The sequence below is a fragment of the Triturus cristatus genome, chromosome 1_2 (assembly GCF_964204655.1).
Source record: "Triturus cristatus chromosome 1_2, aTriCri1.1, whole genome shotgun sequence".
NCBI classification, from domain to species: domain Eukaryota; kingdom Metazoa; phylum Chordata; class Amphibia; order Caudata; family Salamandridae; genus Triturus; species Triturus cristatus.
Window position 1 is genome coordinate 713,691,699 of NC_140580.1, and position 144,179 is coordinate 713,835,877.

Consider the following 144,179-nt stretch of genomic DNA (forward strand, 5'->3'; position numbering starts at 1 on the left):
AACCTAGGGGAGTAGTAGAGAAGGAGTGAGGGAGTTACGAAAGAGCAGTAAAGGAGGAAGAGAGAGGGAAGGGGAATGAGAAAAGCAGAGTGAGGAGAAGTGAAGAAAAGGGAGCATGAAAGCGAAGGGGTGAGAAATACAGATATTTTAAACTTACCTGACCAACAAAATAACTTAATTAGAAATAAATGGTTTATTTTAATTACAAGAAAAATGGATTCAATTTCCTAAATTTTGTTTCTCGATCTGAAAAAAAAGAAAAAACGTAGTAATATTTAACAATACATTTTAGAATAGAGTACACATATTTTCATATTTAACAAAGTAATTTTTTGCCCTTTTTTTGCTGTTTTCAGAATATATTGAATTTCACTGAAAATAGTGATATCAATTGCATTCATCACTTAACAGCGGGCAAAAAAATAAACAATCTGAAAGATTGTTTAAAAAAACCCCGAATCTATCCTCAGTAAAACATACCTTCATAGAAATGTAACATATATTTTAAAAATATCTTCTAAGAACAATAACTATTTGCAATAAATAACGTCTGTAAATCTTGTTGCTTAAGCACATACACCAAAATAATATCTGTCAAAGAAGTCCACAATAGAAACATTTACCTTTCCATGAGGCCAAATGGTAATTTTTAAATCCTTTTTAGGTGAAATATCCAATGGTAATCCTATAAAATCGAAATAATGGTTTCTTCAGATGCTGCAATTTGTATCTAAAATGTTGGTTTTAGAAAAATTACGTAGGAATTTGGTAATTCTGCAGGCAAACGTTGCTTGAAAATCAATTGAGAATCATTACACAGTGTCCAGCCTTTTTCACATTTTAGATAAACTGTGTAATGACCAGAAGTTATAGAAGGTCCATCATGGAAAATTATTGCAACTGCAACAAAAGTCTTTCCTGATATTGATAATTGATTTCCTACAAACTTCTTTATTAAAGTGTCCAATTTTGTTCCATCAGCTCTACAACGTTGCATCATTAGAATTATATACTGTCCATATTTCTTTAAAAATAACGTTGATAACATTTCTGATTTACATTGAGAACATTCCATGTTGTGATTTGCATCTTTAACTAATTTACTAAAAGTCACTGATTTACTCTCTGGTAATGTTAAATGTATGTTCCTTTCAGAATCAACATTAGTGCTGCATGTGTTCATACAGTTTTCACAACAATGTTCCCATTTATAAGAGAGACCAAACATATTTTCTATTTCTACCGCTTCATCTTCCAGTACCATAAGCATATACATTAAGAATTCCTGTGCATCTTGCTGGACATTTTGAGTAAACTGTGTACATCCAGAACATACATCTAAAAGATTTCTAACATCAGAAGCACTTTCTATTTTAGTTTTATCACTACTCAACTTCTCATAAAGGAAACTCAGCAGAGAACAAAATCTTTTTTCATGATTTAGTATTATCTGCTCTTGCAATCTTTCAAGATAAAATACAACATTCAGCACTACATTAGCGTTGCAGTTCACACCAGAGCTATTTTCAAAATGACAACCAACAACCTCTTCAACATTGTCCTTTTTCTTTTTGCTTGCAATCACATCACTCTCCTTTTGTTTTCTCTTCTGTACATCCTGATTATAGATATTCTCTATACTCCTTTTCCGACAAACATCACGTTTTTCAAACACAGGATACTGACCTAAATGAGGAGCATAGCTTCTTCTTAATCTATTATACTCCTTTACACAATTTGCATCAGCACTAACTTTTGAGTCATCAAAGTCTATCATGAATAAACCAGATAATGTTTTCACTCGTGACAAAGCAACATATGCCATACCTTCTTTAAACACACTAGATCCAATGTTTACAAAAGCACTATCTACAGTTAATCCTTGAGATTTGTGAATAGTTACAGCATATGCTAGAGAAAACGGAAACTGCTTCCTACGTACATATAAGTCTTTCACAAGCAAAAAACGAACTGAACAACGACTAATGTCTTTAACCTCTTCAATCTGATCAAATTTTATTTTTAAAAATTCAATTCCATCTTTTTTCTGGTAATTAAGAAAACCCACAACTTTACCCATAGCTCCATTCACTAAACCTTTTTCTACATTCAAATTACGTCTTAAAATTACTCGACAGTTCATACATACATAAAGATTCTTTTCTAAACCAGCTGTTTTCGATATGTTTTTCTCTAGAGAATCCAATTTAGTTTTCAATTTGCCTGTCAATATAATAGTTATTCCTTCATGCTGTATTTTATCCACGGCTTCCATTTTCATAATCTCTTCATTTTCCAATTTCAAAAGTTCTTCATTGAATATAGAGCATTCATGTAGTGTTGGCATTACGCAGATTACAGTATTTTTTTCTGCAAATTCCTTGTATATTTTCTCTGGAACTATTTGTTCTGTTGGAAACAAATTACATAGCAATCGACTCTGTAAAGCTTTTCTGCCATGTTCTGTGAGTAGTCCAATTCTGATACCTTTGAGAATACTTGCATAATCATCATCATTTGCTTACCGCATATTGGTAATGAGTTCTTTGTACTCAAAGTATGACCAAATATTCACATTACCTATACTTCCTAATGACTTTTTTGTGTCTTCATGTGCAAGAGTATTAAATACTGGTTGTCCTTTAACTGGAGTGAGCTGCAGTAGATCCCCAAAAACTATAACATGTTTTCCTCCAAATAACACGTCATAGTCTGTCTTTAGAATTTGCTGCATTCTTAAATGCAGAAAGGCAAGCATTAAGTTTGATACCATGCTTACCTCATCAATAATGAGAACTTTCATTTTCTTCAACACTCTTGAAACTTCAAAACATGCTACTCCTGTTAGCTTGTGGTATTCTATTTTGTTCTCATGCTCTACTGGTAACATTAGCAAACGATGTAAGGTAATTCCTTTTATGTTATATGCTGCTAACCCAGTTGAAGCAGTAACAACACAAGACAAAGCTGAATCAGTTTTTTTCTGTAGGTAGCTTCTAATTACTTTAATTAAGAAACGTTTTCCAGTTACAGCTGGTCCACTCACATACATTCTGATTGGTTCAAATGATGTGCATGAGCACTCTTTATTTTCATGTAGTAATCCATGATCAATTTGTTTTGTGACTTCTTCATAAATTTGTTGTTGTTCATCATTCAGTTGTTGTTCCAAATTTGGTAAGTCTGTTAAATCTTCCTGAGCTTGATTCATAGCTGTTTCCACTTCAGTCATGGCTATTGCAGCTTCATTTTCTACGATTGGTTGTCCTAGGGGATCTTGACTGAGCGTACCAAAACTTTGACTGTCTTTAGAACTGTCTCTAGCTACTTCAGCTGCAATTGTAGCTTCTTGTTCAATTTCTTCATTTAACATTTGTACATAATTTGTGAAAGTACTGCATTCTATGCTATCTTTACATGCATTAAAGGAATCTTCATAGCTCTGAAAATCTCCAAGTAATTCATCCTCTGAACGCCATGGTTTAAACAGCTGTAAAAGTGCTAAGTAGTAAAATTCCTTTTTGTCAGTAGTGTCTCAACTCAGCTTCCTGTGATTAATCAAACTTCCTTTTGTTTGTTTCACCAAACATCCTTCCTCACCAATGACTTTATATTTTCCATTGTTGATGTCTTCTGTGGCATTCCGTGTAAAAATGTAGTTCTGCAGCACTTCATAGAGACACATGTTCTCAAGATGATGACTTCTGTTTGGGTAATATGTGTCCAACATATTTGTTTTCAAAATGTCTGTACTTTCTGGTTCGTTCTCGGCTAAATATTCAATTTCTCGAATAGATTTCAGTACCCGATTTCGCATCCTGCAAGGCCTAAACTTACCCAAATTATTCTTCTGGATTTGGAGTACAGGCTTGCAGATGATAACCTATCTGAGCATTCGTATGACCCAATTTCTCGATGCGATAACATCTTTAAACTGAAACTGTATAGCTTTTTACTGACAGTCTTCTCATGAGAAATCTCTTCCCACGTTTCTTTCAATTCCGTTTTCTCAGATTTAATGATGTAAGATGTGACATACCGAGCAACAGCAATAGAATTGTCAGCTACATACTGAATATCCATGTTAGCATTCCACATGGATAAAATGACTGGGTTGTAGTCATTTATATATTTTGACTCTTCTTTTCTTCTTAGGTTATAGGTATTTTTCGGAGATTTTCTTGTAATGGTATGTCGCACAGCTGACATAAAACTGTTTACTCTTCCTTTTGAAAGAACAGGTCGTGGAAATCCAAATCGACATTTTGTGTAGAATTTATCTTTACTCTTGTACTTTCGTCGACAGTATTTTCCACACCGATGACTTTGGAAACGTAAAACTTGCTCTTTTAAGTTTTTTCTTCTGTACTTTTAGGTATAGCACATGTTGCACATTCTTCAATGAAAGATAAAACTGCCTCATCAGAATCTGTTCCAAATTTTGGGGCATCCTTGATCCACAAAAGCATATGAATATGAGGAGCACCTCTTGCTTGGTACTCTTTTCTCCAAAAGAAATCCACAACTTCTCCAAAAGGTGGATTTTTTTTATTGCAGATGAAGGACATCATAGCCTCAAATCTATGATTGAAATATCTGCAAACATTAACCGGATCCAATGAGCACAATTCTCCTGCTGTCTTGTATTGGATGTTTTCAATATTTGAATTTGCCTCTCGAAGAAAATCCAGTAAATCATCCCAAGCGTACTCAGCACAGCTTAGGGTAAGGAACCATGTAGGAGTTCCTAAATTCCGTAACATACATTTCAATTCTCCATGGCGTAGGTACCAATATTCATTAGTTCCACGCTGACAAGCCATCAGATGAATCAATTGAGATTCCAAATGATCATCTCGCTGTTGCACTTTGTTCATAAAATCCTTTGCAGACACATTATGTAGATGTACTCCAGTTTTTAAAATGTAATTTACTGCATAAGATACTGCAGACAAGTCACTTTCAAATAAAAGATGGAACATATAAGGAATACTTTGACGAAATCTTGGATCTTCTGCATATAATCTTGTAGTCCGATACTCAGAAGCAGGAATCTGTACTGGACGTTCATCATATCGCCCACCTTTTCCTGTTGGAAACAGCGGGGAAAACAACGAGCTTCCAAGCTCTCCTCCCATACACTCACGGGAGTTCCTTTTGCTTTTTTCATCTGAAACAGATCAATAGTGTTTTCCATAACTTCTTTAGAATGAAGAGGATGTATGCTGAAATGTTCATAAATTTCTTCTTCTTTTGACTTATCCACTTTTTCAATTTGCCCAGTTGGTATTCGTGTGTCTGCTAGTAAAACTTCTTCATCTTCATCCATATAAATTGATTCATAGTACTTATTATTTCTTTTCAAATATAAATTTGCTCTTTGTACTTTTCGTACATCTACTAGCTCCTGCCAAATGTTCTTATTCTTTGTAGGTACACCATTAACCAGAATAACTAATGGTTCAGTTTCCAAACTATCTGCATCAATTGTTTCAAATCTAATGGCAAATAGACAACTCTTCCTTTTAAATCTCTTTGTAAATCTGAAGGAGGTAATTTACCTGTTTTGGGCTCCATACGAACTATAGTCTGAAACGGATGGACACATTGAACGAGTATAGACTCATACGTATTTAAATCACTAAGTTCTGCAGGAATATCAACCAATTCTAAATTATTATGTACAGCTCTATCTGGCATTTTATTTTCTTCTAACTTGTTATAACAGTATTTACAAATACGCTGATCTTCACCCAAATCAAAACAATTTTCCAGAAACAAATATGTAGCAAAATCCTTCCACTCATAATTATTTTCTTTTTCACTTTTTTTATAGAGATCAACATTCCTTGTTTGAGTTTTATAATGACTTCTCCGGCAACAAATACAAGTAGTCTTTAGTCTTTCATTAGAGATGATAGTAAATTTTGTCATTTGATCGTCAAAATTTTTACTAACAGTGGGTTCTACATTCTCTTCCACATTTTCTTCAATAACTGTGTCATTTCCTGCACTTTCTTGTTCTGGAGCAAAGTAACAAAACTGAATATCATCAGTAACCTTCTCTACATCTGATACAGATCCACGCAACAGAGCACTATTCAACTCATTTAACTTTAGTGCTGGACTTTTAGCAAAATACAATCTTCTCACAAACTTTCTCATTTCAGTATGATGTACTGCCAGCATCCTAAAATGGTGAAAAACACTTTGACAAACTTTCCTAGAAAGACAAGCCAGAGAATGTCCTTGCAAACCAGTATTCTTTCTCACTCTGCATGGATCTAGTCTTTGAAGCATCTTAATATTCTGTTTAACACTTTTTTTACTATATTCTCTTAGAAAGTCACGTAATTTATCAATAGATTCTTGTCGTACAGTACAAATACTACTACAATTCCAAGTGTACACTGGGGCTTTAGGACGTTTCCCCATAACCTCATCAGCTAACACTTCTTCCTCATTTCTTGGAACCATTTTCTCCTTTTCCATTACACAACCATCTTTAACTTCATAACTTCAACCACTGGTGTCAATTGCATGCAGCAAACTATTACTTTGGAGATAACTCTCTTCATTAAAAAATGGTTCAGTACTTGAACTATGCTTCCATTCTCCTAAGAACACATTACAAAAGTTATTTTTTTTCACTACTCTTTTCCTTTTGCTTTTTGACTTCATTACATTGACTATTTTATCTAATGTACGGACCCTGTTCAAAATTAAAATGAATAGTTTTCTTTTTAATTCCAAAGCCTTTGCAACAATTGATTCAATATGTTTCTTTTTCTTATAAAATATTGCTTTCTTCCTATATTTTTTCACATCCTTTAGCAAATTGAACACCAGTCTTCTCTTAAACATTTTTTTACGAATGTTTAGAAACTCACGGGAGTTCCTTTTGCTTTTTTCATATGAAACAGATCAATAGTGTTTTCCATAACTTCTTTAGAATGAAGAGGATGTATCCTGAAATGTTCATAAATTTCTTCTTCTTTTGACTTATCCACTTTTTCAATTTGCCCAGTTGGTATTCGTGTGTCTGCTAGTAAAACTTCTTCATCTTCATCCATATAAATTGATTCATAGTACTTATTATTTCTTTTCAAATATAAATTTGCTCTTTGTACTTTTCGTACATCTACTAGCTCCTGCCAAATGTTCTTATTCTTTGTAGGTACACCATTCACCAGAATAACTAATGGTTCAGTTTCCAAACTATCTGCATCAATTGTTTCAAATCTAATGGCAAATAGACAACTCTTCCTTTTAAATCTCTTTGTAAATCTGAAGGAGGTAATTTACCTGTTTTGGGCTCCATACGAACTATAGTCTGAAACGGATGGACACATTGAATGAGTATAGACTCATACGTATTTAAATCACTAAGTTCTGCAGGAATATCAACCAATTCTAAATTATTATGTACAGCTCTATCTGGCATTTTATTTTCTTCTAACTTGTTATAACAGTATTTACAAATACGCTGATCTTCACCCAAATCAAAACAATTTTCCAGAAACAAATATGTAGCAAAATCCTTCCACTCATAATTATTTTCTTTTTCACTTTTTTTATAGAGATCAACATTCCTTGTTTGAGTTTTATAATGGCTTCTCCGGCAACAAATACAAGTAGTCTTTAGTCTTTCATTAGAGATGATAGTAAATTTTGTCATTTGATCTTCAACATTTTTACTAACAGTGGGTTCTACATTCTCTTCCACATTTTCTTCAATAACTGTGTCATTTCCTGCACTTTCTTGTTCTGGAGCAAAGTAACAAAACTGAATATCATCAGTAACCTTCTCTACATCTGATACAGATCCACGCAACAGAGCACTATTCAACTCATTTAACTTTAGTGCTGGACTTTTAGCAAAATACAATCTTCTCACAAACTTTCTCATTTCAGTATGATGTACTTCCAGCATCCTAAAATGGTGAAAAACACTTTGACAAACTTTCCTAGAAAGACAAGCCAGAGAATGTCCTTGCAAACCAGTATTCTTTCTCACTCTGCATGGATCTAGTCTTTGAAGCATCTTAATATTCTGTTTAACACTTTTTTTACTATATTCTCTTAGAAAGTCACGTAATTTATCAATAGATTCTTGTCGTACAGTACAAATACTACTACAATTCCAAGTGTACACTGGGGCTTTAGGACGTTTCCCCATAACCTCATCAGCTAACACTTCTTCCTCATTTCTTGGAACCATTTTCTCCTTTTCCATTACACAACCATCTTTAACTTCATAACTTCGACCACTGGTGTCAATTGCATGCAGCAAACTATTACTTTGGAGATAACTCTCTTCATTAAAAAATGGTTCAGTACTTGAACTATGCTTCCATTCTCCTAAGACCACATTACAAAAGTTATTTTTTTTCACTACTCTTTTCCTTTTGCTTTTTGACTTCATTACATTGACTATTTTATCTAATGTACGGATCCTGTTCAAAATTAAAATGAATAGTTTTCTTTTTAATTCCAAAGCCTTTGCAACAATTGATTCAATATGTTTCTTTTTCTTATAAAATATTGCTTTCTTCCTATATTTTTTCACATCCTTTAGCAAATTGAACACCAGTCTTCTCTTAAACATTTTTTTACGAATGTTTAGAAATTCAGTTTTTCTTTTTAAGTCATTCTTTCTTGCTTCTGATTGTACATTAGCATTTAGTAATTTCTTTCTATTGTCTTGTTGTTTTCTTCTTGAAACACTATTTGCAGTGGATATAGTTTGTACATTTTTTCTATGTTTCAGGATATTTTAAAAAAAATCCTTAGTCTGCTTACCAGAAGACTTTTTCTTTTTTCCAACATGAGGTTCTTCAACTAATTTCTGTTGTCCAGTTGTCTTCAAATATAGATGTTTTTGCTGTTTTTTTCTCTTTCTTGATTTTATAGGCATGTTTAATTTATTTCAGCCTTGTTCAGCAATACCTAAAGGAAACTAAAAAAAAATACCTTTATGTAATTTAAATATATTACTATATTTTTTTTGAGCTTTTCAAATCCTATCATATGAGCTGCCCCTTTCCTACGAGTGCAAGTCTTACAGAACAAGAGCAACACAAATTAAATCTCTGACAACAATTCCTGTGTGCAGACAGACTCATGGTGTGATTCTAGGCAGAAAACGATATTTGATTGGCAATTCCAAAGCACATTTACTACTGTGGTAGAGCAAGTCATACTTACTGTAACAGCCTAACACATTTTCCTTATAGTTTAGAGAGACAGAAAAGAGCACATGTCCTAACAGCTACTTGAGACCATGAGCATGTGGAACCTGGGTGAAAGATTAGACTACGGCAAAGGAAATGAGCCTTGGTGATGTTGAATGTGTTAGCGTTACACACTGCTATCTGAAATACCACACAGTGCTGAATAGTAAGCATGGGAATGCAGGAGAAGCAGCTGCCTGTGTGCTAAGAGTGTGTTTCTGGAGACTGTGTATTGTCAGGTGCAAGAGAGATCTGCATGGACGCTTGCACAACTGCATGAAGACTGCACAGAAGTATGTAAGATCACCTGTGGTAAGGGTTAATTGGAGTTTTGGACATGTAGGAACTACCTCACCCATTGCAGGAGTGGAAGGAAAATCTACCCTGTTGTTTTCAAATGTGTTACCATTTGCCTCTCATCTGTGAGATAGTGATTTGTGCTGAATGCTAACCATCACAGTTCAAGAAAACAAGCTGCCCCTTTCCTACGAGTGCAAGTCTTACAGAACAAGAGCAACACAAATTAAATCTCTGACAACAATTCTTGTGTGCACACAGACTCATGGTGTGATTCTAGGCAGAAAACGATATTTGATTGGCAATTTCAAAACACATTTACTACTGTGGTAGAGCAAGTGATAATTACTGTAACAGCCTGACACATTTTCCTTATACTTTAGAGAGGCAGAAAAGAGCACATGTCCTAACAGCTACTTGAGACCATGAGCATGTGGAACCTGGGTGAGTGATTAGACTAGAGCAAAGGAAATGAGCCTTGGTGATGTTGAATGTGTTAGCGTTACACACTGCTATCTGAAATACCACACAGTGCCGAATAGTAAACATGGGAGTGCAGGAGAAGCAGCTGCCTGTGTGCTAAGAGTGTGTTTCTGGAGACTGTGTATTGTCAGGTGCAAGAGAGATCTGCATGGACGCTTGCACAACTACATGAAGACTGCAGAGATGTATGTAAGAGCACATGTGGTAAAGGTTAATTGGGCTTATGAACATGTAGGAACTACCTCACTCATTACAGTACTGCAAGGAAAATCTACCCTGTTGTTTTCAAATGTGTTAGCATTTGCCTTTCATCTGTGAGATGGTGATGTGTGCTGTATGCTAACCATCACAGTTCAAGAAAACAAGCTGCCCCTTTCCTACGAGTGCAAGTCTTACAGAACAAGAGCAACACAAATTAAATCTCTGAGAACAATTCCTGTGTGCACACAGACTCATGGTGTGATTCTAGGCAGAAAACGATATTTGATTGGCAATTTCAAAGCACATTTACTACTGTGGTAGAGCAAGTGATAATTAGTGTAACAGCCTGACACATTTTCCTTATACTTTAGAGAGGCAGAAAAGAGCACATGTCCTAACAGCTACTTGAGACCATGAGCATGTGGAAACTGGGTGAGCGATTAGACTAGAGCAAAGGAAATGAGCCTTGGTGATGTTGAATGTGCTAGCGTTACACACTGCTATCTGAAATACCACACAGTGCTGAATAGTAAGCATGGGAGTGCAGGAGAAGCAGCTGCCTGTGTGCTAAGAGTGTGTTTCTGGAGACTGTGTATTGTCAGGTGCAAGAGAGATCTGCATTGACGCTTGCACAACTGCATGAAGACTGCAGAGATGTATGTAAGAGCAAATGTGGTAAAGGTTAATTGGGCTTATGAACATGTAGGAACTACCTCACTCATTACAGTACTGCAAGGAAAATCTACCCTGTTGTTTTCAAATGTGTTAGCATTTGCCTCTCATCTGTGAGATTGTGATGTGTGCTGTATGCTAACCATCACTGTTCAAGAAAACAAGCTGCCCCTTTCCTACGAGTGCAAGTCTTACAGAACAACAGCAACACAAATTAAATCTCTGACAACAATTCCTGTGTGCACACAGACTCATGGTGTGATTCTAGGCAGAAAACGATATTTGATTGGCAATTTCAAAGCACCTTTACTACTGTGGTAGAGCAAGTGATAATTACAGTAACAGCCTGACACATTTTCCATATACTTTAGAGAGGCAGAAAAGAGCACATGTCCTAACAGCTACTTGAGACCATGAGCATGTGGAACCTGGGTGAGTGATTAGACTAGAGCAAAGGAAATGAGCCTTGGTGATGTTGAATGTGTTAGCGTTACACACTGCTATCTGAAATACCACACAGTGCTGAATAGTAAGCATGGGAGTACAGGAGAAGCAGCTGCCTGTGTGCTAAGAGTGTGTTTCTGAAGACTGTGTATTGTCAGGTGCAAGAGAGATCTGCATTGTTGCTTGCACAACTGCATGAAGACTGCAGAGATGTATGTAAGAGCAAATGTGGTAAAGGTTAATTGGGCTTATGAACATGTAGGAACTACCTCACTCATTACAGTACTGCAAGGAAAATCAACTTTTTTGTTTTCAAATGTGTTAGCATTTGCCTCTCATCTGTGAGATGGTGATGTGTGCTGTATGCTAACCATCACAGTTCAAGAAAACAAGCTGCCCCTTTCCTACGAGTGCAAGTCTTACAGAACAACAGCAACACAAATTAAATCTCTGACAACAATTCCTGTGTGCACACAGACTCATGGTGTGATTCTAGGCAGAAAACGATATTTGATTGCCAATTTCAAAGCACCTTTACTACTGTGGTAGAGCAAGTGATAATTACAGTAACAGCCTGACACATTTTCCATATACTTTAGAGAGGCAGAAAAGAGCACATGTCCTAACAGCTACTTGAGACCATGAGCATGTGGAACCTGGGTGAGTGATTAGACTAGAGCAAAGGAAATGAGCCTTGGTGATGTTGAATGTGTTAGCGTTACACACTGCTATCTGAAATACCACACAGTGCTGAATAGTAAGCATGGGAGTACAGGAGAAGCAGCTGCCTGTGTGCTAAGAGTGTGTTTCTGGAGACTGTGTATTGTCAGGTGCAAGAGAGATCTGCATGGACGTTTGCACAACTGCATGATGACTGCACAGATGTATGTAAGATCACCTGTGGTAAGGGTTAATTGGAGTTTTGAACATGTAGGAACTACCTCACCCATTGCAGGAGTGGAAGGAAAATCTACCCTGTTGTTTTCAAATGTGTTAGCATTTGCCTCTCATCTGTGAGATGGTGATGTGTGCTGTATGCTAACCATCACTGTTCAAGAAAACAAGCTGCCCCTTTCCTACGAGTGCAAGTCTTACAGAACAAGAGCAACACAAATTAAATCTCTGACAACAGTTCCTGTGTGCACACAGACTCATGGTGTGATTCTAGGCACAAAACAGTATTCCCGGGTGATACCAGTACACCTTAACTTATGGTGAAGACATACTCCGTAATATCTTACAAGTTCAAGGCAGTTAAATATCTTCCAAAACATATAGGCGCCGATCACGATCCTGTAAAAACCGGGTACGAACCGTCGGACGGAGCATATTCTCCGTCCGACGCGTACCCGGTCGTCAAAATATACAAACATGGAATTACGATTCGCACGGGAACACCATTTCCGTACGAATCGTAAAAAACCCCGACCGAACAAAATAAACCTACAAATGCGATCCGGGAAAGCGCCGACCTGACGTCGGGACGCTCGCAGCCTGCCATTCACGAACCAGGAATTACGATTCGCACCGACGTCATCCCGCACCGTGAATATTTTCCGGCTGCCAAAAACTGCCGGGAAATCAGGACGACACGAACAAGGACTACCAGTACGCGACGGATAGACAGGACGACGCGAACAAGGAGGACCAGTACGCGACGGACAGACAGGACGACGCGAACAAGGAGTACCAGTACGCGACGGACAGACACGACAACGCGAACAAGGAGGACCAGTACGCGACGGACAGACAGGACGACGCGAACAAGGAGTACCCGTACGCGACGGACAGACATGGACCCGAACCTACGTGTCATCCCGGCCCTCATAGCAGTCGACCTCCTCTACAGGTTCGGACGCAGACGCCGCAGAAGGTCAGAACAACTAAGGGAGGGGGGAAAGTGGGGGGGGGTGGCAGGACCAGGGCAGGCCACAAACCCCCCACCAAAGTCACACAGCACACATGCCCTGGACATACCTGACTCCCAGGCCCTGGTCACTACGAGGGGGTGGGGGCGTGTCCAGCTAAGCCAGCGACCGCCACAACGGAAGTCCTTCACGACGCGAACCGGCAACACAACCAGACAGGTACGTCCCGTACCCACGCATGAAGAGCGTGGGTACGAGTCGTACCATGCCCACACCCACGTCACCCCAACAATGGCGGGACGGCTCGTACCCACGTGGCAAAGGCCTGGGTACGGGCCGCACAAGCATCACATAGCGTGGGGACGGATATGTACGACCCGTACCCCCACCCGCGTACGTATGGAGCGTACCCCCACCCCAACAGTGTAAGTACGACCCGTACCCCCACCCGCGTACGTATGGAGTGTACCCCCACCCCAACAGTGTAAGTACGACCCGTACCCCCACCCGCGTACGTATGGAGCGTACCCCCACCCCAACAGTGTAAGTACGACCCGTACCCCCACCCTCGTACGTATGGAGCGTACCCCCACCCCAACAGTGTAAGTACGACCCGTACCCCCACCCACGTACGTATGGAGCGTACCCCCACCCCAACAGTGTAAGTACGACCCGTACCCCCACCCGCGTACGTATGGAGCGTACCCCCACCCCAGCAGTGTAAGTACGACACGTACCCCCACCCGCGTACGTATGGAGCATACCCCCACCCCAACAGTGTAAGTACGACCCATACCCTCACCTCGAATGCATGGAGCGTACCCCCACCCCAACAGTGTAAGTACGACCCGTACCCTCACCTCGAATGCATGGAGCGTACCCCCACCCCAACAGTGTAAGTACGACCCGTACCCTCACCTCGAATGCATGGAGCGTACCCCCACCCCAACAGTGTAAGTACGACCCGTACCCTCACCTCGAATGCATGGAGCGTACCCCCACCCCAACAGTGTAAGTACGACCCGTACCCTCACCTCGAATGCATGGAGCGTACCCCCACCCCAACAGTGTAAGTACGACCCATACCCTCACCTCGAATGCATGGAGCGTACCCCCACCCCAACAGTGTAAGTACGACCCGTACCCCCACCCGCGTACGTATGGAGCGTACCCCCACCCCAACAGTGTAAGTACGACCCGTACCCCCACCCGCGTACGTATGGAGCGTACCCCCACCCCAACAGTGTAAGTACGACCCGTACCCCCACCCTCGTACGTATGGAGCGTACCCCCACCCCAACAGTGTAAGTACGACCCGTACCCCCACCCGCGTACGTATGGAGCGTACCCCCACACCAACAGTGTAAGTACGACCCGTACCCCCACCCGCGTACGTATGGAGCGTACCCCCACCCCAACAGTTTAAGTACGACACGTACCCCCACCCGCGTACGTATGGAGCATACCCCCACCCCAACAGTGTAAGTACGACCCATACCCTCACCTCGAATGCATGGAGCGTACCCCCACCCCAACAGTGTAAGTACGACCCATACCCTCACCTCGAATGCATGGAGCGTACCCCCACCCCAACAGTGTAAGTACGACCCATACCCCCACCCGCGTACGTATGGAGCGTACCCCGACCCCAACAGTGTAAGTACGACACGTACCCCCACCTCGAATGCATGGAGCGTACCCACATCCGTGTATGTCATGAGCGTACACATTGTGAAATACGAGGGGTGTGTGTAGAGTCCTCCCAGCAGTGCCCAGAGACAGGAGGGGTGGGGGCCTATCACTCCCAGCAGTGCCCTGAGACAGGAGGGGTGGGTGCAGAGTCCTCCCAGCAGTGCCCTGAGACAGGAGGGGTGGGTGCCTAACACTCCAAGCAGTGCCCAGAGACAGGAGGGGTGGGGGCCTATCACTCCCAGCAGTGCCCTGAGACAGGAGGGGTGGGTGCAGAGTCCTCCCAGCAGTGCCCTGAGACAGGAGGGGTGGGTGCCTAACACTCCCAGCAGTGCCCAGAGACAGGAGGGGTGGGGGCCTATCACTCCCAGCAGTGCCCTGAGACAGGAGGGGTGGGTGCAGAGTCCTCCCAGCAGTGCCCAGAGACAGGAGGGGTGGGGGCCTATCACTCCCAGCAGTGCCCTGAGACAGGAGGGGTGGGTGCAGAGTCCTCCCAGCAGTGCCCTGAGACAGGAGGGTGGGTGCCTAACACTCCCAGCAGTGCCCAGAGACAGGAGGGGTGGGGGCCTATCACTCCCAGCAGTGCCCTGAGACAGGAGGGGTGGGTGCCTAACACTCCCAGCAGTGCCCAGAGACAGGAGGGGTGGGGGCCTATCACTCCCAGCAGTGCCCTGAGACAGGAGGGGTGGGTGCAGAGTCCTCCCAGCAGTGCCCTGAGACAGGAGGGGTGGGGGCCTATCACTCCCAGCAGTGCCCTGAGACAGGAGGGGTGGGAGCAGAGTCCTCCCAGCAGTGCCCTGAGACAGGAGGGGTGGGTGCCTAACACTCCCAGCAGTGCCCAGAGACAGGAGGGGTGGGGGCCTATCACTCCCAGCAGTGCCCTGAGACAGGAGGGGTGGGTGCAGAGTCCTCCCAGCAGTGCCCTGAGACAGGAGGGGTGGGTGCCTAACACTCCCAGCAGTGCCCAGAGACAGGAGGGGTGGGGGCCTATCACTCCCAGCAGTGCCCTGAGACAGGAGGGTTGGGTGCAGAGTCCTCCCAGCAGTGCCCTGAGACAGGAGGGGTGGGTGCCTAACACTCCCAGCAGTGCCCAGAGACAGGAGGGGTGGGGGCCTATCACTCCCAGCAGTGCCCTGAGACAGGAGGGGTGGGTGCAGAGTCCTCCCAGCAGTGCCCGGAGACAGGAGGGGTGTGTGCAGAGTCCTCCCAGCAGTGCCCAGAGACAGGAGGGGTGGGTGCCTAACACTCCCAGCAGTGCCCAGAGACAGGAGGGGTGGGTGCAGACTCCTCCCAGCAGTGCCCTGAGACAGGAGGGGTGGGGGCCTAACACTCCCAGCAGTGCCCAGAGACAGGAGGGGTGTGTGCAGAGTCCTCCCAGCAGTGGCCAGACACAGGAGGGGTGTGTGCAGAGTCCTCCCAGCAGTGCCCAGAGACAGGAGGGGTGTGTGCAGAGTCCTCCCATCAGTGCCCAGAGACAGGAGGGGTGGGTGCAGAGTCCTCCCAGCAGTGCCCTGAGACAGGAGGGCTGGGTGCCTAACACTCCCAGCAGTGCCCAGAGACAGGAGGGGTGGGGGGCCTAACACTCCCAGCAGTGCCCAGAGACAGGAGGGGTGGGGGCCTATCACTCCCAGTAGTGCCCTGAGACAGGAGGGGTGGGTGCAGAGTCCTCCCAGCAGTGCCCTGAGACAGGAGGGGTAGGGGCCTATCACTCCCAGCAGTGCCCTGAGACAGGAGGGGTGGGTGCAGAGTCCTCCCAGCAGTGCCCTGAGACAGGGGGGGTGGGGGCCTATCACTCCCAGCAGTGGCCAGACACAGGAGGGGTGTGTGCAGAGTCCTCCCAGCAGTGCCCAGACACAGGAGGGGTGGGTGCCTATCACTCCCAGCAGTGCCCAGAGACAAGAGGGGTGTGTGCAGAGTCCTCCCAGCAGTGGCCAGACACAGGAGGGGTGTGTGCAGAGTCCTCCCAGCAGTGCCCAGAGACAGGAGGGGTGTGTGCAGAGTCCTCCCAGCAGTGGCGAGACACAGGAGGGGTGTGTGCAGAGTCCTCCCAGCAGTGCCCAGAGACAGGAGAGGTGGGTGCCCATCACTCCCAGCAGTGCCCATGGAACGCAAAGGGTGGAGTAGCCACAGATACCATGCCCACAAATGTCAGTCAGGTGCACAAAGACCCTGCAATACATGTACCACATGTGTGCGAGGCTGGGAGTATACGCATGCATAGGGCCAAAAAGAAAACATGTCCACATGAAGTCATGTCAATAGGCCACATACACAAGTACAATGACTACCAAGGATGCCACGAATGATGCAGGTGGAGAATGGCTCAGCATGCATGTGCAAAGGTGAAGGACTACGTCACACACCCAGCTAATGGACACACAGCTCTGCGCTAAAGTCAGGGGACACCCTGCAGGGAAGAAGTCAGGGTACACAGAGGAAGGAATACACCTTGCGACAATTACAACATGCAGCAACTGCTTACATGAATGGAGAAAGGTAGCTAACACCGTGTGATGGCACACAGATCCCAGGGTCCCCCCTATGAGCAGCACACTACTACATTTCCCACACACCCAACACAGGACCAACACCCACAACCATGTAGCAGCCCCACCAACAGCAATGCCAGCAAAGCAGGAGTGTTCCAAGGGCAAAAAATAAATAGCTTTATTCAGCATGAGCAAAAAACTAGTATGAAGTAAGTCCAATCTTAACAAAGCCCATAGGGCAGTCCAGGAGTCCCAGCTGGATGGGGGACACAGTGGGATGCGTGTCCCCTAGCTTGCCTGCACAGTTACAAGCCGTTGTCTTCCACAGGGGTCAGGGCATCATGTTGGGGGGAAGGAACAGGCACCGCAGGGACAGGAGTGCGAAGGGTAGGCGACGTGGGTGCAGTGATGGAGGACTCCACCACAGGGGGTGGGGCAGGGCCAAAGGTGGATTCTAGGAGCGCGCTGCACACCTCGGCAAGGTCCTCCAGGGACTCCCCTGCACCCGAAGGAACCACAGGCCCCAAGGAGGGGGGGGGGTCAGAGGGATGGGTCGCAGTGCCACTGGGGGAGGGTGTGGACAGGGGGGGGACTCAAGCACCCTGACCGTGGACCTCCTTGACCGCTTGCGGGGTGGTGTCACTGTGGGGCTCAGGGACAAAGCGGCCATGAAGGAGTCTTTGGGGGAGATGTGGTCAGGAGAGCTGAGGGGAGGGGATTTGGAGGGAGTGGATTGGGTGGAATGCGGACTCCCACTCTGGCTGCATGTCACACGTTTGCCCCCGACCCAGTGGGTGTGCCTACTTCACCCTGTGTGTGCGTGTCAGGAGGTGTGCGGCGGACCTTCCCTGCTGGTGTGGTGCCTGTGTCTGTTGTGGTGGGTGCATGCTTACGTCTGGGTGTATGTGGGACAGGCATGGGAGTGGGAAGTGTGGAAGGAGCAGGGGTAGGGGGTGGGACGTAGCGCTGCAGGAGACCCACTGCTGCAGTCAGTGTGGGGTCTATGGACCTGAGCAAGTTGCGTTGGTCAGCCTGCGATGAATGAATGCCCTCCAAGTATGCCTCCATGTTGTTGAGGACCTGGCTGTGGGCATGGAGGACATTAAGGATCGCAGTCTGACCAATCTGCAACTGCCGCTGGATGTCCACAGACTCAGCATTGGCGGCAGCAGTGGAGACAGGGGCAGGGGGTGCGGTGCCTGGCAGGAAGGAGACATGTGGTGACCGGGCACGTTGGGAAGGGACACAAGCACGTGGGAGGCGGCTGATGCCAATGGAGGGGGCGATGCCAGATGTAGGGCTGCTGTCAGATGGTGGTGCAGCCACCGCCCACTCGGAGAGATCATCCTCGGACCCGTCAGCTTCATACTCTGTTGTGCCAGTCGACAGGTCCCCGGGTTCACTCTCCTCCGCCTCAGTCCCACTCTAAGTGCCAGCCCCGATGTCACCGCTGGCACTGGTGCTCGGTCCCTCCGCGCCGTCTGTGTCCATGTCTCCCTCCGTGTCCCCCGACGATGCTGTGGGCAGGGTGAAGAGACAGAAATTAATCATACACCTGTATACATATGTCACATGAGTCAAATCTACTTAGGTTACAGTGCATAGCCTGAAACAAAGGATGAGTTACAACTACAAAACAAGGTACATATGTAGGCCCTGCAAGACACAGTTGTGTGACCCACCATGCCATGGAAAAACTATGGAGAGCATGACACAATAGCAAATGAGATGACATGGAATTTTGACTGAGGAGCAAGGCCCTGGGGACAATACAGCACTGCATCTGCACCACACAGCGTGGCAGGAAATTGGGATGAGCAGGGACCATATCCAGGAACTAGAGGCACATGCAGTATAGGTAATACTGATAACATGCCCACCCTGACTGGCACGCTGCACCTTGAGTGTATGTCCAGACAAACATCACACACTGGCCAGTCCGAGCAAGGAGATTACAGGTCTTGACATGTAGGCCATGGCCGCACCACCCACCCCCTACATGAGACAAATCTGTGGAGACACAGGAAGCACTTACATCTATTAGTCTGGGTGAAATACACATGGGATGCAATAATTCAAGATTGCACACCAAATACCCAAGGTGCGCCTGTCCAAATAATCATGTACAAATGGGCATCATCAGATGATTGCTACAAGACACACAGGCAATGGCCACCGTGAGTATGTACTTGGAAAATCAGGTCAGGCTGGACAGTGGACACTTGTAATACATCTCACGTCAATAAACATGGTGCCAGGGGACAATGGCACAGAGCACAACCTATGCTGTAGACACAGAGATTGTCGACATTCTCGGATTACACACATGATACCTAGGAAAAGATGCCCCTGGGGACAGTAGTGGCCACACAACTCCATGCTCCTGAATGGAAATGACTGCAACACACGCTAACAACCCTGCACTATGCGTAACGCACACTCATGCACATCGTGTCACAGGCCACCACATGGGACATGCCTGCTGGAAGGCCTCGCACTCGAGAGATTAACTCCCATGTCTGCAATCAGCATTAGTGCCAACTTACATGGAACCCACAAGTCCAGAACTGGACAGGGCACAGGCAAGGTCACTAAACCTGTTAAACACCACCTCCACACATGATGCTGCAGGCATTGTACACTTGGAGAATGTGTCAGGCTACATAACTTTGTGATGGAGTGACTACACAGAGACCAGTGAACACATTGCAAGGTGGATAAGGGAGGCAGGAGAGGCCTGCAACACTGTGGGTAACAGGATCTGCACAGCACCATAAACCCTGGAAGTGTATCCATGGAACAGTGCACTTACAAATGCTGGTGAAACACAACAAACACACACATGTACCTACCCCCTTCCGGCTGCTGCATCTCCTGTAGGCGCCTGTCCAAGTCAGGAAAGACCACCGCCAGCACACGTTTCTGGATGTGGGAGAGACGGCGGCACCCGCAGTTCTTATGGCTCTCAGGTGAGTCCCCCAGCAGGACCCGTGCGATCCTCCGCGTCCAGCACCGGATATCCTGCCAGCGTTTCCTCACCTGGGGCAGGCGCCGCTTCCGACCATCCGCACTCCTCGCGGCGCTGACGGCGTCCAGCCATATCTTCTCCTTGGCAGAGGCGTCTACCTGTGAGGATGGACAAGTGACACTACCTCAATACACCTGGCACATGTCACAGGGACACAGATTATAACACATTTGCTGTTTCCAACAAGGCATACTATGCATCCAACGCATTGCACCTTTGTCATAGGGACATGATCCTCTGGGGGAAGGCCAAAAGCAGTACGTGCCATTTAAAGGACACAGGTGGAATGAGGGCAACTACACAAGCAATGATCCAGGCTCACACTGTGCATCACACCCACCCCTCCTGTCTCTGGGCACTGCTGGGAGGCACCTGCACCCACCCCTCCTGTCTCAGGGCACTGCTGGGAGTGATAGGAACCCACCCCTCCTGTCTCTGGGCACTGCTGGGAGGACTCTGCACCCACCCCTCCTGTCTCAGGGCACTGCTGGGAGTGATAGGAACCCACCCCTCCTGTCTCAGGGCACTGCTGGGAGTGATAGGAACCCACCCCTCCTGTCTCTGTGCACTGCTGGGAGGGCCCTGCACCCACCCCTCCTGTCTCAGGGCACTGCTGGGAGTGATAGGAACCCACCCCTCCTGTCTCAGGGCACTGCTGGGAGTGATAGGAACCCACCCCTCCTGTCTCTGGGCACTACTGGGAGTGATAGGAACCCACCCCTCCTGTCTCTGGGCACTGCTGGGAGGGCCCTGCACCCACCCCTCCTGTCTCAGGGCACTGCTGGGAGTGATAGGAACCCACCCCTCCTGTCTCTGGGCACTGCTGGGAGGACTCTGCACACACCCCTCCTGTGTCTGGCCACTGCTGGGAGGACTCTGCACACACCCCTCCTGTGTCTGGCCACTGCTGGGAGGACTCTGCACACACCCCTCCTGTGTCTGGCCACTGCTGGGAGGACTCTGCACACACCCCTCCTGTCTCTGGGCACTGCTGGGAGGACTCTGCACACACCCCTCCTGTGTCTGGCCACTGCTGGGAGGACTCTGCACACACCCCTCCTGTGTCTGGCCACTGCTGGGAGGACTCTGCACACACCCCTCCTGTCTCTGGGCACTGCTGGGAGGACTCTTCACACACCCCTCCTGTGTCTGGCCACTGCTGGGAGGACTCTGCACACACCCCTCCTGTCTCTGGGCACTGCTGGGAGTGATAGGCACCCACCCCTCCTGTGTCTGGGCACTGCTGGGAGGACTCTGCACACACCCCTCCTGTGTCTGGCCACTGCTGGGAGTGATAGGAACCCACCCCTCCTGTCTCTGGGCACTGCTGGGAGGACCCTGCACCCACCCCTCCTGTCTCAGGGCACTGCTGGGAGTGATAGGAACCCACCCCTCCTGTCTCTGGGCACTGCTGGGAGGATTCTGCACACACCCCTCCTGTGTCTGGCCAGTGCTGGGAGGACTCTGCACACACCCCTCCTGTCTCTGGGCACTGCTGGGAGGACTCTGCACACACCCCTCCTGTGTCTGGCCACTGCTGGGAGGACTCTGCACACACCCCTCCTGTGTCTGGCCACTGCTGGGAGGACTCTGCACACACCCCTCCTGTCTCTGGGCACTGCTGGGAGGACTCTGCACACACCCCTCATGTGTCTGGCCACTGCTGGGAGGACTCTGCACACACCCCTCCTGTGTCTGGCCACTGCTGGGAGGACTCTGCACACACCCCTCCTGTCTCTGGGCACTGCTGGGAGGACTCTGCACACACCCCTCCTGTGTCTGGCCACTGCTGGGAGGACTCTGCACACACCCCTCCTGTCTCTGGGCACTGCTGGGAGTGATAGGCACCCACCCCTCCTGTGTCTGGGCACTGCTGGGAGGACTCTGCACACACCCCTCCTGTGTCTGGCCACTGCTGGGAGTGATAGGAACCCACCCCTCCTGTCTCAGGGCACTGCTGGGAGTGATAGGAACCCACCCCTCCTGTCTCAGGGCACTGCTGGGAGGGCCCTGCACCCACCCCTCCTGTCTCAGGGCACTGCTGGGAGTGATAGGAACCCACTCCTCCTGTCTCTGGGCACTGCTGGGAGGGCCCTGCACCCACCCCTCCTGTCTCAGGGCACTGCTGGGAGTGATAGGAACCCACCCCGCCTGTCTCAGGGCACTGCTGGGAGTGATAGGAACCCACCCCTCCTGTCTCTGGGCACTGCTGGGAGGACTCTGCACCCACCCCTCCTGTCTCAGGGCACTGCTGGGAGTGATAGGAACCCACCCCTCCTGTCTCTGGGCACTGCTGGGAGTGATAGGAACCCACCCCTCCTGTCTCTGGGCACTGCTGGGAGGGCCCTGCACCCACCCCTCCTGTCTCAGGGCACTGCTGGGAGTGATAGGAACCCATCCCTCCTGTCTCTGGGCACTGCTGGGAGTGATAGGAACCCACCCCTCCTGTCTCTGGGCACTGCTGGGAGTGATAGGAACACACCCCTCCTGTCTCTGGGCACTGCTGGGAGACATCAGGCATTCCCCCCCTGGGACCCTCCCTACAGTACATAGCATGTGTGTCACACCTGGACACAATGGCAGAAGTCACAGTCACAAAAAAGGGACACAGTGTGTGCCAGTGGACACTGAACTCACCTGATAACCTGGTCGCCCATACAGCATGGGGTACCGTGGGAGGATCACATCCACCAAAGCCATGTTCTCCTCCAGGGTGAATGGCTGTGCCCTCTCCACAGCCCTTGACATGGTTCCAGGGAATCAGTAGCAGCAGCTGGGTCGTGGAATACAGAGATGTGCAGGCAAGTGCTCCCTCATGGGACCTGGCTGCCTTATATCTGCCTTGCTGGCCCATCTCATGCACAGGAGTACAGAGTGATTGGTCACTCACATATGCATCCTATGTTTCCTCCAATCCATTCAAACCTAGCAGTCTGTGGGTTCTCAATCTGTTTTTTTCTCCTGCATGATGTCAGCCCCACAAACACATTGCAACAAAGTAGATTCATTCCAACTGACTTCTGCTGTGCACCTTCCTGAACAAAATCAAAATTTGAACTTGGTCTCCATGACAACCAGCATGCATGTAGGCCTTAATACTTGTCCCTCATGTGTCCCCTATGTAATTTGGAGCTTCACACATAGGTACGGTGCGTTCCGGGGCCCTAGGGCACCCCAAATGCATAGCAACGGCCCGTACACGCGTGCCTACGTTCACTATCACTATGGGTGTCCTCGCGTATGCGTACACGTAGTTGTATGGGCCGTACACACGCCTGTACTCTCCCTATCACTATGGGTGTCCTCGCGTATGCGTACACGTAGTTGTATGGGCCGTACACACGCCTGTACGCTCCCTGTCACTATGGGTGTCCTCGCGTATGCGTACTCGTAGTGGTACGGGCCGTACACACGCCTGTACGCTCACTATCACTACGTGAACGCATACACGAGGACACCCATAGTGATAGGGAGAGTACAGGCATGTGTACGGCCCGTACAACTACGTGTACGCATACGCGAGGACACCCATAGTGATAGGGAGAGTACAGGCGTGTGTACGGCCCGTACAACTACGTGTACGCACACGCGAGGACACCCATAGTGATAGGGAGAGTACAGGCGTGTGTACGGCCCGTACAACTACGTGTATGCATACGCGAGGACACCCATAGTGATAGGGAGAGTACAGGCGTGTGTACGGCCCGTACCACTATGGTTGTTCTTGCGTATGCATACTCGTAGTGGTATGGACCGTACACATGCCTGTACGCTCGCCATCACGATGGGTACACATACGGCAGCACTCCCATAGTGATATGGGAACGTACACAGGCCCTCTTAGCAGCAGTACGGCGGTTTTCACACATCACAGTGGTGACAGGCAGCACACAGGAAGGAATAGGGCGGACATACTTGTCCATGGATGGACATACTTGTCCATGAATGGACATCAAGGCATTGTCTGTGCATTACTACATGTGTGGGGCACAGGTGTGACAGGCTGTGATGTGGCACATTACTCCTGAGTCGAGAAGGCACCAGATGTATGATGAGATGTGTACAGATGTAATGTGTGACGGTGCAATGTGTGCCAGGCATGCCCTTGACTCCTTGGACATGTGTGCATGTCGTACTGCACACTTGGGATGACCGACACTGGCATGGCATGGACACCAACACACGGAAGTGTCCCCTGATGCCCGTTACAGGGGTTACCACACCTGACTTGTCACTACCCACGGTGCACGATGTGACTATGTCATGTATGTGTGGGGGCTTCCCATTTGGTTGATGTTGGAGCACCCTCAAAAGCTGCAGCTGTTGCAGCAACCAACATGTGTCTGTGTGCAGATTGACATTGCACACTGTTCCGCACACCATGCCACATGTGGTTTCGGATGTGAGGTGCGCATGTATGCATGGGACACGGAGTAGCATGACAAGGACATGTCTGCATCCTCTCAATGAATGTGTGGTGAGTCATGACATGTGCACCTTCATGGCAAGGTGTGTGGGCTGTCCTAGTGTAATGTCATGTGACCTGTGGCTCTAGTGTTCCGCTACCAGTCTCTGCAATCGGCCTCCTACTTCTGCTGATGTGTGGGTGTATGTCACTCCTGTCTTGCGTCTGGCTGTTCACTTGCACTGGGACACAGCTAATCCCATGGCATGGCATGGGGAGGTTCTCAATCTCCGTGTGTCGCTGGGTCTTGGTAGGAGTGTCACCTGGCAGGCATACGTGTCCAGGGCATGTGGCACATACCTCACTCTGTATGTAGCATATGTGTATAGACAGAATAACATGTGCTCAGTACAAATGATTTGTTGTTGTGGTGCACTCACTCTTCCTTGTCACTTCCAAATTACTGCAGAGCGCCGCCTCTTCCCCGAGCAATGCCGGACTTGGCTGCCATGCGGGAGAATGATCGGATCCGGTGCTACCGCTTCCCACGACGGTTGATTCTGGAGTTGACGGCGAAACTGGCACCACACCTGCAACCGCTGCACAGGTATCCTACGGCACTGACACCCAAGCTGAAGGTAATGGCAGCCCTACATTTTCTAGCCACGGCTACCTTTCAAAATACCATAGCTCATGTTGGTGGCATGTCCCAGAGCATGTTCTGCCGTGTGCTGCATGATTTCTTAGAGGCCATGTTGATTCACCTGGATGACTTCATCAAGTTCCCAACCCCTGAACAGATGACTGGGGTCAAGCGTGGATTCTATGCCCTGGGAGGGATGCCCCATGTCATTGGGTCCATAGATGGGACACATGTAGCTTTGGTACCACCACACGCACGGGAGGTAGCGTACCGCAATCGGAAGCACTACCACTCCATCAATGCCCTTGTGGTGTGTCTGTCCAACATGGTGATTTCACATGTCTGTGCTCGTTTTCCAGGATCAGCACACGATGCCTACATCATGAGGCGTAGCAGGATGCCTGAAATGATGATGCAGCTGCGCAACGAACGAGCATGTGTTGTTGGTGGGTACAGTCTGTCTGTCCTGTATTTTGCATAGCCTACCAGCACGACCGCTTCACCACTTCTAACGATGTCCATGTGCTTCCCATGTAGGGGACGCTGGCTATCCCAACATGCCATGGCTGCTCACACCTCTCCGCAACCCCATCACGCGGCCCAGCTCCGCTACAACACCGCCCATGGCCGGACAAGGCGAGTGATAGAGAGGACGTTTGGCCTGCTGAAGAGACGATTTCGGTGCCTCCACAAGACCGGTGGCGCGCTCCCATATGCCCCTGCGAAGGTCTGCAAAATCTTCATGGTCTGCTGCATGCTGCACAACATGGCAGTTGAGAAAGCTGTGCCACTCATCCTGGATCAACATGACGAGGACCATCCACCCGTGGAGGACGAAGGGCTTGGCAATGGGCTAGTGATGTGGAGGATGTGGAGCCGCAAGAGGACATCCGGACTCGGCTCATACGCGACTTCTTTGCTTAGTGGTGAGTACCAGTGTCTGAGTGTGCACGCATTGGTCCCCGTGTGGCATGTGTTGTGATGTGTGTCTCCACCTGCATGTATGGCACGTGAGTCAGAGGTGTGTGTGGGTGTGTCACTGGAGTGATGGTGCCAGTGATGGTTGTATTTCCCCAGTCATAATTGTGACCTAGCATGTTGTCATCCATACATGTGTCGAGTAAATGCACATGCAAGTGGCTGTGCTTTTTGTGGCTGACTTCTTGTGTGTCTCTCTTCCCCAGGTACTTGCGCATGCCGTCTGCTGCTTGCATTGTTGTGGCACTGCTATTCCTCATGGACACGTCATCGTGTGCTGACTCAGCGTTACAGGCACGGACACGTTTGGAAGTCTCCATAGGGTAAGGGATGCATCAGGGGTGTATTGGGTGTGGCAGTTGTTCACGATGTATGCACACTGCCCCTGTCGATGTTTGGTTCCTCTGCAGACATGTAGCATCACCATGGTACACATAACATGCAGCTGGGTACACCTGAATAGATGGTCAGACTTGTTGACAGTCATCAGTGATGGGATAGTGGATTGTGATGATGGCATCAATGTGTGTAACACTGCCCTCGGTCACATACGGTTTGCATTGGCTTGACATGGTATGGGACTTCTACATCAGCGGATCTATGGTGTATGGCAGGATCTCCGTGAGCAGCTGTGGGTGTTTAGCTGTTGGCCGACAATTGTGTGGCAGTTCCATGGCTATCACGCATTTGTGCTGCAGAAGGGGGGTGCCAGTGTTGGACCCATATGTTACTCCACATGAAGTGTTCATGTGTACTTCAAGTTGCCTCTGCAATCCCGAAAACATGACTAATAAAGGTGCCTCTTCTCAGTCAATGCTGGTGTGTTGCCACGGTGCATCCAGCATGTTTGGCATGGTTTCCCCTGATAGAGGCTATGTGTCTATGTGTTGAGTAGCAAGATGCAAGCTGTGTGTGTGGGCTGAGACTGTGTATTATGCATGATGTCCATGACTGTGTGGGTATTGTGACATGTGCCATCCCCATGCATCCAACGTTGGCTAGGCCCCCATTCTCTGCATCCACCGGACACAAGCTTGCAGGACATGGTTCTGCCACCTGTCTACACATACCTGGGTGCCCCCCAGGACACTGGACTGGATCCCTGACCTCTGCGCATGACTGTTGCTGTACTCAATGTGTCTGTCAGCACGGTTGTTCGGCCACCCCCTCAGCTGGTTGGGCCCATCACGGGTGTGTGTGGTGCTCCATGTCTGTCTTGCCTAATACACTGTGGCCCGTGTGTCCTGTGCCAGACTCAGGCCCCAGGGTGTGGATGGTTGAAGTCAAAAGAGAACTCTGGCATGTTTAGACTTTACAAGACACATGTAAGGTAATAATGCAACCAGCAGGCATCTTCTCTTCATGGTGTGAATTTTTATTTTGGGGGGGGGGGGGGTATGACGTGAGGGGCTTTCCGGGAGTTTGGAATCCAAAGTTCAGTAGGGGAGTTGGTGTCCTTGCCATTGGCAGTCCTCAGAGTCCATGCCACAGTCTTTGTCTACATTGGTCAGACAGTGACCAGCAAGGCCATGTGGCAGAGAATGTCTCTTGATGCTGTGATGCTGTTGCTCCAGTGGGCCAGGTGCCAGGCCAGGTGTCCTGGGAGATGGTGATGTTGCGCCGACCCTCACGGTCTTTTCCGTGGACGACCCGCCCTCCTGCGGGGACCCTCAGAAGCAGGCCGTGACGACGTCTGGGATGCTCCATCGGATGTTTCCTCCTCCTCCTCCTGATCCCTCCCTGTGGGTGGTGATGTTCTCCGCCTTCTGGCACAGGGAGGGTCGGCCATGTTGTCGGCCATCCGACGGAGTGTATCGTGAATTCCCGTGTACGCCGTCACGAGCTCAGCCTGTCCGTCCTCCATCCTCCGTTGGTGTTGCAGTAGACAGGCATGTAGCTCCGCATGTTGCTGGGCCTGCTGGGTCTTGATCCCCTCGAGGACGGACACAACCTGGGCCAGGCCCGTGGTGTCCGGCCGGTATGTGTCCAGGATGTTTCGGACATGGGAATACACCGGTTCCGCAGCCAACTGGTCAGGCTGGCGCCTCCGCCGTCCTCCACTTCCACCACCCCTGCCCACTTGCACCTGGCCTGCCCTTGTGGGCACATCTGGTCTCCGGGACCCCTGAGGGGTGGCATTTGCGTTGTCGCCTGCCTCCTCCTGGGTGCCCGGGACACCGTGTCCCTCCTGGCCAGCCTGGCTGCTTTGTGGTGGTGGGGCAGGGATCCTGGGTGTCTCCTGGGATGTGGCAGGAGTGGGGGTGGTGGTTGGCCCCGTTGTACCTGACGCAGGTGCTGCAGGTGGTTGGACACCAGAGGGGCCAGGTTGGTCGGGGTCGTCCACAGAGTGGTGAGAGTCGTCGCTGCCGGTGGGATCGGCCTCCCGCAGATCCGGGTCCTGTGAGTCTTCCCCCCCAGTGTTGGGGGGTGAACCACGACGTTGACCTGTGTGTGAGAGAGACAATGTTAATTTTGGTCCATGCAACATCCATGTTTCATCAGTTTCAACGTTGGCACATTTCCTCTTGGAATTAGGATCTGTCTTGCATTCCACTCACAGTGCACTTGTGCATGGGTGTGTCACTTGGGCACCACTTTGGCCCCTTTAACTATGTGTGGCACAGTCTTACTTGCTGCGTCAAGTGTGACTGCAGTCAGCAGTGGAGTGGGCAGGTGTGGCGAGCCATGCATTGGCGCCTTCCGAGTAGCACTGTACATGTGCACATGGAGTGGATCCACACACTTATATAATGCAGGTAGCTGTCGTTGTGCTCATGAACAGGTTGTGACATGGCCCTGTGTTTGGCCATGGAGAAGAGGGGGGGTTCTGGCACTGGCCACCCTTGGCTACATGCACGCAGTCTACCTGCTGACGAGCAGACATTCCCACACACCACACGGCTGATTTGCTCTCCCTGTGTCTCCCTCCCTCTCTGTCCCCCTCTCCCTCCCTCCATGTGTCAGCCTCCTCCCTCTGTCCGTCTCCCTGTGTCTCCCTCCCTCTCTGTCCCCCTCTCCCTCCCTCTCTGTCCCCCTCTCCCTCCCTCTCTGTCCCCCTCTCCCTCCCTCCGTGTGTCAGCCTCCTCCCTCTGTCCGTCTCCCTGTGTCTCCCTCCCTCTCTGTCCCCCTCTCCCTCCCTCTCTGTCCCCCTCTCCCTCCCTCCGTGTGTCAGCCTCCTCCCTCTGTCCGTCTCCCTGTGTCTCCCTCCCTCTCTGTCCCCCTCTCCCTCCCTCTGTGTGTCAGCCTCCTCCCTCTGTCCGTCTCTCTGTGTCTCCCTCCCTCTCTGTCCCCCTCTCCCTCCCTCTCTGTCCCCCTCTCCCTCCCTCCGTGTGTCAGCCTCCTCCCTCTGTCCGTGTCCCTGTGTCTCCCTCCCTCTCTGTCCCCCTCTCCCTCCCTCCGTGTGTCAGCCTCCTCCCTCTGTCCGTCTCCCTGTGTCTCCCTCCCTCTCTGTCCCCCTCTCCCTCCCTCTGTGTGTCACCCTCTGTCACCTCAGCCCAGCTTCCTGGGCGCACACTGTTAGCAGATCTTTGAATGGCCCTTGGCTTGTTGATGTGAGTTTGTTTCTGATCTCCAGGTACCCATTGGGTGTAGTGTGTGTCTCTGCGCTGCTGCTGTGGTGGTGTGTGCTGCCACTCTTTCACAATGTTGGCTGTTCATTAGCTGCTGTCATGTGCAAAACAGTGCCTTCACCCCCATGTGTTGATGCAAGGCGTCCGCCATTTGCTGGCGAGTCTTTCCTGTGTGGGGACACAGTGTTTGTATGGCTGTGACCTAGGCCATATGGGCAGAGGGCATTGTTGTCTGCTTCTGAGTTGCACTATGTGAATTTTGGGGCCCACCCTCCCGCCATCCGGGTTACCATGTCATGTGTTGGTGTCTTCTGTGGCCTGTGACTTGACATTGTCCAGCTGGGTGCATGGGGCATGGTGGCGGCAGTGGCATGTGCGTGTTCATGGAGTGTGGTTGAGTCATGCGATAGCTTGGGGTGGTTGCGTGCCTGTTAGTGATTTTGGTTGTGGATGACGTTCCCTCCATGTGAGGTGCGTTGTTTGTGTACTCACCCGGGTCTCGGAGTCCTCCTAATCCTTCGACTGCCTCCACCGGCTGTATGGCCATCACCCTCTCCTCCCAGGGCTGGTAGTGTACGGGTCTGCGGGAGGGCCCTCCTCCAGTGGCGTTGGCCTGGTTGTGTTCCTCCAGCATCTTGGCTCGGACCCTCCTCCGCAGATCGTACCACCTGGCTTGGCATTCATGCCTGGTCCTTCTGGTGTTCGCAACAGCATTCACAGCATCGACGATGGTCTGCCACATGGCTGTTTTCGCTGCCATGCTGGTCTGTCTGACCAATGTTCCAAAGAGCTGTGGCTCGAATCTGAGGATTTCATCAACAAGGACCTCCAACTCTTGGTTACTGAACTTTGGATTCTTGTTAGTGGGCATGGTGAGGGGTGTGGGTGTGGATGGTGGGGGGTGTGTGTGGATGGTTGTGGGTGTGTGGGTGTGGTTGTGCAGGTGTGTGTGTGAATGTGATGAGGGGGTGTTTGTGAAGGTGGTTGTGTGAAGGAGTGCAAGTGTAAGGTGTGGTGAAGCTTGTAGTATGGTTCTGTGGTGTCTGGCAGCAGTGAGTCTGTTGCAAAGGCTCATGGTTTGTGTGTGTGGGCCCTTTTTATTGGTCCATTGGTGGGTGTGGCTGTGTTTGAAGTTTGGGTGGGTGTGTTATAAGGAGTGGTGGTGTTTTGGGCCTCTGTTTGTTTTTGGCAGTTGCAGGTCAGTGAATGTGTTTTTTTAGTGTTTGTTGGCCATGTTTAGTGGCTTTGTGCCATTCGAATAGTGTATTCTTGTGTTGTTTTGTTTTGTCCTGGTTGTGTACGTGCGTTTTTAGCGTGTGTACGGTGTGTACATGGGCCATTTGGTTGTACGGTGCTGTCCTTGTGTGTGGCTTGGTACGACTCGTACATGCGGTTGTGATGTTGGGGCCTGGGGTGCGCTCGGTACTTAGGAGGTTGTGGTGGGGGTGCGACTCTGATGTACACGGGTGTACATACAGGGGGGTAGGACACGTACAGGGGTGGGGGTACAACGCGAACGTAGAGGGGTGTATATGCACGGGGGTAGGACACGTACAGGGGTGGGGGTACGACTCGGACGTACAGGGGTGTACATGCACAGTGGTACGACATGTACAGGGGTGGGGGTACGACTCAAACGTACTGGGGTGTACATACACGGTGGTACGACACGTACAGGGGTGGGGGTACGACTCGGACGTACAGGGGTGTACATGCACGGGGGTAGGACACGTACAGGGGTGGGGGTACGACGCGAACGTACTGGGGTGTACATGCACGGTGGTACGACACGTACAGGGGTGGGGGTACGACTCGAACGTACTGGGGTGTACATACACGGTGGTACGACACGTACAGGGGTGGGGGTACGACTCGGGCGTACAGGGGTGTACATGCACGGGGGTAGGACACGTACAGGGGTGGGGGTACGACGCGAACATACTGGGGTGTACATGCACGGTGGTATGACATGTACAGGGGTGGGGGTACGACTCGAACGTACTGGGGTGTACCTACACGGTGGTACGACACGTACAGGGGTGGGGGTACGACTCGGACGTACAGGGGTGTACATGCACGGGGTAGGACACGTACAGGGGTGGGGGTACGACGCAAACGTACTGGGGTGTACATACACGGTGGTACGACACGTACAGGGGTGGGGGTACGACTCGAACGTACTGGGGTGTACATACTGTCATGTTCACGGCGCCTGCCGTTTTCCCCGCTCCCCCGCTTCCCCGCTACCACACACAGAAACGGCCGAGAGACTCACTTCCGGCTGGGAGATGAGTCACGGTCTAGTCTTTAGACAAGCATAGCAGTTCACGGAAGCACTTCCGGGGGAAACGCTTAAACACCGCGTTTCCCGCCGGCTCTGTGCTTCGGATTTCGCTAGATGTGCTGAACGACACGAGACGCTGTTTCTGCTGCACGGAAGACCTTGGAAGCGGGCTGTGCCTCCCGGACTGGAGCCCCGCTGTGGTCTTCGTAATCCCTCTGGGAAACAATAAGGTACTTTCGTTCAATTCTGGTGGAGTCACCGTAACGCGGCTGCGTTATGGGTGATCAGAAGTAGATCCGCGCAGGAGCGCTTAGAGGTTATTGATTTTGACCGCGCAGGAGCGCCTTTTGATGATTTTGTTAGATCCGCGCAGGAGCGCTTAGAGTTATTGATTTTGACCGCGCAAGAGCGCCTTTTGATGATTTTGTTAGATCCGCGCAGGAGCGCTTAGGGTTATTTTGTTCTTGTTCGTTCTCCTTGGGTTTCCACTATTTGCTTTCCAGGGATGCCAGTATTTTGTTAAGCCCAGACACGTGGAACTGACGCGCAGGAGCGCTATTCCTTTAGTTCTTGAGAGCCTAACGCTGCCACCTCGTCACAACTGAACCTTCCTTGAAGCTGTATTCAGGGTTCAATAGTTGCAGCCACTGGTGAGTTCTAGGTTGGGAACAGGGCTTTTCTGTGTGTGTTTGGCGTATCTTGCAACGCGGGAGTTGGGTCCTTCACTGATCTGGGTCTCTTTGTCTTTCAGTTGGCTCCGAGACACCCTTCACCTCAACCCCCTGCTTTCATTCTGGCTCCCTTCCCTGCATCCATCTCATCCTTGCTGGGTTCTACTGTCCACACGGGTCAGGTGGGTACAGGGGTGGGCGCTCCTGTCGTCTCTGCGGACTTGCTCCACAGGCAGAGGTAAGCATTGTGGGGCACCTGACAGAATCCGAAGCCCACGTTTATCAGTCCACCTAGACGACATGGGCGACCCGGAGGTTACCTTACAAGACATCGCAGTCATGCTGGCTGCCATGCAGGCAGAGAACCACAGTCTGCGCCATGACATAACCGCCCTACAGGGCCAGATGTCAGCTGGAGTCACCAGTCCTTGGGGAACCAACCCGAGCCCCAGGGTCAGTCAGGAGGGTCTTTTGAGACAACCTATTTTTACCTTTGGGGGGTCCTCCGCTGCCACCACTCCGAATACAGCCATCCAAGTCATCGCCCCTCATTCAGTCCAGTTGGCACCACCTGAACGCTTCTATGGGGACAGTACCAAGTATGGTATTTTCATGCACCAATGCCACCTGCATTTCATGGCCAGACACACGGCTTTTCCCGACGACGCAGCCAAGGTGGCTTACATCCTGTCCTACATGGGCGGAGACGCCGCCCAGTGGTCTATTGCGTTGGTAGAAAACGACGATCCCATGCTACACCACTTGCCCACCTTTCAGGAGTCCATGCGGCGTATGTTCGCTCGTCACACCTTTGTGCAAGCAGCGGACAACGAGCTGCTCAACCTCAAGCAAGGCAGCCAGGACCTCCTTCATTATATCACCACGTTCAGCAGGCTTGTTATCGAATCCCATTGGCCTGAAGACAAAAAGGTGTCTGTGTTCTATCGAGGATTGCGCAATGATCTGAAGGATCTCATAGCGCAATTACCCAACCCACCGGAGGAGATAGGTCCTTTCATCGATCTAGTGGTGAAAATGAATTTCCGATTACAGGAACGAAGGACCGAGAAAGGGAAAGGCAGTGATAACCGTTTCTTATCCTTCGGGGACAAAAGTGTAGAAAAAGCCAGAGAGGACCCTGCTTCCGCTTCCCAAGGCGAGACAACCGAACCAATGCAGATCGGGGGCATCAGAGGGCCCTTAACAAGTCAAGAAAGGGAAAGGCGAAGGAGGCAGAATCAATGCCTGTACTGCGGGAAAAGCGGCCACTTCGTCAGAGAATGTCCGGTGAAGCCAACGAAACCCCGGGGCAGAAGACCTTTCGCATTGCCCATCACCAAGACGGACAAGGCGGGAAACGAAAACACCCAGTAGACAAGGGGATCCGTCCTCTGGGTTCTTCGACTTGCACCTTGGCGATCCCTGCGGTTTTTGACGGCAGTCACCACGTAGGAATGGAAGTGTCCTTACGGAACCAGGCGGGCAGGACCTGGCAGGTGACAGCTATGTTAGACTCCGGTGCTACAGGCAGTTTTATCGATACTGCTTTTTCCTGTGCCCTGGGCATGGCTACAGTGCCAAAAGACCAACCTGAAACCGTCAAGGCTGTTGATGGTACGGATCTCACCTCCGGTCCTATCCGGCATCAAACAGAGAGCCTGATCATGTCTTTTGTTAATCACCACGCCGAATCAATCAGCTTTGATGTTATCGATGCCCCTCAATTCAAGGTGATATTGGGATTACCATGGTTGGTGAAACACAATCCCCATATCGACTGGGTGTCGAGAATAGTACACCTGAATTCGGAATACTGCAGTGAAACCTGTTATGCGAAGGACGATCTCCTGGGGAGTCATGCTATACAAGCACAATCGCTTCCTCTCCGAGGAATGGGGATAGTCTCCCAGGTAACTACACCAGCCATACCAGAGGAATACCAGGACCTAGCCGAGGTGTTCGACAAGAAGGGGGCTAACACCTTGCCACCGCATCGGTCGTTCGACTGCCGTATAGACCTCGTTCCAGGCTCCACCTTGCCTTGTAGCAGAATTTATTCGCTCACGGAAAAGGAGAACATCCACCTTCGCTCCTATTTGGATGAGTATCTGGACAACGGCTTTATACGTCATTCCAGGTCTCCGGTTTCCTCTCCTCTTTTCTTCGTATCTAAGAAGGAAGGTGATCTGAGGACCTGCATAGACTTTCGAGCTATGAACGCCATCACCGTAAAAAACCGTTACCCCCTGCCGTTAATCACCAACCTTCTGGATCAGGTAAAGAACGCCTCCGTATACACCAAGCTCGACCTCCGTGGGGCTTACCATCTCGTCAGAGTCCGAAAGGGTGACGAATGGAAGACCGCCTTTCGGACGAAATTCGGTCTGTTCGAATACCAGGTCATGCCTTTCGGACTCTGTAACGCCCCCGCGGCGTTTCAGTTCTTTATAGACGAGGTGTTACGGGACTACCTAGACGTCTTCTGTATCGTCTACATAGACGACATCTTGATATATTCGCAATCCATCACCGAACACGTGCAGCATGTGCGTTCCATCCTACGACAGCTGAGTAAACATCGCTTGTACGTGAAACTGGAAAAGAGCGTTTTTCACGTTACCTCGGTGGAGTTTCTGGGTCACATCATCACTCCGGCAGGCATACAAATGGACAGCAAGAAGGTGGACGCCATTCTGTCCTGGCCTCCTCCGGAGTCCGTAAAAGGGGTTCAACGGTTCCTGGGGTTTGCCAACTACTACCGGAGATTCATCACCGGATTCTCCGGGATGGTAGCTCCTATCACCCGCTTGTTGCGGAAAGGAGTACGGTTTGAGTGGAATCAGACAGCAGACGACGCTTTTCAGGAACTAAAGAGGCGTTTTACCATAGCCCCGGTCCTGGTGCACCCAGACACAGAACAGCCCTTCATTGTAGAGGCAGACGCATCTGAACACGCCATTGGAGGGGTGTTATCTCAAAGGAGTACTAGCACAGGACAGCTGCATCCGGTGGCTTTCTACTCCAAGAAACTGCAACCAGCCGAACGCAACTACACCGTGTCTGACAGAGAACTTCTCGCTATCAAGACCGCATTCGAGGAATGGCGCCACTTCCTGAAAGACGCTAAGCACACGGTTACCATCTACACGGACCACAGGAATCTCCAATTCCTGAGGTCAGCCCGTGCCCTTACCGCCCGACAGCTTCGATGGACTCTATTCTTTAATGAATACAATTTCGTGATCACATTTCGACCTGGGAAGGACAACGCCAAGGCCTATGCCCTATCACGGCTAGGAGAATCCGACGAGGAGGCAGAAAACACCGAGCCTGTCCCCATCATCGCTGAGACACGCTTCCAGGGCGTTGTAGCATCCTCAGACTTCATGCTTCAGGTACAAAAAGACACGAAGCAGTCCGACCTGGAGGTTCTGGCGGACGGACAAGGAGGGGTAACGTGCGTAGATGGGTTGCTGTTCCATGGACAACAATTGTATTTACCGGGGTTGACCAGTCAGCAAAAGGCAGTCTGCCTGTGCCATGACCATGTTCTATCCGGCCATCCGGGGTACCACAAGACGCTTGAGCTCGTACAACGACAGTTTTGGTGGCCATCGCTGGTGACGGATACCAAGAACTATGTGGCGAGCTGCACCATCTGTCTCTTAGGGAAGAACAAATCCGAGCCTCCTAGGGGTCTTCTACGTCCCATCCCGGTGCCACCGTATCCGTGGCACACCATTTCCATGGACTTCGTGGTGGAACTCCCTCTCACCAAGACGGGGCACACCACCATTCTCACCATAGTGGATCATCTCTCCAAGATGGCTCATTTCGTGCCTTTGGTGAAACTACCCACGGCTGCGGAACTGGCTTTGATCTTTGTACACGAGGTGGTTCGCCTCCATGGAGTTCCATCGGTGGTGATCACGGACCGGGGATCGCAATTCATCTCCCGCTTCTGGAAGGAAGTATGCAGGATCCTCGAACTGGACGTGCGCCTGTCCTCGGCGTACCACCCTCAGACCGACGGTCAGGCCGAAAGAACCAACCACACCATGGAGCAGTACCTCCGTTGTTTACTGCTTATGGTTGAAAAGGAATGGTCCGAGGTGTTATGGATGGCGGAGTACGCCTATAACAACAGTAAACATTCGGCCATTGGAATGTCTCCTTTCTTTTGTCTTCATGGCCGTCATCCCCGCACCTCCGCATGGGAGGGTCCCCCCGACAGCAGGTTACCCACAGTCCGGTCATATCACGAATCCTTGCGCCGCATCTGGCAACAAGCCCGTTTTGAGTTGGCCAAGGCTAAGGACACCTACAAAGCACAGGCCGATGCACACAGACAGAAGGAGCCCAAGTACGGTGTGGGTGATCGGGTGTGGCTGTCCATTCGGCACCTCAATGTGCACGGTCCCAAGAAACTGTTGCCCCGTTTTGTGGGTCCGTTTGAGGTCGAGCGGGTGGTTAATCCCGTGGCTGTGAGACTCTCACTCCCTCCACACATGAAGATTCACCCGGTCTTCCATGTCTCGCTGCTGCAACCGGTCCGTTCTGGTGACTCTCTTCCCTCTCCTCCTTCTCCGGTGGTGGTGGAGGACCATGTCGAGTATGAGGTCAAGGCCATTCTGGGTTCTCGTCGTACTAAGGGTAAGCTCTTCTACCTGGTTGACTGGAAGGGGTACGGGCCGGACGAGCGTTCTTGGGAGCCATTGTCCCATGTTCGCCATGCTCCCATACTGGTTCGTGCCTTTCATCTGAGCCATCCGCTCAGTCCTCGTCCTGTATCCCCCATTTAAGGTTCTGGCGGGGTTGAGGGGGGACCTGTTTTGGGGGGGGGGTACTGTCATGTTCACGGCGCCTGCCGTTTTCCCCGCTCCCCCGCTTCCCCGCTACCACACACAGAAACGGCCGAGAGACTCACTTCCGGCTGGGAGATGAGTCACGGTCTAGTCTTTAGACAAGCATAGCAGTTCACGGAAGCACTTCCGGGGGAAACGCTTAAACACCGCGTTTCGCTTCGGATTTCGCTAGATGTGCTGAACGACACGAGACGCTGTTTCTGCTGCACGGAAGACCTTGGAAGCGGGCTGTGCCTCCCGGACTGGAGCCCCGCTGTGGTCTTCGTAATCCCTCTGGGAAACAATAAGGTACTTTCGTTCAATTCTGGTGGAGTCACCGTAACGCGGCTGCGTTATGGGTGATCAGAAGTAGATCCGCGCAGGAGCGCTTAGAGGTTATTGATTTTGACCGCGCAGGAGCGCCTTTTGATGATTTTGTTAGATCCGCGCAGGAGCGCTTAGAGTTATTGATTTTGACCGCGCAAGAGCGCCTTTTGATGATTTTGTTAGATCCGCGCAGGAGCGCTTAGGGTTATTTTGTTCTTGTTCGTTCTCCTTGGGTTTCCACTATTTGCTTTCCAGGGATGCCAGTATTTTGTTAAGCCCAGACACGTGGAACTGACGCGCAGGAGCGCTATTCCTTTAGTTCTTGAGAGCCTAACGCTGCCACCTCGTCACAACTGAACCTTCCTTGAAGCTGTATTCAGGGTTCAATAGTTGCAGCCACTGGTGAGTTCTAGGTTGGGAACAGGGCTTTTCTGTGTGTGTTTGGCGTATCTTGCAACGCGGGAGTTGGGTCCTTCACTGATCTGGGTCTCTTTGTCTTTCAGTTGGCTCCGAGACACCCTTCACCTCAACCCCCTGCTTTCATTCTGGCTCCCTTCCCTGCGTCCATCTCATCCTTGCTGGGTTCTACTGTCCACACGGGTCAGGTGGGTACAGGGGTGGGCGCTCCTGTCGTCTCTGCGGACTTGCTCCACAGGCAGAGGTAAGCATTGTGGGGCACCTGACACATACACAGTGGTACGACACGTACAGGGGTGGGGGTACGACTCGGACGTACAGGGGTGTACATGCACAGGGGTAGGACACGTACAGGGGTGGGGGTACGACGCGAACGTACTGGGATGTACATGCACGGTGGTACGACACGTACAGGGGTGGGGGTACGACTCGAACGTACTGGGGTGTACATACACGGTGGTATGACACGTACAGGGGTGGGGGTACGACTTGGACGTACAGGGGTGTACATGCACGGGGGTAGGACACGTACAGGGGTGGGGGTACGACGCGAACGTACTGGGGTGTACATACACGGGGGTAGGACACGTACAGGGGTGGGGGTACGACGCGAACGTACTGGGGTGTACATACACGGTGGTACGACACGTACAGGGGTGGGGGTACGACTCGAACATACTGGGGTGTACATGCACGGTGGTACGACACGTACAGGGGTGGGGGTACGACTCGGAAGTACAGGGGTGTACATGCACGGGGGTAGGACATGTACAGGGGTGGAGGTACGACGCGAACGTACTGGGGTGTACATACACGGTGGTACGACACGTACAGGGGTGGGGGTACGACGCGAACATACAGGGGTGTACATACACGGGGGTAGGACACGTACAGGGGTGGGGGTACGACGCGAACGTACAGGGGTGTACATGCATGGGGGTAGGACACGTACAGGGGTGGGGGTACGACTCGGACGTATAGGGGTGTACATACACGGGTGGGGGTTCGACACGTACACGGGTGTACATACAGGGGGGGTGTGTACATTAACGGGGAGTGCGACTCGAACGTATGGGTGCTGGGGGGAGTGTTGGGCGCGTATGCGGGGACATGTCTCCATGGTTGCAATGGGAGTTCGGTGCGGACGGTGTTTTTACCATACGGTTGTGAGATCGGACGCACGGGTTGGATCGTGATTCCTCGGTCGGACTTGACTTTTCACATTTGTACGGTAAATCGTACGAGGACGTGTCGGACACATTTTCCGACCCGAGGACGTGTGGGGAAATATTCCGACTGCGGTTCGTATGGACTTTTTACCATGCGAATCGTGATTGCCAGTTTGTACGGCACTTGTACGATTCGTACGGTAAAAAGACCGGATACGAGTCGTACGGGGAATTTTTTTGCCGGATCGTAGTTGGCACCATAATGTAAAACACAACTTTAAAAGAAGAAGCAAATTTCTATTATTTATATCAAAATGTGAATGTGTTTTTTTAGTGTTTGTTGGCCATGTTTAGTGGCTTTGTGCCATTCGAATAGTGTATTCTTGTGTTGTTTTGTTTTGTCCTGGTTGTGTACGTGCGTTTTTAGCGTGTGTACGGTGTGTACATGGGCCATTTGGTTGTACGGTGCTGTCCTTGTGTGTGGCTTGGTACGACTTGTACATGCGGTTGTGATGTTGGGGCCTGGGGTGCGCTCCGTACTTAGGAGGTTGTGGTGGGGGTGCGACTCTGATGTACACGGGTGTACATACAGGGGGGTAGGACACGTACAGGGGTGGGGGTACGACGCAAACGTACAGGGGTGTACATGCAAGGGGGTAGGACACGTACAGGGGTGGGGGTATGACTCGGACGTACAGGGGTGTACATGCATGGTGGTACGACATGTACAGGGGTGGGGGTATGACTCAAACGTACCGGGGTGTACATACACGGTGGTACGACATGTACAGGGGTGGGGGTACGACTTGGACGTACAGGGGTGTACATGCACGGGGGTAGGACACGTACAGGGGTGGGGGTACGACGCGAACGTACTGGGGTGTACATGCACGGTGGTACGACACGTACAGGGGTGGGGGTACGACTCGAACGTACTGGGGTGTACATACACGGTGGTACGACACGTACAGGGGTGGGGGTACGACTCGGGCATACAGGGGTGTACATGCACGGGGGTAGGACACGTACAGGGGTGGGGGTACGACGCGAACGTACTGGGGTGTACATGCACGGTGGTATGACATGTACAGGGGTGGGGGTACGACTTGAACGTACTGGGGTGTACATACACGGTGGTACGACACGTACAGGGGTGGGGGTACGACTCGGACGTACAGGGGTGTACATGCACGGGGTAGGACACGTACAGGGGTGGGGGTACGACGCGAACGTACTGGGGTGTACATACACGGGGGTAGGACACGTACAGGGGTGGGGGTACGACGCGAACGTACTGGGGTGTACATACACGGTGGTACGACACGTACAGGGGTGGGGGTACGACTCGAACGTACTGGGGTGTACATGCACGGTGGTACGACATGTACAGGGGTGGGGGTACGACTCGGAAGTACAGGGGTGTACATGCACGGGGGTAGGACATGTACAGGGGTGGGGGTACGACGCGAATGTACTGGGGTGTACATACACGGTGGTACGACACGTACAGGGGTGGGGGTACGACGCGAACGTACAGGGGTGTACATACACGGGGGTAGGACACGTACAGGGGTGGGGGTACGACGCGAACGTACAGGGGTGTACATACACGGGGGTAGGACACGTACAGGGGTGGGGGTACTACTCGGACGTACAGGGGTGTACATACACGGGTGGGGGTTTGACACGTACACGGGTGTACATACAGGGGGGGTGTGTACATTAACAGGGAGTGCGACTCGAACGTATGGGTGCTGGGGGGAGTGTTGGGCGCGTATGCGGGGACATGTCTCCATGGTTGCAATGGGAGTTCGGTGCGGACGGTGTTTTTACCATACGGTTGTGAGATCGGACGCACGGGTTGGATCGTGATTCCTCGGTCGGACTTGACTTTTCACATTTGTACGGTAAATCGTACGAGGACGTGTCGGACACATTTTCCGACCCGAGGACGTGTGGGGAAATATTCCGACTGCGGTTCGTATGGACTTTTTACCATGCGAATCGTGATTGCCAGTTTGTACGGCACTTGTACGATTCGTACGGTAAAAAGACCGGATACGAGTCGTACGGGGAATTTTTTTGCCGGATCGTAATTGGCACCATAATGTAAAACACAACTTTAAAAGAAGAAGCAAATTTCTATTATTTATATCAAAATACACCACATACATCCCCTCTCAAATTCATAACTCACTTTTAAAAGTAGTTAGTTGAGAAAGAAATGTGCCACTCACACAGCAGATTATCAGAGCCAGAATCTCTGAGCTGTACTCCTCTCACCAAAACCACTAAATGGCAAAATTTCCCTCTTTTTTCACACATATACATGTTAACTTCAAATCACATTGCTTCCCACATTTTTTTAAATGGAAACACACATTTCTATTGGTTGAAAATTTCAACCCTTTCCAAATGATTCCTACCCCCAACATGACTTCTGCCTGCTACCATAGCAACAGATCATGGAACGCTGGTGTGAGCAGAGAGGTCAGAATTTCAGCACACAATGTTTCTAATCCAAAGAGCAAGAGTGCTTGACTTTTCAAACCTAACAGCATATCCAAAGTAATTTTCTGTGGGAACACATTTTTCTGAACCAATACAAAACATGCTTTTAAAAATACAGCCTAGTTTTTAGTGTTGAATGGTCTGAAACAGCCAATGAGCTCTTTTTATTAAAAAAAAGTATGTAAGCCTCCATTTTACAACTATCTTTCTTTTCATATTGCCATTCTACTGAAAGACACCTTCTGAGTGCATCCAGATCTCCTTGAAAGATGTTCACAGTGTGGATTGAAGGTCATAGCTATGTCTACTGGAGTGAAAAGTACGCAGAAAAAAGAGGTATTGTGAAAGACCTTGCTTTGCCAAATGTAGACATTAAATGGATTGGTCAGAGAGGGTTAAAGTGGCACCAATTAATGCCTTTGGTGAAATCCTTTCTACATCTCCCACAGCCTGACCTTATAATTGTGCATTGTGGTGGAAATTACCTAGGCACTTTAACTGGGGTAGGTCTAGAAATGCTTGTTAAGGACACCTTTGTGCATCGATGTCACTTTTTCCACAAACTACCTTTGTATATTCTAATATATGCCAAAGGCAAAAGTGGAACTGGTCCAACCAATATTGTCCGCAGTTTGAGAAAGCAAAAAAGCACGTCAATAAGTCTGTTTCTGCTTTCCTCAGAGACTATGGTATGGGTTCTATATACCACAACAACTTGCGTTACAACATGCAAGGCATTTATAGAGGAGACGGTGTTCATTTCACAGATGAAGGGAACAGAGTCTTCCTCTTGAACTTTAGACTCTGCATCGGTACTTACTTGTAGGTACAAAAAAACACTCAATGAACACAACGGCTCTTTTTAGAGCCAACCAACATCTAAACACTTAAACTTGATTTTTGATTCTATTTTTTTAATGAATTTTTTGCCGCCGTGTGTGCACCGTGCGCGCACCGCGCAATATTTATAATTTTTTTTTTTTTTGGGACCTTAGGGGTCTTTCATGGTCCCCCTGAGAAGGCCTAGGGGGTCAGGGACTCTCTACCCTGCCCCCTTTTCACGTTCTCCACTTGTGTTTTTAGCTCTCTTCTGCCTCTAAAACTCAAAATGGTGGCTGGGTGTGCGCGCACGTTGCGCGCACCCCGCAATTTTTTGAAAAAAAATAAAATGTTTTTTTCACCCTTTGGGGTCCTTCAGGGACCCCCTGACAAAGGCTACGGGGTCAGGAACTCTCTACCCTGCCCCCTTTTCACGTTCTCCACCTTTCTTTTTCACTGCCACACACAAAATGGCATCCGACACTTCCTGATTTCGACCGATTCGAATGTTGACTGACATCTAACCACCAATCAGAATTACGCTCGCGCACGGCACCGTGCGCGCACGATGCGCGCATATAGATATTTATGTACTTTTAACTGCAATTTTCTCAGGAACTACTGAACAGATTGACACCATATATGCAAAAGGCACATCCCTGACCTGAGGACTACCTCTTTGCCAAATTTCAAGTAATTCTGTTCAGCCGTTCGGGCTGTACCTTCGGCTAAAGGTCCTATGGGAAAATGCATGGGGAAAATGCGTTTTGGGACCCCCTTTTTTCTCAGCCCCCGCTTGATGAATCACCCCGAGACTTTCAGGGTAGGAGCTGAGCGGAGCGCCCCATTAGTTTTGAAAATTTCACAAAGATAAGTCAACCGGCGCCAAAGTTATTCAAAATAGAATTTTCAGATTTCCTATGGGAACTCGGTCCTAACTATAACTATCTACTGGCGACCGCCAGTAGATAATATATGTATATATATATAGTGTAGTGTAGTGTAGTGTAATGTAGTGAAGAAGACGGTCTTACCCGTCGAAACGCGTCTGGGCGTCCTTTTGAAATAAATATTTCTTTGATACATTGTCCCACGGTGTCAGCGCCTGTCTTCGCATGCTTGAAATTCAGGATTGGTTTAATATATATATATATATATATTCAATGTACACAGAAGGAGCATACAATTATTATAATTTTCTCCACAAATAGTTATCGAAGTCCATAAATAATCCAAGTTCCAATGCAAGCTTCCTTGTTCACTTGTCTTTATTGACAATTATTCATCTCAGTTGACATTTGTTACAATATCTGTGAGAAGTTGGCCTGATGTATGATGTCACTAGTTCTAGTGTACACCTTATATCAGTCCAAATACCCTTATGGTGATTGGTTGTAAAGTCAACCTTATAGACCAGCTATCCTAGTGGTAGCATGGACAAGAGCAGTCTTAGGCTAAACTCTGAATTGCATGTGAAGCCAGCTGTGATACCATATATAATCCCTTGAATACCAAATGAAAGGACACCACAACAGATATATATATAAAATAAAGTGTATTTATTCTAGTCAAACCCTCAGCACTCTTTATGAGATTAGAGGTAAGTACAACACAGTCTTATTTAAGCATACATTAAGTCACACAGGTAAGTAATACAGTTAGGCCCTAGGGGCCACGCAAACCATATACTAAGTAAGTGGTATAAGAACCACTGTCACGGAAATAGAATAGGCCTAGGCCTAGGGAATCGCTGGGGCTACACTACACTAGCGTTAGTTAGGAAGTGGGAGGCCCACGGGATTCGTGTGCAGAGTGGAAACACTCACGCGTAATGCGTAAAAGTCAATAGCAATAGTACAGTTTAGAAAACGGTAGATTTAGGACACTTCCGGAGTAGCTAGGAAGTTGAGACTTGAAAACTAGACACTAGGATAGTCACTATCCTGATGAGCACCGGAGTACCCAAGTTACCTAGCCCACAGGCTGCGGGTGCATAGGGGTGAAGATGCGTCGTTTTCGTCGTCAGCTCCTATGGATGCCTGAAGAAAGATGCTGACAGGCAGTCAGTGAAGAGTGTCCGGTGGATCCCAAGGCTGGGATCAAGAAGAGAAGAAACCTGCAAGCAGAAGGGACAGAGTCAAGGTCACTAGCCAGTGACCACGTGGAACCAGGAAGGAACCAGGCGATGTCGTGAAGATTGCAGGTGAAGGTGAAGCTTGTCGCTGCAGCCAGGAGGACCAGGAAGCGTCAAGGATGGCCAGGACCAGGAGGCGAGCTGTCCCACGAAGGCTCTTGCTGTCGGCGGCGTCGAAGTTGGACTAGGACTCACCAAGCCTTGGCAAGCGGAACCCACGAAGAACGAAGGACTTGCTTCTGGTGCAGACCAGGAAGGTCTGGGGTGCTTCTTCTTTGCAGAGACGCGGGAGCCAGTCTGGAGGAGCCAAACCAGCGCAGAAGATTTCAGGGTGCGTCGTCACAAAGGCCACTAGCCAGCGGGCAAGCAACCGGACAGACGCGGCAAGCAGGAAAATGCTGAAGGGCCCCACGCAGGACTCGTGGAGTGTGGGGGGCTGATCTTCGGTGCAGATGGTGCTTGGGGGTGGGGCTTCTCAATCCCCGGTGCACAACTTCGAGGGTACCTCAGAAGCTGCGCTGTAAGTTACTAGCCACTTTTTCCAGGTAGCCGGTCCCACGTCGCTCGTCGCCTCCACGGATCTCAGCTCTGCTGTAGATGTGGATCAGGGTCGGAGAAGTCTAGAAGTCAAGGCTCTGGTCAGACTCTGCAGTCGGTTCCTTGTAGAACGTGGGCAAAGCAAAGTGTAGTCTCTTGATGGTGCCTGTTTGCACAGGGTAGCCACTCCTTGGCTACAAGGGAGATTCTTCAGTCTTCTTCTTTCGTCGAATGTCGAAGGTCCAGAGTTTCTGTTCAGTTTTGCAGGTTCAGGATAATCTAAAGTCTTGATGCCCAACTCCCACTCTTATACTAATCTGGGGGGCTGGGATACCTGCTAGGTCACGCCTTATGGGTGGGACCTGGGAGGGGGTGGTTACACCCACTTCCCTTTGTCCAGTTTCGCGCCAGAGCTGGGGCTGGAGTGCCCCAGCGCCGGTTTGAACTGGACTATGCAAGGAACACCTTGTGTGCCCCAGGCATGTCTCATTCCTTTCAGCCCACCCTGCCCCAATACACTAAAGGCTGTCTGGGGAGGTGCTAGCACCTCCCCAAGCAGGAAACCTATTGTCCAGGCCTCCCTGGCTGGGATCACTCCCAGCAGCAGGAGGTCAGACTTGTGTCTGTGGCAGCAGCATCCATTTTGTGATGCTGAGGCTTTGGTTAGAGATAAACAGCAAAGTAGGATTTTAACATGTCTCTCCCTCTAGAAGGGAGGAATAATATTCTCATCACCAGAAATGGTATGGGGGTATTATTCCAAAGTGTTAGACACCTTACACGACATGTTTTGATAAAGCCAAACCATAGTTACCATAACCGTTTAAGATTATAAGGCACTTTAAGAGTATATGGTAGGCTATATCATAGAACAGCTATAAGGACTTGGTTCCGAAAGCTGCAGACAGGCTCAGCTCATGCTAGAGCACCATCTCACATGTTACTAAGCACTCTGCCTCCAGGATTGTTAAGGCCTGCCATAGGAGTGACTGATAGGTACACATGTGTCTATATATAAGGGTAGATATAGGCATACTATATCTAAGCAAGGGGTGATTACACGACCTTGCCCCAGCTGAGTGATCAGCCAGTTGTGTCTGATTGGAAGGCCAGACCAGGGGTGGCATAATACATGCTGCAGCCCCTGGGAGGCCTAGGGTACACCTATGCCCTGGGTACCTAGGGTACACTGTACAGGGTCCAATAAGGTGATCCTTACCAATTGGTTATGTACCTAGGGTACATGGAGTCCATTTTAAAGAGAGAGCAGACAGCCTGAGACCCTGAATGGCAGGATCTCAGGCCAACTAAGTCGAAAAACCAGCTAGACACTAGGCAAAAAGTTGGGGGTAACCATAGTCAGATATCCACCTTCCTACACAACCCCCCCCCAAACGAAAGGAGATAAGGCTGGCCTTGACAAGGTAAGCCTCTATTGCCTAAGTGGCCATATAAGGAAGAACCAGCACTGGCATGGTTACCCCCTGTCTCATGGTCCACTAAGCAATCCCTCATCCTAAAGGTATCATAGGGTCTCCACCATAGGGAATCTCTACCTTGGGTGTGTCTTTGCAAAGTAAAAGGCTGGTGTTGAGATGGAGTACTGAAGTGAGTGTCCTCAAAGTGAGGCCTCAGCTTCCTCCAATCATCCTCCACCATGGATGCCTTTCTTTCTTTCACTGAGTTGCACTGTGCTCTCAGGGTCAGCCTCTGGCTACCTAAAGCTGGAGGCTGGGTCCCTTTTGTGGGCTTACTGGAGGGACAGGTCAGGTTTGGGGCCCTAAGGTCCCAGGTTTGCCTGTGCCCAACAGAATCCCTCTGGGGGAGGTCCCTAACTACCTGTAAAGGGGATCCCTCAGGAATGTTTTTACCCATCACCTGGCTAGGGCTACTAGCCAGGCAATCCTCATTCTTTTGATTGGGGGGTTCTTGTGGACAGGGGCCCTCTTGGGGTCCACTGGCCTCCCTGACCTCTGCAGCCCTGGGCTGACTGAGGCAGGGTAGAGAGAGGCAGGCTACCTGCACCAGACTGGGTCCCACCTTGGAAGGGGCCACTGACATCAGAGGCTCTGCCAGGCCAGGCCTGGCTACCTCTGGGGCAGTTCCTTCACAAGGGGTGAGGTTAGATCCCTGAGGAGGCTGACCTTTTCCTAATGTCTGGGGAGAGGGAGACTTTTCTTCCTCCCCACTACTCTCTGTTTGTGTGGAGTGATCCATCGTTTCAGGCTTCACTACACCTATGTCAGTCTGAGTATAGGCTGAGACCATTACAGCCTTGCCAACCTTTTCAGGGAGGCACTCAGTTTGGGTTTGAGCTGTGACTGTCACAGCTCTGCCAGTCTCTACAGGGAAGTCTGTCTTTGCCTGGGCTGTGGCTACCACTGCCCTTCCAACCTTTTCAGGGAGGAAATCTACTTGGACAGGGGTTGTGGCTGGCACAACCCCACTACCCTTTTGTGAAAGGCCTACCATTTTAGAATGGGTGTCTTGTTCAACTCCAGCCCAAGCTGAGAGTTCTAAGTCATTCCCCAGTAAGCACTCCACAGGCAAGGTTGGAGACACTGCCACCCTTTTAGGGCCAGTGACCCCTCCCCAGCTGAGACATACCTCTGCCATGGGATGACTGTTCTGTTTGCCATCAATGTTAGTTACCTGGTATGAGAAACCAGGCAAAAGCTGCTCAGAGGGAACTAGCCTATGGGCCACCATAGTGATGCTAGCTCCAGTGTCTCTGTAGGCCTCAGCTTTTCTACCATTGATGTAGGGTTCCTGTCTGTACCTACCCAAAGTGTTGGGACAGGCAGTGAAGTTGGCAAACCCCATGCCACCATCACAGACAAGAGTAGCTGCTGTAGGGGAATTGGCTAAGCCAGAGTCCCCCTGTGTTCCCCAAGAAAACCCAACCAAATTTTTGGGGGCACTCCCACCACCTGGAAGATTACTGCTGACAGTAATAGGTGGTGTGACAGGAGTAGTTGGAGGAACAGTTTTGTTTTTAGCCTGTGGGCAACTGCTGTCAGTTTTCCAATGCCCAGGTGTTTTACACACATGGCAGTAAGGCTTTTTAACTGTGGTAGAGGAGGGAGCTTGGGACCCACCACCCTGTGTGGAGTTTTGGGGCCCTGAGGAAGATTTCTCTTTTGTTTTATCCCCACCCTTCTCTTGAGGCTTGGTGGTATCTTTCTTTTGGTCACCACCCTGATTGTTAGGCCTAATCCTGGTCCTGACCCATTTATCTGCCCTCTTTCCCAATTCTTGGGGAGAGGTCAAATCTGAGTCTACCAGGTGTTGATGGAGAAGCTGGTTCTGACAATTACTAAGGATCTGCTCCCTCATAATCAAGTTGTACAATCCTGTATAGTCCTGCACCTTGCTGCCATGTAACCAACCTTCCAAAGCCTTAGTGGCACAATCCACAAAATCAGACCAGTCCTGTGTCTGTGTCTTCTGGGTGTCTCTGAACAACAACCTATATTGCTCAGTGGTTAAGCCAAACCCATCTATCAGAGCACTCTTCAGGACTTTGTAATTGTTTGCATCCTCATCACTGACTGTGAGGAGCTTGTCTCTACCTTTGTCAGAAAAGGAGAGCCACAAGATAGATGCCCACTGACTCTGGGGAACCTGCTGTACTTTGCAGGCCCTCTCCAAAGCAGTCATCCACTTGTGGATGTCATCCCCATTCTGATATGGGGGGACTATCTTGCTTAGGTTTCTATGGTCATAAGACCTATCCCTATCTCTAGGAATGTTGCTGCCACCAGTGGGTTCTAACCCACTTAACTTTTGTTCTCTAGCCAGAGCAAGCTTCTCTTTGGCAAGGGCAAGTTCTTCCCTCTGAATCCTCAGATTAGCTTCCCTCATTCTGGCTTCATGCTCCTTTCTCTCACGGGAAGTCATTCCCCTGTGAGAGGAAGCATTAGAGATGTTAGAGACATGGGAGTGGATGGATTCCCTTGAAGGGGATCTGTCCCTCCTGCTTCTCTGTGTAAGCCTACTTGGGGGTCTGTAAGGGGGGACCCCATGCAAACTCCCATGTAAGCTTAGGTTAGCCTGGCTAAGTCTTCCTACTTGGCCCTGGCTGTCTACCTCTTCATCTGAAGTCTCCTCTGACTCCTCTGTGGTGGGTAGACCCTCCTCTGTACCTAGGGTACCTGCCTGAGATGCCCTAATAATGTCATACTCCTCTAGGAGTTGTCTTAACTGAAGGAGGGTAGGGTTTGCACCCTGTTTTATTCCTCTGGAGGTACACAAGTGTCTCATCTCCTGGAATGTTAAGGTATCATATCTAGAGGGGGTCTTTTGCAGACCTGATCCTCCTGAGGGAGCATCTACTTGATCTCCTCTCAGAGACATGATCTAGTGAGGGTGTGGTGTGTGCACCTACCTACACTAGTTGTATCTACTAAACCTCTCTAGTAGTTGTAGTCAGGGTGTGTTACTCCCTTCAACCTACAACTACAAAGTCCAGTAGGACTTAAGTATTATAATCTATGTTATATGTACCTAGACAATATCTGTGTGATCTTTCAATTTAGTATCTCAAGATTACAATGGTATTACAACAGCAAGCTCAGATCCCACCGCTGCCACCAATGTGAGAAGTTGGCCTGATGTATGATGTCACTAGTTCTAGTGTACACCTTATATCAGTCCAAATACCCTTATGGTGATTGGTTGTAAAGTCAACCTTATAGACCAGCTATCCTAGTGGTAGCATGGACAAGAGCAGTCTTAGGCTAAACTCTGAATGGCATGTGAAGCCAGCTGTGATACCATATATAATCCCTTGAATACCAAATGAAAGGACACCACAACAGATATATATATAAAATAAAGTGTATTTATTCTAGTCAAACCCTCAGCACTCTTTATGAGATTAGAGGTAAGTACAACACAGTCTTATTTAAGCATACATTAAGTCACACAGGTAAGTAATACAGTTAGGCCCTAGGGGCCACGCAAACCATATACTAAGTAAGTGGTATAAGAACCACTGTCACGGAAATAGAATAGGCCTAGGCCTAGGGAATCGCTGGGGCTACACTACACTAGCGTTAGTTAGGAAGTGGGAGGCCCACGGGATTCGTGTGCAGAGTGGAAACACTCACGCGTAATGCGTAAAAGTCAATAGCAATAGTACAGTTTAGAAAACGGTAGATTTAGGACACTTCCGGAGTAGCTAGGAAGTTGAGACTTGAAAACTAGACACTAGGATAGTCACTATCCTGATGAGCACCGGAGTACCCAAGTTACCTAGCCCACAGGCTGCGGGTGCATAGGGGTGAAGATGCGTCGTTTTCGTCGTCGACTCCTATGGATGCCTGAAGAAAGATGCTGACAGGCAGTCAGTGAAGAGTGTCCGGTGGATCCCAAGGCTGGGATCAAGAAGAGAAGAAACCTGCAAGCAGAAGGGACAGAGTCAAGGTCACTAGCCAGTGACCACGTGGAACCAGGAAGGAACCAGGCGATGTCGTGAAGATTGCAGGTGAAGGTGAAGCTTGTCGCTGCAGCCAGGAGGACCAGGAAGCGTCGAGGATGACCAGGACCAGGAGGCGAGCTGTCCCACGAAGGCTCTTGCTGTCGGCGGCGTCGAAGTTGGACTAGGACTCACCAAGCCTTGGCAAGCGGAACCCACGAAGAACGAAGGACTTGCGTCTGGTGCAGACCAGGAAGGTCTGGGGTGCTTCTTCTTTGCAGAGAAGCGGGAGCCAGTCTGAAGGAGCCAAACCAGTGCAGAAGATTTCAGGGTGCGTCATCACAAAGGCCACTAGCCAGCGGGCAAGCAACCGGACAGACGCGGCAAGCAGGAAAATGCTGAAGGGCCCCACGCAGGACTCGTGGAGTGTGGGGGGCTGATCTTCGGTGCAGATGGTGCTTGGGGGTGGGGCTTCTCAATTCCCGGTGCACAACTTCGAGGGTACCTCAGAAGCTGCGCTGTAAGTTACTAGCCACTTTTTCCAGGTAGCCGGTCCCACGTCGCTCGTCGCCTCCACGGATCTCAGCTCTGCTGTAGATGTGGATCAGGGTCGGAGAAGTCTGGAAGTCAAGGCTCTGGTCAGGCTCTGCAGTCGGTTCCTCGTAGAACGTGGGCAAAGCAAAGGGTAGTCTCTTGATGGTGCCTGTTTGCACAGGGTAGCCACTCCTTGGCTACAAGGGAGATTCTTCAGTCTTCTTCTTTCGTCGAATGTCGAAGGTCCAGAGTTTCTATTCAGTTTTGCAGGTTCAGGATAATCTAAAGTCTTGATGCCCAACTCCCACTCTTATACTAATCTGGGGGGCTGGGATACCTGCTAGGTCACGCCTTATGGGTGGGACCTGGGAGGGGGTGGTTACACCCACTTCCCTTTGTCCAGTTTCGCGCCAGAGCTGGGGCTGGAGTGCCCCAGCGCCGGTTTCAACTGGACTATGCAAGGAACACCTTGTGTGCCCCAGGCATGTCTCATTCCTTTCAGCCCACCCTGCCCCAATACACTAAAGGCTGTCTGGGGAGGTGCTAGCACCTCCCCAAGCAGGAAACCTATTGTCCAGGCCTCCCTGGCTGGGATCACTCCCAGCAGCAGGAGGTCAGACTTGTGTCTGTGGCAGCAGCATCCATTTTGTGATGCTGAGGCTTTGGTTAGAGATAAACAGCAAAGTAGGATTTTAACATGTCTCTCCCTCTAGAAGGGAGGAATAATATCCTCATCACCAGAAATGGTATGGGGGTATTATTCCAAAGTGTTAGACACCTTACACGACATGTTTTGATAAAGCCAAACCATAGTTACCATAACCGTTTAAGATTATAAGGCACTTTAAGAGTATATGGTAGGCTATATCATAGAACAGCTATAAGGACTTGGTTCCGAAAGCTGCAGACAGGCTTAGCTCATGCTAGAGCACCATCTCACATGTTACTAAGCACTCTGCCTCCAGGATTGTTAAGGCCTGCCATAGGAGTGACTGATAGGTACACATGTGTCTATATATAAGGGTAGATATAGGCATACTATATCTAAGCAAGGGGTGATTACACGACCTTGCCCCAGCTGAGTGATCAGCCAGTTGTGTCTGATTGGAAGGCCAGACCAGGGGTGGCATAATACATGCTGCAGCCCCTGGGAGGCCTAGGGTACACCTATGCCCTGGGTACCTAGGGTACACTGTACAGGGTCCAATAAGGTGCTCCTTACCAATTGGTTATGTACCTAGGGTACATGGAGTCCATTTTAAAGAGAGAGCAGACAGCCTGAGACCCTGAATGGCAGGATCTCAGGCCAACTAAGTCGAAAAACCAGCTAGACACTAGGCAAAAAGTTGGGGGTAACCATAGTCAGATATCCACCTTCCTACAATATCTTCACAATACAGATCAATCAGAAATTTCTATACAGCCAGCCTATGCGTTTCGTCCCCCATGGGACATTATCAGGGCTAAATTATTATCTTTTATTATTCTTATTTGGAGTTCCAATGTTGTGTTCCAACTTTATGTGACCTAAATTCTCATTCTTTAATAAATCTCAGACGAGTTCATTATCATTTTTACTACCAGCCATGGATGGCAATTTTAACAATCTTTATGTTTGATCTGTTGGTGTCTTCTATTAGCATATGGAGCTTCTCTAGGAAGTTCTCTCCTCGCCAGCCTGGTCCGATAAATCTTGCTGTCTGTATATGTATATGTGTGTATATATATATATTCACTGAAAAAACCATAGGTTTCTGGGGCGTTATAGTTAGCTGGACTTTTCACTCGTACAAAACCATTGAAATACCCCTGTTATAGTTAGTTCAGCTAACTATAACTCTCGCGCCCGCAATGCACTGCTGATGACGTCACATATTACATCACTCATGACATGGTCAGTGACATCACTGATGACATCACTGATGACATATCAAATGACATCACTGATGACATCACTGATGACATCATCCAGTGAATGTGTGTTTTTCTGAAAATTACATATGTTTTATATATGTATATCTCAAGGTCGATGGAAGAATAAATGGGTATATAAGTGTCTAAATGGATGATTTGTTTTTGAAAAATTGATTGTATAACTGACTGATTAAGTGTATCTTAGTGAATACATGGCTTAGTGAGTAATGTTTAAATATGTAAATATCTGTATCAGTCTCTCACTTTGTGTATAAGTGGCTGCATGGGTTGGTGAGTAGCTACATGAGTGTCTATATAGGTTATTAGTTGGTTTTTTGAGTATCAGTATGAGTGTCTGAGTGTCTGTATGGTTCGGTGGGGGGTATTACGTAGTGCATAGGTGCATGAATGAGTGACTCACTGTTTGTATGTGTTGAAGACAGCATGTGTGCAGGACTGTATGGGTGGATGAGTGTGTGCATGGGCGTGTTATTGAATGAATGACTGTCTCAATAGTGTATCTATGAATAACTACATATGTTTTAAACTGGTATATGTGACTATTGGTGTATATAAGTGAATATATGTGAGAGTGAGCGATTGAAAGAAAGTGATTGTTTAAAAGACTAAGGGCCTCATGTAGGTAGCTAAATACCGGTCGGTAACGGACGAAATTCGGTAAATATCCCGTTACCGACCGGTATTTAGCTATTTGAGATGTAGGAGGCATAATTTCAGGATTCGGTAAATTACCGAATCGGTAAAATACCGATTCGGTAAATACCGAATCCTGAAATCATATGTAGGGAGCACTCTAAAGAGTGAAAATTAGTATTAAGAATTCGTTATTTACCACCAAATCCAGGTTGGTGATAAATAACGAATACCTTGCAAAAAGTAATATTTTGCAGATTTAAGAGTGCCATGTGGCAGACATACATGCCCTTAGGGCATGTATGTGCGCCACATGTGCACACATGCAAGATTCAGGGGTGCAACAGTGTGTCAATGTGACACCCTGCCACCCTTGAATATGCTCCCCCCATTACCGAATCGGTATTTACCGAATCGGTAATGAGGCATACCTTCCCATTGATTCCTATGGGCCTCCAGGACCATAGGAATCAATGGGAAGGTATGCCTCATTACCGAATCGGTAAATACCGATTCATAATTACCGAATTTTTCCGATTCGGTAAAATTTACCGAATTATTACCTACATCACTTTTACCGATTCATAAATACCGAATCGGTAAAATTCGGTATTTATGAATCGGTAAATGTGATGCTACCTACATATGGCCCTAAGTATGTGTAAGTTTCTGTAGAAGTAAGTGTGGTGGTGTGTTTATAACTGTATATGGAAGTAAATGGATGTTTGATTCTTTATTAGCATGAGTGACTATGTGTGTGAGTAACTCTATGGATGAGTGGCATTGTGTAACAGGATTTATAGGTGGATGAGTACATATGATGAGTGAGTACATGTATGAGTGACTGTATAGGACTGTTGGTGAATGAGTGGATGTGTATGTGGATCTTAGAATTAGTGAATAGGTTGTTTTAACTGGTATTGGTATGTCCATTGTTTTGAAAATGTTAGTTTCTATTTTTGAATGTGTGTATCAAAGGTTATATTAGGGGGAGAGGAGGTCTGCCACTCTATCACAAGGATGATGTCATCAGTGATGTCATCGGTGATGTCATTTGAGATGTCATCAGTGATGTCATGAGTGATGTCACTGACCATGTCATGAGTGATGTAATATGTGACGTCATCAGCAGTGCATTGCGGGCACGCGAGTTATAGTTAGCTGAACTAACTATAACGGGGGTATTTCAATGGTTTTGTACAAATGAAAAGTCCAGCTAACTATAACGCCCCTGAAACCTATGGTTTTTTTCAGTGAATTTCTAAGGTTTTTTAAATGCTAATTCCTAACTATAACGTGCCTGAAACCTATGGTTTTTTCTGTGAATTTCAAAGGTTTTTTAAATGCTCATTTCTAAATATGCCTACAGAGATAGGACATGTGAAGAACGAAGAAAAAACGCACAGAAAGAACAAACAGAAGAACAGAAAGAAGCCTTGTTGCAAAATCATCCTGTACCCTCAACTTTTTCCGATGGATACTGGTGGTAACTAAGTCTGACTAACCAGCCCTAGAGCCAGTGCTATGTTAAAAGACACTCAGAATACAGTGAAAACACCTACATACACTAGGGAACACTATGTGTTGGGGTCCCCCTGTGATTAGCATGACCTCCTCTGTAATCCCCTAGTATATAATAGGGCAGGGGATTAAAACTACCTCTTAACGCGCACCACAGGGCGTGTTTGCACACGTCACCTCAGGCCCCGTCCCCTCCCGTCCCCACTGTGTAAAATGCTCTGTAGCCGTTTTAAGTTGGGAGATTAAGTCCCCTTGAATCCTGAGGGTCCCTAGGGTCCAACTAGACCACTAGGTACCTCCAGTAAGTGCCACAGAGCTGCGTTGCAGAGAGATGTAAAAAGGGGCACGGCCTAGACCACCTCTCTGCAACGCAGCGCAGTGGCGCTTACTGGAAGCACCTGGTGGGCTAGTTGGCCCCCAGGGTCCCTCAGGATTGAAGGGAAATTATTTCCCCATCTTAAAATGCGCCACTGGGCTTCTTTGCACACGTTAACTCAGGCCCCGTCCCCTCCCTTCACCACTATGTAAACACGCCCTGTGGCCGTTTTTAGTTGGGAGATTAAGTTCATTTGAATTCTGAGGGTCCCTAGGGTCCAACTAGCCCACTAGGTACCTCCAGTAAGCGCCACAGAGCTGCATTGCAGAGAGGTGTAAAAAGTGGCACCGCCTGGACCACCTCTCTGCAACGCAGCTCAGTGGTGCTTACTGGAAGCACCTGGTGGCCTAGTTAGCCCCCAGGGGCCCTCAGGATTGAAGGGGAATTATTTCCCCAACTTAAAACGCGCCATAGGGCGTGTTTGCACACGTCACCTCAGGCCCCGTCCCCTCCCTTCCCCACTGTGTAAATACGCACTGTGGACATTTTTTAAGTTGGGAGATTAAGTCCCCTTGAATCCTGAGGATCCCTAGGGGCAAAATAGCCCACTAGGTACGTCCAGTAAGCGCCATTGCAGAGAGGTGTAAAAAGGGGCACAGCCTGGACCACCTCTCTGCAACGCAGCTCAGTGGTGCTTACTGGAAGCACCTGGTGGCCTAGTTAGCCCCCAGGGTCCCTCAGGATTGAAAGGGAATTATTTCCCCAACTTAAAACACGCCACAGGGCGTGTTTGCACACGTCACCTCAGGCCCCGTCCCCTCCCTTCACCACTGTGTAAACGTGCCCTGTGGCCATTCTAAGTTGAGAGATTAAGTCCCCTTGAATCCTAAGGGTCCCTAGGGTCAAACTAGCCCACTAGGTACCTCCAGTAAGCGCCACAGAGCTGCGTTTCATAGAGGTGTAAAAAGGCGCGTGGCCTCAGAACACCTGTCTGCAACGCAGCTCCCTGGCGCATACTGGAGATACCTGTTGGGCTAGTTGACCCTCAGGGACCCTCAGTATTGAAGGGGAATTCATTCCCCAACTTACAACAGGCCAGGGGGCGCGTTTGCAGAGTGCTGCAAGGAGGGTGCGTGGCCTCCTGCACGATGCCGGTTTTTTATTTATTTTATTTTTTTAAGAAGGAGGGCTGTGTGGCCCCCCTTCTTTTTCTATTTTATTGGCCCTGGGGACCCCATCCCCCAGGGCCTGCACCCTAATTTTTTTGTTGAAAAAAATTAATTTGGCCCTCCCAACCCCCGGTCATGGCCTTTTTTTATTCTTTAGGAGGGGGGCATTGCCCCCCTTCCTCAGGCCACTTATGGCCCTGGGGACCCCATCCCCTGGGGCCGGCCTTTGCTTTTTATTCTTTAAAAAAAATATATATTTATAGAAACACCTTGGACATGCTGGACAAACCGTATGTACCTATCACCATGATGATTTGTGTGATATTCATTAAAAGGCAACTATGCATACAATGAATCCACGTGGAATGTATTTACACCGCTAGTGAAGCTCTGATGTGTCTGACGCCCTACCGTGCCTAATCCCGTCGTCCCCGCCGGTGGGTACTCTCCAAGTAGACACCCTTGTTGTTTATTTATACAAACATGGGTAGCTATTGATGGGCACATTTAATACACACGCACACCAATCCATTCAAAGGGGATTTGACAAAATTCGACCAAACTATGCAAGAAACCCCCCTCACGGTTAATAAAACACACATCCACCGCCGGATGTGTAATACTTTTTATTTTACTCTCTGGAAAGGAGACATACCTCACTTGAGAGTCACAGCGTGCTCCTGGCTGAGCCCAATGCTGTGTTACACCCACCAGTGCCTGCCGAGTGCCACACACCTCTGTGTTGTATTCCACCAGCTAGTGCGTATGCTATGACACTCTCTAGCCCATGTGCACTGTAACACCACCCCACGAAAATGTCATGCCACACTTGCCTTCCACGGGTTATATTGCCCCATCTAACGTGCCTTCCTCGATGCCTATGTCATAACGCACAGAGCTATGCCATACATATTACAATCTGGGATCCATATCTTTGTCACAGTGCATATGCAACGTTACACTCCCCAGCACATATTTTATATTACAACTTTAGAGACTAGTTAGGTTACACAACACTGCCCTGTGCATATTACACTCCAAGGCGCATATCGCATAGCACGCGCTAGTGACTGTGCTATCTCGCGCTCTCCAATGAATCTGTCATTGCGCACAATGTATTGCATATTATATTTCACACCCCGGTTCATCTTATATCACACTTTTTGGTGCATAGTTTATACCATATACTATATCTAGTTTTTATTTTCAATCGTGCTCTCAGGACTATGTTCTATATAACACTGCGTCCACCTACCCTTTTCACTGGAATTACATTTTGCGATGGGGGGTGGAGGGTCAGGGGCTGTTTCTGCCAAGTGAGCCCGGAGTCACAGTCACAAACGCCCTCTTCTTCCTGAATAAAAGTGAGATTATTCTGCATACTTTTTCATATTTTAATTAGTTCGCACAGACACACATTTTAAAAACAATAAAGTTCCTAATACCCACCTTCTCTGAACAGTTAGCTTGCTGCCCCATCCACCTCCTCCCTATCCTCTGTTGTCTGAATCCATGGACTAGCCCCCTTCCTCCTGCCATGCATGGTCTGATGTGCTGCCACTGCCCTCCATTTAGCATGATGTACCAGTCCACTCCTCCTGCCCTCCATTGCCCAATTCTATGGCCCATCATTGACCTCCTGCTTAGCCTCTGTGCTTAGCTTGCTGTCCCTATTCTCCTTCACCCTGCCCTCCGATGTCTTTGTGCATGCCCCTGCTCCATCCTTTTTGCCCACCATGTTCCATGGACTTGCCACTTCTATCTACTCTGAGTGTTCTGTTGAGCTGCTACTCCCCTCCCACCTGCCTAGCATTGTCAGATGACTGTAACCTGTCCCTGCCACCTCCACCCTGCCTGTCCACATGCCATGCACCTATCCCCTTCCTCCTGTCCTCCATGGTCCATCTTACTGCCACACCCTTCTGCCCTCCCTGGTCTGTTATGCTGCAACTGCTCCTCCTGCCTTCCCCGCGTGGTCTATTGAGAGGCCCCTTCCCCTGAACTCTCTTGTCTGTGCCCAGGTCCTGACCCTCCCTTCTATCCTCCATGGTCCTTTGTGCATGCCCCTGCACCCTCCTTCTTGCCCATCATAGCCATTGTGCTGCCACTATCCCTCCCGCTTGCCATGCATGGTCTTCTGTGCTGCCATGGCCCCTCCCACCTTCCCTGTGTGGTCAGCTAGCTGCCCCTGACCCCCTCCCACCTTCCCTCCATGGTCTGTGTGTATGCCATCATAGTCTCATTGTTGCTCTCCATGGTGTGTCTTGTTTCTAGGGCCCATCCTGCCTGACCTCCATGGTCATCTTGCTGCTCCTGCCCTGCCCCCTTGCCCCCAGCCCTCTGTTTCCATGTGCAGACCCCTATTCCCTCCCTCCTGGCTTGTCTGTTCCATTGTAATGCCCCTGATCCGTCCCTCCTGCCCTTTATGGTCTGTTATGCTGCAGCTTTCTCTCCTGTCTGTCCATTATGATCAGCTAGCTACCATTGCCTCTTCCCCTCTGTTCTCTGTTGTCCATGTGCATGGTCCTGTCCCCTCCCTATTGCTTTCTATGGATTGTTGTTCTGCACTCCCGTCCCGCATGCCCTGTGTGGTGTATTGTGCTGCTGCAAACCCTGATGCCTGCCCTGTAGGGTCAGTTTGGTTTACCTCTCCATGTCACTCCTGTCCTCTGTTATTTGAGTCCATGTCCCTACCCCAATTCCTCCTGCCTACCATGATACAATGTACCATTCTTGCGAACATTTTGAACTTGGTAAGAGGGAGATTTTGAAAAAAAACTGGGGTATTGATTTTCCCCTTTGAGTTACATTGAAAAAGAGGAGATTGTAGACAGGAGACAGATCAAATAAAGCCCATTTGAGCTTAAAAACATTGGACGTTTCTTGGCTGAAACGGGTCTGTTGGAATGTATGGTTGTACTACCACTACCTCTTCCTTCTGCCCACAGTGGTCTATTATATTGCCACAGCCTCTCTTGCCAGTCCTGTATTGTTGGTATGTTGCCCCTGCCCCCCTTTCCACTGCCCTCCATAGTCTGTTGTGCTGCCACTGCCCTTCCTGCCTGCCCAGTGTGGTCAAATTGTTGCCTCTGCACTCTCCTACCTGCCTTCAATTTTCAGAGTCCGTGCCCCTGGCCTCTGCCTCTCAACATTATCCCAATGAACAACTAGATTGATAACATTTTGTATTTATTACAAAAGTGTGGAACGCCTGACGTCATCTTGATGTAATCAAAACTGTAATACCTAGAGCATTTCCTTTAGAAATTACATATATGAGAGGGTCTTATTTGCATCAAAATTATGGTTAGTGCTCTAAAAAATTAAAATGAAGACATATTTTCTGAGTTTTCAAATAGCGACAAAGATCTTTTAAATTATTTGTAATCTTTATGTTTTTTTTATCCAGTTGACCACTTGATTAAATGTTGCACCTAGGGGAGAGGATGTGGTGTTACTTCCAGAGCTGCAGACTTTGCAACTGGGGAACCAGGTTGGAGTTTCTGCTTCAGCTCAACATTCTGTGATTCTGGTCAAATCACTTAATCTCCCCATGTCTACAACCAAAATGAATTTGATCTTGTGTGATGTAACCAATGCTCATGTAAATCACTCCAATACCTGACAAGTCTGCACTATATAAAACTGCAAATACACAAAAAATAGTGTTTTGCGCACTTCTGTTATTAGACTACATATGGGCTACATCTGGGTGATATTTGGGCTACATTTGGGCTCTTTTGTCTCTGGTGGCCATCTTGGGAGATTTATTTGTTATGAAGTTTCCTAATTTCCTCATTTACTGCAGTCTCCTCAGTAGGAAATACTTTCAGTTTTTTACTTGGTTCCATCAAGAAGGCATTCAGATGTGTCACACATTTGCCATAAATTCTGAATGTTAGCACTCTAGTTGCTCATTAGATCACTGTAGTAAAACTACTGCTCACCAGGGAAGTCTGCTGCTGGTATTCAAAGTGCATGTTTCAGTCTGCATGTCAGAATTTGTTTATGAAATAGAAGAGGATTTGAGAAGTCAAAATGTGCCCTAATTTTTCTTTCTGCAGCACTAATCATAGTTTCTATGGCAAAATGAACCCCCTCATTTTGTTCCTTTGTAAATTAAATGTTTTAAGTGTTACAACTTTATTCCAATCAAGATGGCTTCAGGTGTGCCATACTTTTTTCATAAGTAAGACTGTTAGCGCTCTAGTTGTTCGTTAGAACACTCTGGGATATTCTGTCATTGGGCTATACTTGGGCTACATCTGGGTGATATTTGGGCTACATTTGGGCTCTTGTGTCTCTGGTGGCCATCTTGGGAGATTTATTTGTTATGAAGTTTCCTAATTTCCTCATTTACTGCAGTCTCCTCAGTAGGAAATCCTTTCAGTTTTTTACTTTGGTTCCATCAAGAAGGCATTCAGATGTGTCACACATTTGCCATAAATTCAGAATGTTAGCACTCTAGTTGCTCATTAGATCACTGTAGTAAAGCTACTGCTCACCAGGGAAGTCTGCTGCTGGTATTGAAAGTGCATGTTTCAGTCTGCATGTCAGAATTTTTTAATGAAATAGTAGAGGATTTGAGAAGTCACTCAAAATGTGCCCTAATGTTTCTTTCTGCAGCACTAATCATACTTTCTATGGCAAAATGAACCCCCTCATTTTGTTCCTTTTTCAAATTAAATGTTTTAAGAGTTACCACTTTATTCCAATCAAGATGGCTTCAGGTGTGCAATACGTTTGTCATAAGTAGGACTGTTAGCGCTCTAGTTGTTCTTTAGAACACTCTGGGAAGCTGCAGTAGAACACAAAGGAATCAACTGACAGTCTCTGCCCTTGTTGGCTGTAGATGTTTTACTGAGAATGTCAGACTTCATTCTCACATGACTGAGAAAGATAATGTGAATTTACAGAAAATATGCTCTCAGTTTAGCTTATAGATCACCTTCCAAACCTCTGTGGGAAAAGCATGAGAAAATAGTTTTCTCTCAAACATGATTCATGATATCACAGCAGAAGGCTTTTTCACATGGTAAAATCACCTTAAAACACACCACAATTCCTAAAATGAGTATGGTACCATCAACAAATGATTTATAATGTAACTAAAGTCTTAAAACCTTCTATTAACTGCAATGCTTTTTAATGAGGTGCTATCATGTATATTGGTCGCAAGATGGCTGCCAACACTTCTTGGATGAAGTACTGACAGCCAATCAGATCTCACGATGAGATATGTGGTTAGGCTCCGCCCAGATATATCTATCTTTTTAACTCTAATTTTCTCAGGAATTACTGAACGGATTTACACCATTTAAGCAAAAGGCATGAGTCTGAACTGAGGACTACCTCTTTGCCAAATTTGGTGTAATTCCATTCAGCAGTTCGGGCTGTAGCTGCGTCAACATGTCCTATGGAAAATGCATGGGGAAAATGTGTTTTGGGACCCCCCTTTTTTCTCGGCCCCCGCTTGACGAATCAGCGTGAAATTTTCAGGATGGGAGCGGACCGGAGCTGGCCAAAAGTTTGGAAATTTTTGTGAAGATTCTTCAATCGGTGCCAACGTTATTCCAAATAGAAGGTTGCGGATTTCCTATGGAAAATAGGTCCTAACTATAACTACCTACTATATTCACTGAAAAAGCCATTGGTTTCAGGGCTGTTATAGTTAGCTGGACATTTCACTTGTACAAAACCATTGAAATTCCTCCGTTATAGTTAGTTCTGCTAACTATAACTCGCGCGCCCGCAATCCACTGCTGATGATGTCACATATTACATCATTCATGACATGGTCAGTGACATCACTGGTGACATCACTGATGGCATCTCAAATGACATCACTGATGACATCATCCAGTGAATGTGGTTTGGTTCGTTATTTAAATATGTATTATATATATAGCAATCTGCATTGAAGAATGAGTGGATACATAAATATCTGGATGGAGGATTTAGTAGTAGTGTGATTGACTGTTTACTTGACTAATTTATAGTGTCTCACTAAATATATTGGATAGTGACTAAACTGTGTGAATATCTGTATCACTTTGTCAGTTGTTGTGTAAACTGCTGCACCAGTTGGTTACTAGCTACGTGAAAGTCTATATTAGTTATTGATTAGTTAACTGAGTATTTGTATGGGACAGTGAATGTGTGTGTGGTTCGGCGGGGGGGGGTGGTGACTGCCCAAACATGTGTGAATAGTTGATTCAGTAGGTATATGAGGTTAAGACTTTATGTTATAACAGTTGTTTGGGCGAGTGAATATCTTTATGGGTGAGGTGATGAGCAAATATATATTTATCAATGGTACATGTCCAACAAACTAGAAAAATAAAAGGCAGTGTATTTTTTTTTATTTTTTATATTTATTTTTTTTCCTCATGGGCCTCAGACCTCAACAAACCAGTAGTCCAAAGGTTGCCACTGCTTCTCATTTAAGAGAGGTAGGTTTAAGGGGTACTGCCCCATCCCAATATTGTCCACCTACCAGTGGTTCCTCTGCTTCATACTTGTTGTTTAACCTCTCATTGATTAGTGAGAGGGAGGGTCATGCTCTCCAGGAAAATTCGAAAGACTGAGTACTACGGCTCAGTCTGAGAGCTTCCGAAAAGGCTTAATCATAGGAAGGAGACCAATTAGTTTGTGACAAGACTAGGCTGGAGGCCAATTTAACAGGCAGTCCCATATGGCGCTCTTCTTGCTATTTTTTAATCTGATCAAGTCCATTTTAGATGTCTTATAGACAGATGAGAGACATTCTGAATGTGTGGGAGGCAGGACTGCAGCCCAATTCTTGCAAATTTCTCTTCTGGCCAGCAAAATGACAAAGACAATAAACCCTCTGGTATGGCCAGTGATATCAGATTGGATGCCAACAATTATTAAACTAAATGTGATATGTACTGGATATCCTAGAATAGATTTTAAAGTAGAGCTCACTTTTTGCCAGAATTCAGAAATAGCAGGGCAAGTCCAGAACATGTCTGTATCGGGGGCCCTTTCCAAACCGCATTTTTTGAATCTGGCCGGAGGGCCGTTGGACATCTTTGTAAGCCTAGCCGGGGACAAATAGGCCCTATGTGTGGTGAAATAATGGTTTATTCTTAGCCAGGCTGGTTTCACAACTGAAAACAAGGTGCTATAAGAGAGCCGCCATAATTCCACCCAATCATCTTCCGGAATCAATTCTTCCCATAGCTCGCCTGCTAGTCTGAAGTCCCTGTCTATAGACTCCTCAATTGCCCAATACAGAAAAGCCACCTCCTTTTTAGCTGGAGGCTTTTTGACAAGATGTTCTTCAAGATCAGTCCCGCATCCTATCGGTTCTTTACAATTTTGAGCCCAACTGTTTAACTGAAGATATTTAAATCTGGAGATTTTACCTTCCAATTCATCCTCAAGGGTCACCCAAGAAAGGAGAGAACCATCCTCCGATAAGTCTCCCCATGTTGATAGACCTGCGGATTTTAATGGTATAGCCAACATGTCTTTAAGACAACTTGGGGTCCCCGGGCTATCCCATAGTGGAGTGAATCTTGAGTAGTACTCCAGACCCATAAGGATTTTAATTCTGGCCCAAATTTGAGCTGCGCCCCAAAGAACCTTCAGCCTAACCTTTTTGAAAACATTTTTGTCTCCATATTTAAAAAGAAAGCCTTCATAGGGAAGCCCTGCCTGATGTAACATTGCTGTAAACATCTTTCCTCTATCTGATAAGTCTGGAGATTTCAACAGCATTCTTGAGTGGGTTAGTTGAAAAGCCCACGCATAATACTGGACATCAGGGAGAGCAATACCACCCTTTTCTCTTCTCCGTCTTAGTTTTTTCCAGGAGATCCTGGTTGCTTTATAAGCCCACACAAATGAATTTATTGCCTGCTGGAATCTATCTATCAGATGTTTTTCAAAATATAATGGGATGTTATTAAACAGAAAGGTTACCCTTGGTAAAATTACCATTTTGATCAGATTAACCCTTCCTAAAATGGTCAAGGGGAGGTGAGCCCATGATCTCATTTGTTTTTGACTTTCTTTAAGGATGTTCAGAAGATTCACACTGGCTATCTCCTCAATTTTTGGGACAATTTTTACTCCCAGATACCTCATCTCATCCTTGGTGTGGTAGCGACCCTTTGGCAAGTTCCAGGTCATGATTTCAGCTTTGGCTGCATTGACTTCATAGCCTGAAACTCTACCAAACTTCTCAGCTAGCCTGATGACTTGATGAAATGATGTTTCTAAGTCGGACAACAAGATTAAAATGTCGTCTGCATACAGGGCCACCTTCCTCTCCCATATGCCACTTTTGAATGGTAATATGGCCGAATCCTCCCTGAGACTTTGAGCAAATGGCTCTATATACAGATCGAAAAGGAGGGGAGAAAGGGGGCAGCCCTGTCTTGTTCCTCTCTTTATACTGAAAGGCTTGGTTCGTTTATTATTCACTATCAACCTTGCCGTAGGGTCGGTATATACAAGTTTAATGATTCAGCAGAATCTTGGTCCAAAGTTGAATTTCTCGAGGACGGCAGCCAGATAAATCCAATTCACCCTGTCGAAAGCTTTTGTTGCGACAAGCGTCATGGCAGCCAGTGGTAGAGTGAAATTTGAGGAGAAATCAATCGCACCTATCAGGTCGTGAGTAAGATCGAAGAGGTTTCTACCTTTCAAAAAGCCCTTCTGGTCAGTATGCAGCAGATCTCCTGCCGCTGCTCCTAACCTATCAGTCAGGATCCTAGTGAAGATCTTGTAATCGGAGTTAAGAAGTGAAATGGGTCTGTATGACTCACAATTGGTGGGGAGTTTACCAGGTTTTAAGATTAAGGTGATGTTGGCTTCTCCCCACGACGTTGGTGGTTTTACCCCGTCCACTAAAATATTATTGAAGAGTATGGTCAAAAATGGGATTATCACTTCGGCCAGGGAATTGTAAACTTTGGCCGGGAGGCCATCCGGGCCTACAGCCTTACCAGATTTGCAAGTGAGGAGTGCCTTCCTCACCTCCTGTTGCGAGATTTCCACCTCTAGGCTATCCCGTTGAGTAGATTTCAGGGTTGGGAGGTGTACCGAATTTAACCAATCTCTAGCCGCAATATTATCTACGTTATTGTCTTCACCATACAGTTCCTTAAAGAAGGTGTGGAAGGCATCCTCTATCCTATCTTCGTTGCTTGTAGGTGTATTGGAATCTGCAACGTTAATTTCTTTTATATAATTTTGCGCCCGATCTGATTTGGCCTTCCAGGCCAGTAATTTGCCAGCTCTCTCGCTGTACTCAAAGTGGGCAAGCCTGCTCACCTCCCACCTGTTAGAAATTCTAACCTGAACTGTGCTGTCCAGAAGCGCTTTCAAGGATTCCAAAGGCAGTGTATGTGACAGTTGTATATAAATATTTATACATAAAACTCAGTGATTGTATGAGTGACTGTATGGATAACTGTATACTTGTAATAGTGATTTTATAACACACTAAGTATGAGTTACTATCTATATGAATAAATGAAGTGGTGTTTGTATAAGTGTGTAGCTGACTAAATGTAAGTATGATCCATTGTTTGCATAAGTGAGTAGGATGACTGCATAAGTGAATAGGATGTGTGCTGGTGTGTAATGTCGATATAGGTGTATAAGTATATTTGATAGTGTTCTATTGATCATTCACAGCATGTATGAGTAAATCAATAGGTAAGTGATTAGATGTGTGTGTAGATCTATGAATTCCTGTGTGGGTTTTTAGAAACTTGTATTGGTGTGTCAATGGATTCAACTATGGCACTCTGTATTTTACAGTGAGTGATGAAAGGTTATACTATGGTATGATGAGGTGTGTCTGATTGTCACGTGGATGATGTCATCATTGATGTCATCAGTGATGTCATTTGAGATGTCATCAGTGATGTCATCAGTGATGTCACTGACCATGTCATGAATGATGTAATATGTGACATCATCAGCAGTGGATTGCGGGTGCGCGAGTTATAGTTAGCAGAACTAACTATAACGGAGGAATTTCAATGGTTTTGTACGAGTGAAATGTCCAGCTAACTATAACAGCCCTGAAACCTATGGTTTTTTCAGTGAATATATATATATATATATATATATATATTACCTACTGGCAGCCGCCAGTAGGTAGTTATAGTTAGGACCTATTTTCCATAGGAAATCCGCAACATTCTATTTGGAATAACACCCCTGAAACCTATGGTTTTTTCAGTGAATTTCTAAGGTTTTTTAAATGCTAATTCCTAACTATAACATGTCTGAAACCTATGGGTTTTTCAGTGAATTTCAAAGGTTTTTTAAATCATAATTTTTAAATGTAATAATAGTTATATGTATTTTTTTGATACTGATTTTCTACAGTTTTTTAACTGTTTATTTTTTACATCTTTTATTTTTTACATTACATTATATATTTTTAATATAAATGAAAATAAATTATTTTTTTTAAACATTGAAACTGAAATATTTTTTTGTTTGTTTTATATTGTTATTTTAATATATTAATTGTTTTTGTTTTCAAATTTATTTTTGGAGTCGCACACCCAAAGCGTACCTTTCTCGATCACTACGGGGAACCTAGCCGCCCTTTTAGAAATGTTGTGAAGGATCTGCGTAGGGTGTGCGACAGGTGTGTATTTTCTGAGATGTGCGCGATCGCTATGCGACGGGTACGCAACTCCAGCTCCCGCGCATTCGCGACACATGCGCATTACTGTACACGACGCTCGCGTGCTTCCGCGTGACGTCATACACTTGTTCGACGTGGTGGGTGCGCGACTGCCGCAAAAAAGTTTTATGTCTAAAATGATATATCTATGTCTTTAATATACATATTAGGGCAAACATTATCTAAGATATTCATAAAAAAATAATACTTTTTCACTTGTAATAAACTTATATTACTTTTAAATGCAATTTCACGAAGTCGCGTTGGGTGCGTGCTGCCTGTGCGCGGGGTGCGCGGACCCCATGTGACCTTAAAAAAAAAGATTTGATTGGTTCATAACATTTCCCATTCTAACTATTGAAGGACCCCACCCATTTCCATAATTCTTCTTTGAGCTTCTTTGGAGTGTGATCTCTGAGCTTGGAAGAACCTATTCCCATTACTTTTTTTGGCGTGTTTTTGAGAATAAAACCAACATCATGGCTTCAGGACAACAGCCACAGGACCAGGAGGAACATTCTTCAGAGGATGAATTTTTACCGGAAGCTCCACGCCCACAAAGGCCAGTATCGGTGGTGTGGAAGTTTTTCACCTTTCCGGAGGAGCAGAAGAAAGTGAACACCACCAAAGAAACCTGCAAGATCTGTGAGCGTGTCTTGTCCCGAGGTAGTGCTGAGAAAAAATGCTCTTGCGGTACTGCCTCAAGGTGTAAGCACCTGAAGACTCTGCATCCAGTGAATCTGGCTCGGGAGGAGTGCAGGAGAGCACAACAGAACCCTCCATCTGCAGTGCCTGGTACCTCTGGCAGTTCTACATCACCATCACCATCGGACATACATCCTGAATTTGCTCTACTGAAGCAGCACTGCGTAAAGTGAAACAAACTAATATCCTATGCAGAGCAGTCTGTTGAAGCAGTGTGTGCGGCGCAACAAAATCATCGTTGTTAAACTTTTGTTTGCTTTTTATTTGTTGGGAATGGCTGTTAATTCCTGAAGTTTCCTGTTTTTTTCGTTCTTATTTCATTTTTTTTTTAAAACACCAAAAAAATAACAAAATCGTTCATAAAAAATAAAAAAAAAATATAAAAGAACAAAAGAAGAAAAAGTTCTTCTCAGAATTAACTTCTCTGGATAAAGAAAGAACTATATTTGTATGTTAATGTCTGAAAGTTTGTTTGAATGTATGTGTATAGCTTAATTGACTTAAAGAATGCATTATTAGTGCATGGTGAATGTTTAAGTGCAGAACTATAAGTGTGTTGGTTAGTTAGGGGACTGCATGCATAGTGGATAGGGGTTTGAAGCAGTCCTTGTGCTAAGGCCTGGCTCACTGTATGGGTACTTGGGTACTGACTGAATGATTATGTACTGCAAGGAGAGTGCCTGGGTGAATTTATAAGTGTTTGTGTTTTGGCGCAGTGAATGGCTTAGTACATGGTGCTGAATGGGTCACTAGAGGAGTGCAAGGGGAGTGACAGGGTGTTTGCTGTAAGTGTATGGACACTGACTGGAGAATTTAAGGTGTGAAATAACCCTGGGCGTAGTTTGCGAAGTAGCACTTCGCGAAGCAACGCAAAGTGCAGTTCGCACTACGCGAGCTACGCGTAGCACTTCGCGAACTGCGTAGTACCTTGTTCACACTGTGCCAGATGTCGTTTTCAATGATTGCACAGTGCGGACAAGCAACCGGCACTGTGCAATCATTGAAAATGGCATCTTGCACAGTGCGAGCTGTAGTTTTCTGCTGCTCGAGTAGATTTTTACTCGAGCGGCAGCTTTCTCAACGCGAATTGGTAGTTTTTCATCGCGAGAGGTCGCGAGCATACGCGACCACTCGCAATGAGAAACCTGACCTCCTCGCATTGGGAATCTCGCCGGGAGGTTTATTTTCCATGCTCGCGATCGCCAACTTGATGTTGCTGATCGCGAACAAGGAAAAAGTCTCGCCGGGATGTCATTTTGCTTGCTCGCGGTCGCCAACTTGACGTTGAGGACCGCGAGCAAGCAAAAAATGACCGCAGCACTACGCAACACTACGCTACGCGTGTTCGCACTGTGCTACGTGCAATTCGCGTAGTGCGAAGTAGCGCGAACTTCGCAAACTACGCGAGCGTACCGTAGTGCTTTGCCCAGGCTTAGTGTGAAAGACAAGTGTGTAGGTGGTTAGAAGACTGCATGCATACTGGATAGGGGTTTGAAGCAGTCCATGTGCTAAGTCCTGGCTCACTGCATGAGTACTTGGGTACTGACTGACTGATTAGAGTACTGCAAGGAGATTGCCTGGGTGAATATATAAGTGTTTGGGTTTTGGCGCAGTGAATGGATTAGTACATGGTGCAGACTGGGTCACTAGAGGAGTGCAAGCGGAGTGACAGGGTGTTTGCTGGAAGTGTATGGATACTGACTGGAGAATTGAATGTGTGAAAGACAAGTGTGTAGGTGGTTAGAAGACTGCATGCATAGTGGATAGGGGTTTGAAACAGTCCATGTGCTAAGGCCTGGGTCACTGGATGAGTACTTGGGTACTGACTGAATGATTAGAGTACTGCAAGGAGAGTGCCTGGGTGAATTTATACGTGTTTGGGGTTTGGCGCAGTGAATGGATTAGTACATGGTGCTGAATGGGTCACTGGAAGAGTGCAAGGGGAGTGATAGGGTGTTTGCTGGAGTGTATGGATACTGACTGGGGAATTGAAGGTGTGAAAGACAAGTGTGTAGGTGGTTAGATGACTGCATGCATAGTGGATAGGCGTTTGAAGCAGTCCATGTGCTAAGGCATGGCTCACTGCATGAGTACTTGGGTACTGACTAAATGATCAGAGTACTGCAAGGAGAGTGCCTGGGTGAATTTATAAGTGGTTGGGTTTTGGCGCAGTAAATGGATTAGTACATGGTGCTGAATGGATCAGTAGAGGAGTGCAAGGGGAGTTACAGGGTGTTTGCTGGAAGTGTATGGATACTGACTAGGGAATTGAAGGTGTGAAAGACAAGTGTGTAGGTGGTTAGAGAACTGCATGCATAGTGGATAGGAGTTTGAAGCAGTCCATGTGCTAAGGCCTGGCTCAGTGCCTGAGTACTTGGGTACTGACAGAATGATTAGAGTACTGCAAGGAGAGTGCCTGGGTGAATTTATAAGTGGTTGGGTTTTGGCACAGTGAATGGATTAGTGCATGGTGCTGAATGGGTCACTACAGGAGTGCAAGGGGAGTGACAGGGTGTTTGCTGGAAGTGTATGGATACTGACTGGGGAATTGAAGGTGTGAAAGACAACTGTGTAGGTGGTTAGAGGACTGCATGCATAGTGGATAGGGGTTTGAAGCAGTCCAAGTGCTAAGGCCTGGCTCACTGCATGAATACTTGGGTACGACTGAATGATTAGAGTACTGCAAGGAGAGTGCCTGGGTGAATTTATAAGTGGTTGGGTTTTGGCGCAGTGAATGGATTAGTACATGATGCTGAATGGGTCACTAGAGGAGTGCAAGGGGAGTGAGAGGGTGTTTGCTGGAAGTGTATGAATACTGACTGGGGAATTGAAGGTGTGAAAGACAAGTGTGTAGGTGGTTAGAGGACTGCATGCATAGTGGATACGCGTTTGAAGCAGTCCATTTGCTAAGGCCTGGCTCAATGCATGAGTACTTGGGTACTGACAGAATGATTAGAGTACTGCAAGGAGAGTGCCTGGGTGAATTTATAAGTGGTTGGGTTTTGGCACAGTGAATGGATTAGTACATGGTGCTGAATGGGTCGCTACAGGAGTGCAAGGGGAGTGACAGGGTGTTTGCTGGAAGTGTATGGATTCTGACTGGGGAATTGAAGGTGTGAAAGACAACTGTGTAGGTGGTTAGAGGACTGCAGGCATAGTGGATAGGGGTTTGAAGCAGACCATGTGCTAAGGCCTGGCTCACTGCATGAATACTTGGGTACTGACTGAATGATTAGAGTACTGCAAAGAGAGTGCCTGGGTGAATTTAAGTATTTGGGTTTTGGTGCAGTTTTTACAATTTTTTCAGATGGATACTAATGGTGTCTCTGACTAACCAGTCCTAGAGCCAGTGCTGTGCTAAAAGATACTTAGAATACAGTTAAAACACCTACATACACTAGGGAACACTATGCGTTGGGGTTCCCCTGTGATTAGAATGACCTCCTCTGTAAGCCCCTAGGGCAGGGGGATTAAAACTACCTCTTAAAACGCGCCACAGGGCGTGTTTGCACACTGGTGAAGGGAGGGGGGACTGAGCTGACGTGTGCAAACACGCCCTGTGGCTGTTTTAATTTGGGGGATAAACTCCCCTTGAATCCTGAGTGTCCCTTGGGTCCAACTAGCCCACCAGGTATCTCCAGTTAGCGCCACAGAGCTGCGTTGCAGAGAGGTGTAAAAAGTGGCACGGCCTGGACCACCTCTCTGCAACGCAGTGCAGTGGCGCTTTCTGGAAGCACCTGGTGGACTAGTTGGCCCCCAGGGGCCCTCAGGATTGAAGGCGAATTATTTCCCCATCTTAAAACCCGCCCCAGGGCGTGTTTGCACATGTCACCTCAGGCCCCATCCCCTCCCTTCACCACTGTGTAAACGCGCACTGTGTCCGTTTTAATGTGGGAGATTAAGTCCCCTTAAATCCTGAGTGTCCCTAGGGTCCAAGTAGCCCACTAGGTACCTCCAGTAAGCGCCACAGAGCTGCGTTGCAGAGAGGTGTAAAAAGGGGCACGGCCTGGGCCACCTCTCTGAAACACAGCGCAGTGGCGCTTACTGGAAGCACCTGGTGGACTAGTTGGCCCCCAGGGTCCCTCAGGATCGAAGGGGCATTATTTGCCCATCTTAAAACCCGCCACAGGGCGTGTTTTCACACGTCACCTCAGGCCCCATCTGTGAGATGGTGCCATCTTTCTTGCATGGTGTGCCCCCACTTTCTGCTGAATTGCTTATGTGCTTTGACTGAGTGTGCCCTGGGCTCCTGCCAATCAGGTGCCCAGGGCCTGTGTTCCTTCCCTAAAACTGTATTGAAGCTGAAACCCAATTGGCATCTCTGGCCACATGTCAGCCCCTGGTAAATGGTACCCTAGGTACCCAGGGCATTGTGACCAGAGAAGACCCCTAAGGGCTTCAGCACTTATTGTGCCACCCTTAGGGGCCCTGCACCCTGACACCCACACACTGAGTGTCCTGGTGCAGAACTAAATAAAGAGTCGACATGGCACACATCCCTGTGTGCCATGCCCACAAACCCACTGCCCTGGCATACATCAGTCATCCCTCTAGCTGGGTGCCCTATGCCAGTGGTGTGGGCACAGGTGCATGAGCCACGTGCCCCTACAGTACCCAGGGCCAATCCTGGGCACTGTAAGTGCAGTGATGCCATTAAGAGTATATGGTGCTGGGAGGTTGTCATTACGAACTCCACAGCACCATAATGGCTACACTAAAGACTGGCAAGTTTGATATCAAACGTCTCAGCACATTAAACCCACACTGATGCCACTGATGTAAAATGCACTATAGAGGGCATCTTAGAGATGCCCCCTGAAACCTAACCTACAATCCACGTCTTGTCTGAGAGGCTGCCTAGGCTGCCACACAGCAGACATGTTGCTGGACCCCTGGGTGGAGAACCCCCCCGCTCTCCTAGGCCTGCAACAATGCACATCCTGGGTGAGGTGCTAGGTCTCCTCCCCCAGGATGGGCAGGGGGAAGCTTTAAAGGCATACCGCCTTTGTGAGCTTCTCCAGACCACTTGCTGTACACAGCAACTGGCCCCCACCAGTTCTGACCCCCACTCTGGTGGGAAGACTGGCGGGAAATCCTACGTGAGGAAAGGAGGTGTGCCAGCCTGTGCCAACTCCACCCCTCAGGTGGGAGAGGCGAGGTGAAGCACAACTCCGGTCCCCGGCCATCTTGAGGATAGGGAGCCCTGCAACGCAGCTCCCTGGCGCACACTGGAGGTTCCTGGTGGGCTAGTTGTCCCCCAGGGACCCCCAGTATTCAAGGAGAATTTGTTCCCCATCTGCAAACGCGCCAGGGGGTGCATTTGCAGAGTGATGAAAGGATGGGGCGTGGCTTCCGGCGCGATGCCGGTCTTTTTTTTATTTATTTTTTTAAGAAGGGGCGCTACAGCCCCCCTTCTTTTTCTATTTTTTTGGCCCTGGGGACCCCATCCCCCAGGGCCTGCCCCCTACATTTTATTTAAAAAATGAAAAAATGTGAAGGGGGCCACGTGGCCCCCCTCCCGAGGCCTTAATCGGCCATTTTTATTTTTATTGTTTTGGAGGGGGGCTGCGTTGCCCCCCTCCTCTGGACACTTATGGCCCCGGGGACCCCATCCACAGGGGCCGGCCTGTCTATTTTTTTTTAAACTTATGGCCCCCCTCCCGGGCCACTAATAGCCCTGGGGACACCATCCCCCGGGGCTGGCCCTCTGCATTGGGGGCCGTGGGGGGGTTCCCAATCCCCCCACGGTCCCGCCGGCTCCCCGCCTCCTGCGGGAGCCGGCATTGCTTTTCCACATGGGGAGCTGCTAAGATGCAGCTCCCCGTGTGGAAATTGGTTTGAAAGAGAGAGCAGGTTTCCCTGGTCTCTCTTTCAAAATCCAAAACAAGTTTGCTTTGGCAGGGCAGGAGCCGCGATAGCAACCTACAGTGTCCCGGAGGTGGGCACCCCAAGACACTGCAGGAGCTGGCCCTGTGGGGTGGCGGTCCCCAGGGCCATCATTGGCTCCGGGGGGGCGCGCGGCCCCCCTCCCACTTAATTCAAAGCCCCAGGGGGTGGTAGTCCCGGGGCTTGGGGGTCTATAACGGACCCCTATTTTAAATATTTAGGGCCCTGGGGAGGTGGCGGCCCCTGGGGCTCGAGCCCCCCCACACAGGTAGTTTTGAATTTTAAAACAAGCCTCCCGCAAATATGTAAATAAAGCCCCAGGGGTGGCGTTCCCCGGGGCTGGGGGGGACTGAGAGCCCCCCACATAATTTTATAAAGCGAAGTGCGGGAGCTCATGCTCGGGAGGATCCGCGGCCCTAGATATATATATGTTTTTGCTTTTGAATTTCTCAGCAACTGCTGAACGGATTTACACCATTTAACAAAAAAACACGACTCTGAACCAAGGGCTACCTTTTTGCCAAATTTGGTGCAATTCCGTTCAGCAGTTCGGGCTGTAGCTGCGACTAATTGTTCCTATGGGAAATTGCAAGGGGAAAACACGTTTTGGGACCCCCCTTTTCTCTCGGCCCCTGCTTGACGAATCACCGTGAAACTTTCAGGATAGGAGCGGACCGGAGCTGGCCATCAATTTTGAAAATTTCTGTAAGATTCGTCAACCGGCGCCAAAGTTATTGGGAATAGAATGTTGCAGATTTCCTATGGAAAGTAGGTCCTAACTATAACTACCTACTGGCGACCGCCAGTAGGTAATATATATATATATATATAGTAGATAGTTATGGTTAGGACCTATTTTCCATAGGAAATCCGCAACATTCTATTGGGAATATCTTTGGCGCCGGTAGATGAATCTACGCGAAATTTTCCAAACTTTTGGCCAGCTCTGCTCCGCTCCTACCCTGAAAGTTTTGTGGTGATTCGTCAAGCGGGGGCCGAGAAAAAAGGGGGGTCCCAAAACGCGTTTTCACCATGCAATTTCCCATAGGACCTGTTGCCGCAGCTACAGCCTGAACTGCTGAACGGAATTACACCAAATTTGGCAAGGAGGTAGTCCTCAGTTCAGACTCGTGCCTTTTGCTTAAATGGTGTAAATCCGTTCAGTAGTTCCTGAGAAAATTAGAGTTAAAAGTTAGTGATTTCTATGGCCGGTGAGGATCCGCGGATCCTCCCCGCACCCTCCCCGAACCCTCCCGAGCACGAGCTGAATGCTAATTGGCTGCCAACACTCTGAATCAGGAAGTGTTGGCAGCCATCTTGTGCCTCGGTAGAACCGAGGCACAAGAAAGCACAAAAACTAAGGCACAAAACGCGACAAGGGGGCAGGGTAGAAACACCCTGACCCCCTAGGCCTGCTCAGGGGGTCCCACAAGCACCCCCAGGGCCAAAAAAAGTATATATTTTTTTAAAACAATCGGCGAGATTCGCACACCCAGTGCGAATTTCGGCCGGAAAAAAAAAAAAAGAAGCGCGGGGGTCCCCGCGCTTCTTTGGTAATTGGCCCTCGGGGGGGCCAAATCCCGGGGGCAGAAATAAAAAAGTGTGGGGAGGTCCCAATCACCCCCACACTGCCCCGGGGACCGCCACCCCCCGGGGCTCAGAGATACTATATGGGGGGCTCACGGCCCCCCCAGCCCCTGGGACCACCAGCCCCTGGGGCTTATAGAAAATGGGTGGGGGGCTCACAGCCCCCCCAGCCCTGGGGACCGCCACCCCCCGGGGCTTGAAAGTATTTGCGATGGGGGGCTCTCAGGCCCCCCCAGCCCTGGGGACCACCGCCACCCCCCAGGGCCGGCTACTGCAGTGTCCCGGGGTGCCCGAGAGCAGGGAAAGCTGCTCTCGCTTCAATGAAGCAAAGCTGATTGCTTTTCCACATGGGGAGCAGCATGTTAGCTGCTCCCCATGTCGAAAAGCAATGCCGGCAGAAAAGATCGGGATCGGGCCAGAGGCCACTCCCCCTCCTTACACCACTCTGCAAACGCGCCTCCTGGCGCGTTTGCAGAGGGGGAACTAATTCCCCTTGAATACTGGGGGTCCCTGGGGGCCAACAAGCCCACCAGGAACCTCCAGTATGCGCCAGGGGGCTGCGTTGCAGAGAGGTGTAATGAGGCCACACCCCTTTTTACACCTCTCTGCAACGCAGCTCCGTGGCGCTTACTGGAGGTACCTGGTGGGCAAGTTGGCCGCTAGGGGACCTCAGGATTCAAGGGGACTTAATCCCCCAACTTAAAACGCGCCACGGGGCGCGTTTGCACAGTGGTGAAGGTAGGGGGCGGGGCCTGAGGTGATACTGTGCAAACACGCCCTGTGGCGCGTTTTAAGTTGGGGACTTCATTCCTCTTCAATCGAGAGGTCCCCTAGGGGTCAACTAGCCCACCAGGTACCTCCAATAAGCACCACGGAGCTGCGTTGCAGAGTGTTGTAAAAAGGGGCGTGGCCTCTGAATACCTCTCTGCAATGCAGCTCCCTGGAGCATACTGGAGGTACCTGGTGGGCAAGTTGGCCGCCAGGGGACCTCAGGATTCAAGGGGACTTAATCCCCCAACTTAAAACATGCCCCAGGGCACGTTTGCACAGTGGTGAAGGTAGGGGGTGGGGCCTGAGGTGATATGTGTGCAAACACGCCCTGTGGCGCGTTGTAATTTAGGGAATTAATTCCTCTTCAATCCAGAGGTCCCCTAGGGGCCAACTAGCCCACCAGGTACCTCCAGGAAGCGCCACCGAGCTGCATTGCAGAGTGTTGTAAAAAGGGGCGTGGCCTCTGAACACCGCTCTGCAACGCAGCTCCCTGACGCATACTGGAGGTACCTGGTGGGCTAGTAGGCCCCCAGGGGACCGCAGGATTGAAGAGGAATTAATTCCCCAACTTAAAACGCGCCACAGGGCGTGTTTGCACACGTCATCTCAGGCCCCACCCCCTTCCTTTACCATTGTACAAATATTCCTCTAAAATCAGCCGAACTACGAATTCTGATTTACTCACCTGTAATCAGGAGAGAACCCAGTGCTGCATCTTTTAGCCCAGCACTGATCATGAAAAGTAATTCTAAGCGTACTTATCAGTAACTTGTATTTCCTTCCATAGGAATCCATTGTGTGGTTTTCAGCAGAAAAGTTTCTAAGTGTCCATTTTTGAAACGTACAAATATTCCTCTAAAATCAGCCGAACGACGAATTCAGATTTACTCGCCTGTAATCAGGAGAGGACCCAGTGCTGCATCTTTTAGCCTAGCACTGACCCTGAAAAGTAATTCTAAGCGTACTTACCAGTAACTTGTATTTCCTTCTTAGGAATCCATTGTGTGGTTTTCAGCAGAAAAGTTTCGAAGTGTCCATTTTTGAAACGCAAAAATATTCCTCTAAAGTCAGCCGAACTCCGAATTCCGATTTACTCACCTGTAATCAGGAGAGAACCCAGTGCTGCATCTTTTAGCCCAACACTGACCCTGAAAAGTATTTCTAAGCGTACTTACCAGTAACTTGTATTTCCTTCCATAGGAATCCATTGTGTGCTTTTCAGCAGAAAATTTTCTAAGTGTCAATTTTGAAACGTACAAATATTCCTCTAAAATCAGGCGAACTACGAATTCCGATCTACTCACCTGTTATCAGGAGAGAACCCAGGGCTGCATCTTTTAGCACAGCACTGACCCTGAAGAGTAATTCTAAGCGTACTTACCAGTAACTTGTATTTCCTTCCATAGGAGTCCATTGTGTGGTTTTCACCAGAAAATTTTCAGTGTCCATTTTTGAAACGTACAAATATTCCTCTAAAATCAGCAGAACTACGAATTCCGATTTACTGACCTGTTATCAGGAGAGAACCCAGGGCTGCATCTTTTAGCCCAGCACTGACTCGGAAGAGTAATTCTAAGTGTACTTACTAGTAACTTGTATTTCCTTCCATAGGAATCCATTGTGTGGTTTTCACCAGAAAAGTTTCTAAGTGTCTATTTTTACAAACTAAAAATATTCCAAAACAATCGTCTGTATGACTTAAACACATTCTTTCAACTGTTTACAGGAGGTTGGCCAGTGCTGGATCCAGGATCCACCACTGAGTAAGAAAAAGTAATGATAACACTACTTACCTGCTAAGTGAATTTTCTGCCATAGGATAACATTGGTGATTCGATAAGTGTCATCTTTTAAAATACAATAATATTCCTTAAAAATAACTACTGTAACCAAAGAGCTTTTACTCAACTGTTTACAGGAGATGTCCAAGGACTGAATCTAGGATCCAGTTCTGTGGTTAGAAAAGTAATCCATAAAGTAACTAATTGCATTTCACTAGAAATTCACATTGAGCTCAATGTTGCTTTGTGTTTGAAATTGTGTTGCCCATTGCAACAACTGTAACTACTGTACTTAAAAGTCTGTTGCCTATTTGCCAAGTATTTAAACTAAAGTAATTCATTCTGAGAAAGTATATTTTGTATTGTAATGTATAATGTAATTATAATGTAATTAAAAAAATATATCTATAAATAAATAGTTAAAAAATATAGTAAATCAGTATCAAAAAAATCAGTATAACAATTAATACATTCAAAATTGTCATTTACAAAACCTTTGAAATTCACTGAAAAAACCATAGGTTTCAGGGGCGTTATAGTTAGGAATTGGCATTCAAAAAACCTTAGAAATTCACTGAAAAAACCATAGGTTTCAGGGGCGTTATAGTTAGCTGGACATTTCCCTCGTACAAAACCCTAGAAATTCCCCCATTATAGTTAGTTCAGCTAACTATAACTCGCGCCCCCGCAATGCACCGCTGATGACGTCACATATTACATCACTCATGACATGGTCAGTGACATCACTGATGACATCACTGATGACATCTGAAATGACATCACTGATGACATCACTGATGACGTCATCCAGTGAGTGTGTGTTTCTGTAAATTTTAAATATGTTTAATATATATATCGGGAAAAACCTATGGAAGAATGAGTGGGTGTATAAGTGTGTGAATGGATGATTTAGTAGGTGCGTGACTGACTCTATAAGTGAGTCATTAAACGTATCTTACTCCAGACTAGTGACTAAACTGTGTGAATGTCTGTATCTGTCTCTCTGTTGGTGTATAAGCGGCTGCATGGTTTTGTGAAGAGATATATGAGAGTTTCTATGGGTTATTGATTGGTTGTCTGAGTATCTGTTTGGGTGCCTGAGTGTTTGTGTGGGTGGGGTGTGTGTGACTCTGTGCATACATGTGTGAGTGGGTGATTCTATGGGTGCATCTGTGATGGAGTGTATGGTTGGGTGAGTGTATGTATGGGTGTGTTAGTGATTCAATGTATATCTCAGTGGTACATGTGTGAGTAACTTCATATGTGAAAGGCAGTATATATGTGTGTAAGAGTATATAAGTGGGTATATGTGAGAGTGTGTGATTGTTAGAGTGGCTGTATGGATGAGTGTGTGCTTGTATCAGTGATTGTATAGGAGCATAAGAATGTGGTACTATTTTTATGAGTATGTGTTCTTGTGTGTGTATAACTGCATAGGTGAGTAAATGGAAGTGTGATTAATTATTTGCATGACTGACTAGGTGTGAGAGTACCTCTATGGATGATTGGTGGTGTGTGAGTGTCTATGTAGCTGTATAATGCATATGATAGTCCTGTACTGAGTGACTGTAAGTAGGAGTGACTGTACAGGTGAGTGAGTGGATGTGTGTGTAGATCTAAGAGTCAATGAGTGGGTATAGTTATTGGTATTGGAGTATCTATGGACGTCTGAAATTTTGATTGAGTATATCAAAGGGTGTGAGAAGATGCACTAATTTATCACAAGGATGACGTCATCAGTGATGTCATCAGTGATGTCATTTCAGATGTCATCAGTGATGTCACTGACCATGTCATGAGTGATGTAATATGTGACGTCATCAGCAGTGCATTGTGGGGGTGCAAGTTATAGTTAGCTGAACTAACCATAACGGGGGAATTTTTCTAGGGTTTTGTACGAGGGAAATGTCCAGCTAACTATAACGCCCCTGAAACCTATGTTTTTTTCAGTGACTATATATATATATATATATATATATATATATATATATATATTCACCATTATATAAGCATTGATTGGCCGTATGCATGTCATGTGATCAAGACAGTGGTTCACTGTCGAAACGCGTAATGCTGCTATGGCAGAATTGCTGATAACCTAAGCAATAAACGTCAAGACGGGACGTGATACTTTATATATATATATATAAATATATATATATATATATATATATATATATATATATATATAATTGCACAATTTCAGGCTGGAGAGGAGGATCTGACCACAAGCAGGAATAATCAGCCCATTCTCACTGTGAGGACATTCATCAGAGGGGCTAAACAAGAGACATTCTCCATGCCAGCAAACAGGATGCATGATGGGAGTTGCAGTTAGGGAGGACAAGCGGCAAGTGCTCTTGATTTTGGATTCTGGTCAGGTGTGCTTTTTACCAATGGGAGCAAGGACACACCTTTAAATTCAAAGTAATGTGCTGCTCCGGCTTTAGGCATTTGAGAAACTCTCTTTTGTCGAAAGAAGTCCTACCGTTGGTACAATAAAACCGATTTAATTGAGCTCCCGCTGTGTCCCTTTGTTCATTTCAGAGGGGAAGTGATCGTTTTTTGTTGCTATTGGCGTGCAGCCTATTGGCACGCGGGGACCTGTCCTGAAAGAGTCCTGAGCCAGCATTTGGCAAAGCGAGTGTGAAGAACTCTGAGGTATTGGAAGTTCTTGGACCACCACAAACCGAAGCGGAGTAAAGGTACTGCTGTAAATAAGTCCGTGACTGCACGGAGAGGTGTAATTACTGAATTAGCGTCTCCGGGTATGCTACAATTTTGGCATTGTGGCAGGACGCAGGGGGCCAGGAAACAGAGTACAATTGCACAATTTTAGGCTGGAGAATCTGACCACAACCAGGAATAATCAGTCCATACTCACTGTGAGGACATTCATCAAAAGGGCTAAACAAGAAACATTCTCCCTGCCAGCAAACAGGATGCATGATGGGAGGTGCAGTTTGGGAAGACAAGAGGCAAGTGCTCTGGATTGTGGACTCTGGTCAGGTGTGCTTTCCACCAATGGGAGCAAGGAAACACATTTAAATTCAAAGCAATGTGAAGCTCCGGCTTTAGCCATTTGAGAAAGACACTTTTGTCGAAACGCGTCATGCCGTTGGTACAATAAACCGATTTAACTGAGCTCCTGCTGTGCCCTCTTGTACATTTCAGAGGGTAAGTGATCATTTTTGCATATATATATATATAGATATATAGTTTTGCCAATCTCTTCGCTATATAGATGATCTCTTTGTAATCTGGACTGACACTGAGGATATGGCCATAAAATTCGTAGAGAAATTAAATAGCAACAAACTTAACATCACCCTTACTAGCAATATGAGTAGACACTCTATCGAATTTCTAGACCTACTCATTAAACCAGAGAGAGATACACTCCAAACTAGCCTATTTCGCAAAACGACAGCAGGTAATACCCTCCTTCCCGCTCTCAGCAGCCACCCAAATACCCTCAAATGGAGTATCCCGTATGGGGAACTGCTGGGAGCGAGAAGGAACTGTAGTACTGACACGGCATTCCAACTAGAAAAAGAAATCATGATTAAAAGATTTAAAGATAGGGGTTATCCCAAGTGGGTCCTTCATAAAGCCATCAACAGAGTCAATCAAATTGATCGTGCTCAAACCTTGACCATTGTATCTGAAAGTAATACCGAGAATACCACTACCCCTCAGGAAACTAAAAGAGTCATACTTACTTACAGTGGTAACTCCGGACAGATACAAAAGATACTGGCAAACAAATGGGATATACTTACAAGTGACCCCATCATTGGCCATACTTTCCAGCGCGGACCGAGAATAACTTAGAGAAAAGGCCATAGCCTTAGAGACATTCTCGTCTATAATGACACAACACCCAGGTCAGTTACAAGTGAACACAACCTTAAAGGATTTTATCCCTGCGGCCATTGTAAAGCCTGTCATAATAGTTATATGACCAAATCAGTTGCCATCCCGGGTTATGATATGCCTAAAATCCTTAATCAATTTTTAACTTGCAGCACAACATATTGCGTATATGTGCTGACATGTCCCTGTAAATTGTGGTATGTGGGTAGCACCACATTTATGGCAAAAAAAAGGAGTGCTCGAACATATGCGTGCCATAAACAAAAAGGACAACCACTACCCTATTGCCAGACATTTTGACCTCTTTCATTTGTCCAACAGTTCTTTGTTGAGTTACTTTCTGTTGGAACAAATCCACACTGGTCCAAGAGGTGGTAATAGAACCTTACTACTTCGGAAACGAGAATCCAGGTGGATAATTAAACTCGAAACCAAGTATCCTAAAAGCCATAACTTGGACGAAGAATTGAGCACACATTTACGCAGCGAATGATTATTGTTCCTACCTTTTGCTCAATCTGTTCTGACTATGATTGTATATGTATCTTGCTGGTTAAATTATGTTTTTATCCAAAGGTAATTACTATGATATAATAGTATGACCATCTCAAATTTTAACATCACTTTTCTTTTTCTCTTTGCACAGGAGGAAAGGAAGGGTTGCCACACCTGCAGACTGTCTCATCCGTTCCGGTTACCCTACCCTTTTCTTCCCCGTCCTGTGGGTCCATTTCAGATAAGACCTATCTTTTTCTTTTTCTATTTTCACATATGCTGTTCACTTTGGGCACTTTCTTTGTTCAGGAGGTTGTAAGTCTGCTGATTTTGGAGTCGGTCAGCTAGCTGTAATTTTGGTTTTGCATTACACATGGACCTTGACCATATGGACATGAGTGTGTCTATTCTAAAACCACTATGGTGATTGAATATACCAATTATTTTGCCTGCCTATTGAACTGTTATTTAACTTTGGTTAATTGCTGCCATTACATTGTGGCCACAGATATGTTTTGCTAGGTTTGTTCATAGAGATTTACCTTACAACCTTGCTAGAGGCACTATCGCAGTTTCTATTTATGTCTTCCGATCTAGGTACACCTTTACAGACAGAAATTGGCTTTATGCGCTGAGCACAGCGGCACTATGCCGACTTTTACTCTTTATTTGCATTTTCTCCAAAATGCTTGGCCCCTTAATTATAGAATTAAATATTGCAGGTTTTTTGGCCTCTTAGTATTCATGCTACCTATAATGTGTTATTAATTTAGAGTTAAGCATATGCGCTTGACACACGCATCGCACCCGGTGGTATAGAAATCGATTATTCAATCATGTAATAAGGGTGCTCTCATGGACATGTTTATATGTTAAATAATGCAGGGTTTTATTGATCCAATACGATTTACCATTTGTAGAAATCACTAGTATGTATCTATACCTATATCTATGGAAGCTTATTTGTACATTTACAAATGGCCACCGTGGTTACTTACACCACTTGTCAATTACGAGTCTGTCTTTTATGTCAGCAGCTATGTAATGCCTCCTGTTTTCTGTGGTATTTTGTGTGATCAAGTCAGCTTGTCTGACGAAACGCATAACCTTTATGAATAAACACTGATTTATCTTCCGAGTGTGAGTCCTTCTTTGAAGAAGACGCTTTGTGGATTTAACGTTGCCGGGAGACCTGCCCGGTGCCTCACCACCTGCCAACGGGCCATTGACTTCAGAAATCTGGGTCGCTTGTGGATATATATATATATATATATATTCACTGAAAAAACCAAAGGTTTCAGGGGCGTTATAGTTAGGAATTGGCATTTAAAAAACCTTAGAAATTCACTGAAAAAACCATAGGTTTCAGGGGTGTTATAGTTAGCTGGACATTTCCCTCGTATAAAACCCTAGAAATTCCCCTGTTATAGTTAGTTCAGCTAACTATAACTCGCGCCCCCGCAATGCACTGCTGATGACGTCACATATTGCATCACTCATGACATGGTCAGTGACATCACTCATGACATCACTGATGACATCTCAAATGACATCACTGATGACATCCTCCATTTGATAAATTACTGCATCTTCTCACACCCTAATTTAACCTTTGATACACCAACTCAAAATTTCAGACGTCCATTCTCAAAACCATAGATACTCCAATACCAATAGCTACATACCCACTCACTAACTCTTATGTCTACATACACCTCCACTCACTCACCTGTAGAGTCACTCATACTTACAGTCACTCCGTACAAGACTATCATATGCATTTATACACCTATATAGACACTCACAGACCGCCAATCATCCATTGTGGTACTGACACACCTAGTCAGTCGTGCAAGTAATTAAACACAGTCCAATTTACTCACCTATACAGTTAAACACACTCAAGTTCACTTACTCATAAAAAAAGTACCACATTCTTACGCTCCTATACAATCATTGATACAAGCACACACTCATCCATACAGCCACTCTCACAATCACACACTCTCACATATACCCACTTATATACTCTTACACGCATATATACTGCCTTTCACATATGTACTTACTCACACATGTACCACTGAGATATACATTCAATCCCTAACACACCCATACATACACTCACCCAACCATACAGTCGATCACAGATGCACTCTTAAAACCATGCACCCATAGAATCACCCACTCACACATCTATCCATAGAGTCACACACACCCTACCCACACAAACACTCAGGTACCCATACAGATACTCAGACAACCAATCAATAACCCATATAGACACTCATATAGCTATTCACAAAACCATGCATCCACTTATACACCTACACACAGACACATACAGACATTCTCACAGTTTAGTCACTAGTCCGCAGTAAGATACATTTAATGACTCACTTATAGAGTCAGTTACGCACCTAGAAAATCATCCATTCACACACTTGTACACCCACTCATTCTTCCACAGGCCTTTCACTATAAATATATAAAATATATTTAAACTTTACAGAAACACACAGTCACTGGATGATGTCATCAGTGATGTCATCAGTGATGTCATTTGAGATGTCATCAGTGATGTCATGAGTGATGTCACTGACCATGTCATGAGTGATGTAATATGTGACGTCATCAGCAGTGCATTGCGGGGGCGCGAGTTATAGTTAGCTGAACTAACTATAACAGGGGAATTTCTAGGGTTTTGTACGAGGGAAATGTCCAGCTAACTATAACACCCTTGAAACCTATGGTTTTTTCAGTGAATTTCTAAGGTTTTTTAAATGCCAATTCCTAACTATAACGCCCCTGAAACCTTTGGTTTTTTCAGTGAATTTCAAAGATTTTTTAAATGCTAATTCCTAACTATATCAGGCCTGAAACCTATGGTTTTTTCAGTGAATTTCAAAGGTTTTTTAAATGCTAATTCCTAACTATATCAGGCCTAAAACCTATGTTTTTTTCAGTGAATTTTAAAGGTTTTGTAAATGACAATTTTTAATGTATTAATTGTTATACTGATTTTTTTGATACTGATTTACTACATTTTTTAAACTATTTATTTTTAGATTTTTTTTAAAAATTACATTACAATTACATTATACATTACAATACAAAATATACTTTCTCAGAATGAATTACTTTAGTTTAAATACTTGGCAAATAGGTAACAGACTTTTAAGTACAGTAGTTACAGTTGTTGCAATGGCCAACCCAATTTCAAACACAAAGCAACATTGAGCTCAATGTGAATTTCTAGTTAAATGCAATTAGTTACTTTATGGATTACTTTTCTAACCACAGGACTGGATCCTAGATTCAGTCCTTGGACATCTCCTGTAAACAGTTGAGTAAAAGCGTTTTGGTTACAGTAGTTATTTTTAAGGAATATTATTGTATTTTAAAAATTGACACTTAGAAAATAGAATCACCAATGTTACCCTATGGCAGAAAATTCACTTAGCAGATAAGTAGTGTTATCGTTACTTTTTCTTACTCAGTGGTGGATCCTGGATCCAGCACTGGCCAACCTCCTGTAAACAATTGAAAGAATGTGTTTAAGTCATACAGACGATTTTTTATGAATATTTTTTGTTTGTGAAAATAGACACTTGGAAACTTTTATACAAGTTACTGGTAAGTACGCTTAGAATTACTTTTCAGAGTCAGTGCTGGGCTAAAAGATGCAGCACTGGGTTCTCTCCTGATTACAGGTGAGTAAATCGGAATTCGTAGTTCGGCTGATTTTAGAGGAATATTTGTACGTTTCAAAAATGGACACTTAGAAAAATTTCTGCTGAAAACCACACAATGGATTCCTATGGAAGGAAATGCAAGTTACTGGTAAGTACGCTTAGAATTACCTTTCATGTTCAGTGCTGGGCGAAAAGATGCAGCACTGGATTCTCTCCTGATTACAGGTGAGTAAATCGGAATTCGTAGTTCGGCTGATTTTAGAGGAATATTTGTACGTTTCAACAATGGACACAGAAAATTTTCTGATGAAAACCACACAATGGATTCCTATGGAAGGAAACACAAGTTACTGGTAAGTACGCTTAGAATTACTTTTCAGAGTCAGTGCTGGGCTAAAAGATGCAGCCCAGGGTTCTCTCCTGATTAAAGGTGAGTAAATCGGAATTCGTAGTTCGGCTGATTTTAGAGGAATATTTTTAGTTTGTGAAAATAGACACTTGGAAACTTTTCTGCTGAAAACCACACAATGGTTTCCTATGGACGGAAATACAAGTTACTGGCAAATACGCTAAGATTTACTTTTCAGGGTCAGTGCTGGGCTAAAAGATGCAGCACTGGGTTCTCTCCAGATAACAGGTGAGTAAATCGGAATTCGTAGTTCGGCTGATTTTAGAGGAATATTTGTACATTTCAAAAATGGACACTTAGAAAATTTTCTGCTGAAAACCACACAATGGATTCCTATGGAAGGAAATACAAGTTACTGGGAAGTACGCTTAGAATTACTTTTCAGGGTCAGTGCTGGGCTAAAAGATGCAGCCCAGGGTTCTCTCCTGATTACAGGTGAGTAAATCGGAATTCGTAGTTCGGCTGATTTTAGAGGAATATTTGTACAATGGTGATGGAAGGGGGCGGGGCCTGAGGTGATATGTGTGCAAACACGCCCTGTGGCGCATTTTAAGTTGAGGAATTAATTCCTCTTCAGTCCTGAGGTCCTCTGGGGGCCAACTAGCCCACCAGGTACCTCCAGTATGCGCCAGGGGGCTGCATCGCAGAGAGGTGTTCAGAGGCCACGCCCCTTTTTACAACACTCTGCAAGGCAGCTCCGTGGCGCTTACTGGTGGTATCTGGTGGGCTAGTTGGTCCCCAAGGACCCTCAGGATTGAAGAGGAATTAATTCCCCAACTTAAAAAGCGCCACAGGGCGTGTTTGCACACATATCACCTCAGGCGCCGCCCCCTACCTTCACCACTGTGCAAACGCACCCCGTGGGGTGTTTTAAGTTGGGGGATTAAGTTCCCTTGAATCCTGATGTCCCCTGGCGTCCAACTAGCCCACCAGGTACCTCCAGTATGCACCAGGGAGCTGCGTTGCAGAGAGGTGTTCAGAGGCCACACCCCTTTTTACAACACTCTGCAAAGCAGCTCCGTGGCGCTTAGTGGAGGTACCTGGTGGGCTAATTGACCCTAGGGGACCTCTGGATTGAAGAGGAATGAATTCCTCAACTTAAAACGTGCCACAGGGCGTGTTTGCACAGTATCACCTCTGGCCCCGCCCCCTACCTTCACCACTGTGCAAACGCGCCCCGTGGTGCGTTTTAAGTTGGGAGATTAAGTCCCCTTGAATCCTGAGGTCCCCTGGCGGCAAACTAGCCCACCAGGTACCTCCAGTAAGTGCCATGGAGCTGCATTGCAGAGAGGTGTAAAAAGGGACTTGGCCTCATTACACCTCTCTGCAACGCAGCCCCCTGGCGCATACTGGAGGTTCCTGGTGGGCTAGTTGGCCCCCAGGGACCCCCAGTATTGAAGGGGAATTTGTACCCAAACGTACAAGGAGCACTCGGGCCTCAGCTGCACACAAGGAGCTTTGATAGGTAAGCACGCCTCCAACACAACAATTCCTTTCACTGTTCAAAACTGCCCTGGATGCCTGACGCGTTTCGAAGTGTCCCCACTTCTCTTCAGAGGCTTTGGCAGTTTGGAAAAAGCGCTTAGGGCACCACCCCCTTAATTGCATAGATGCACGCCCTGGATGGGCTTGTGGGACTTGTAGTGCCTCACGTTGCGCAAATGTTCAGCTGGCAACCTTTCAAGCCCACAGATGGGCCTCGCTGTGCGTGATTCGTGCAAAATCCATACGCTGCTGCCCCACGATATCGGCCCATTATTAAAGACCGCATGGCCCCCGGGTCTCTCAGGGTGGTGCTCCTCCCGCGGCAGGGTCACCGCGTAAATATCAAAGCTCCAAGTACCCAAATGTACAAGGAGCACTCGGGCCTCAGCTGCACACAGGGAGCCTTGATAGGTAAGCACGCCTCCAAAACAAAAATTCCTTTCACTGTTCAAAACTGCCCTGGATTCCTGACGCGTTTCGAAGTGTCCCCACTTCTCTTCAGAGGCTTTGGCAGTTTGGAAAAAGCGCTTAGGGCACCACCCCTTAATTGCATAGATACACGCCCTGGATGGGCTTGTGGGACTTGTAGTGCCTCACGTTGCGCAAATGTTCAGCTGGCAACCTTTCAAGCCGTACAAAACCCTAGAAATTCCCCTGTTATAGTTAGTTCAGCTAACTATAACTCGCGCCCCCGCAATGCACTGCTGATGACGTCACATATTGCATCACTCATGACATGGTCAGTGACATCACTGATCGGAATTCGTAGTTCGGCTGATTTTAGAGGAATATTTGTACGTTTCAAAAATGGACACTTAGAAAAATTTCTGCTGAAAACCACACAATGGATTCCTATGGAAGGAAATGCAAGTTACTGGTAAGTACGCTTAGAATTACCTTTCATGTTCAGTGCTGGGCGAAAAGATGCAGCACTGGATTCTCTCCTGATTACAGGTGAGTAAATTGGAATTCGTAGTTCGGCTGATTTTAGAGGAATATTTGTACGTTTCAAAAATGGACACAGAAAATTTTCTGGTGAAAACCACACAATGGATTCCTATGGAAGGAAACACAAGTTACTGGTAAGTACGCTTAGAATAACTTTTCAGAGTCAGTGCTGGGCTAAAAGATGCAGCCCAGGATTCTCTCCTGATTAAAGGTGAGTAAATCGGAATTCGTAGTTCGGCTGATTTTAGAGGAATATTTTTAGTTTGTGAAAATAGACACTTGGAAACTTTTCTGCTGAAAACCACACAATGGATTCCTATGGACGGAAATACAAGTTACTGGCAAATACGCTTAGATTTACTTTTCAGGGTCAGTGCTGGGCTAAAAGATGCAGCACTGGGTTCTCTCCTGATAACAGGTGAGTAAATCGGAATTCGTAGTTCGGCTGATTTTAGAGGAATATTTGTACATTTCAAAAATGGACACTTAGAAAATTTTCTGCTGAAAACCACACAATGGATTCCTATGGAAGGAAATACAAGTTACTGGGAAGTACGCTTAGAATTACTTTTCAGGGTCAGTGCTGGGCTAAAAGATGCAGCCCAGGGTTCTCTCCTGATTACAGGTGAGTAAATCGGAATTCGTAGTTCGGCTGATTTTAGAGAAATATTTGTACAATGGTGATGGAAGGGGGCGGGGCCTGAGGTGATATGTGTGCAAACACGCCCTGTGGCGCGTTTTAAGTTGGGGAATTAATTCCTCTTCAGTCCTGAGGTCCTCTGGGGACCAACTAGCCCACCAGGTACCTCCAGTATGCGCCAAGGGGCTGCATCGCAGAGAGGTGTTCAGAGGCCATGCCCCTTTTTACAACACTCTGCAAGGCAGCTCCGTGGCGCTTACTGGTGGTATCTGGTGGGCTAGTTGGTCCCCAGGGACCCTCAGGATTGAAGAGGAATTAATCTGCGGGCTTGCTCAGTACAGTGTTCCATGATCTGTTTCTATGGTAACGGGCAGAAGGCAATTTGGGGGAAGGGTTCAAATTTATGTCATTTTGAAAGGGTTGAGATTTTAACCAATAGAAATGTGTGTTTGCTTTTGAATTTATGTGGGAAGGAATGTGATTTGATGTTTACATGTATATGTGTGGGAAATGAGAGGGAAACTTTGCCATTCTTTGGTTCTGCTGACAGGTGCACAGTGCAGAGATTCTGTATAAGAAAATCTGGTGTGACTGATATCTGGTGTGTGACTGATATACTTCTTAATCTACAAAACAACTTGAAAGGTGAGTTATTTAATTGTGAGGGGATGTATGTAGACTATTTTGATTTTAATCAGACTAATGTATTACTCCTGCTAAAGTGTAGGGAGAACTTGTTTCTCTACAATCTTATTGACAGTGTGTGTGCATGTAGAAACCATTCTGTGATAAGCATTTGTGTTTTTCATGTGTTTGCAGACAGATAACTGTGTTGTTTTTATATTTTGGTAGAATTAGAAACCAGTCATTGTTTATGAATTTGTGAAATGAGTTATGTTTCTACACTAAAATGTAGTACTCCTTCTAGATGAAGAAATGTGTTTTGATATAGTGCAAGGGATAGTGTTGTTTGTCTAGAATCACACAGTGAGTCTGTGTGCATTTGGGAACCACTGTGAGAGAAGCATTTGGTAACATCGTGTATTTGCTGACCGATAACTGTTTTAAAACCTATCATGTTGTCAAGTTTTAGTAGCATTAGAAGCCAGTCTTTGCTTATGCATTGATAAAATGAGTCATGATTTGACACTAATGTGCTGTACTTTAATATGTAGATTGTGTGTAATCTCCTTACCCCTTGCACAGTAATGAATGAGTTTTTTGTAAGCTGCTAGGGATAGTGTTGCTTGTCTAGAATCACACTGTGAGTCTGTGTGCATTTGGGAACCACTGTGAGAGAAGCATTTGGTAACATCGTGTATTTGCTGACAGATAACTGTTTTAAAACCTGTCTTGTTCTCAAGTTTTAGTAGCATTAGAAGGCAGATTTTGCTTATGCTTTGATTAAATGAGTCAGGCTTTGACACAAAAGTGCAGTCCTGAAATATGAAGATTGTGTGCAGTTCCCTTACCACTTCCACTGTAGTGAATGAGTTTTGGTAAACTCCTAGGGATAGTGGTGCTTGTCTAGAATCACAATGTGAGTGTGTGTGCATTTGGGAACCACTGTGAGAGAAGCATTTGGTAACATTGTGTATTTGCTGACAGATAACTCTTTTAAAACCTGTCATGTAGTCAAGTTTTAGTAGCATAAGAAGCCAGTCTTTGCTTATGCGTTGATTAAATGAGTTAGGCTTTGACACTAATGTGCTGTACTTTAATATGTAGATTGTGTGTAGTCTCCTTACCCCTTGCACAGTAGTGAATGAGTTTTGGTAAGCTGCTAGGGATAGTTTTGCTTGTCTAGAATCACACTGTGAGTCTGTGTGCATTTCGGAACCATTGTGAGAAAAGCATTTGATAACATTGTGTATTTGCTGAGAGATAACTCTTTTAAAACCTGTCATGTTGTCAAGTTTTAGTAGCATTAGAAGCCAGTCTTTGCTTATGCGTTGATTAAATGAGTTAGGCTTTGACACAAAAGTGCAGTCCTGAAATATGTAGATTGTGTGCAGTTCCCTTACCACTTCCACAGTAGTGAATGAGTTTTGGTAAACTCCTAGGGATAGTGGTTGTTGTCTAGAATCACACTGTGAGGCTGTGTGCATTTGGGAACCACTGTGAGAGAAGCATTTGGTAACATTGTATATTTGCTGACAGATAACTGTTTTAAAACCTGTCATGTTGTCAAGTTTTAGTAGCATTAGAAGCCAGTCTATGCTTATGCATTGATAAAATGAGTCAGGCTTTGACACTAAAGTGCAGTACTTAAGCATGTAGATTGTGTGCAGTACCCTTACCTCTTCTAGACTAGTGAATGAGTTTTGGTAAACTCCTAGGATAGTGTTGCTTGTCTAAAATCACACTGTGAGTCTGTGTGCATTTGGGTAAGGATTGTGAGAGAAGCATTTGGTAACATTGTGTATTTGCTGACAGATAACTGTTTTAAAACCGGTCATGTTGTCAAATTTTAGTAGCATTAGAAGCTAGTCTTTGCTTATGCATTGATAAAATGAGTCAGGGTTTGACACTAAAGTGCAGTACCATGTACTATTCTCTTCACTGCGCCAGAACTGAAAATTTAAAAGTTTTACCCAGGCACTGTCCCAGCAGTAGTCTGATGATTTAGTCAGTTTCCAAGTACTCATGTTGTGAACCATACATTACCACATAGACTGCTTCAAATGTCTATGCAGTATGCATGCAGTCTTCTAACATACTATACACTTTTCTTTCACACCTTCAATTCCCTAGTCAGTATCCATACAGTCCAGCAAACATCCTGTCACTCCCTTTGCACTCCTCTAGTGACCCATTCAGTACCAAGTACTAATCCATTCACTGTGCCAAAAGCCAACCACTTATAAATTCACCCAGGCACTCTCCTTGCTGTACTCTAATCATTCAGTCAGTACCCAATTACTCATGCAGTGAGCCAGGCCTTAGCACATGGACTGCTTCAAACGCCTATCCACTATGTATGCAGTCCTCTTAACCACCTACACAGTTGTCTTTCACACCTTCAATTTCCCAGTCAGTATTCATACTCTCATAGCAAACACCCTGTTTCTCACCCAGTGTGTCTCCTTATAGTACTGTAATCATTCAGCCAGTTAGCATGTAGTCTTTTAGTGAGGTAGGCTTTAGGGCATGAACTGCTTCAAAGTAGTATGCACTATGCATGTAGTGTTTTAACCATCGTCACACTTGTGGTTCAGGGCTATAGTTTCTTAGTCAGTTTTTATATAAAATGTGTTTGTACAGTAATGGAATAGTATACATTTGAAAGTTATTAATATACATTTATTTGTGATTCTTTTTTACAGATACTGTTTTTCAACGTTAAAATAGAGAAATCATGGCAGAAAAAAAAGAAAAAGAAACTCAGAAAGGCGCAGGAGCAGGTGTGTTTCTCATCCGTTTGCACTCTTCTCGTGCAAGATTGTTCGGATGAAGGGTCCTTAGGTGCTTCATCATACTTGCCGTGCTGCACGAGTATTTCTTGTTAGGATCCCCTCGCGACAGCACTCTTTTGCAAATCTTGCACGTGACCAAGGTGGCATTGGTTTTAGTTTGCCCCTCAGGATACGTAAAAAATTTCCACACCACAGATGAAAAACGTGGTGTGGGTGGTGCCTCCTCCAAAAATTCATCCTCAGATGAATGAGGAGATGCAGGTGATGCCTGCTGCCCTGAAGCCATTTTTAGTTGAAAAAAGCTAAGTGTAAACTTAGTCTAAAAAATCTTCTTGTCTGCAAAGAGATGCTCCTCCAAAGAAGGTGAACGAAGAATGATTGAATTGGGTGGGGTCTTTCAATAGTTAGAACAGGAAGTGTAATGAACCAATCAAATCTCTTTTTTTGCAGGTCACATGGGATCCGCGCACCCTGCGCTTACGCATCACGCACCCAGAGCGCATCCGCGAAATTGAATTAAAAAAAAATATAGGATTACATGTAAAAATATATTACTTTTAAGACTAGTTTAGAGTTTGTCTTCAATTAATATTCACATGAAATACATATATATGTTTTTTTAAATGTTAAATATTTCGCAGGATCCGCGCACCTACCGCGCATAGACGCAGATGACACATCGCGGGAGCGCGTAAACGTCACGTTACATACATTGAACGTGTCGCGTATAGGCTGGGAGTCGCGTACCGGTCGTATTGAGATTGCGCACTAAACATGTACCCAACGCATACCATGCACGGATGCTAACGCGTAGGGATCGAGAACGGTGCGCATAGGGTGGGCGGACCCAAAAACATGGAAAAAATATATATAAAATAAAGTTTTGAACATATAGTTAAAAAAATATTTTTAAAAATATTTAAAAATGTGTTTGAAAAACCCAATAAAAGCAAATAATATTTTTTTTATTTTTAAAAGAATTAATTGAAAAAATAAGTTTAAAAAATGGTGATAAAAAAGTATTCTAAAAAAACATAATTAATGAAATTGACACACTGAATTTGAAAAATATAGAAATCCAATGAAAATCATTAAACATGATATCTTTAGGGATACGTTATAGACTGGAATTAGCATTTAAAAAACCTTTGAAATTCACTGAAAAAACCATAGGTTTCATGCATGTTATAGTTAGGAATTGGCATTTAAAAAACCTTAGAAATTCACTGAAAAAACCATAGGTTTCAGGGGTGTTATCGTTAGCTGGACATTTCCCTCGTACAAAACCCTAGAAATTCCCCTGTTATAGTTAGTTCAGCTAACTATAACTTGTGCCCCCGCAATGCACTGCTGATGACGTCACATATTACATCACTCATGACATCTCAAATGACATCACTGATGACATCACTGATGACGTGAGTACATGTACAAGTAGTCTAAAATTTGCTTGAATACACATCCACAGACATCTCAGCAAGATATCTTGGATGTAACTTTATTACCACTGTCATGTAAGCCAGGAATATGCTGGTCCACTTGTCAAGGGTAGGAGGAGTGGGAGCAATGACTACTGCCACCAGCACACATTAGTCACACACACACACCCAGTCACACAACAAAACACCTGTCACTATGCTGTCCCTGAGAGTAAATGTCAATGCCCTGTCAAGATGGCAACACAGGCACATATGTACTAAATTTCCAACTTATCCTGCCATCTTGAAGCCTACTCACACGGCTACAGACCATACCTCAACTGCACATGACACACACTGACAGGTCAAGATCAGTCACATGTGCCCACAATGTGTAGGCCTGTAGGCCATGAATGCCAGAAATGTGTGTGGTGGACAGGACGCACTGAAACCAGCTATCACACCACATCACAATGGCATTCTTCGGATGATCTAAACGCCGATGTTGAGAAGTTTAATCTGTACCTCACCTCAGTTGTTGACACTATTGCCCCCTTACAACCCATCTCTTCAGCTCGTTCAAAACCCTCTGCCCCCTGGTTCTCTCCAATGCTACGTGAAGAAAAAAGTAAATGTAAGAAGCTCAAACGTCGATGGCGACTAACTTATGACCCTTCGGCTAAGGTTATTTACAGAGCTGCTGTGAAAAAATTCCACACACTCAAAAAGGCCACTATGAAAGAATATTTTTCCAACGAAATTATTACTGCGGAAAATTCGGCCAAAACACTATATCAAATCGTGAAGAATTTTACTAAACCGACAGCCCTTACTTGCCTTACAAAACCTAGTCAAGAACTCTGCGACGGCCTCTCTGACTTTTTTCACAATAAAATTATTGATATATTCTCTTCTTTTAATCCCATGGAGAGGGCAGGTGAGGCCATACCTCCTCAGGCTCCCATCCCCTCCAACGTAATATTGTTCCATGCCTTCAAAGCAATCCCACATGACACTGCTTTATTAAAAATACAGCGGTGCAAATCAGGTTCACCTCTCGACCCGGTTCCCGCTCAGGTGTTTACGACCCTAGCCCCAGCTATTATCCAACCGTTAATTTCAATTTGGAATTCATCTCTCTCCTCTGGCCAGTTCCCTATAACATGGAAACAGGCCATGTTGATCCCTATCTTAAAAAAGGCAGAAGCTGATTCGTCAGTCTATTCTAACTATCGACCCATATCACTTCTACCCAAACCAGCCAAAATATTAGAAAAAGTCGTGCAGGAACAGCTGGCCGACTATTTAGAGACCCAAAATCTCCTCCACGACTCACAATCAGGTTTTAGATCCGGTTATAGTGCTGAGACAGCACTATTAGAGGTCACTGAAACAATTAGGGAAAGCGTGGACAGAGGTGAGGTAGCCATGTTGGTACTCCTCGATCTGTCCGCAGCTTTCGACACCGTCTCGCACTCCATACTGTTAGACAGACTCTATAATATAGGGATACGAAACACGCCTTTGGCCTGGATTAAATCCTTTTTAACTAATAGAACGCAACAGGTGTGGTGTCATCCCTTTATGTCCAAAGACAAAAAAATCCTCAGCTGCAGAGTCCCTCAAGGGTCGACTCTCAGCCCCCTTTTTTTCAATGTTTACCTGTCACCTTTGGCAAAGGTGGTGGAGGCCTCTGGAGTCAGAGTGGTCTCTTATACTGATGATACACAGCTTATTTTTTCTTTCAGAGACCACTCTGACACCGGACTCTCTAATTTTAAAAACTGCCTCTCTAACATTGTATCTTGGATGACCTCCAATACCCTGAAGCTAAACACCGACAAAACCGAGGTGCTTTTTTTTAACCAAAAATCACCTTTACTTCCATCCTTATGATGGCCGTCGGATTTAAACCCTCCCCCATCACCTGTTAAAACCGCCCGTAATTTGGGCTTTCAAAATTGCTAATGAGTTGTTGGGTAAGACCCAAATTCATAAGGTCACTTCTGCCTGCTTTGGCAAATTGCGCATGATAAAAAAGATATCCCCCTATTTGCCCATGGATTCTTTGAAGACTATCGTGCATGCTCTCATTACTTCCCACCTGGACTATTGTAATAGCCTATACGTGGGTGCACCAGCATATCTCCTCCACCGACTTCAGATGGTTCAAAACGCGGCGGCCAGGTTGATCTGTAATATCCCTTACCGCCATTCTGTCTCACCTCATCTGTAGAATCTTCACTGGCTTCCGATTTCCTCTCGCATTCAGTTTAAAGCCCTGGTCCTGACGTTCAGGGCCTTGAATGGTAAGGGGCCAGGATATCTCAGACATAGGCTGAAGCGAGTTCATTCCTCTCGAGCGCTTAGATCTAATCACCTCCGTCTCCTGCTTCCCCCCAGGTTCTACAGATCTAGGAAAGGTGGCAGAGCTTTCGCAGTGATTGCTACAAGGCTATGGAATGCCCTCCCACTTAACATCCGTATGATCGACTCAGAATCTCAGTTCAGATGTAAACTGAAGACATGGCTGTTTGCCAGCTATTAGCTTTTATGTTCTCTGCTGCTGCCGTCCTCAGCGCCGGGACACCCCCGTTGGGGGTAGCCGCGCGCTTAACAAATTTCATAATAATAATAATAATAACACAAAACACACACAGATGAACACACATCTGGGACTATTCACGCAGACAGTAGATGTGAGGTGTAATACTAGACGGCTGACACTTAGGTATTTGCCACATGCACAAGCCATACTTCTGTCCAGCATCGTAATTCAACATCAACCAGCAGTGTCTGCATCCTTGAAAACTAACAACCTCCCTCTCATTTATACTATGACAAGGTGTAGGATGGATTAAGCCACGCCCTATTTACAACACTAAGTTAGCATAACCGAGATAATTGTTAGCAAGCCTGCTTGTCGTTTCTGCTGCGCTGCACACGACACTGTTGTTATGTGTTATTCATTTTAGAAATGCTGACTCGACTTTGCCTTACAGGAAAACAAACTGTTGTTTCACATTCTTAACAGTGAAATGTGCCCTTGGTCTGTACATCATGTAAAGAACGAGTCTGGGTCACTAGAAAGTACAGAGTGTTGTGATTAGATTGATCGTACCACTTTTTAGACATATCATACATGCAGCTGCCAATATCTGAAGGACAAGCGTCTTTAATATTGCAGAACAGTCTGGGTTTGCACACATTCGAACAGAGGAGATGATACATGAGAGAGCTAGCTGATCCTTTGATGTGATTCTATTAAGCTGATCTATACGGTATGGGGTCCCCCCTGTTAACCTAAGAGACCTTCTAATAGTCTAATAATAATGTATTAGATTCTAGAGAAAGGAGTGTGGCTGTAAACCACTGTCATTATTAGTATGATTGCTCCTTTCATTCTGTATGGTATTATAATAATGCTTATGGTTCTGATCTGTACTGTTAGTCTGCTAGTGTTAGCCAAAGTACTGCATCTTAGGACGCAAGGTTTATAAAATAAACTCTTTAAACTTTACCATGTCTGTATTATTATGTTGTGGACTAACAAATAGATAAAAACAGGTATTTCGGATTCCAACCACTCCTGAGAAACATCTAAGTCGCTTGTTCTGGTTTGTCTATACATTGGGACCGCTTAGCTAGATCTAGGCTAACGAATGGGATACTAAGCTAGTCGGAAAAGGGGTTCTGGGTTCTGAGGGGAGTTTTCTGGTACACCACAATTCTCTGAGGTCCTGGTCTCCTGCGCATAGTTCTGTGCATAAGCAGAATCCCTGCAACATGGCGCACCTAACGTTTGGTCTTAAGATCTGAGACGCTTTAGTAGTACTTGAGTTTAGTCCACAACTACCCTCACTCTCGTTTCCGGAAAACAGGAGTGATGGTTTAACCTACCTAGGTTTAGACTAAAGGTTCTATCAAGCTTGAAAATTAAAAAGGTTAACAATTTTGAGCCCAAGTGCTACTGTACATATCGTTGTTGCTTTTTAGTGTGTCCTTATGGGGGTTAATATTCCCGCTCATAGTAGGGTTCCTCTACGCACTCATTTGAGGGCTTATGGGGTCCCTGATGACGGGATGTCCGTGGTCTTTGTGGTCAGTGCTTATGCCACCTACCCTTATGAGTTGTTTTACTCTTGGGTGACCTTTGAGGAGGTGGATACGGACAATAATTTCTTCCACGAATATACAGTCACGCCTGTGCCTGCGGTTTATGCCCCATATAGGACGCTAGAAATACCTATTTCTGCATGGCAGCATACAATTTGGTTTAATGGCGCCCTCCCCCATGAGGTCGTACCGGCAAGAATGGGCCCGTTGTCCATTGCAGGGGCCACTTGGCCGGTACTGGCCGGATATACACCACACCCACGAAACCTAACGGTGGGAGTGGGTGAGTTACGAACGCTACACACAGCCCTGATTACGGTCCATAGGGCTTTAGTGCAGTATGTGTCATGCACAGTTCAGGTGGGAGCACCTGCGGTTGCTGGGCACGGGACGGATCACCATCACGCGGTGGTGATAAGCCCTGTTATGGTTAATGCGGTTGTCGGCAAGCGCCCCCTCAGTAAGGATGAATTTCCTTACTGGCTTGCAGAAAAATTTGATCAATTGGAAGCCGTGTTTCCAAACACTACACCTGTGGATAAACACAGGATACTCACCATTACTTTGCCGAAGGACCTGGTCCCTGATATTGTTGATTGTGACAATTGGGGCAAGGTCTTTGCTGCGACCTATTCGAAGTGCTACGGCACTCCGTCTATGTCTGTACTACCCTCCGTCATCAAGAAAGTCCAAGATAATCATGGTGCGGGGGCAGCTATTGAGTTAGGATTAAGGCTTGTCGACAGTTTCGATGTGGTTTGTTCCATGGTAATGGGCAACCTCAAAGGAGATGCCATGCAGTTCCAAGTTGGTAATATGCTGGAACTTGTGGATGATGCCGATAAACCCAGGGAGTTCGCAAAAATTATTGCAAAAGCCTACAGGATGGTTGGACGTAGTGCCTTAGGCGTGAAACCCACCATCAAAATTCCTGATGTAGTACAGCAAACTAAGGTGAGTTTGTATACAAAAGACGAAAAGCCCAACTTTCCTAAACAAAGTTGGCGAGCAAAAAAACAAGAAAAACAGCAACAGAAACAGGTTTCTCGTTCTGCCTCACCCGTACAGTCGTATAGTGAACGCACTTATGATTTGCGCGATCGTACTCGTATTAAGTCACCTGATAGGTTTCTGAACAACGCTCTCCTCGTTCTTCACAGGAAACATCTACTTCGCACACTGGTGGTGGAGAGCGGTGGAGAGGACGGGGTGCTCAAAGTCGAGACCAGCCCCGCCAGACTGACGGTAAAGGCAAGCAGGAAGACACTGCCAGACAACGTCCACCGTTTCAGAAAAAGAAAGTTGCTGCTATCTCAGCGAGATATGCCTCAGATGGTACGGACACAGCTTCGGAACCTGACATGGGCACTAACGCTGCTAGACAGCGCGGCAGAAGTTTCAGTAGTGCGGCAAGCGTTGCGTCCATTTCTGGAGGCGACAGCAACTCACATTTATGTGACAGTTGAAACTGCTGATACTCGCATAGCTCCCCCAGAAAGATTATTTGAAATAGTCCTTAATATTGAGGGTGACATACAACGCAAAATTAAAGTGGTTTTTTGGGACAATCTTACGACCACCTATGATATTCTTTTGGCGGAGAAAGATTTGCCTCCGGCTTTCATTTTGGACGCGCCAAGGGGAGAGGAAGTCGTTCTTCCTTCCTTTGGGCATGCAGTGCCCACGGATGAGTCTAATAGGTTGGCCGGGGAGTGGGCACAGGTGCTTGCACCTGCGTTATATCGTAATCAGGTTGGATGGGATAAATGTTCTCCCAATCATGAGATTCCATTGCGATCCGATCCCCAGCCTCAACCCCAATACCCCATGCGTTGCGAGGCAAGATCTCACGTCGCGTCCATTCTTGAACAATTGGAATATCAAAGAGTAATTGAGACATGTGTGTCACCCATGAATAATCCTTTATTCACTGTGACGAAGCCTGACGGGTCGTACCGCCTAGTTTTGGATTACCGGCATTTAAACTCGCATTGCCGGATGTGTGCGGTACAAAATACTCATAGTTCGGCTCTCGTAGATAGTCTTGTGAGAAAATGTTTCAAAACCACGCTCGACTTATCAAATGGCCTTTATTGCCATAACATAGCCCCTCATAGTTATGAGTGGACGGCATTTACCTCGGGTGGAAAACAAAAATTGTTTAAGAGACTCCCGATGGGCTATAAAAACAGCCCTGGAGTTTTTTCCGCTCGCGTGGTCTCTCTCTTGGAGATGGTAGACCCGGAGGCATACTCGTATGTTGATGACATCTATCTGACAGATGACGAGTTGCTTCCACACCTTGCTCGTGTGGATAACATAGTGACTATGTTTGCGGACTTCGGTTACAAGTTTAACTTTAAGAAGTCCCACATTGCTGAGTTCACATTGTTGTTCTTGGGGTACGAACTCAATAATGAGGGTCGAGGCTTGGCACCGCACTTCCTTGAGAAATGCGCACGCCTTCGTATCCCTACGACACTGAAGAAACTACAATCCTTGCTGGGCTTTCTGAATTTCGGTCGTTCCTACATTCCTGATTATGCCCAGCGTATCAAGACGCTTTATGCTTTGCTACAACCAACTTTTACCAGATCTTGCTGGCTGCCAGAGCATTCATCTGCATTGTATTCTTTGCAGACTGATCTTCTTACTGCAAAGTTTTTACAAACTCGTGATAACCACACCAACCTGGTCATTAGAATTGTTCCAGGCGCGGAAGGTTTCACGTACTTAACGTTCAATGAGGGCGACACAGTCCCCATTGATTACAAATCTCATCTGTACACTTCAGCTGAGCTGCGATTTTCCACTGTTGAAAAAGTCTTGACAGCAGTTCAGATGGCGATCCTGAAAGAACGAGCGCTATCACAAGGAAAGCGCATGCTGGTGGTAACACCGTTTCCTGCTCTCGAAGCAGTCACTAAAGCTAGTGTACCGAATTCTAAGGCTTTGCATCCAAGGTGGATACAATGGGCGACCTCCTTAGCTTCGCCTGACATCGAATACATCTTTGACGCGGCGTTGCAGACTCAGGAGAGTTTGGAGTATGAATTTGTTCATCCTGCTCCTCTGTCATTGCGCCCTATCGAGGAATACCATTGTGTCATATACACTGACGGGTCGGCGCAACCCGCAACTGGATCAAGGCACGCTTATTCAGCGGCTTGCGCAATTGTAGTCGGTACTTTCGTAAATGGAGAGTTCAAATCTGATGCAGTGCATACGCAGTCATTGGGTGATTGTACCGCACAGTTGGCAGAGCTTCATGCTCTAGTGCTTGCACTCAAGTTTGCTGATCACAGGGTCACTACTTTTTTGGATTATGAATGGTTTTCGTGATTCCAAAGGTGGCACTGTAAAGCATAAAACGCTTTGGTGCTCGGGTGGCAGAACTTAAAGGGAGTCTGCCACTTGTGAATGTAATTCACACTCTTGGTCACCAACGAGTTGGTGTCCATGCTGTCGGTAACAGTTTGGCTGACGAGGCAGCTAAAACCGCAGTGGCAACATATTTAGTAGCAGCAGTTACAAGATCAAAATCTAAGATTGATGCAGACATCTTGGCAGCTATTGCTGCTTCTGAGACAGGGACAAACTTCCCTAGAGGATTCCCTTCTCGATACCATTATTACTTAAGTCCTGATAACGTCCTGTTGGTGAGGATTAACGACGTTGGTGATAGATTGATTCCCAACACGGACTGCAGACCAAATTTGATAACGGCTGCCCACGAAGGTGTTGCGTCTGCGCATGCTGGAGTGTCAGCAACTGTGTCTCTTTTACAGCAACGTTACTGGTGGTACGGTTTGTATAAACAAGCGCGGGCTTATGTACTTAGTTGTGACATTTGCCAGCAGATTAAACCTTCTTCTGTTGCGCGACCACCTCCAACGCAGCTGCATATATCTAATCAACCACTTGCGTGTGTTTATTTAGATCACTGCGGTCCTTTTACCTCGGATACTGCGTACAAGTACATCTTGGTTGCAGTGGATTCGTGCACACGTTTTCTGTGGGTGTGGCCACAAAGGAGTGCTGATGCCAGGACTGTCATCAAAGCATTGCGTGTCTTTATAGGGAGTTTTGCATGTGGTACCCTTCACTCTGATCAGGGCCCGGCGTTCGCCTCTAAGGCGTACAAAGAAGCAATGAGAAGTTTGGGGGTCCAAGTCAAATTTTCGTCTCCATACCGGCCTGAGGGCAATAGTGTTGTGGAACGGATGAACCGTGACCTAAAGCAATCGTTGACAGCCAAGGTAATAGGTACAGGCCGGAACTGGCTTGCACACTTGTATGACGTCCAACGTGCACTTAATAACCTCCCTAGAAGGTCTCTGGGTGGGAGGACCCCGTACATGATGCTCTTTGGAGTGAGAATGTTTGTCCCAGACCTTGACGGTCTAGACATGGCGGCGGCTGCCGCGCCTTTTGACCTAGATGACCACTGTGCTGTATTGCAGAATCTACAAGAAGCAAGAGACACTTTGGCAAAGGAACACGTGCCCTCTACATCTGAAGAAGCGCTCCTGATTCCGGTAGTCGGCTGGCTACCTCGTGTTGGTGATCTGGTCCGTGAGAAGGTGGAGAACAAGAAGGAGTTTGGCCCCTCTTATCGTACACCAGTCCCGGTGCTTGGAGTATTGGGTACACGTACAGTTGTTTTACCCCCACTCCCTGGTCGCAAGGGTAACAGGTACATTTCAATTGAGAATGTCAAGATACACAGGGTGGCCGATTCTCCATAGTATGACACCTTCGGTTTCCTGCCCTTCGATGCTGAGAAACTCTGTTGTGATGCCACCCTCTATCATCGTGCCTGAGGTTTCCATTGAGATGCTTACAGTTACTGATCCGCCTGTGCCACCTACTGCTGGTGGTTTGCCTGATGATCCTGAGTATGCTTATCCTGCAGAAACCCTTTGCCCCTATTACATACAAAAGCACTTACCCAGTCCCATTCTTCCTTTGAAACTGAATCATTGACTTCCACTGCCCCTTCCAAAATTTCTATATTTTTTGCCTGGTTCAAGAGACATTTTTTGGTTGCCCCTTGGACTTACATCTGGTTGGTGCTGATTTGTATTTTTTTATTCATGACAATTGGCTTTGTGGTAGTGTTTTTTAGACTTATCAATGGACACTACCTGAATGAGCGTTCTCCAATTCAATTAATTGATGGAACTTTGGCCCCCCATTCCTCATCACACATCATGAAAAGGGACCAGACGTTTGTGAACATCACCGCCTGGCCTGTACGTGATGGGATTGCTTGGGATGCAGTGAACTTTCAAATTCATGGTCCCACCGAAGTTATTAATGTGCCAACTGTTTTTCGTGTTTCTATGGGTGATGTAGTTAAACAAAACATCTGCTCAGATGATTGGGATGTACAAGCAATAGAAGCACTGTTTTCTGATTTAAAATATTATACTGCATTTGATACTGAAGATCTGTATTTAAATACTGCAAACTACGATGAGCAATTTTGTTTTCAACATTATGGCACACATTTCCTACACAGAGCAAATACTTTTCGAAATTTTGTTAATTTCACTCAATGGGAACATTGTCCTGTCCCTATGCCTGGCAGCTCTGCCACTTTATTGAAAAAATTCACATACTTTTCGGATTTTAGTGTGTCAAGCCCTGAGTCTTTTTATTTTAAGGTGGTGGTAGAACCCACTTCTAAGGTCAGATTGACACACACAAAATTATTATATTCCAAATCCTTTATGGATGAATTGGCTATTGGAGGTTATGACGTATGGAAAGCTACTATCGATCTTAAATCGGTTTGGGGAACTAAACCGTGGCAGGTACAAGGAACGGAAGCTTTGCATCGTGCCTGTCTTATCCCAAACCATATATTATTTTTGAATTCGTCTATTTTTCAGACCACCTGTATTGGATTGGCTATATCTAAAAAATTAATTTCCCCCTCGATACCGGATCTGGGTGCTTACCCTGGTTGGGAGAATCACTCAGATCTGTCCCTTACTATGTTGCAGTCCCTTGTTTCCAACGGCACCTTCAATATTTCAACATTGAATCCTGAGGGTTGGTTGGTTTGGCAAACAAGCTCAGATTCCTGTCAACGTCGGTTTCTGGATTTGACTTCAGGGTATACACAACTTAGGGTTGACCCTCGCTTTACATCTTCACACACTGTGACTACCTACTCTGTAGGTAAGTTATGTCAGTCGTGGCTGCAACATTCCACGTTAACTTCAGTTAAGCTACATTTATCACGATTAAATGACAAAATAGATTTGAATGATTTTATTAAGGGTCCTGCAAATGGCAGGTCTAAACGATGGGCTTATGCTATTTACAATGAAATTTGGAAATTGTCGCAAATTGAAGCTGCTTCTAGACTACGTGCTATTGACCAGGCCAATATGGAAAAAGTATTGGCTGTGATAGATAATAGTATTAATACTTTGTCTTCTAGAATTTATACACTAGATAATATTGTTTCTTCTGTCGTAGACATTGTGCAAGATGATGTATCTGTGTTGTATCATGGCCAAAATCAATTGCGTTCAATTATGCAGTTTGCATGGACATTGCAAACGTTAAAGGCAGGGAAAGTCCCTTGGGATTACATGAAAATTTCGTCGTTGTTCCTTCCTTTTAATTTGACAGAAAAACAGCAGTTCATGTCCATGAAAGATGCAACTTATGCATTGCTGCACATTGAAAAATTAGAACCTTTACCTTTTTCTGTTGCTGAGTTGAATTCAGCCGTGTGGCTTATACACGGATTGGTCACTTTACCTTTTAGTTTGTTTAAATTTAGTTCGTGCATGAAGCATTATGCCATTGGTAGATATGAACAACTTGGTGATGCGTTTTTGCACGAAGTTTGGTCACTTCCGTTCACTTACAGATGCGTAAGGGATGGCAAGGAGGTTTACTTAAAAGGTGAAGAATGCACTTCCGCTCCTGATCATTCTGTGGTTTGCAGACATATACAATTACATGGCGCTTGCAATATACACGCTCCTAATTTGGCTTGTGTCCTAAAGGGGATTCCAATGCCAGTTATAACGTCTTCATTTAAACTGCTTGCCAACGGTACTTATTTGCTTTTAAATAGTGAAGCTTGCTGTGGGATGCTAGTGGGTATTCCTTACATAGTCACTGTTTCGCAAAAGGTGGTTTGCTGTAATAACGTCCTTTTCCCACCCCCGCAAGGCCGACTCGATATATCCATCTGGCCGGCGATTCCAACCTTGAACACAGAGTTCAATAGGATGAGCAGAATAAGGGCTCTTTTGTCTAAGAAGGAAGTTGCGTTGACTTCGTCCCGTGAAACATTTCTTCTTAATGTGGCGAACACACGCACTGAGGTACAAGCTCTTTTAAATACTGACCTCCCCCTCCATTTTGGAACCTTGATTCAGACTATCTTTAATGCCTCGTCTACGACTGGCCTTGTTCATTTTTTTAAAATTGTGGGCTCGGGCCTCGTGATATCTTTCCAAACTGTTTTTGGTGTGATCCCCGCATTTTTACATTCTGTTTTTTCGAGTGTCTTCGGAGGGTTCCCATTGCTCCTCGCTTTGGTGGCTGGGATCCTCTTGTTGATTTGCACACTTCGATATGGCTGCACACCAGGGGTTGCACGACAGCTTGCTCCGCCTGCTCCATCTTCGTAGCCGGATGCTTGATTATTATGGCACTTTCCCTTTGGCGGTCTTAAGCGTCAAGTATGGATTGTCTTTCCGGTTTCCCTTTTTTACTTGTGTGCAACCTGTCTTTCATTGCCTAGATTGTCCCTTCCAGTGGGCTCTGGATTTGTGCCTGTCAAACTTGGCGTCACCTGACCCGGATTTTGATGAACTGATGTGCCCCTTAGTGGCTCATGATTTTGATTGTTCTGGTGTTGGGTTTATGGCTTTGGGTGCTGCACAAGGAGTCCTTGGCGAATGGGATATCGGAGAGGCGGCTATTGAATTCCTTGAAAGGAGTTATATCGAGGATGCTGACGGTTGTCCTATTGTGGTGCTGGATGCTCCGATAATTGATGAACACGTGTGTTCCTTTCCCTTGCTGAATTGGATGGCAGATCGTTTTGCGGACCGCTTCAATGATTTCCTCTTGGAAGCTGCTGCAACTTACGGTGCATATACCTTTATGGATTGACTGATTGACATTGTCACTCCAGGGTGCATCCAGGGATGTAAATTTTTCATGGAATTTTTTTTTAACTTTTTTAAATTAATTCTCGGACTTTACACTTACCTTATATGGACTTATAGTTCATGCCCTTGGTTCCGTTCTATATCACTTGAACTCTGCGTTCTTGATAAGTGTATCCCTATTGGTTCGTGCTCCGATCATGGGAGGCTGTAGGATGGATTAAGCCACGCCCTATTTACAACACTAAGTTAGCATAACCGAGATAACTGTTAGCAAGCCTGCTTGTCGTTTCTGCTGCGCTGCACACAACACTGTTGTTATGTGTTATTCATTTTAGAAATGCTGACTCGACTTTGCCTTACAGGATAACAAACTGTTGTTTCACATTCTTAACAGTGAAATGTGCCCTTGGTCTGTACATCATGTAAAGAACGAGTCTGGGTCACTAGAAAGTACAGAGTGTTGTGATTAGATTGATCGTACCACTTTTTTAGACATATCATACATGCAGCTGCCAATATCTGAAGGACAAGCGTCTTTAATATTGCAGAACAGTCTGGGTTTGCACACATTCGAACAGAGGAGCTGATACATGAGAGAGCTAGCTGATCCTTTGATGTGATTCTACTAAGCTGATCTATACGGTATGGGGTCCCCCCTGTTAACCTAAGAGGCCTTCTAATAGTCTAATAATAATGTATTAGATTCTAGAGAAAGGAGTGTGGCTGTAAACCACTGTCATTATTAGTATGATTGCTCCTTTCATTCTGTATGGTATTATAATAATGCTTATGGTTCTGATCTGTACTGTTAGTCTGCTAGTGTTAGCCAAAGTACTGCATGTTAGGACGCGAGGTTTATAAAATAAACTCTTTAAACTTTACCGTGTCTGTATTATTATGTTGTGGACTAACAAATAGATACAAACAGGTATTTCGGATTCCCACCACTCCTGAGAAACATCTAAGGGGCCTATGCATCAACAATGCCATTTGCGATTCCTTATTAGCGAAAAATAAGGAATCGCTAATAAGGAATAGCAAAAGGCTATGCATGTAGGAATCGCTATTCAAATAGCGATTCCTTAATATTCCTTATTACCGAATCGGTAATACCGAATCGGTAATAAGGAATACCTACCCATTCATTCCTATGGGCTTGGAGGCCCATAGGAATGAATGTAAAGCCAGTCTGTATTAGCGATTCGGTATTACCGAATCGCTAATAGCGGGAGCACTTTCAAGGGTGCCAGGGTGTCAAAAGGACACCCTGTTGCACCCCTGAAAATGATATGTGCACATATGTTGCACACACACATGCTCTAAGGGCATGTGTGTGCGCAACATGAAACTTTGAAAAGTGCATTTTTTTTTTTAAGTTTTTGCAAATTACCATGCAGTTCATCTTCATGGTAATTTGCTCCCCCTATTAGCGAAATCGCTAATTTTTTAACTTTGATGCATTGCATTTAAGGAATCTCACTTTGGGATTCCTTAAATGCAATCGCTATTTAAGGAATCGGTATTTAAGGAATCCCTATTTAAAGAATCGCTATTTAAGGATTCCATAAATAGCGATTTCTGCTTTTGGGTTGATGCATTGGGATTGGGTATTTTTTCCTTAATACCGGGAGCTATTACCGAATCGGTATTTTACCGACTGGATTTTGGGTTGATGCATGAGGCTGTAAGTCGCTTGTTCTGGTTTGTCTATACATTGGGACCGCCTAGCTAGATCTAGGCTAACGAATGGGATACTAAGCTAGTCGGATAAGGGGTTCTGAAGGGAGTTTTCTGGTACACCACAATTCTCTGAGGTCCTGGTCTCCTGCGCATAGGTCTGTGCATAAGCAGAATCCCTGCAACAAAGGATGAGTGAGCTGGTCTGTTCACAAATGTAAAGTGGCCTAGAAGTCAACACAGCCTATCTCAAGCACAAAAACACACTGCACCTCATACCCCCGCCCATGAAAATGCTAAAGGTATCACCAATCAGTCCATGTAGAACAAGTACATAAAGTGATCATGTGCCAAAATATGTCTCAACAAAATGTACCACAGCAAGATATAACCATGTGTGCAAAATGATGAGAAATAACTACAGAGACATGTCTCATCACATTGCATATGTTGACAAACAATGCATAAACAACACATGCATTACAATAACCATGTTGTGACACAGCAGAACAGCACAATGCTCAACATCACACAAGTTTGCTGTATGCTCTGCGCAGGAGTACAAACTCATACTATCAACATTCACAAGACCATTGTTGTCAATATCATGGTATGTGAGATCATCCCACTATCACGTTTGGGAGTCACCTACTGCATATCAATGTAATGTCCGTTGTCCCAAGGAATGACATGCAAGAATGTATGTGTAAGAAGTAACGCCTTGCCACAGCATCTGATGTGACACATGTGATGTCATCAATTGTTCTCCACAACACATACATCCAAGCAAACACTACAAATGCTGGAACATATACAGGAGAGTGACTTTGCATGTAATCTCAGCAATGTAAGAGTGACAAAGATTCACCATGCCAAGCACAGATGCACAACTCCTGAAAAACATAAGATTTGTCACAGTCGATTTGTCATTGTGAAAACACAGATGTGTGCTACAACAAATCACCTTGCTCATGCACAATGTGACGATTGACTATAAATACTAACAGACAAGGATCACAATACATGCACATTGATGCACAGTGCTGGAAGTGCTCAGCAAAGCACAGCTCTCAAAAATCACAATTTCCGATTAGCTAATGTCTCAGTGTCTGTGAAGCTTGATGAGTAGAATCAAGAAGTGAACGAAACTTTAGCAACAACATCAACACATTTGTCTGTGTATGACACAAGAACTCCTGAAAATGTAACCTTTAATATTGTGTCTCTCTACTACCCACAGGCACTCTGGAACAGAGGGCAGATTCAGGTGAAGAGTCTGAGTCCAGCAGCAGTTCCAGTACAAGCTTGGACACTGAGAGCTCCAGTGGGGATGACTCACACACCTCCTCTGGTGATGGGGACGAACCTGGCACCTCCGGTGTGGGTCAGCATGTGGCACCAGTATGACCAGCAGCCCCCGCCACCATGCATGCAACCTCCTTAAACAGCCAGACACCCAGGAAACCCACTGACACACCCAGCCAACAAACCACTGGTAGCACACCCAGACAGACAATTCTGGATGTGGCAGAAGATACCAGCCCTGACAACGATGGAGAACAGGAGCTGCCAGTGTGGGCAATGCCAGGCAATGTCCGTGCGGGTAGGGCAAGGAGTGGTGTGAGGGTGCATGGTGGGAGGCCACGTCACACAGCTGGTGTCGTAGACTAAGCTGACCCACAGTTACAATGCATTTTCGATGTGTATCGGGAATGCACCGGAGACTTTGGCCAGGTTGTGGGGATCCTCAGGGACATGAACCAGCATCAGGCTGCACATTTCGACCGGATGGAGGACCATGTGGACTGTGTGGAGCAACACATGGACAGTGTAGACCAAAACATGGACCGTGTGGAGCAACACATGGACCGTGTGGAGCGACACATGGACCGTGTGGAGCGACACATGGACCGCATGGGAACCAATTGGTCAAAACTTGACGATCTGACTGCGGTGCATAGGGACATACTCACATGCCTACGCCAGTTAACAGCCAACATCACCCCACCTCCCCGAATGCACTCCACACCTGTTACCTGAACATCAGCAACTGCCACAGGGAGGGATGAGGAGTCTGGCGAGGAGTCCCCTGTACCGCAGCAGCCTGATACTGAGGATCCCCCCCCCCCAAGAAGAGGAGGGGCCGTCCAAGGAAGGATGGGAAGTGAGAGACCTATGGACCTGCACCCCCCCCGAACCAATGAAAAGCTCGCGACATCCTCCATTGTGTACAAATCATTCACTTTGTTGACAGTCCCTGGACTCTCCCACATGGGCTGGAGCACTTGATTTTGGAGATTTGCCAAATTCACTGTGGACTTTGCTCAGAATATATTTCATCGGACAGCACTTCCAAATCCCCTATGAACTGTGGTATTCAAATTATGGAATGCTATCACCTTTCACTGTAAGATTATATTCACATGCACCTTGATAAAATATTCTTCACACCATCCATGTGTCATCTGTGACTTATACATTGTATCCACTCATGAAATCAAGTTCAGTATCACCTGGCACTGTCTCCCAATGAGGTGCCTGAGGTCTATGGTAGGGAATCCTCTCGTATATAAGTATGCATGGCAGAATAGGGTGTTGGTGAAGGATGTTTGGCCATTAGCTGCACATCAGAACACGCAATCCAAAACACCACCACCTATAGTGTCACATCAGCTCAACATATCATACAGCAGATACACAAGGATTCTACAAAACACTAGGCAGTCCCAACAACATCTCTGAGTCAATGTAAAAAACACACACCTTTACTCTCACTCACCCAGGCTTGTCCGCAAAATCATGCATCAGAGTGTGTGTAAACTTCAAACATTGACGTTTCAGAAAGAAGAATCTCTGACTGTTGTCCTACAATGCAGTATACGAGATAGCTACTGCAGCAGAAAACTCAAAAATATGATTTCCAAACAAAACTAGATGGAACCATAGGTGACATGTGTTTACATCCTCAGCATGGAAACATCCACCCTCCCTGTGATGCTGACATATTCATCAAAAGAGAACACAAAGAGAGCGAGGAGAAACAAGGTAACTTGTCCCCTTCCCCAAATAACTTTAGAAAAACAAAATGGACAAGTTTTTGGTGATTTCGAGCAGACGTTGTGCGCTATCACCTATAAGGTGATAGCGCACAACGTCTGCTCGAAATCACCAAAAACGTGTCCATTTTGACATATTCATCAAGCCAGTGAAGAACTCTGTGGCAATACGGGTCAACTGCTCACATCAGAAATTAGGATTACTGCTTACAGCATATGCATCACAAAGCACTGGAGCGTAGATATAAATCTTCCATCTGTGTAGATTTTTGCACTGTGCGTCAATGTAATGCTAGGATTCCACTCATGTGTTAAAAAGTGCTGCATGTCATGGCTAAACTATCTGTGCTGACTAGATCTTCCATTCCAAGGAGTCTCATTGTAATGACTTGTGGCGCTGCGCTTCTACAGTGCCCAAATGATCTCATGTGGACACAAAGGCATTGTGCACAACAATCAGAGAAAGATTGTGTGCTAAAATGTCACACACAAAGCTATGATGTAAGCTTGTCTCCGGTCACTTCAGAATAATAATGTATAATCCTATGGACCAGCTCACAATTCATCCACCGTCTCATGAAGAAATATCTCATGACACATACCAGAGATAGACACGCAAGCTCTTCGCAACACACATAGCACATGCAATATTGAAACATTGCACACACTGATGTAAAAATAAACCGTTGAACTGCACAAACAAAGAACAATGTATAATGAAATGAACACACTGGCCAGCAAACATGATATGAACAATAGTAGCATTTGCCAATACAGACTATGTAAACATCAATGTGTGTAACAGGTTTATTACACAGGCAGTAGCTCGGCTCAACACAAAAGCTAACTGAGTATAGTCCCAAGTGTCAAAATAGACAAAATGAATGAAAAATATGACCAAGATGAATCGTCGGTCAGAGAGTACTGGTACAAAGTGTGAATCCAACATGGATCAGCATTGTGATAACACACACAACAGCCAAAGGAGCCTGTGAAGGAGAGACATAGGACAGTCTTAAATACAACGTGCCATGAAGATATATACAATGACTGAATCAGTATTGTCCATTGTAAATTATGAGCACAAGCTAGGAGTAGTCTCAAAACTGTAGTGGTGAGCATCATAACTACACATACCATGGACTGATAACAATGAGCATCAAGTTAGCATAGCCACACACGGATCACAACTGATTGTCCTACACACACACCACACTTAGGGAAAGCGTCATCAGCCATCTTTGCATACTTACACTCAAGTAAAAAAGTTGTTAATGAGCTGTCTCCTGACATCCACCTCCTCTTCCTCATCCTCACTGGCAACGTGCCCCAGGTCAGGATCCTCCCATGATGGTGGTCGTTGGTCCCTATCATCCTGGATGATTGTTAGCCTATTCCTCACAGCCTCGTTGTGAAGCATGCAGCACACAATAATAATTTTGCACACCTTCTCAGGGGAATATTGCAGTGCACCTCCAGTACAATCCAGGACGCGGAATCTGGTCTTCAGCAGGCCAAATGTGCGTTCAATCAAACGCCTGGTCCGACCATGTGCCACGTTGTAACGGTGATCAGCTGGTGTGACCGGGTTCCGGAGTGCTGTCAGCAACCAGGACTGGTTGGGGTATCCAGAGTCCCCAACATTTAAAAAATATAAATGGGCATCAGAGCAAAAACAGGCTACAACATGACATTAAATTAACACACAACTGACACTGACAACATGACTCACCAACAAGCCAGGCACGCTCATTCCTGAGCTGGGACATCAGCTGGGGGATCCGACTCATCCTCATGATGTAGGCGTCTTGTGCGGATCCTGGAAAACGCGAACATACATGTGAGATGGTTTGGTCCGCCAGACATACCACAAGCGCATTGATGGAATGATAGTGCTTACGGTTGTGGTATTCCTGCTCATGGGGTCGTGGTGCCACCAAACCCACATGTGTACCGTCAATCGAACCAATCACATGTGGCATGTTTCCCAGTGCATAAAAGTCCTCCTTAATGGGCCGGAACTGTGGTGGCGTGGGAAAATATATGTACTGGTTGAGGTACCTCAACATGGCCTCACACACATTCATGATCACTTGGTACTGGGAATACATGTGGATGATTACTGTGTTAACATAATGATCCTCTGGGACAATGGGCAGGCATAGGACGGTGAATTGGGAAGTGGACACTCACACCTGTCATGTTCCTCACTAGCACTGCTACAGTTGCCTTGTGAGCTTGTATCACAATGTGAATGATCTTCTCTGTGCTCTCTGTACCTTATGACATGTGCTTTACTCCATCAACACAAGGCATGCTGCATGCCATCACCCATACACACATTGTCTGAGTAGATGAGTGTGCAGTGCTTCTACGCACGTGCAAAATCATGACTGAGCCGGAGGGACAGATAGCATCTTGGACGCAATGCATTTTGAGGCGTGTGATTTAGCAAGAGACGCGACTGACACATCCCGACCGAGCCGGACGGACAAATTGCATCGTGGATGCTATGCAGTTCGAGACGTGTGATTTAGCAAGAGACGCAACTGACTCATCCCGACCGACCCGGATGGACAGATTGCATCGTGGATGCTATGCAGTTTGAGGTGTGTAATTTAGCAAGAGACGCGACTGACACATCCCGACCGAGCCGGACGGACAGATTGCATTGTGGATGCTATGCAGTTCGAGGCGTGTGATTTTTTAAAAGACGCGACTGACACATCCCGACCGAGCCGGGCGGACAGATTGCATCGTGGATACTATGCAGTTCGAGGCGTGTGATTTTTCAAAATACGCGACTGACACATCCCGACCGAGGCAGACGGACAGATTGCATCGTGGATACTATGCAGTTCGAGGCATGTGATTTTTCAAAAGACTTGACTGACACATTCCGACCGAACCGGACGGACAGATTGCCAATTGGTCGTCATAGTGACAGACGCGCATTTTGCATCGTGCACGTTTCGCATAGGGTACGATTCTAATCCGTTTGCACACAAATGTATCAAAATCTAAACTGTCATGATGCAGAGTTTTCGAACATGGCGGTAAGCGTGTCCGATGCGTACTATTTCATGGATTGGGCAAATTCATAGAATGCAAACGAGTTGGACCTATCCTTTTGGATGCATGGAACCGGTTCTGCCTCGGCAGCACAGATATAAGGCTGTCTCTATCCCTGAGTGCTCACTTGCCTGCACTGAATGATCAATAAGGACATCTCTGCTACCACTGCTGCTGTCTCTGGCTCCAAGAATGGCACGTACTGCGGAGAGGGCCCCAGCATTCACAGAGGAGGAGAACCAGCCCCTGCTGGACAGCCTCCTACCACAATACAGCAAGCTGTATGGGAAACCAGGGGAGCAGGTGAATGTGCAGTCCACAGCCTCTCTCATTGTGTATCTTGTCTGACTACCAGTAATAATATTGTGTAACACTAGGGCTAGCATGTTCACTCAGTAGTTGTCACCCCCAAGATGTGTAGGTACCTGCAGTGAACAGGTACTGTGCTGTGATAGTTTTTTGGGAGACGGTCATACTACCCCGGGAAGGTTTCCATTTTGGTGAATCAGGACAAGTGTCTATCCCCATTGTTTCACTACCTCTGTTCATCATAAGTCCTTGTTTAAATAACATGTTTATCCAACTGTGTGATGCACAAACATGTAGCATGTGTGTTCATGGCCCTTTAACTTTGTCATCCTCATAGGTTGATGCCCATCAAAAACAGGAGATATGGCTGACCATTGCCCGGGAGGTTAGATCTGTGGGGGTCCACAGGCATCGGATCCGCAACTGCCAGAAGAGGTGGAAGGACCTACGTGGCTGGACCAGGCACATTGCAAGAGTCCAACTGAAGCTGTCACCTCCTCACAGGAGGGGTGGACGCTGGACCCTTACCCCCCACATGCACCGGATTTTGGCAGTGGTCTTCCCTGACCTGGATGGGCAGTTAAAGGCCAGACAGCAGCAAGGAGGGGGTACGTACATGCCTTTTCTGTGAACTGTGTCTAACCTGATCTTTGCTTTGCTTCAGCCTGGTTATGCTACACCAGTCCATGTGTCGGTTTGAAGTAGAATCATATTCATTCATTCATTTATGGGCCTTCCTCATCTGAGACACAGGTGTATCCCTTTCAGTCAGTCACATGTCTCATTGTTGGTGGGGGTGGCCTGCTGTTGTGCAAGGTTGGTGCTGTTGGTCCGCTTCTGCTACCGTCAGAGTGTATTTGCCTTCAGGAGTATGTGTATTTAATGACATGTATCTGCGCATGGACAGATCCATGACATGCACTCTGTGTGGCACATGAATATGTGTCCTAGTTGATGCTCTGCCTCGTCATATGTGTCTGGTGTGTTTCATAGACACACATTCAGCAGATGGGACAATGATGTGGGCACTGAAGTATGCCCATCATTTCTGTTACACATGCATGGACACATGCCTAATGTTCAGGCAACTCCCATGTTTCACATGGACTAGGTCAGGAATGCCTACTCTGGACATGGTGTACACTCTGTTATCCTAATCATGTGTGCAAAAATGATTTTGAGGTATTGTGCAGTGTGCAATCAGGTGTCTGCCTCTGTATCATTGTGGAGTGTCTTAGCTTTTTAGTCAACTGTGCTCTCTAACATTTAGTGGTGGGCAGCTATCTGACATGTGCCTGGTGGATCTTTACAATGGGGTCAGACTTAGGTGTCTAATCACTTGACTGTGCCTAATGGTGTATCAAAATTCCTTGTGCAGGCAGCTATACTACTTTGTCATCAGACTGAAATGTGATCATGTTGACAGACTTGTGCTAGCTGACACTGTACTGTGGCCTTTGTATGACGTGAATTCATCAGTAGCATTGACATGTGGGTGGATTTGGGGCAACATGTGCACTTGACCGATGCAGGGCTTATATTCACCACAAAATCTTTATTTGAGAAAGGTGCTTACATTTGGTTTTGTGAAGCACTGCCCCAGTGACAGCAGGCAGCAGAAAAACTTGAACAAGAGTGCACTGTAGCATGTGCTTTCATTTCCAACAGTGTATCCCACAGTGATGTAATTTGTCCTGCATGCACTCAATTTTGGAATTGTCCAGCAATACCTGGGCACATCATGGTGTGTGGTGAAGGAAGCACATCCATATAGTTTAGATTTACTTTGGGCATCCCTTATCCTGACACATGGACAAAGTCAGTGGCAGGAGATGGTATATGTGTGCACTGATACATTTCTATCACAATTCCTGCAATCAAGACAACTGTCTATGTGGTGCATGTGTGCACATATGGGTGGTGTCTGGCTACATGCACCAGACTGTGGTCTCCATGGACATGTGGGATATGAGGGTCTTGGTTTACTGGCAGACTGACATGTGTTTCACAGAAAGTTGTTCGCACTTTTGAGAATTTAAAGCAAATGATTCACAGACGGGCGCAGTAATGTCCTGCAATGACTGGGATGTGTGATGTCAAACGTGTGACTGATGTTTAACTGTTTACCCTGTTTATTTGCAGTTACATCTACGGACACTGGAGGGGACAGCTCCACGGACTGTGAGGAGCAGAAGAGCCTGACAGGGACCACTTCAGAGGATTTTGAGGGACCCAGTGGCTCAGAGGGTGAGGGGAGCCACACTGAGGAGACAGAAGCTACAACCACCTCAGATGAGGAAGACAGCTGCACCGGTGTGGACTCCCTTGTGGATATGGGTGTCAGCAGACCCACGGCAACATCTGTTAAGTCTTGCCCCAGCACCACCACCATCTCCACCCTCCGATCTGCTCCTATCCCAGATGTCCGTGGAGGCTCCCGTGTAAGGAAGCATGTCTCCTTCATGCCAGGCACCACACCCCCTGACCCCGTCTCCCCTGATTCCCTGAGTGTGGAGTCTGTGGACTTACTTTCACAGATCCATGTAGGGCAGACATCAATGCTGAGTGTCCTCCATTCTCATACCAGTCTGTTGACCCAACTGGTGTCCTACATGGAGGGCATCTCAGCCAACATGTCTGCCCTATATCGGACCATTCAGTACATGGCCCCCACACAGACGGCAGCAGTGTCCCTCCTCCAACAGGCCCTCACCCCTGCTACCTCTGCCACATCCACAGTCCCCACTCCCCTGTCTGTCCAACAGACACACACACCTGCACATGCACGCACCACATCAGCCACTAGCAGCACACAGACACACAAGCCAAAGACAAGATCCCCAAGCACGCACACTCCGGGGACTGATGACACACACCCAGGGGATGGGTCACAGACACACATACAGGCATCCACAAGCACTATGCAAACCTCAGATGCCCCTCCCTCCAATGCACCTTCCCTTGCCTCACCTACTACCCCCACTGCCAAGCAGCTCTTCCTATGTGACCTTGGCCTCTTCCCCACAGACCCATCAGAACCAACTTACAAGGGGAAGAGGAGGTCAGCACAGACGGAGGGGACTTCCCCTGGTAAGTGCACACCCTCCCCCAGGCGCAAGGACACTGAGGCCACCACCGGCAAGTCTCCCCGGACCAGGAAGGGAAAGACACCACCCAAAGGTCACACTTCCACGACACACTCTCCAGCCAGCAACCCCCTAGACACACACACACACAAAGTCCCACAGCCATTCCCTGCACCCGGTTCACCCACACACCCATACCACATCCCCAGGATGCTTAGGCCCTCACCCCCTTCCACGTGCACTTCCACCCCCCTCACATGCCCAGAATGTTCCTGCCACTGGTGTGGAGGACATGTCTCCTCCCTCTGTCCTGCCCACAGAATGCGAACCCCAGTTCACTCCGCTCGATGTTGGCACTGCAGTAGGAGGTCAATATAAATCCCCAAAGGGGAAGAAAGGGTCTAAGGGAAAAGTTTAATGACCAACACAACAGTTCAAATCCCCTATCCTTACATACAAAATACAAATAGTGAACTGGTGGTCATGGAAAAATGAGGAAATGAATACAAAGAACAGGTGAAAAATAGAAGGATGCTATAATCAACTATTCTGAGTGTGGTAAATAGAAATAGAACAATGTAGAAATAGAACAATGTACTCTTGATGCGGATTCCCATCAACTGCCAAGGGAGGCCAGTGTCATCACTTGGTAATCCTTCCTTCCTGTCACTACTCCGTATAGCCAAGAGGCCAGTGTAGTAGGCAAGATCAGAGCAGAGTACAAGTTCCAAGGAGAAATCGACCAAGAGTGGCCATATGTATTCCTGTTGACAGGTACTATGTGTAGTGAGTGCAGTGCAAGTGAAAAAACTATTAAAAAGGGAGTTGGACAGGGAAAACTATGTTTATTGAATATCTCTGTTCCAATCCAGTTAAAAAGAAGAATCGTAGCGGCAACTTTTAGCAAATAGGTTGCATCATATAGGGGTCAACTAGTTTCAGCCAGTTGGGACCATTTTCCCGGCTTTCTTCAGGACCAATACATAATTGCTACTGCAAGTGAAAAACAAGAAGTGGAAAAAATGGCAAGTTGTTAAGTGATACAACCTGGTACCTATCGACCTCACAGCAAGTAGGGTGTATTTCACTCCTGTTGGAAGAAGAAAATAAAATACAGACGGTAGGTAATGTTCTATTTCAGTATTCCTCAGTGCATGCAAATTTAAAGATAGGTTGTCAAGGCTGGTAACAACCAAAATGTCATTATATGAGACTGAGCACAACAACTCACCTGACTTGTGTGAGCGTCAGACCTCACCTCACCCGGTAACAACTCAGGTAATTGAGACCCCGCCCTGTAAGTGTGAATCAAATTAGGGCGGATTATTCAACATACTAAAGGAAAGTGTTGAAAATACAAGAAAAGCGATTAAAAACAAGTTGTCCAGCACATGTCCAGTAGGAATAAGACGTCAGCAGACTGCTGTGTATGCTACTAAAGTGTGGAGATGCAGATTCTCAGATAAATAGAGCACCGGTGAGAATGGCGCCTTCGCATTTTATACAGCAGTACCCCAGGAGAGTTACAAACAATTAGTACTGCGGCATTGTGTTACGGTGAAAGTAACGCCATATTATGGTACCGGGGACAGTATCAAAACGAATCAAAGGCTAGCCGGTCAAGGTGAGGCTAGACAAAAAGGACTCGTGAGATATTTAAATGTGTCTCTAATGAAGGAAATACAGACAATTGTGACTTCTCGCGATGTCTCTCGCGTAAGTTAGTGGAAACCCCGTAAGCGTGGCTGAAGGATCGCTAGGGGTGGACAGTATAAGAGTCAAGTCTCGAAAAGGGCATAATCAAAAAGGCGAGACCGACTGTTATGGCTTAACGCGATGTCTCTCGCGTAAGTTAGTTGAACCCCGTGGGCATAGCTAAAGGATCGCTAGGGGTGGGTAATTAAGCCGTAGGGATTACGGAGTCACATATCGAGTAGGGCATAATCAAAAGCAGGCCAGATGTAGACGCGCATAAAGACTCACCTCTCCGTCGGTGCCTCGGTCCTTCCTGTGTTTGTGGGAGGTGCCGAGGCAACGTGTGACGGGAGTTTAAGGACGTGAATAGGTCATGTGACGCTCCACGTTGAGCGCTATGAATTAACTCAGGGGAGTGGCAAATGCAGGACTACAAGATGACATCACTGAATACGGAAGTAGTAGTCCATTTGGAGAAACATGAGTATGTCGGTAAAAGTAAAGACTGGTCATTTGTAGGACAGATATTATGTGCGCATCGTTATCAGATAAAGTAGATGTAACGATGCGTGTTCTTTAAGCCACGGTAAGAGTCTCTAAAATATCTGTATTGTGTAAACCTGATAGATAGTCTAGTCGCTGGATACAGTGTGTAACTAGATATCGCTATCGGGGCAGAGTTTACAGAAGATGACTCTTTATAAAAGAGTCCACGGAATGAAGTCATTCAGGCCTTTTGTATCGCTTTGGAGTTTAAAAACCCAGCGTTGCTCTTTAGTGAACAGGAATTTGGCTTTATCACTCTGATGGGACTGTATGAATGGTTTTTCCAAGACAGTCCAAGAGAAATCATCTGCCTGGTGGTTCAGATCCAAGAAATGTCTGGTGAGTCTAGTGTTGTCCTTCTTACACCTGAAGGTACTTTTGTGTTCTAGCATCCTAGTTTTAACCTTACGCGTCGTCATACCGACATATTGCAGATGGCATGGACATTGTATCAAATAAATAAGGTTTTCACTATTGCAGTTAGTGTAGTTCTTCTGTATCCAAGGCCTGGTTAAGCCAAGATCCAGAGTTTTAGTATGTTTGGTTTGTGGGCATACTGTGCAGTTACCGCACGGGAAATGACCCTGGACAGGTGGGAGGTTCCAAAGGGTGCCTACTCTCCTAGGTTCTTGTTCTCTCGTGCGTGTATGTACTAGTCTATCCCTCAGGTTGGATCCCCGTTTAAAGGCAAAGAGTGGAAGTGGGATCTTCGTGTTCGTGGTGTTTAAAAAGCGCCAGTTTCTCGCTACGATAGTCAGCATCCTAAGGCATTGCGCGACAATCTACCATACGGACAATTCTTACGCGTGCGACGTAATTGTTCATCCGTCGATCTGTATAATCATCATGCCAATGCCCTCACGGATCAACTTTCAGCAAGACTCTACCCCAAGAGGCTGGTAAAGAATGCCCGTAAACGAGCTCTCAACAACCACCGAGAGGCTCTGCTAGAGAACAAGACAGAAAAACCTCCATCAGGGCGCCTTACATTTGTGAACACCTTCAGTACTCTGTCCAATGGTATACAGAAGTGCATCCGGAGAAACTGGCGCTTTTTAAACACCACGAACACGAAGATCCCACTTCCACTCTTTGCCTTTAAACGGGGATCCAACCTGAGGGATAGACTAGTACATACACGCACGAGAGAACAAGAACCTAGGAGAGTAGGCACCCTTTGGAACCTCCCACCTGTCCAGGGTCATTTCCCGTGCGGTAACTGCACAGTATGCCCACAAACCAAACATACTAAAACTCTGGATCTTGGCTTAACCAGGCCTTGGATACAGAAGAACTACACTAACTGCAATAGTGAAAACCTTATTTATTTGATACAATGTCCATGCCATCTGCAATATGTCGGTATGACGACGCGTAAGGTTAAAACTAGGATGCTAGAACACAAAAGTACCTTCAGGTGTAAGAAGGACAACACTAGACTCACCAGACATTTCTTGGATCTGAACCACCAGGCAGATGATTTCTCTTGGACTGTCTTGGAAAAACCATTCATACAGTCCCATCAGAGTGATAAAGCCAAATTCCTGTTCACTAAAGAGCAACGCTGGGTTTTTAAACTCCAAAGCGATACAAAAGGCCTGAATGACTTCATTCCGTGGACTCTTTTATAAAGAGTCATCTTCTGTAAACTCTGCCCCGATAGCGATATCTAGTTACACACTGTATCCAGCGACTAGACTATCTATCAGGTTTACACAATACAGATATTTTAGAGACTCTTACCGTGGCTTAAAGAACACGCATCGTTACATCTACTTTATCTGATAACGATGCGCACATAATATCTGTCCTACAAATGACCAGTCTTTACTTTTACCGACATACTCATGTTTCTCCAAATGGACTACTACTTCCGTATTCAGTGATGTCATCTTGTAGTCCTGCATTTGCCACTCCCCTGAGTTAATTCATAGCGCTCAACGTGGAGCGTCACATGACCTATTCACGTCCTTAAACTCCCGTCACACGTTGCCTCGGCACCTCCCACAAACACAGGAAGGACCGAGGCACCGACGGAGAGGTGAGTCTTTATGCGCGTCTACATCTGGCCTGCTTTTGATTATGCCCTACTCGATATGTGACTCCGTAATCCCTACGGCTTAATTACCCACCCCTAGCGATCCTTTAGCTACGCCCACGGGGTTCAACTAACTTACGCGAGAGACATCGCGTTAAGCCATAACAGTCGGTCTCGCCTTTTTGATTATGCCCTTTTCGAGACTTGACTCTTATACTGTCCACCCCTAGCGATCCTTCAGCCACGCTTACGGGGTTTCCACTAACTTACGCGAGAGACATCGCGAGAAGTCACAATTGTCTGTATTTCCTTCATTAGAGACACATTTAAATATCTCACGAGTCCTTTTTGTCTAGCCTCACCTTGACCGGCTAGCCTTTGATTCGTTTTGATACTGTCCCCGGTACCTTAATATGGCGTTACTTTCACCTTAACACAATGCCGCAGTACTAATTGTTTGTAACTCTCCTGGGGTACTGCTGTATAAAATGCGAAGGCGCCTTTCTCACCGGTGCTCTATTTATCTGAGAATCTGCATCTCCACACTTTAGTAGCATACACAGCAGTCTGCTGACGTCTTATTCCTACTGGACATGTGCTGGACAACTTGTTTTTAATCGCTTTTCTTGTATTTTCAACACTTTCCTTTAGTATGTTGAATAATCCGCCCTAATTTGATTCACACTTACAGGGCGGGGTCTCAATTACCTGAGTTGTTACCGGGTGAGGTGAGGTCTGACGCTCACACAAGTCAGGTGAGTTGTTGTGCTCAGTCTCATATAATGACATTTTGGTTGTTACCAGCCTTGACAACCTATCTTTAAATTTGCATGCACTGAGGAATACTGAAATAGAACATTACCTACCGTCTGTATTTTATTTTCTTCTTCCAACAGGAGTGAAATACACCCTACTTGCTGTGAGGTCGATAGGTACCAGGTTGTATCACTTAACAACTTGCCATTTTTTCCACTTCTTGTTTTTCACTTGCAGTAGCAATTATGTATTGGTCCTGAAGAAAGCCGGGAAAATGGTCCCAACTGGCTGAAACTAGTTGACCCCTATATGATGCAACCTATTTGCTAAAAGTTGCCGCTACGATTCTTCTTTTTAACTGGATTGGAACAGAGATATTCAATAAACATAGTTTTCCCTGTCCAACTCCCTTTTTAATAGTTTTTTCACTTGCACTGCACTCACTACACATAGTACCTGTCAACAGGAATACATATGGCCACTCTTGGTCGATTTCTCCTTGGAACTTGTACTCTGCTCTGATCTTGCCTACTACACTGGCCTCTTGGCTATACGGAGTAGTGACAGGAAGGAAGGATTACCAAGTGATGACACTGGCCTCCCTTGGCAGTTGATGGGAATCCGCATCAAGAGTACATTGTTCTATTTCTACATTGTTCTATTTCTATTTACCACACTCAGAATAGTTGATTATAGCATCCTTCTATTTTTCACCTGTTCTTTGTATTCATTTCCTCATTTTTCCATGACCACCAGTTCACTATTTGTATTTTGTATGTAAGGATAGGGGATTTGAACTGTTGTGTTGGTCATTAAACTTTTCCCTTAGACCCTTTCTTCCCCTTTGGGGATTTATATTGATGTTCTTGAGCAGCTGCTGGCTGCGGGTCTTCTTTTAATGTAATATCAACCTTGCGGTGATAAACCTCATCAAGCGGTCTTTCATTTGTCCAAGCCGTGTACCAGTCTGAATAACTCTTCCACTAGAACAGTTGCTACACTTTATGTCTCTGTCCTATCCTCGACATGGCAGAATTTAGTGGACTTACATATGATGACTCATACTATCAGTCTATTTTGGATAACACACCTAGCATTTTAGGTAACCTTGCTGCCTCTACAAGCACACCTAATATAGAAGATTGGGACAAGATTCTGATCCTTAAGAAATCCCATTCACGCACTGTCATCCATGGTGCCATTATGGCAGAATATCTACGCAGTAACTGCGCCCCCCCAGGTCTGATCGTGACCAATGTCCCTCGGTTATTTCTTCAAGATAAGAAATTTTTAAAAGATTGGTCACTGATAGCATGGCGCTGCACGCGCGACTGGTTGATTCTTATAATCAGCACGGCCAAGCGTGCAGCGGATGCCATCCCGGTTGAAATTCAAATTAATGAGGCACAAATCAAAACAACTATCACAAGCACACTGTTTAAGAAACAACAGGACGAAGCTAACAAATCTAACAAAGACTTCAAAGAAGGCATCCTTCTTTCAAAGATTGAGAAGTTTAAAAAAGACTTGGCCAAATTCAAACTGGAAGTGGTTTACCCCTACACTAGTGAGGGTTATACACCTGTTGAATTTAATAAAAAAGGCAAAAGGTATGGGTCAACCTACTCAGGAAGCAGTTCTGAGGATGATTTGAGTGAGACAGACACACCCCTACCTAACAAACAACAATTCAGAGGTAGAGGGATGAGACGCCCTTGGAGAGGGTACCCGATGCCACAATTCCAACAGTGGTGGCCTCCGACCCCATGGGGTTTTCCCCCGCAGCAATTTCAAGCACCCAATGCGCCCTTCCAGATGTACCCCCAAGACTTTAACAACCAGTCTTTTTTAGGGGTAGGCCCAGGCAGATCAAGAGGCAGGAGGAAAAATCGACAAGCTCAAGTTCACTGGAACGACCAAAAGACCCCAACTGCCCCCCAAATGAACACCCGGAGCAGGGCCAAACAGAACCTTTCAACACCCGAACAGAACCAACAGGAGACTTGATTGAGAACTTGAGTACCAAGACTCTCACACAGGCTGAAATCACAGTCCTGAATAAAGGGCTTGGTTTCGTGGCAACGTCCACAGGCGACAACTTCCAGGTTCAATGCGAACTAGCTAAGTTTTTCAGGAAGGTTCGCCTTCATCATTTTTTCAAAAATAAAGAAGTTATTGAGCCCTCCACAGAGAACATTAACACAGGCCTGAAAAAACGCTCAACTTTCAATCCGCCGACACATGCGATTCCACCTCAGGTCCTTGCTTTTGAAAGAGCAGTTCTCGAAGAAATTAATATCCTCTGTCAAAATAACAGAGGTTGCTATAGCAACCTACCCAGAAATGAACAGCTGGCACTCCATTCACTTACAGAGGACAGAGAAATCACTATAAAACCAGCTGATAAAGGCGGTGCCATAGTGATTTTAGACACTACAGTCTATCGCACTGAGTGCTTGAGACAACTTGATGACAACAGGTTTTACCGATTACTGAAGGAAGATCCCACCGAAAGAATCAGTAGGATCATAGCGAACAAAGTAGAGGAAGGCTTCAATGAAGGATGGATCACATCCCAAGAAAAGGAATTTTTGCAGACCACTCATCCGGTCATGCCATATTTTTATATACTTCCAAAGATCCATAAGTTGCAGCGACCACCTCCCGGAAGACCCATCATTTCGGGCATTGGCTCCCTGCTTGAACCCCTCTCTACTTTTGTTGATTTCTTCCTGAGACCACTGGTATGTCTCATGCCTACTTACCTCCAGGATACCAAAGACGTCCTACGTCTGCTTCCAACTGTAGATTTCAATCCCAGTTTAGATCTACTTGTTTCATTCGATGTGGAATCACTCTACACCTCGATACCACAAGATGAAACTTTGGATACAATTGCCTCCATCTTGAGAGAAACAGAACTTAATTCTATCACTCCGGTCAACTTCATCATGGACCTAGCGCGTCTGGCTATGAAAGAAAACTTCTTCAAATTTGAGGACAAGATCTTCTTACAAGTGTCAGGTACAAGCATGGGGAGTATTTTTGCTCCATCTCTAGCGAATCTTTACATGCACAAATTCGAGCAGAACCACGTCCTCAACGAAGCTAACCCCTTCCATGAGTCTATTAGACTCTGGAAGAGGTATATCGATGATATTCTCGTGATTTGGCGGGGTAATCAAGAATCGGTCAAACAATTCCAAGAGTGGCTCAACACACAGAATGCATTTTTGAAGTTCACACTAGAGATGCATCCTACTACGATAGCGTTTCTCGACCTGTCCATCTTTTCAACAAGTACTGGATTGGGTAGCGAGCTTTATCGTAAACCAATGGCTCGCAATTCGCTGCTTCGCTACGATAGTCAGCATCCTAAGGCATTGCGCGACAATCTACCATACGGACAATTCTTACGCGTGCGACGTAATTGTTCATCCGTCGATCTGTATAATCATCATGCCAATGCCCTCACGGATCAACTTTCAGCAAGACTCTACCCCAAGAGGCTGGTAAAGAATGCCCGTAAACGAGCTCTCAACAACCACCGAGAGGCTCTGCTAGAGAACAAGACAGAAAAACCTCCATCAGGGCGCCTTACATTTGTGAACACCTTCAGTACTCTGTCCAATGGTATACAGAAGTGCATCCGGAGAAACTGGCGCTTTTTAAACACCACGAACACGAAGATCCCACTTCCACTCTTTGCCTTTAAACGGGGATCCAACCTGAGGGATAGACTAGTACATACACGCACGAGAGAACAAGAACCTAGGAGAGTAGGCACCCTTTGGAACCTCCCACCTGTCCAGGGTCATTTCCCGTGCGGTAACTGCACAGTATGCCCACAAACCAAACATACTAAAACTCTGGATCTTGGCTTAACCAGGCCTTGGATACAGAAGAACTACACTAACTGCAATAGTGAAAACCTTATTTATTTGATACAATGTCCATGCCATCTGCAATATGTCGGTATGACGACGCGTAAGGTTAAAACTAGGATGCTAGAACACAAAAGTACCTTCAGGTGTAAGAAGGACAACACTAGACTCACCAGACATTTCTTGGATCTGAACCACCAGGCAGATGATTTCTCTTGGACTGTCTTGGAAAAACCATTCATACAGTCCCATCAGAGTGATAAAGCCAAATTCCTGTTCACTAAAGAGCAACGCTGGGTTTTTAAACTCCAAAGCGATACAAAAGGCCTGAATGACTTCATTCCGTGGACTCTTTTATAAAGAGTCATCTTCTGTAAACTCTGCCCCGATAGCGATATCTAGTTACACACTGTATCCAGCGACTAGACTATCTATCAGGTTTACACAATACAGATATTTTAGAGACTCTTACCGTGGCTTAAAGAACACGCATCGTTACATCTACTTTATCTGATAACGATGCGCACATAATATCTGTCCTACAAATGACCAGTCTTTACTTTTACCGACATACTCATGTTTCTCCAAATGGACTACTACTTCCGTATTCAGTGATGTCATCTTGTAGTCCTGCATTTGCCACTCCCCTGAGTTAATTCATAGCGCTCAACGTGGAGCGTCACATGACCTATTCACGTCCTTAAACTCCCGTCACACGTTGCCTCGGCACCTCCCACAAACACAGGAAGGACCGAGGCACCGACGGAGAGGTGAGTCTTTATGCGCATCTACATCTGGCCTGCTTTTGATTATGCCCTACTCGATATGTGACTCCGTAATCCCTACGGCTTAATTACCCACCCCTAGCGATCCTTTAGCTACGCCCACGGGGTTCAACTAACTTACGCGAGAGACATCGCGTTAAGCCATAACAGTCGGTCTCGCCTTTTTGATTATGCCCTTTTCGAGACTTGACTCTTATACTGTCCACCCCTAGCGATCCTTCAGCCACGCTTACGGGGTTTCCACTAACTTACGCGAGAGACATCGCGAGAAGTCACAATTGTCTGTATTTCCTTCATTAGAGACACATTTAAATATCTCACGAGTCCTTTTTGTCTAGCCTCACCTTGACCGGCTAGCCTTTGATTCGTTTTGATACTGTCCCCGGTACCATAATATGGCGTTACTTTCACCGTAACACAATGCCGCAGTACTAATTGTTTGTAACTCTCCTGGGGTACTGCTGTATAAAATGCGAAGGCGCCATTCTCACCGGTGCTCTATTTATCTGAGAATCTGCATCTCCACACTTTAGTAGCATACACAGCAGTCTGCTGACGTCTTATTCCTACTGGACATGTGCTGGACAACTTGTTTTTAATCGCTTTTCTTGTATTTTCAACACTTTCCTTTAGTATGTTGAATAATCCGCCCTAATTTGATTCACACTTACAGGGCGGGGTCTCAATTACCTGAGTTGTTACCGGGTGAGGTGAGGTCTGACGCTCACACAAGTCAGGTGAGTTGTTGTGCTCAGTCTCATATAATGACATTTTGGTTGTTACCAGCCTTGACAACCTATCTTTAAATTTGCATGCACTGAGGAATACTGAAATAGAACATTACCTACCGTCTGTATTTTATTTTCTTCTTCCAACAGGAGTGAAATACACCCTACTTGCTGTGAGGTCGATAGGTACCAGGTTGTATCACTTAACAACTTGCCATTTTTTCCACTTCTTGTTTTTCACTTGCAGTAGCAATTATGTATTGGTCCTGAAGAAAGCCGGGAAAATGGTCCCAACTGGCTGAAACTAGTTGACCCCTATATGATGCAACCTATTTGCTAAAAGTTGCCGCTACGATTCTTCTTTTTAACTGGATTGGAACAGAGATATTCAATAAACATAGTTTTCCCTGTCCAACTCCCTTTTTAATAGTTTTTTTCACTTGCACTGCACTCACTACACATAGTACCTGTCAACAGGAATACATATGGCCACTCTTGGTCGATTTCTCCTTGGAACTTGTACTCTGCTCTGATCTTGCCTACTACACTGGCCTCTTGGCTATACGGAGTAGTGACAGGAAGGAAGGATTACCAAGTGATGACACTGGCCTCCCTTGGCAGTTGATGGGAATCCGCATCAAGAGTACATTGTTCTATTTCTACATTGTTCTATTTCTATTTACCACACTCAGAATAGTTGATTATAGCATCCTTCTATTTTTCACCTGTTCTTTGTATTCATTTCCTCATTTTTCCATGACCACCAGTTCACTGCAGTAGGAGGCACACACACCCTGTCTGACTTGGGCACTGCAGTTGATAACCTGTCCACAACATCTGACATGCACACTGCAGTGGTGCAGGAAAACACCACATCTGAGTTGCGCCCAGCAGTGGTGACGGCGCCCACTGTCTCAGACCCCTTCACTGCAGTTGCTGGCATCACTCCTGCACCCTCTACAACTCCCATGCCTCATTCTTCTGTCCCCTGATCCTGTCCCTGCGGTGCCTGGCCTGCCACTATGTGTGCCCCTCCAAGGCGTGAGATGTCCCTGGTCCATAGCAGTGCAGGCAATAATTGTGTGACAAGTTGTCACATGTCACCCTGATGGAACATTTTGATGGACTGGACATTGACCTTTTTTCTTCGTGGCATGGACACTTATATTTCTTTGAGAGCTGAATAAAGTCTCTTTTTGTTAATCAGTGTTGTTGCATCTAATGTACATGATGTTGATGATGTAAATAATGAACTTGCTGTTGTGATGGTGTCTGTGTTTGTGCATCTGCACCACTGCACTGTAATGTATTTTCCTTGCTATTGGCAGTATGTATTTTTGAGGTTTTAACCTGTGTCCCTGCGTCTCCTGGCTCATCAGCATGAACATTTATCATTTTTGGTGTCTCCCATTGATGCCATCGTATGGAACTTGGTCACCTAACAGCTACAGTCTCCACAGGATTCCTCAGTATGTCTGTCTGTTGTTGGGGATATGTGTGTATGTATCATGTTGGTCATTTTGCACATTATCAGACTATACACCAGAGTCCTTGTCAGGGATCATGTCCATTGCCTGTCTCCACATGGCAGAGGGTGTTCTTGTGATACACGGCAATATTTGCCTCAACAATGCTATTTTAGTATGTGACACGACAATTACATTGCCACTGCATTGCTTGTGCAATTTGGACTCAGAATCATGCATGCTGTTTTGGAGCTGCTGCTATTTTCATGTACACATTCAGCTTTTGCTCACTGCGGTTATGGGTGTTTTAGAACCCATTACCACATTGATCATGAGATGCTGGATTTTTGAACAACACAATCACCTTTTGCTCACTGTGGTGATGGGTGGGTTACAACCCATTACCACAATGATCATTAGATGCAGGGAAATTGAACACCACAATGACCTTTTGGTCACTGTAGTGAGGGGGGGAGTAGACCCCATTACCACAATGGCCATGAAATGCAGGATATTAGTGACACACATAGAAATATTGGGCACACGTATGTTGTGAGTCACATTGTATGATCACTGCCACAATCTGTGTTGTGTGCATTTTTTACATGCAAACATTCAATGTAGATAAGATGGTAGGGGTGGTGGTTTGCTGGGTCACCCGATGTGTGTGTATCCTGCCACCTATGACTGGTGATGGGCATTTAGATGGGCATCCACCCCCCTCTGGGGTGGACACTACTCGGAGTGATAGGCATCCACCCCCCTATGGGGTAGACACTACTGTGGGTTATGGGCATTCACCACCCTATGGGGTGGACACTACTGGGAGTGATAGGCATCCATCCCCCTGTGGGGTGGACACTACTGGGAGTGATAGGCATCCACCCCCCAATGGGGTGGACACTACTGTGGGTTATGGGCATCTACCACTCTATGGGGTGGGCAATGGTGGGAGTGATAGGCATCCACCCCTCTACAGGGTGGACACTACTGTGGGTTATGGGCATCCACCACCCTATGGGGTGGACACTACTGGGAGTGATAGGCACCCACCTCCCTATGGGGTGGGCAATAGTGTGAGTTATAGGCATCCACCCCCCTAAAGGGTGGACACTACTGTGGGTTATGGGCATCCACCACCCTATGGGGTGGACACTACTGGGAGTGATAGGCATCCACCCCCCTGTGGGGTGGACAATAGTGGGAGTGATAGGCATCCACCCCCCTGTGGGGTGGGCAATATTGTGAGTGATAGGCATCCACCCCCCTATGGGGTAGACACTACTGTGGGTTATGGGCATCCACCACCCTATGGGGTGGACACTACTGGGAGTGATGGGTATCCACCCCCCTGTGGGGTGGACAATAGTGGGAGTGATAGGCATCCACCCCCCTGTGGGGTGGATAATAGTGGGAGTGATAGGCATCCACCCCCCTATGGTGGTGTTTCCTTTCATGTACTCAGGACATTATGGTGTGTGGTAGGTGTCTAATTTAACTTCTGCGTCGTGCGAGTCGGTGTTGATGAGCATAGAGTATAGGGAACACAAGCACGATTGGGTACATGGCTGCTCTGTCTCGTCCCCATGGATTGTGTTCTTGCACAATTCTGAGCTTTCATACAACTCGTCCGGATGCTATGACGTGCTGGAAGCGGTGCCCTGTACGACATGTATTGTGTGCACATCGTACTTGTGTATCCGGAAATTGGTCCAGATGAGCCCCCGTACGACTCGAGTTCAGTGTTTCCAGAGCCTGTTCACTACTGACATAGTGTACGAATCGGAGCGGATGATTCGGTCGGAAATTTGCAGGTTAGACGCATCGTACTTGCTGGTTTGGAGGGGGGAAGCTCCAGATACGAGTCGGTCGTCAGGTATGCCTACGAATAGCATTAGGAAGGCATTTTTAGCGACATCGGAATCAACCCCTTAATGTTACAGTTCCATGTTACAAAACAATACCTATTAGACATGAATGACTGTAAATTGTAGAATGTAAATAAAGGTAGTATACGATTACCACACTGTGCCAACCAGTTCCTAAATAATGATCCTGATCGCCAGTTCGTGAGCAGAGGCTGAGGATGAGCTAATTTGTGTGAAAGGGCTTCGTGGATAAGAGGCAGTCAGAGAGAGGTGTGTACAAAGAATAGCTATGGTTTCAAAATGGATGTTGGGTTTAGGCTAATTTAGCAAGTAAATAGCGTATTTGTATAGGCCATACATCATCCATCCCTGGTTAGTGTGGAGAGGTAAGGGCCAATAATGAAAACAGAGTTCAAATGCCTAAGCATACTTAGAAAGTTATTATATGAAAATAGTTCAATTGAAATAGGAAAAAGTCAAAAAAGTTGGAAAAAAATCAATCCAAGAATAAAGTGAATTTCTTACAAGTCTTGGAGATTGCAGTCCGGAAGTTCTTCAACGGCTTGAGATGCATAATGTCCCGAGAGCGAAAAAGCGAAGCGATCCAATTCATATCCTCGAAGGGACAGTAATGTTCCTCGAATGTTGGAGTGGCAATTTGAATTGGTAGGCAATCTGTGATGTTGTCAAAGGTCGCACGTTGCAGGAGATCTTTCGCGGCTGCGCAGAAATCCCATTCCGCCAGGATACCTTTTTGCGTTGCACCCGCCATTGCTCCACTGCCCGAACAATCAAGTTCATGGTTTTCAAGATACTCCATTACCTGCTGGATATCGGGAGCGTTTGCTGGCATGTTGGCAAGGCATAGATCCATTCGCCAGTCGATTGGGCAAGTTTTGCAATAAAAAGATGGTTGCACGCAGATTGTATATGTGTAAATAAATGTCATGTTGTAGCTGGCTCCGATAGTAGATAGAGGCAGGCAGCCGAAAAGTTGTTCCATTTTTTCACGGTATTGATGTAGCTTCACGTAGAGGCTTATTCTGTTGGACACGCTTGTTACCACAGGGAGCATAGCCATTTTTAACAAGCTAAAATAATAGTAGGATGGCCGCAAACAGAGCGAGAATTATGGGCACTGTTGCTGTTATTCCAGAGATGATCGAATGAATGAAGTCTGGTATTAGACTAAAAACAGTTTGAAAGCTTGTGAGAAGGCCGGAGGCGACAATGTTAAAAAAGTGTGCTAGACCTTAAATATCAGATGTGTTGAAAATTGTGTAACAATTCACAAAGTGTAATGGGAGGTTCGCATTTAAAAGGGAGTGTATTTTACTTGAAGTTTGTGCTATCTGCAGTCGATAAATTACTTTTGGAGAAGTGAGGGACACTTCTGTTTGAAACAAAAGTGCTTTCAGTTTGCTCTGTTTAATAAAATCTGTTTTCAAAGTAGGTATTGAAGGCCAAGTTGAACTTTGGGAGTTACTTTGTGTGGGTGGGAATAGAGATTGCCAGAGGAAGTTATCCGGTTTGAAACAGTAAAGACATACGGTATGCCAGCTGACATTGCGTAGCAGTCCATGTTATTAAGAAGCAGATAACTGCCGTTAGCAAGCTGTGTGAATGTTGGTCTGATTGTGGAGTTGGCGTGCTTTTAAGATAGCATGCAAGATTGGGGGCTGTAAGCTTAGAAGCGCCGTGCAGTTGGACATTCTTGCATAGTAATGAATGACTGCCATTGTGGTCGCACTTTTCACCTGTGAGAAAAACTTCTGTTTCCTCTTTAAGACAGCGATATGTAAATGGGAGAAACCACTGCTCGTAAATAAACGCGCTACCTTATATAATCACATACAACATGACAAACAACATGTACACCTAGCAGACACAACGACACTACGCACTGTGGGAACTGTGGTTAGCCATGTACACAAACCAAACATGACATGGCACCTCTGCCACACAATGCAGAATGCGGGGAGAGATGGGAGCAAAGTATGTGCAAAGGTTGCAAGTGATTCTCGATTATAAAAGTATACAATGCAAAGTGTTGAGGGGATGTGCCAGAGAGACTTGAGTATGCAGAGCACAGACATTTACATGTCAACATACACTGATGGTCTATTGAGTGAAGTCGACAGTGGACGCAACCATGATAGTACAGTCAGTAGGGAAGATTATGAAAACATAGCGCGTACGTGCCCCTTCCCCCCCAAATCTTTAGCGTAGTGGACTGGCTCAGCGTACGCAAGGCTAGCGTAGGGGTATGAATAAAAGGCACGTTTCTCTGGGTGTGGTTCTCTTCCGGAATGGCGAACATGTCTGTCAGGTCTGCGCAGCTTACACCACCACGAGGCTGATGCCGTGGGCGAGGGTGACTGCAGGAATAATGCTGTCAGCCTGCTGCCACCCAGAAACCGCCATGGCCGCTGCAACACACATATGCCCCACAGTTCACCTTTTGACACCGTTGTATGTGAAAGAGGGCCCACCACGTGCCGGCGGAAGCTTTTGGGCCGAGGTCTGCAAGCTGGGAAGGCTCCTGAGATCAACGCTGGCTACCGCGACAGGCAGACAGCGCCCAGCCTGAGGCCCAGCACCATGAAGTGCTCTGTATACTACTAACACAGTAGTCGAGAGGTATCAACAGTGGAACGGTGTCTTGATCCCACAATGGACGATGTTAGAACTGCATCTGAGAGTGCAGATGAAGGTACTCCTTTCGACCAGCTGTAACCAACTCTAGGTCCCAACAGTGGAACCATGTCTTGACCCCACAATGGACGATGTTAGAACTACATCTTTAGAGTGGAGATGAAGGTACTCGCTTCGACTAGGTGCAAGCAACTCTAGGTCCCAACAGTGGAACGGTGTCTTGATCCCACAATGGACGATGTCCGATATTAGCTGCTGCTTGTGAATTTTCACAGAAGTCCCTGCGTTGACGTGCATCAGACTCTGTGCGTCCGTAGCTAAGTGCTGTACATGATTATTGTGCTTGGTTGACACCAGTCAGTGGAGTACACCGTGGTACAGCAGGTCCGAACAGTGAAACGGGGTCTTGATCCGAAAATGGATGATGTTAGAACTGCATCTGAGAGTGCAGATGAAGGTACATCCTTCGACCAGGTGTAATCAACTCTAGGTCCCTACAGTGGAACGGTGTCTTGATCCCAGAATGGACAATGTCCAATACTATGTGCTGCTTGGTTTTCACAGAACTCCCTCTGTTGAGGTGCATCAGACTCTGTGCTTCCATAGCTAATTCCTGCACATGATTATTGGGGTTGGGTAACTGCAGTCGGTGGAGTACACCTTGGTACAGAAGGTGGGAACAGTGAAACGGGGTCTTGATTCTGTGATTGAGGATGTCAGAAGTTAAAGTTTGTGATGATTTTTGTGTACCCACTCCGATCAGGTGCAACCAACTGCGTGTTTCCAAATCCAATGGCACGTGGCTGTGAGGCGTTAATGACAACTGCCTCTGGCCTACAGGGCGGTCAGCAGGGCTCACAATTCAGATGGAGTGGTGAATGTTTAATTACACAATCCAGTAGGCAACTAACTACAACGTCTATTGAAATAGACACAATAGCCTTTTAGTATACTTGCTTAAAGAAGTTTTTTAAGATGACTTATAGGTCTAGTACAATGACCAAATTCTTCTTGGGAGTGGTAAAGAACACTGAATAGCAGTGTACACAGTGGACAGCAGAGATCGCAATTCGAGTTGTTTTGATTTATTTATTGCAGAGTTTTGTGTAATTTATGTTGTTGTAGTTTGTAAAGAGGAGGTGAGAAAAAGTATTCATGGAAGACTGTGCTCACTACTGCCTTCAATTTACACTGCAGACACCAGTATTTACAATTCAGATCGAGTCGCTATTGTAGATGATGCAGTCCTTTAGGCAAAAGACATTGCTCCAGTGCGCTCTGTCCGCACCACGCATACGTATCATCACAGGGTTCGCACACGGTTTTTGTTGCTTCCCGTACGGCAAACTGGGCAGCTCAAGTCAACGCCACGTGGCTGTGGGCCCTTGCTGACCGCTCTCTGGCCTACACTGCAGACAGCAGTGTTTACAATTCAGATCGAGTCTCTACTGCAGATTATGGTAGTGTTGTAGGCAACAGACATTGCTCCTAGTACGGTCAGCCCACAGCACGCATCATCGCTGGCTGTGCACATGCTGAATGCTTTTGATGTGGCTTTCTAAGTGCACCAGACCTGATGGACCCTTTATGATACAATCTATGTGTATTATTTCAGATCTACTGCCTGTATCTTAGTATACCACAAGTTATGGTTGTTTTACAATAGAATCTTTTCTGTATTATTTCACATCTAGTGTCCCTACCTTACTGCAGCACAAACTATTGACCCTTTTATTATTGAATCTCTGTATGTGATCCAATGATTACTGTTGTAGTTGATGCTAGCAGCAACCATTCCCTGAGGGCTGCTTTACACTCACCCCACACGCATCCCTCACAGACATCACTGGATATGTGACCCTAGTAATAAAAAGGAGTCGAGCGCATGTGCCTGTACCCACTTCCACTATCTATCTGTGTCCGTGTGTTCATTATGTATGCATGATACTGCCCCTGGGCCGTACCACATTACATTGTGCTGTGGACAGCGTATGCAACCATGTTACCTCTGGCAGTGGGGAAAAGTTATGTTATGTAGCTTTTAGATGCATGGCTATCACAGGTGGAAGGCTACTTTACAGAGCATGATTATTGATGAAGATGATGGTTGCATGTTGTGTGTACTGTCAGATATGTGTACATAGCAAAAGGTTTTCAAAAAAGCTCTGAAAGCAGAAGAGGAGTCTCTCATCAAATGCTGAAGAGAGAATGGCGAAAATTGGTGGGTTCCTCCAACTGTTACAATGGGAAATGTTATGAACCAATCAAATGCTTTTCTTTAAGGTCACATGGCATTCGTGCAGCGAGCACGCAAGGAGGCCGCACCCGACGTGATTTTGAGAAAATATTACCATAATATAAGTTTATTACAGTTAGAAATATATAAATGTTTAAAATGTTTTAGATTATCGCTTGTTCTCATATACACTTTAAACTTATGTAGATATAGTTTTGAGCCTAAAAAAATGAGGGAATTGCGTTCCCGGCGCGACACCATACGTCTATGACGTAACACAGGGCCGGGCAGCGTGCACTCATCACATACACAACGCGCAGTGGGCGTGACCCCATACGTACATGACGTAAGGCGTGGCTTGGTACTGTGTACCTGTCGCATACCAAAGTAGCAGCTGGCGTGACCACATACGTATATGATGTTACGTGGGATGCGATGCCATGAACCCGTCGGATACGAAATGTGCATCTTTTACGAGTTTAGCAATATGGCGGATAGGATTGGCGTGCTGATGGAGTTTGGTACACTACTGGTACGGTAGTTCAGTTTTCTTATTTTTGAAGATATAAAACATTACATATTTTTCAAATTAAAAACAAAAAAGGATAATAGAGTTTCAAAATATTACAAAAAAATAGAAAAAATATAGGTTTTATAAATATTAAAATATGAAATTAACATTTAAAAAACCTTCGAAATTCACTGAAAAAAACACATAGGTTTTACAGATGTTATAGTTAGGAATTAGCATTTAAAAAACCTTTGAAATTCACTGAAAAAAACATAGGTTTTACAGACCTTATAGTTAGGAATTCGTATTTAAAAAACCTTTGAAATTTACTGAAAAAAAACATAGGTTTTACAGATGTTATAGTTAGGAATTAGCATTTAAAAAACCTTAGACATTCACTAAAAAAGCCATAGGTTTCAGGGACGTTATAGTTAGTTGGACAATTGACTCATATAAAACCAGAGATATTCGTCCGTTATAGTTAGTTGAGCTAACTATAACTCGCGCACCCGCAATGCACTGGGGTTGACGTCACATATTACATCACTCATGACATGGTCAGTGACATCACTGATGACATCTCAAATGACATCACTGATGACATCATCCACCTGATAATCTGATGCACATACTGATGGCCTAATATAAACTTTGATACACGCACTTTAAAATACAGACTACTATTTTTAAAACCATACACACAACAATGCCAGATACTACATACCACCTACTATTTCCTACGTCTACACTCACATCCACTCACTTATACATGCAGTTACTCATCAATACAGTACTATAATATGCACTCATACACCTATCACAGTCCGCCACTCATCCATAGAGTTACCCACACACCTAGTCAGTCATGCAAAGAATCAATCACATACCCATTTACTCATGTATACAGTTATACACACCAACTGCGTTATTTATACACACACCACATCACCTATTTATGCAGATACTAACACATACTTACTGTCTTATACAATCACTGATACAAGCAGACACTTTTATACACCCACTCCTTCAAATAACTTACTCTCACGAATAGTCATTTATATACTCCAACACTCACATATACTGCCTTAAAACATATGTAGTTACTCACACATATACCAGTGAGACATTCATTCACTCACCAACACACCCATACACACACTAACTCACCCATAGAGCCCTTCCCAGATGTACTTTTAAATCCATACAACCAGTGAATCACCCACTGAGACATGTATGCACAGAGTCACACACACCCCACCCACCCACACAGATACTCACACACTCATACAGATACTCAGACAACAAATCAATAACCCATATAGACACACATGTAGCTGCTCACCAACCTATGCAGTCGCTTATACACCAACTGAGACACTAATACAGACTTTCACACAGTTTAGTCACTAACCCATACATTCAGTAACAGATGTTCAATCACTCAGTTACACAGTCAGTCATGCACCTACTAAATAATCAATTCAGGGACTTGTAAATTCCCTCTTTCTTCAATACACCTTGGCATAGATATATATGAAAGATATTTAAACTTTACAGAAACACTCATTCACTAGATGATGTTATCAGTGATGGCATTTGAGATGTCATCAGTGATGTCATCAGTGATCTTACTGACCATGTCATGAGTGATGTAATATGTGACGTCATCACCAGTGCATTGCGGGCGCGTGAGTTAAAGTTAGCTCAACTAACTATAATGGGCGAATTTCTCTGAAACCTCTGTTTTTTTCAGTGAATTTCTAAGTTTTTTTAAATGTTAATTCCTAACTATAACGTCTGTAAAACCTATGGTTTTTTCAGTGAATATATATATATATATATTACCTACTGGCGGTTGCCAGTAGGTAGTTATAGTTAGGAATAGTTTCCATAGGAAAAGAGTTTATTGTTCTCCCAATAACTTTGGCGCCGGATGACGAATCATTGCGAAATTTTCAAAACTAGTGGGGCGCTCTGGTCAGCTCCTGTCTTGAAAGTTTTGGGGTGATTCTGCAAGCAGGGGCCGAGAAAAAAGGGGTTCCCAAAACGTGTTTTCTCCATGTTAATTCCCATAGGAAACTTTAGACACGGCTACAGCCCGAACTGCTGAACGGAATTACACCACATTTGGCAAAAAGGTAGTGCTTGGTTCAGAAAGCGCTGTTTTAAAAAAAAATGGTGTAAATCCGTTCAGTAGTTGCAGAGAAAATCAGAAAATAGAGGTCAAAAAATCAATTTCCTATAGGAAAATTTAGACACTGTTACAGCCAAAACTGCCGAACAGAATTACACCAAATTTGGCAAAAAGGTAGTGCTTGGTTCAGAAAGCGCCCTTTTTTTAAATGATGTAAATCCGTTCAGTAGTTGCTGAGAAAATCAAAAAATAAAAGTTTCGATATTTATGGCTGCAGTGGATCTGCGGACCCTCTCGACCACGAGCTTTATTCTAATTGGTTGTCAACACTCAAAAGCAGGAAGTGTTGGCAGCCATTTTGTGACTCAGTAGAACCGAGTCAGAAGTAAACAGGAAAACAAAGGTGACAAAGAAGAAAAGGGGGCAGGGTAGAAACACCCTGACCCCCTAGGCCTGCTCAGGGGGTCCCACAAGGACCTCCAGGGCCAAAAAAAGCATTTTGTTTTTAAAAAAACAGCGGAATGCAGACTAGGTGCGCGGATCCAGATGAACATTTTTTAAAAAACGAAGCAAGGGTTTTCTCGCTTTGTTATTTTTAACCCCCCGTGTGGGCCACGTCCCGGGGGGATTTGTATAATGTAAAGTGGTGGCCCGCGGAGTCCCCCCAAGCCCCGGGGACCACCACCTCCAAGGGGCTTTGCAAAAGATGTGAGGGGGCCATGGGGCCCCCCTCCTGGAGCCTTCGATAGCCCTGGGGACCGCCTACCCCGGGACACTGCTGTTTGCTATGGTAGGCCGGGAGCACGTCTCCCACCCTACCGTAGCAAACACTGGTTTGGATTTTGGAAGAGAGAGCAGGGAAATCTGCTCTCTCTTCCAAAATCCAAAGCAGAATTGCTTTTCCACATGGGGAGCTGCATGTCAGTAGCTCCCCATGTGGAAAAACAATGCCGGCTCTCGCAGGACGCGGAGGGCTGGCGTGACCGTGGGGGCATTGGGGCTCCCCCCAGGGTCCCCAACGAAGTGAGTAGGCCCCGGGGGATGGGGCCCCCGGGGTGAATAAAAATTAGTGGTAGGAGCCGGATTTATTTATTTTTTTTAAAAATTGGAGTCATGTCCCCAACGCGGTGCTCAGCGTAGCCCCAAGGTGTGAACGCGAGGGGTGCATGACTCCCAGTGCGGCCCCCTGGTGTGCACGTGAGGGGTGCACAACTCCCAGCGCTGCCCCTGGTGTGCACGCGAGAGGTGCGTGACTCCCAGCGCGGCTCCCTGGTGTGAACGCGAGGGGTGCACAACTCCCAACATGGCCCCCTGGTGTGAACGCGAGGGGTGCGTGACTCCCAGTGCGGCCCCCTGTTGTGAACGCGAGGGGTGCGCGACTCCTAATCGTGCTGGGTGCACGACTCCAAACACAAAAATTTAAGATTTTTTCATTATAAACCTATATTATATGTTAGCATCTTGGGTGGCTCTAAAAAGAGCCCATGTGTTTATTGGGAGATTTTTGTAGCTACATGTAAGTGCCGATGCAGAGTCTTCAGTTGTTGAGAAGGACTCTGTTTCTCTTATCTGTGAAGTGTACACCATCACTCCTGTAGATACCATCCATATCAAAACGTAGATTGTTGTTGTAAATGGACCCCATACCATGGTCTCTGAGATAAGCAGAAACAACTTTATTGACATTTTTTCTAGCTTTCTCAATCTGTGGACAAAATTGATAGGACCACTTCCATTTTTGTCTTTGGCATATGTTAGAGTAGACCAAGGCAGTTTGGGGGAAAAGCAACATCAATTCTGCAAAGGTGTCCTTCATTAGCATTTCCAGACCTACCCCAGTCAATGTGCCTAGGTCATTGCCACCACAGTTCACAATCATGAGGTCAGGGGGTTGGAGATGCATCAAGGTTTTAACCAATGGCATCAATTGGTGCCACTTTAATCCTCTCTGTCCAATCCATTTAATATCTACATTTTGCAAAGCTAGGTCTTTGTCAATACCTCTGCTTTCAGCATACATTTTTCACCCAAAAACATAGCTGTGCCCAACAATCCACACTGAAAGCATCTTGAAGGGATCTCTGAAGGTAATCAAAAGATGTCTGTAGGTGAGGTAGGCAGGGGGTAGAATTAAATCTATCTAAAATGGTGGACAATATGCTGTTTTTAAGAAAGTAGAGATTTGATTGGCTGTTTAAGAACACTCTACATTCAGATATAGGGTGCATTTTACTTTGTTTAGAAAGCATGCTTGTTATTGGTTATTAAGAAATGTTTGAAAGGTACAGCAAAAAGGGAAAGGGCATGCTTTGCAAAGTCAACCACACCTGCTGTTGTCATTTGCAACATTGTGTGGTGAACTTCTGACCTGGCAGCTAAGTTGAATGTTGCATGACCTGTCTATGGAAACTGACATTAAGTACAAAGGGTGAAGATGTCAGTTGAAAAGTATTATTCTCTATGACCAATGGAAATTCGCTTTTCAATTTGAAAAACACTGTGAAGCAATGTAATTTGTGGGTTACATGTATTGAAAATTGGAGGGAAAGTTTGCCAATACTGGTTTCACATTGGAGAGTGTGCTCATCTACATTCTCTGTGTGAAAAAGAAAATCCTGACTGAGTGTGTGAGATTTTTCATTCAACAGATTTATTTAAAAGGTGAGTGTGTGAGATTTTTCATTCAACAGATTTATTTAAAAGGTGAGTTATATTTTTAAGAGATTTATGTAATATAGATTTGACATTTTTATGAAACGCTGCTGGTTAAATTAATGTATTAAATGTACAAATATATATTGGAATAATTTCTATTCTCTCTGTGTATAAAACTTTATTGTTGGTAAATGAAAACCTTACAATATAAAAGCACGCATCGTGTTCATAAAATGGATACATTTCTTAAAATTGTTGAAATAACATTTTAGTTAAAACTCTACTTGGCTTCTTAACTGCTGTTAAAAGTCTCTTGGACCAGGTTCAAATCAACCGTTTGTTAATAGCCGACAAGGCGTTGGTGTGTCAAATGATGGAGTTTCCCTCAGCTCTAATGGGACAGGGTTGGCAGCCCCGATAACTTCCAACTGTCTTAGTACTTTAGTTACAAATTTTGTTAGCCCGATATTCAGCTTTGTATTATCCGGGTTGAAAGCTGCTATTATAGCTTGGCGGCAAGATCGAATTCCAAGACTTATCCATTCTTCTCGCAATAATGAGCGTCTAAAAGGGAGCATTGTTGGGCATATGCAGACTATGGGGCCGATTCCGATCCGGGCCGGAAGGGCACCGAACGTGATCCGGATGGAAAAACTATGAGCTGTATGCATGTTTTCCGGTCGACTCGTACAGCTGTACGAGCAAGCCAGTACCATGCGTGCTACATAAAATTCACCGACCGAGTCGTTTCTGGGTCCGAACTGCTCCGTATGTCTCGGTCGTAAGCTAACCGTGGCGTGCAATGGATGCGATTCACGACTGAGCCAGTACGATGCACTCGTCGGACAGCCTGTGCGATCCGGAGTGTCCGGCTCGCAAAAGCTCCCGGAGTCGAACTTCGGGGGTCCGCGTTGGACCCCCCGACACCCGCAGCCGTACGACTCGCACACAGGGGGAGACCTATGGGTCTCCCCAACACAGGCATGTACGGTGCGGATGGCACCGATTCGTACCCACTGTAGGGGGCGCACTTGTTCGAGATGTACCCATTCAGTCAATGGGAGCGTATGTACGCGTCGTACAACTGGCTCCCATTGACTTCTATGGGAGTCCGACCGAACCGAGTCCGACAGCATACGTGCGCATCGTACTCGCTCGTTCGGACTGTAGGGGTCCGGCTCGGTTGGAAAACACTCCGGATCCGACTCGGTCGGAGTGCTTTCCGACCCGGATTTGAATCAGCCCCTATGTGTTCCAACCCCTCGGTGTGGTAACCGCACAGCCTGTATTGGGTGTGGCTGTCATTCCGGCGCCAATCTGGAAGATTTTTCAAGGAAGGCCATTCGCCCAACCTCAGCGCCAGGAACTTTCGTTTCAGGTAAAGTGCCGTGGTGCTTGATAGATGAAGGGATTCTACTCCTGGGTTAAAGTTATTGATTACTGCCCAGGCGTGTTTTCTTTTTGACAGTATTGCCTTGTCTGAGTGAAAGGACCACAACCTGGCGCTCTTCTCGATAACTAGCTTTAATGCAGACTCGGGGGTTTTGTTCCCCAAAAATCCTTGATACCAAGTAATTGTAAGCTGTGCTCCAAGTGGAGCCGATATTTATGGGTTGTATGACTTTTCTAAATTTCTTGCCAGAGTCTGGTCTCCAGTGAGTCTTCCCGGGCTTGACGCAGTCTGTTGCAAATCTTTATAAATGCTCCAGCCTAAACGCCGT